At 42.7% G+C, this 118,274-nt stretch overlaps 10 protein-coding genes and 1 non-coding gene across 32 annotated transcripts; 4 read left to right on the top strand and 7 right to left on the bottom strand.

Annotated features, from left to right (window-relative positions):
* Positions 1-678: 678 nt before the first annotated feature.
* On the bottom strand, positions 679-5,270 carry LOC105025059. 3 transcript variants are annotated; one of them, XM_010895471.4, is made up of 8 exons: positions 4,998-5,270; positions 4,078-4,280; positions 3,875-3,976; positions 3,602-3,791; positions 3,328-3,423; positions 2,654-2,764; positions 2,443-2,566; positions 679-2,330 (listed from the first exon to the last, which is right to left on the bottom strand). In XM_010895471.4, exons 6-8 carry the CDS (start codon positions 2,708-2,710, stop codon positions 1,609-1,611), a joined length of 903 nt encoding a protein of 300 aa, XP_010893773.2. In that variant the 5' UTR covers positions 2,711-2,764; positions 3,328-3,423; positions 3,602-3,791; positions 3,875-3,976; positions 4,078-4,280; positions 4,998-5,270; the 3' UTR covers positions 679-1,608. The 3 variants fall into 3 exon arrangements, with proteins under 3 accessions (XP_010893773.2, XP_010893776.3, XP_034148379.1); XM_010895474.4 differs by lacking the exon at positions 3,602-3,791; XM_034292488.1 differs by lacking the exon at positions 3,602-3,791 and having other exon boundaries at positions 4,374-5,270.
* LOC105025061 (zinc finger protein 624-like) lies at positions 5,241-10,959 on the top strand. Of its 3 annotated transcripts, none has more exons than XM_010895475.4 (7): positions 5,241-5,356; positions 6,716-6,918; positions 7,031-7,132; positions 7,257-7,352; positions 7,458-7,568; positions 7,656-7,779; positions 7,900-10,959. In XM_010895475.4, the coding sequence occupies exons 1-7, from the start codon at positions 5,329-5,331 to the stop codon at positions 10,725-10,727; spliced, it is 3,492 nt and encodes a 1,163-aa protein (XP_010893777.2). In that variant the 5' UTR covers positions 5,241-5,328; the 3' UTR covers positions 10,728-10,959. The 3 variants fall into 3 exon arrangements, with proteins under 3 accessions (XP_010893777.2, XP_010893778.2, XP_010893780.2); XM_010895476.3 differs by lacking the exon at positions 5,241-5,356 and adding an exon at positions 5,425-5,517; XM_010895478.3 differs by lacking the exon at positions 5,241-5,356 and adding an exon at positions 6,012-6,464.
* A 382-nt stretch (positions 10,960-11,341) lies between these two features.
* Positions 11,342-18,476, bottom strand: kdelr2b (KDEL endoplasmic reticulum protein retention receptor 2b). Its single transcript, XM_010895479.4, has 5 exons — positions 18,174-18,476; positions 15,040-15,140; positions 13,674-13,832; positions 12,692-12,944; positions 11,342-12,321 (listed from the first exon to the last, which is right to left on the bottom strand). Exons 1-5 carry the CDS (start codon positions 18,262-18,264, stop codon positions 12,287-12,289), a joined length of 639 nt encoding a protein of 212 aa, XP_010893781.1. The 5' UTR covers positions 18,265-18,476; the 3' UTR covers positions 11,342-12,286.
* A 318-nt stretch (positions 18,477-18,794) lies between these two features.
* Positions 18,795-24,690, bottom strand: mettl9 (methyltransferase like 9). Of its 2 annotated transcripts, XM_010895481.4 has the most exons (6): positions 24,315-24,689; positions 23,943-24,095; positions 23,456-23,646; positions 22,477-22,686; positions 22,183-22,367; positions 18,795-20,576 (listed from the first exon to the last, which is right to left on the bottom strand). In XM_010895481.4, exons 2-6 carry the CDS (start codon positions 24,027-24,029, stop codon positions 20,365-20,367), a joined length of 885 nt encoding a protein of 294 aa, XP_010893783.1. In that variant the 5' UTR covers positions 24,030-24,095; positions 24,315-24,689; the 3' UTR covers positions 18,795-20,364. The 2 variants fall into 2 exon arrangements, with proteins under 2 accessions (XP_010893783.1, XP_010893782.1); XM_010895480.3 differs by having other exon boundaries at positions 23,943-24,690.
* A 676-nt stretch (positions 24,691-25,366) lies between these two features.
* On the top strand, positions 25,367-31,131 carry LOC105025064 (zinc finger protein 420-like). The gene is made up of 7 exons (XM_010895482.4): positions 25,367-25,558; positions 26,040-26,242; positions 26,330-26,431; positions 27,255-27,344; positions 28,015-28,125; positions 28,227-28,350; positions 28,471-31,131. Exons 1-7 carry the CDS (start codon positions 25,531-25,533, stop codon positions 30,774-30,776), a joined length of 2,964 nt encoding a protein of 987 aa, XP_010893784.1. The 5' UTR covers positions 25,367-25,530; the 3' UTR covers positions 30,777-31,131.
* A 927-nt stretch (positions 31,132-32,058) lies between these two features.
* Positions 32,059-39,995, top strand: si:ch1073-272o11.3 (cerebellar degeneration-related protein 2). 4 transcript variants are annotated; one of them, XM_010895484.3, is made up of 6 exons: positions 32,059-32,099; positions 34,523-34,635; positions 35,970-36,118; positions 36,333-36,503; positions 37,341-37,566; positions 37,740-39,995. In XM_010895484.3, exons 1-6 carry the CDS (start codon positions 32,084-32,086, stop codon positions 38,388-38,390), a joined length of 1,326 nt encoding a protein of 441 aa, XP_010893786.2. In that variant the 5' UTR covers positions 32,059-32,083; the 3' UTR covers positions 38,391-39,995. The 4 variants fall into 4 exon arrangements, with proteins under 4 accessions (XP_010893786.2, XP_010893785.2, XP_019901844.2 ...); XM_010895483.4 differs by lacking the exon at positions 32,059-32,099 and adding an exon at positions 32,251-33,081; XM_020046285.2 differs by lacking the exon at positions 32,059-32,099 and adding an exon at positions 33,286-33,591.
* Positions 39,996-42,697: 2,702 nt separating this feature from the next.
* On the bottom strand, positions 42,698-54,594 carry polr3e (polymerase (RNA) III (DNA directed) polypeptide E). 3 transcript variants are annotated; one of them, XM_010895487.3, is made up of 20 exons: positions 54,426-54,594; positions 53,570-53,623; positions 53,395-53,445; positions 53,209-53,286; positions 53,023-53,138; positions 52,825-52,907; positions 52,484-52,641; positions 52,247-52,366; positions 52,070-52,155; positions 50,796-50,840; positions 50,565-50,656; positions 50,326-50,446; positions 49,812-49,893; positions 49,396-49,455; positions 49,107-49,264; positions 48,950-49,011; positions 48,363-48,856; positions 45,122-45,199; positions 44,850-44,975; positions 42,698-44,239 (listed from the first exon to the last, which is right to left on the bottom strand). In XM_010895487.3, exons 2-20 carry the CDS (start codon positions 53,606-53,608, stop codon positions 44,183-44,185), a joined length of 2,106 nt encoding a protein of 701 aa, XP_010893789.2. In that variant the 5' UTR covers positions 53,609-53,623; positions 54,426-54,594; the 3' UTR covers positions 42,698-44,182. The 3 variants fall into 3 exon arrangements, with proteins under 3 accessions (XP_010893789.2, XP_010893788.2, XP_010893787.2); XM_010895486.3 differs by having other exon boundaries at positions 53,570-53,669; XM_010895485.3 differs by having other exon boundaries at positions 53,570-53,704.
* A 278-nt stretch (positions 54,595-54,872) lies between these two features.
* On the bottom strand, positions 54,873-54,954 carry trnal-aag. The gene has a single exon. It is a non-coding gene; the product is annotated as a tRNA-Leu (tRNA).
* A 5,049-nt stretch (positions 54,955-60,003) lies between these two features.
* Positions 60,004-74,906, bottom strand: eef2k (eukaryotic elongation factor 2 kinase). Of its 7 annotated transcripts, none has more exons than XM_010895491.4 (20): positions 74,669-74,906; positions 72,881-73,173; positions 71,658-71,726; positions 69,978-70,078; positions 68,483-68,543; positions 68,306-68,343; positions 67,411-67,582; positions 64,941-65,090; positions 64,605-64,737; positions 64,359-64,486; positions 63,770-64,001; positions 63,497-63,561; positions 63,312-63,389; positions 62,993-63,052; positions 62,668-62,736; positions 62,054-62,188; positions 61,783-61,971; positions 61,571-61,695; positions 60,622-60,800; positions 60,004-60,498 (listed from the first exon to the last, which is right to left on the bottom strand). In XM_010895491.4, the coding sequence occupies exons 2-20, from the start codon at positions 73,136-73,138 to the stop codon at positions 60,389-60,391; spliced, it is 2,352 nt and encodes a 783-aa protein (XP_010893793.1). In that variant the 5' UTR covers positions 73,139-73,173; positions 74,669-74,906; the 3' UTR covers positions 60,004-60,388. The 7 variants fall into 7 exon arrangements, with proteins under 7 accessions (XP_010893793.1, XP_010893791.1, XP_010893796.1 ...); XM_010895489.4 differs by lacking the exon at positions 74,669-74,906 and adding an exon at positions 73,997-74,307; XM_010895494.4 differs by lacking the exons at positions 71,658-71,726; positions 74,669-74,906 and adding an exon at positions 73,997-74,307.
* Positions 74,907-78,916: 4,010 nt separating this feature from the next.
* tha1 (threonine aldolase 1) lies at positions 78,917-82,577 on the bottom strand. The gene is made up of 7 exons (XM_010895497.4): positions 81,821-82,577; positions 81,624-81,707; positions 81,377-81,465; positions 81,099-81,284; positions 80,821-80,958; positions 79,564-79,756; positions 78,917-79,468 (listed from the first exon to the last, which is right to left on the bottom strand). Exons 1-7 carry the CDS (start codon positions 82,110-82,112, stop codon positions 79,161-79,163), a joined length of 1,290 nt encoding a protein of 429 aa, XP_010893799.1. The 5' UTR covers positions 82,113-82,577; the 3' UTR covers positions 78,917-79,160.
* A 2,224-nt stretch (positions 82,578-84,801) lies between these two features.
* Positions 84,802-117,946, top strand: mrtfab (myocardin related transcription factor Ab). 6 transcript variants are annotated; one of them, XM_029119958.2, is made up of 18 exons: positions 84,802-84,901; positions 85,733-85,800; positions 90,975-91,156; positions 104,611-104,676; positions 107,769-107,824; positions 108,026-108,101; positions 108,616-108,783; positions 109,439-109,596; positions 109,758-109,886; positions 109,991-110,238; positions 111,029-111,197; positions 111,409-112,737; positions 113,782-113,994; positions 114,104-114,220; positions 114,681-114,851; positions 115,005-115,094; positions 115,390-115,450; positions 116,485-117,946. In XM_029119958.2, exons 3-18 carry the CDS (start codon positions 91,033-91,035, stop codon positions 117,021-117,023), a joined length of 3,714 nt encoding a protein of 1,237 aa, XP_028975791.2. In that variant the 5' UTR covers positions 84,802-84,901; positions 85,733-85,800; positions 90,975-91,032; the 3' UTR covers positions 117,024-117,946. The 6 variants fall into 6 exon arrangements, with proteins under 6 accessions (XP_028975791.2, XP_028975792.2, XP_028975794.2 ...); XM_029119959.2 differs by lacking the exon at positions 84,802-84,901 and adding an exon at positions 84,991-85,349; XM_029119961.2 differs by lacking the exons at positions 84,802-84,901; positions 85,733-85,800; positions 90,975-91,156 and adding an exon at positions 93,003-93,281.
* The last annotated feature ends 328 nt before the right edge of the window (positions 117,947-118,274 follow it).

The following is a 118,274-nucleotide window of genomic DNA, read 5'->3' on the forward strand; positions in this document are numbered from 1 at the left end:
AAATTCGGCAAAGTTGATTGGATGGTGCTTCATTTTAAAGATGGACAATGACCTAAAACATACTGCGAAAGCAACCCAGGAGTTTCTTAAGGCAAAGAAGTGGAATATTCTGCAATGGCCGAGTCAATCACCTGAACTGCACTTGCAGTCTGACTTCCAAGCATTACAAAATTCCCTTATAGATGTTGGTAAAAAATAATGACGATTACAATTGGGTTCTTCTATAGAAATAAAGCAAGCTTGTCATCTTGACATAGAAATTAAATTGTTCAGGACACTTATGTCGGTGTTAGATATTGCTAATCTACTATTCATGCCTCAGCTTCTGTTTTAAAAACCCTGGACTCTATCATGCCACTTTCTTTTATTACTTGGGCAAGCTTTTATACACACCACTGTCTTCTATATTCTGCTGTTGGTTGGGATTCCTTGCATTCCAGAAGGGCAGGACACTATTGTTTGTTAATAAGTCCGTCCTGCAGAAACTTCCATACTGCCTGCAAAGGATTCTCGACAAAGTATTAAAGTTGAACATTTTATTTATGATTTTTAATTTGTCCAATTACATTTGAACACTGAAATAAGGTGACTGTGTATGAAAATGGTTGCAATCCCTACATGTTTCATATGATATTTTTGTTCAACCCCTTAAATTAAAGCTCAAAGTCGGCACTTAAATTGTATCAGAGTTGTTTCATTTTTAATCCATCGTGGTGGCGTACAGAGCCAGAATTATGAAAACTGCATCAGGGTCAAAATATTTACAGACCTAACTGTACATGATTGTTGATGTACATTCAACAAGGTTCTCTGTTGGAACTTTTTCCCACAGTCCAGACATTTATGAGGCTTCTCATTTGATTGTGTAGCCATGTGTCTCTTCACGCTGTTATGGTTGTTAAAGCTTTTGTCACACAGGGAACATGAATACGGTTTCTCTCCTGTATGAATCCGGTAGTGCGTAGCGAGAAAATTGTCTTGAACAAAGCCCTTTCCACAGACATCACACTTGAAAGGTCGCTCTCCAGTATGGTATCTCATATGTATAATCAGTTCAGTTTTAGACCTGAAAGCCTTATCGCAGTTGTTATGATTGCATTTAAAAGGCCTCTCCCCCATGTGAATCAGATCATGCCTTTTCAATGTAGATGCCCTTACAAACGGCTTACCGCAGTAGGAACACGGGTAACGCACCCCTTCATGCTTAGACTTCTCATGGTTAGCACAAGACTTAGGATGCCTGAAGAGCTTCCCACAATGCCAGCACGGGAAACCATACTGCTTGGATTTTTCACTGTGACTTGTCTGCATGTGATTTTGCAGGCCAATGTTGGTAAAGAAGGCCTTGCCACACTCACAACAAAGACAAGGGCTGTCATCAGATTGGCTTTTCTTGTGTTCGACTAGGTTTGACTTGGGTACTTTGGTCTGGCTGGGTTCTGGGTTGCATGGTGGGTCCTCTAGTGTATTGATGGATGACGAGTCACTGTCCTTGGCTATTGCGCCAAGAGGAATACCACTGGATGGCTCCATGTTGCATCCATTAGATGATGGTTTCTGGACTGTTTTAACTTCTTTGATTAAATAGTGGTGATTCTCAGTGAATCATCATGTGGGTAAGTATCCAATGCGATACATAGTCTTACCACAAACCTTGCATGCTCTATGGTCTGTGGAGGTTTGTGCAATGTCTTCTTCATATGTAGTAAATGCAGTCTTTCCTTCTCCAGAAGGTAAATCCTCTTGTTGCTGAGTTCCCAACAAACAAGGCCTTTGGTGAGTTTGCGAAGTGTGTGAGTGCTTGAAAGTCTCTGGTCCAAAGGGAAATGTCAGGTTAGTAGTGTCAATCCTTTGTAGCTCCACAGAGGACTTGTGAAGCATGGACACTATGATGTTATCAGACAGGTCAATCCTATTCATTTGTGAAGGGATAGGTTTTCCACATTTCTTTCCATGAAGCATGTCACTGGCATTATTTTGGACTCTTTGGGGTTTGTTTCTGACCAAAGACTCATTCCTTCCATCTTCCCCAATAACCATCACTGTTTTATACATTGGTTCCTTCTCTTTTGTCTCTAAAGATACTTTTTCATTCTTCTCAAATTCCAGACCCTCTTCTCTTTTTATCACAATGACACTTGCTTCTCTGTGTACTCGGTCTGTGTAGCAGATTCCACCCCCAACTCTTTGGAGAATGTATCCACGTAAAAATTCAATGGATGATCCCTGTTCTTCTGACTTGGTCTGTTCTGCTGTTACCACCACCCTTTCTACTGGGGGAAGACAGAGCGCTGAGAGAATGCGGTCCCCATCGGAAGAAGTGAAAGTATCTAGAAAGGGGTGAGGAAAGGTTTAAACCGAGTTCGCAAGTGAATAAATGTTCATTTCTGCCACTGACGATGAGCCGTGCTCTACAAGGATTCTACAAGGAGTGTGGCCTACCATGACTGTCCAGCAGGTTGAGGTCTCTGTGGTACTGAAGCAGGGTTTTCAGCTGCTGAGGGTGAGACACTGACTCAAGACATTCCTCCAGAATAGAGGGGACATCACTGAGTAGAGAGGCAGCCTGAAACAAAGAATACAGAGGTAGAAGGAATATAGGTAGAATTCACAAAATGCCTCGGTTACTCTAAAGACTTTCTTTTATGTGTACCTGTTGGAAGTTTGATACAGGAAGTAGCTTCTCAAGTCTCGAAAGGAATTGCCACATGAGTTTCTGGATGGCTGTGTCATAAATGGGACCAAATTATATATGAAAAACATCCTAAAACAGAAGAAAGAGGAACATTTCTCAGGTGTGGTTACTTAAATTGCAGTAAAAAGAAACATTTTAACTTTGTTAATGATGCTTATGGATGACGCCTTGATAAAAATAGCTTTCATAGGGCTATCAAGTGCGAACAAATATTTTGCTGTGCATCTGGGAGTTGAATTGGACATACAGGCAAAAAAAATTATGTTAGACCTAATGACCAACTACCAAGATGGCTAACTACATGCCCTTAAGATTTCCCATAGCTAGGACAATGCAAATGATAGCTCTAATATAGTTGTGTTGTAAATCATCATTTTTGTACGCCTGCATGTTCAGAATCAGTTAGCCTGTTCTACCATGTATGTCTAAATGTAACATCTAATGTCATGCATCACATCTATAAGGGCCAACTTGCAAACATTTATTATGACCATGGTACCTAAACCCTAAGTAGCATTTTCAATTTGTTGTCACTGTAAACAATACCTAAGACAGAATTAGGATAATCATTATACAGAGATCAGAAATTCTACTATTGTCCTAGTTGTAGCTATTCCATACCCACAACTAACCTGGAAGAAATGTTCCCTCTCATCTGGGTCTATCAGGAGGGTTTGAACCAGAATCAAGAAGTGGGATTCAGATAATCCCACCCCTGCATCCGTCGCCTGAAACAATGAATGAAAATATCTTGAATTAATTCAAGATACGTTAATTATATATTGTCATTTAGTAGTGTGAAATCTTCAAGGTTACAATAATAGCACATTACTTAGGTGCCAATAGAATACTCATTACAATTCCAAATGTAATGCAAATCAATTCTGTTTAAAACGTAATTCTCACCATATGTCTGCAATTGTGTTGTGTTCATTATATTGTGTTCATGTTATATTGTGTTCATTCTATTTCTCTCATTGTTCTTGTTCTCCATTTTTTTTATTATTAGGATAGGGATTGTAAACAAGCAGCATATGTTGTTTCCTGCACGTCACAAATTATCTGTGATGTGATTTGCTGCAGAGGGACACGATACCTATGAGAAAACACTTTTTAAACCGTCATGGAAATAAAGGTGCAAAAAACAAATTGGATGAGTCTCTTCCCTAAGGAGCCCACCTGTGTTCCCCAGAGAGGTGTGAGGGTCTATATCCTGTCCAGGTGTGGCTGAATGCTTTTGAGGTCTGCGATTTGTTTAGAGCGACACAACTCCAGGACCAGCTGAAAGCAGAGAAAACCAGTCAAACTATAACAAATACTAATTATAATCATATTAAAATGTTCCCTTGTAATGATGAACACTTGCTCCACTTTGCTCTCACCTGTGCACGAAGACCCAGAATAAGTTGAGCCCTTTGACTGTTATTCAGGATCTCTGGAACTATCTCTGTGACCATGGTAACAAACTCCTCCAGCATCCCATAATCCATCACATGTCTCTGCTGGACCGTTTGCCAGATGGCTGCAGAGACAAGCCTCAGTGGTGAGATCATGAGGCGCAGAGAGGGGAGAGGAAGAAAGGGACCTAAAACACAGGAGTTTACTTTGTTGTACAAATGTAATGCTTTGACAGCCTCTGTGCTGCACTCCTATTTACACACAAAAACCAAGTCCCTACCTCTGCCAATCACACAAAGATGACAGGTAACCGTATATTTTAGAGGGTTTCAGGGCCTCTGGAACAGACCAAGGGCATAATAGCACACTCTCCATGGTGACCGCACACTCTCCATGGTGACCGCACACTCTCCATGGTGACCGCACACTCTCCATGGTGACCGCACACTCTCCATGGTGACCGCACACTCTCCATGGTGACCGCACACTCTCATTGGTGACCGCACACTCTCCATGGTGACCGCACACTCTCCATGGTGACCGCACACTCTGCGGGTACCATGCAGAACTGACTAATGGCAAATTATATTAGGAGATCCTGAACTCAGATGACAATTGGTCATTAAATATTCACCTAGACGCAGGTACTGAGACTGAGCCCAATAGTGAAATTCAGTAGGACAAACTCGGATCATGCACACAGAAAGCTGTTCTGATCCAATCGTACCCCGGGTGATTTGGATACGTGAATGTATTTATACAGCAAGTGCAAGGTCGGAATACATTCTGACAAGGTCCTATACTGTATAGGCTACTGCTAGCTGGCTAGATTGTCCGTCTGTTGCTACTGTATTGTACTAGTTTGAATTACAGTAGTGTTATTATACATATCATGACATTTTACCATTAATTCCGCAAATATGTTCTCCCATTGCGTGGTCTTCGTTGCAGCCATTTTCAAACTGAGTTGAGGTTTTAATTTATAGAATAGAATGCCACTGCTGGTAAACAAAGCGCTGGTCTGCGGACCTACTCTAAAATGATTCCGTATGGAGTTGTTAACACTTCAATGATTCCGTCTTAAGAGCTGTGCGGAACCTTTCGAATAGCTTCCACACGGATGTGAAAGGGGGACCATTATGTTTTTTTTTCTCTTTGCTTGGCGTAAACGTGGCTATAGTCATCCTTACTATCTCACCTTATGTTTTTGAATGTAACTACAAGGAACACTCAACATGGAAAGAAACATCCCTGTGGGAAAAGGTAAAGCAAATATTTGAGAAACAACAAAAAAATCTGAAAGCTGCAAGTGGGTACTACAAGGTATGGGGAGCTAGCTGGCTACGTGTAGCGAAGTGGCTAACTTCCTGAAACCGAAGAATGATGAACACAACCAGAATAACTCATTTTAATTTGTTATGGAGGTATAATGTGGAATTTTATGAAAACAAAAACATTTGTACTCTTGATTTTAAACATTTATGTGACAAGAAGGTGATCATTTAAAGCAGAAATCAATGGTGGCCTCGTTTGTTTTTTCAAAAACGTTATATGGCCGGATATACATTAGTAGAGATAGGAAACTCCACGGAAAATTGTGTTAACGCCCATTGGGAAATTGACATAGACGAGCGATGCATTATAGGTAATTTGGAGTCAAGGAGCGTACTCCAAAAATGTAATGGGATTTAGTTACCATGTTAGCTATAATAACGTTAAAAAGGAAAATGTGTTAATATTGTCACCCGATGAATGTAAATTGTTCTTTGTACTGTCGTATAATTTGTAAGTGTAATATTAGCAACTTCGAAGACAATTTGCTTTAATTTAATCCTACGTGACGCAGAATGACAGCGTGAACGCGACTTAGTTGTTTGACTAACAATGTTATGGATTTATATCTCTGCTTTTCTGTAACATCTCCGATTAGGCGTCGGTATCTAGCTAGAAAATAGGTAGTAGTCCGTGTACCTGCACTAAACTCCCAGTATTTTTCATTTTCTACCTCTTCATCTTATTTTGTAATGGTGATCCAATACATTTTTTGCCATTTAATTTCCATGACTACTCAACTCGATTTATCATGTTGCTCTCGTGCTATATTTGTTTTACAATGTGACAGTCTTAATACATTTGGCATCAGAAACTAAGTACCATGACAATATTAAAATGTGAGTTCTCAGCCCTACAAGCTAGCGATTTGATATTACCAACGGATTCATAACAACTGAAGACCGCGGCATGCCATTCTGTTTATTCCCACGGTGCTTTTCTAACCAGGAAGTCACGTTGGTCAACATATGAAAGTATACCCACTTACTTGACGACCTGCGTTAGCAATTCAGGCGCCTGAGAGAGTCACTAGAGCGCGGTGAGATCCTGGTCAATTTGTATCCCCCATTTAGCCACTCGTCAAAAGCAAGTCTTAAACCTAGCCTGTGCTGGTCCACTTTGTGCCATAGACCTTTGGGACTTCTTGGATGCCTTGATTACACTTCTTTTTATATGTTTGAGTTATTGCTCACGTCTGTCTCATTCATTCACTACTTTCTGTTGATCATTCACACTTCTGAATGTGTTTTTTTGTCTTATCATTTAACAAAATCAACTCTTGTGTTTTAGGTCCCTTTCTTCCTCTCCCCTCTCTGCGCCTCATGATCTCACCACTGAGGCTTGTCTCTGCAGCCATCTGGCAAACGGTCCAGCAGAGACATGTGATGGATTATGGGATGCTGGAGGAGTTTGTTACCATGGTCACAGAGATAGTTCCAGAGATCCTGAATAACAGTCAAAGGGCTCAACTTATTCTGGGTCTCCGTGCACAGGTGAGAGCAAAGTGGAGCAAGTGTTCATTATTATGAGAGGAAAAAAAATATTATAATTAGTATTTGTTTATCTCCCCTATTATAGTTTCTGACTGGTTTTCTCTGCTTTCAGCTGGTCCTGGAGTTGTGTCGCTCTAAACCAATCGCAGACCTCGAGACCATTCAGACACATCTGGACAGGATACAGACCCTCACACCTCTCTGGGGAACACAGGTGGGCTCCTTAGAGCTGGGCCTCCGCTAATATCCAAATGAATCCATTAATCATAGACATTAATCATAGCAAAAACATAATGCAAGCAACATCTATAGGGCAATGTTTATATTCTGTGTTTCAGGCTACCGATGCAGAGGTGGGATTATCTGAATCAAACTTCCTGGGGCTGGTTCAAACCCTCCTGACAGACCCAGATGAGAAGAATCATTTCTTCCAGGTCAGTGGGCGTAGAATATATGTGGGCAGTCTACATCTGTATTTCTATCAATTAAATCATCTCCTTAGATATTTTTCTAGTTTACGTTTCTTTACTCAATTTTAGGATGTTTTTCCTGTGGAATTTGGCCCCACTTATGATGCAGCGATACAGAAACTCATGTGGCAATTCCTTTCAAGACTTGAGAAGCTAGTTCTTGTGTCAAACTTCCAACAGGTACAATTACAATAAAATATATAGAGTAACCTAGGCATTGGGTGAATTTTACCTATATTCCTTCTACCTCTGTATTCTTTGTTTCAGGCTGCCTCTCTACTCAGTGATGTCCCCTCTATTCTGGAGGAATGTCTGGAGTCAGTGTCTCACCCTCAGCAGCTGAAAACCCTGCTTCAGTACCACAGAGACCTTGGCCAGCTGGATAACCATGGTAAGGCACGTTCACCGGATGGATAATTTTCTTGCTATATCATGGATAAATCTAATTACACAGCAATGGTAAGCATTACCATGTATTGATGTTTGGTAACCTTTCTTCCTTCTTTTTCAGACACTCCATCGTCCACTGATGGGGACTGCATTCTCTCAGCTCTCTGTCTTCCTCCTGTGGAACGGGTGGTGATTCCGTCAGAGGCAGAGAAAGGAAGTATGGATGTAAAAGAAACCGAGAAGTTTGTGGATGGCAGGTCAGGTGAATGCAAGGAAAACCAGCCTTCTTCTGTTACTGAGGAGGAGGACGCAGAGGATGATGCGGCTAACCCCGAGACAGAGGAGATTGAACCGGAATACAATACAATGATGGTTATAGGGGAAGATGGTGTAGAGAGGCCGGTAAAACTTATCCAAAAGCCTCCTCCAGAAAACGAAGAAACTCATGGTGAAGAACACCGCGAAACACCCAATCTAGAACAACAGACCCCCAAATCGGATCAGATCAAATCAATTGAAGAGGGGTGTCTTCCACAAGGGGAGCTTGGAGAGGGTAGTATTCTTCCAGTAGAGGGGCAGACAAACCCAGAGCAGTCAGGCAGGACAGACCAGCAGAGTTTGAACTGTGACGCAGGAATCTTACAAGTCTCTGCAACACTGAGCAAGCAGAATTCTGCATTGACCCAAATGCATTCCGTAGAGGGGTCATCTTCACGAGGGAAAAGGTCGCTGGAACGTAGGACATGCAAGGTGTGCGGTAAGGTTGTCCAGCGTCCGGCAGTTCTTAGGAAACACATGGTGACCCACACTGGAGACTGGCCCTATCAATGTCCTACCTGTAAGAAGATTTACAAGACCTTGAAAAGCTTCCAGGAACATACTGAAAAATGTGTCTTTCCTAATGAGGAAGCGCTTCAGGACAGCGAGTCTCCCGTATCAGTGATGCAATACAAGGGTCGGGTTTTAAAGAAAATTCTGCCACTTCCACCAGGACAAAAAGCAGCACAGAAAGAAAAAGACCAGAAGCGCATTGTCTGCAAGACATGTCCTGTTTGTGGGAAGACTTTCGCCACAGGTTCGAGCATGAAGAGGCATCAGATTATCCACACTGAGCCCAAAAAGTGCCGACTGTGTGAACAGGTCTTCCCTAACTCGTCTGAACTGAAGATCCACATGGAAACCCATCCAAAAAAAGGCCTTCATCAATGCAGTAACTGTGAGAGGACTTTCAAGCATGATTACAGTCTTAAGGCTCATGAAGAGGCTTGTCTGTTTCTGAGTCAACAAGGGCAGCTTGGAGAGGGCAGCAGTCTTCCAACTATGGCACAGACAAACCCAGGGCCATCCAGCATACACCAGCAGAGCATAACAGCAGGTTTCATACAAGTCTCGGAAACTCTGAGCCAACAGAATTCTGCCTTCGCCTACATGCATTCTGTAGAGGGGTCATCTGCAAGAGCCAAAAGGTCGCTGGAACGTAGGACATGCAAGGTGTGCGGTAAGGTCGTCCAGCGTCCGGCAGTTCTTAGGAAACACATGGTGACCCACACTGGAGACTGGCCCTATCAATGTCCTACCTGTAAGAAGATTTACAAGACCTTGAAAAGCTTCCAGGAACATACTGAAAAATGTGTCTTTCCTGTGGAGGAAGCGCCTCAGGAGAGTGAGTCATCCTCCACCAATGCAACCAAAGACCCATCTTCCACCCTGGAACTGAATGCATCGATAGGATCATCCAAACGCTGTGCGAGATGTCCAATTTGCCATAAATTTATATCCGGGTACCTGAGATACCACATTCTCTCTCACTCTGACGAACGCCCACACGCTTGCCCTCGCTGTGGGTCAAAGTACAAGTTTGACTTTGTATTGAGGAGGCACATGAGACTGTTCTGCAAAGTGAAGAAGGGTGAGCCTGTTGAATTGGGAGAAAAGAAGATCCACAAGTGCAACGAATGTGGGAAGGAGTTTGGGCTAAAATCCACACTGACGGCACACAAACGCATCCACAACCCGCTACGTTGCGCCTATTGTCGAAGAATGTTCCCAGACCAAGAAACACTTGCAATACACAAGGTGGAGCACAAGCCAGTCCAATGCACCATGTGTGATAAGAACTTCAATGTAATACGATACCTCTCAAGACATTATGTAGAGGACCATCAGTTCAGTGGGCCATTTCGCTGCACATTCTGCGAGAAAAGCTACGCCGAGTTATCCGTTTTCATCAGACACGAGAGGACTCACACCGGGGATCTCCCATATAAGTGCTCCCACTGTCCAAAGAAGTTTCATTTTGAGACTGCTCTTGTGACACACCAGAGAAAACATACAGGAGAGAGACCGTGCCTTTGCTGGGAGTGTGGAAAAAGCTTCCAAACCAAGGGAATTTTAAAGGCACACATGGACCGCGTTCACACTCAGGTGAAGCGTTTCCCCTGTTCCCAGTGTAACAAAGTTTTCAAGGACAAAGGTCAAATGAAAATGCATGAGAATGTATATCACAAAGGGGTGCGTTTTCCGTGCTCTTATTGCGGTAAGGGTTTCTTCAGCCCTGCCCCATTGGCGAGACACGTGTTGATTCACACAGGGGAAAATCCTTATTCTTGCACCTATAAGGAGTGTACCAGGGTTTTCAAATCAGCATCTGAGCTGAGGATACACATCAGATACCACACTGGAGAGCGGCCATTCAAGTGTAAGGACTGTGGCAAGGGTTTTGTTCAAGCCCATTATCTAACCGTACACCGACGAAGTCACACCGGGGAGAAGCCATACCCTTGTCTGACCTGCAACAGGTACTTCGGCACCTCTAGTCAGTTGGCCAGACACATTAAGACTCACACAGGAGAGAAACCATACCAATGTGGGGATTGTGGGAAAGCTTTCAATCGAAGAGACCGCTTACGAACTCATAAAGACAAATGCCATCCGGTTACTAGTTACTGAAAGTGCAGATTATATCTTAATGTTCTATACATTATGGTTGTTATGCAATTGGTGTATATAAACAATCTGTAGCTTATGTTTTCACGTAGCCAGTAGCAAGTGACAGGGGCTTAACTCAACCTGCTCTAGCAACCCTGCCATGAAAAATGTTAAGTATTTTTTATACTATGGTTGTAGTGATGACTGTTGGATTCTGGGATGAATAAAGGACATCAACTTGTCATGCAGTTAAGTAAGAGTCAATTGCTTCCCGTGAAATCTTTATTTGTGGTGGCAACATCATGCAAAAAAAAAAAGCGCAGTAAAAAAATCTAAACTTGGAATGATCTGCATGTGAGGGCAAAGAAAGCAGATGTTTGAAAATAAGTTACATTCAAACAACATCTATAGAATCACATTTGTCACAAAGATCAGAGAGAGCTGTTCTAAAGTGAGCAATATATATGCACATCATGTAGATGATTCTATGGAAATTGTTTAAAATGACTCAAGAGCTGATATCTGCATTGGCAGCCTACAGTATATTGCCATGACAATGGATTCATTTTTGGAAAGTGAGCCATTTTGAGACTCGGGTAATGAAATATAAATACAGGTGATACACCCCCATGAACCACGGTCCAAGAAAATAGGTTTTATTTTGGTATCAATTCAAATGAAAGGGAAGTTTACCAATACTGTGGAAGTGACAGCACCTCTGTGAAATCTTATATCTACTGATAGTTGACATTTACAGGTCAATTCCAGCTGCACACTAGTTTGTGAATTGTGTGAGTTTGGAAATATGAAGAATTGATCAGGGCATGAATAAACCATTGTTTAACTAGTCATCTCTAAAGGGAATGTACACTAGGTTGGATTTTAAATAAAATCTAATATCCTCAAAACAAAAAGGTTTGCAAGCCAAAGCAAAGGGCATCCATGTCCTGAAAACTTCCCTTCCATTGGGAATCAGGAAAAAAAAAATGTACATTAAGATTGCAAATACTTTTACAAACTGTTTTAGCCAATAATATCCCACCACAAGAAGTCTGCATCACTATTTTACAGTGCCAAATCACAGGCAATTTATGTTTTCAGCTCCCATTTACTAATGTGTCAAATCATCATACAGAGAGCAAGAGTACACTTTTTTATGTAGAAAACTTCTTACTTTTCTTCCTTTATACAGAGTATTAAAAAAGGTAAGGCAAGATGCATCAAACAGAAGTACAATGGCTCTGAAATGGCCACTTCAGGTTTGTTCTGGGGTGTATTCAGCGAGGTGAAGCGTTCAAAGCGTTGCAGATAGAAATATAACAACTAGAGCTGACAATGCTCTACAAAAATGTGTTCTTCACAGTAAATTTCTATCTGAGCGTTCTGAGACATTTGCACCCTCCTGAACAAGCCCCTGTGTGATGCTGACAGCGATCAGGAGACAGGACAAACTAAATGGTTCACATTCTGTCTCAGGCATCTTACACAGGTGGGGAGAGTAGTGGAGGGGGGGGGGGTCAACGGTGTCCTGTGCCAACCCTCCCTTGCGAGTCTGCCAGATCGCTGGTCTTTGCTGGCACTTAGGCTGGCAGACTCAGCTTCTTTCCTTTCAGTACTGAAACAGAGAGATATTTCAGTTCAACGAATGAGTTTAGCAAATTTTCTGCTTCTGTAACAACAGATTCTGTTGAGAAAAGTAAACCATAGGCCTATACAGCATATTGGACTTTAGGACCAAAGGCTTCCACACTGAGATAAGAATGAAAGGGAGCTAACGTATAAAAATGCTGAACCATTATAATTCTGTCAATAGTAGGAAGACGGTACTAGGACTATCTGCCAGGTCAAAGTTCACGGTAACTAGTTTATGATAAACTGCCTCATTAAGTAAGCAGGCACGCTCCGCAGTCCCAGCCCTATAATCTGCCATTCATTAAATGACACCAGGAAACTAACTTGGGTCAGAAGACTACAGCTTGACTCACCTTTCGTTACATACAGATAGAAGAAGTCGCAGTAGAGGATTGTCTGAACAACACCAGCCACAATGGCAATCATATCGAAAAAGCCTTCAAAGTAGAAGCGCCAGATCCAGTTGATGAGGTAAAGGGCCCGGTACAGGCCCAGGAAGAACAGGTAATGGGTGGTGATGGTCTCCGCCTCGCCCGTCTTACTTATCATGAAGAGCTGGGGCAGTATGGCCACTGACTCCAGGTAGATGGAGAATGTCCACAAGATCTGGAGGGAAGGATAGGACGGAGACAGTGTGAAGAGTGTGTGTGGTGCTGCGAAGGCTGTGGCACACTGCAGCAACCGTAGACTTCTATGAGTTGGCACTATTCTTGCCTCCAATTGCGAACTCATCTAATGCTGTGTTGTCGACCACCTGCGGCTAGCACCTAGCGTTTTGTCTTGTTGAATCGCTAGGTGCCAGCTCTGAGCCAATCAGAAAATGCCAGTAAATGTCAACAAGGGTGAGAAGAGGGAATTACTGAATACTTACTGTTCCCTGCTGAGAAGTAGTCAGTGTGAACAATCGCTAATCGCAAAGAGGTTGTGTCTGAGCACCAACTGAGCATCTGTAAGTGCCAGCCGTTGAGACGCTAATGATTTGTACACACTGTTGCAGCGATGGGCATTCAGAGTTTATTTGGTGAGCTGACTCATGTGGTTTGTTCACCTTAGAGACAGTCTCATTTGGCCCAAACATCCTCAAAAAGTGTAAAGATCGATTGAGAATCGTATCATTAAGTCATTATATAATTAAGTAATTATGTCAGATAGTGAAATGGACTTTCAAATGAGAGAGCATTTTACCTTTCCTAATTCCTAGATAGTCGGCTTTTTTCCCTCCTTCACGTAACATCCATCGAAAAAGTCAACAAGCATCAACAAAACAAATAAGCAAATCAGGGTGGCAAGTGAGAAGCTCGCTCTCCGTTGGGCTGTGTGTGTGGGGGTTCTTACCTCGAGGGGAGAGAAGTCGTGGTTGACGAGAAATGCCAGCCCTCCCACTGGAACAACCAGGAACTCTACTCTGAAGGTATCGTGGTTACCATCATAAGTGGCCTTGAACTTGGCGTAGATAAGGTACACAGTGGCATACGCACAGCCAATGTAGATGACCTGAAACAAGAACACCAAGACATCACTGGTGAGAATACACACCGTACTGGTCAGATTCCCCATTTGATGTTTCTCTGAGCATGTGTCTGTGTGTTCACATCCAGTTATGTTGGTAACACTAATAAGAAACAGACACAGAAAACAAAATAATTTGCTGCTTGTTCTAGCAGTATCAAGTGTTTTAGGTACACACTTTGTAGCTCCATACACTTACCTGTATAGGGGTTGGAGATTGCACACAAATTAGAACACGGGCTGTACAATAACATGCTACATAGTATGTGAAGCTGTCAGCCTCTGCACTTCATCAAGTGTTTTGGCCACCGTCTGTTCTAAAGTTGAGCACTGTGACAACCTGCCCCCATCCGTCTCGCTAATTAGAGAATGTTAGCAACTGTTTTGTATTTGGATTGAGGGAAGTGCTGTAAATTTAGATGCTGCTATTAATTTGAAAAGATTATAAATATGATGAAATATAAGCAAGTTGATCAGCTGTGACTCCAAATGACCCATTTTCCACTTGATAGAACTCTGACATTGATGATCACAAGATTTTATTACAGTTAAGGGATGACATGGTGTCATACTCAAGTCGTTATTGAAAATGATTCTGGTTAATTGATTTACCTGGTTAAATAAATAACCTGGTTTTAACAAAATCAGCTTGTTGTTTATCCTGAAGAAAAGTAGCTGTGGAAATCAAACGTAAATGCACAACTCCTTTCTATACACACCAAAACTACAATCTGACTTGTGTAGTTTAACTTAACTAGTCATGTTGGCAATAGAAAAGAAAAAGAAAAATGCACAGCAAATGTAAGATACAGAGATAAGATACAAAGATGTTTAGATTCAGTGACCTACGTGTAATGTGCTGTCCTCGCCTTTCATTTAACGATTTTCCCGAAATCACCAAACAATTCCCTCTCAACTGTTATCGTGTAATAGTGGTGCATCTAAGAAAGTTTAAACGTAGCCCCATTCATTTAACTCAACTTCCACAAGTGTTCAGAGATTACCATACCCACTGACACACCAGTACACCTTGGGCATACATGGGTGTGTCCGCCTTATGGTAGATCAATATTGACTCATTTGGAAGATTTCTTACTTGGGTCAGGTTTGTTGCATAGACTATGAGCTGTATGATGATGAGCATGTCACCCTAATGAAGTAGGGAGATCCATGGCATGTGTGCTTCTCTCACCTTCATGGAGGTGTTATAGAGGGAGATAAAGGACGTAAGCAGGTCCAGGTAGCGTGTGGTGAACACCAAGGCAAACAGGATCTGACTCTTCCCAGAGATACCTGTCAGAGAGAAAGACAAAGTACGGGAGACATCAGATGTTACTGTCCTAAACTCACAACAACCTACAAAGAGAGCATCTGAAAAGCCTCAGGAGCTCCCTCTTCTATTTTCCTTCATCTGAAAAGTTAAAGTTAAGAAAAATAATTGGATATAGATGTTAGCCTAGCAACCTTACACTAACCACTAATCTGACCAGACTGCTGTGAGGCTATGAGGCCAACTCCTTGCTTTCCCCAATTCAGTCAGGTCAGATCAGTGGAACATCCCAGGAAGGGAGGTGGGAAGTGAAGTGTTGTTAAATAGTGCCTATTGGTTTAAATCCGAACCAAGCAAGCTAATTGTATCCATTTCACAGGCTAACCCAGTTATGTCCAGTTGACTCATACCTACACAATGTTGTGTTCTATCTTACACTTGTCAATGTCATCCCCATTCAGTGTACTGCTACAGACAACTCTGACATTACATGCATTATGGCTCTAACTTAATCCATCAGCACTACCACCACCTGAATGAAAGGTGACCACTGTGGCGCTTGTGTACAAACAACATAACTGATCCCTGTATGGTTATGGTCAGGGCTACAATCTCAGATATGGTTGGAAAGCACACTCCCGTCCTTTCTAGGGAAGCCAGATAATGACACCTGGCTAAGGTAAGATCTTCCAGGCAGCTGCCCCTCATGAGGCTTGCCTGCAAACACTGGCAAATGGCAACATGTTCCCTCTCTCTCTACATAAACACAAATGTGTAGCCAAAAACCTCACAATGAATTAATAACACTGTTAGACTTAATTATACTACAGACTATATTCATTTTTAAAGATTGCAGTGGTGTGATTTGAAAAAATTAAATGCCCAATACATGAACACAGATTTTTGCCTGAATGGAATTGGTTTTCCAAATCAACAAAAATGTGTGGGCAACTACACACCTACTCAAGTTGTTGATGTGCATCAATGCCCCTGACAGCTGAACTTAATCAAAATCCTAACTTGGGCTGCATGATATATCGTTTCAGCATCGACATTGCGATGTACGCATCCGCAATAGTCACAACGCAGAACGTGCAATTTAGTAAGGTAAACATATACCAGTCTACAATAAAAAAAAAATCAAATGGAAAACCAGCATTATATCTGTCTGATACAACATCATTTACTCAGATAAATGGTTTATTGGATACACAGTTAATTATAAGAATTATTATTTTAAAACACAGTTCGTTGCTGCACTTGGTTGACATGCAGGCTCTGCTTACGCGTGATGAAATGATGAGCGAGGAACAGGCAAAAAAGGCCAAAATTGAGAACTTGGTTGCAAAAAGAAATTAATCGTCAATTATATGGAAATATTTCGGCAACAGACAGGATGATGTTGACCAAAAACGGGTACTTTGTTGAGAGTGTCTTGTAATTGTTGCCACAACATGTGAACATTTAAGGCGGCACCACAAATCTTCATATGAGGAGTGCAAAGCATCTCAATGCCGTCCAAAGGAAAAACACCATACAAGAAAGGTTCCAAACGGCAGAGAAAAATCACAGATTCAATAACATTTCACATCGCCCAAGATATAGTACCAATTAACACGGTTACCAAAGGTGGTTTTAAAAACATGATCCGCTTGCTTGACAAGCGGTATGTAATGCCATCACACAACTATTTTTCTCAAGTTACCATCCCAGAGCTGTACGAGAAATGAAAGACAAGTTGAAACAGAGCTGTGACAAGTGGAATATTATACAGCAACAACAGACTGGTGGTCCAGCTGGACAACAGAGCCCTACATAAGTCTGAACATACACTTTATTAATGAGGACTTGTTCGGTGTTTGCAAATTTTTCCCAGAGGATCATAAAAGTGAGAACATCGCAACAGGGATGAGAGATGCTTTAGCTGATTGGGTCATCTAGTCTGTATAACAACAGACAATGCCGTGAACATGGTGAAGGCTGCCATCCTGAACAAGTGGACAAGATTGCAGTGCTTTGACCACAGACTGCATCTTGCAGTTGGTAAGTTATGCCCAATTGCACATTCTATTTTACTACTCTTGCTATTCTATTACTGTTACATATTATTACCTAGCAACCAGTTCTGAAGTTTCATAAAGTTTAATTGTAGAGGATGGGGCTGGGGAAGAATGAAGGATACAGGCTGTCAGGTTGATATCCAAAGCTCTTTCGGAAAGCATCCTGTTTTTTAATATCGCAATATATATCGCAGACAAAAACAAAATATCGCAATGTCAGTTATTTCCAATATCGTGCAACCCTAATCCTAACCTTCAACCTCAAACCGGTTTACACAACCGACTGTGGGTCAAGCATTGTATTTCCAGAGGGGGTTAAAAATGGACTATTACATTCTTTACAAGTTACACATGAAGTCCTGTTACAGGTTATCTGAACAGCGATTTTTTAAAATAGTAAGGCAATTAGTGATAGCGCTGCCACGTCAGACTCAGAGGTCAGGCCAGGTTAGCAGCATCCGCGACGAGAGGAAATTAATTAGAGGACTTAGCAGTTTACTGTTTTCAGTACTGCAACAAAAATGAGGCGCGACATAACACAAAGTGAAATGGGTTTAGTAGCACTTTCTCCTGCAACCCTTACAGATTCCACAAACTGATGTCGGCAGATATGTTACCCTGACATCGCAGTTAACTGGCCACCAATAAATGAATGAGTTCTCAACACAGGTCCGCCAACTAGCTAGATAGTTAGCAAGCTAACTAGCTACTAGGAAGTCACATTCCATACAAACAACAATCAAACGTGTAATGTAATGGGAATTTATTATCATTGTCAATTTTTACTAGGCCGAGCTAACAATAACGCTAACAAGAGACGAGTTACAGTTGTCGCTATCTACCTAGCTATTAGCAGCTAACTTGTCAACAGTGACAATAATCAACTGCAAAAAACATTGCTAGCTAGCAAACGGTGTATATTAATTACACTTGAATAGAAAAAGCAATCGTTGATGTACAAAACTTGCTAATGGACGATATAGGAATCTTACTCACCGGCACAAGACCTGGTTTTCCATATTTTTAGCAGTAGGATGATGATGGCTGCTAAATGGGAGAGATCACCCGTGAGTCTGAAAATGTTCATGATTCTGATGGTGCTGCAGGAGCAAACTAACCTATAAGGGGTCAAATCAAATAATGACTTATTGTCTCCGTTACTGTCTGGTTTAAAACCTTACAAGAGTGTATGCCAGGCACCTAAATCGACGTTTTCCTCGTTCTGGAAGGAAAAATGGCGAGTAATGCGCGACGTGGCCCGGAGACGTGGCCAACGATAGCGGCGCCCAATGCAAGCCGGGAAAAGTTGACGTTCGTGTAAAGTGCCGAGGGGGACACGCCCGTTGGGGGGCAAGTCAGCGGCTATACAGATTGATGTTCTATTTTTTTCAACTGTAAAACCTAAGCTACTTGCATTGTCGTGAACAAATATTTTTGTATGAAAGTAATATAGACACACAATAATCATTCGATTTCACGTAATACATGACACACATCAAATATACTTAAACACAATTCTGATACTACCGCACTTACAGGTTCCTTAAACTTCTGCCCTTTCTAAAAAAGAAATATACATATATATACTGAAAATGTCAGTCAATAATGCAATGACAGTGACAGATAAAACATTTATTTGTTGAGGTGACATTATTCAAGTAAAACATAAAGAGTGGCACATTAGTAAAATAAACTTGTCTTACTGCCTATAAAACTGTAGTTTGGGTGTAATGACTAACCAGGCCTCACATTGTTATAATAAATTCTGTTTTTCACTGTATAAGAAAGATACTGTTCAGTTCAGAAGACAACACTGATTAACATCAGACTTATGAAAACACCTTAAGACCAATATGCACTCCATCAGTGCTTGACTGGATCAACTGAGATCAAACTACTCAAAGCTGTACAATGAACAGAAATGTAAAATCATACTGTTTTATGTTAGTCCCATGTTTCATGAGCTGAAATGACAGAGGTTCCACATGCACATTTCTCTAAAAAGTTGTTTGCATAAAATCTCTTCATTCATTGCCAAGATAATCCACCCACCAGGCAAGTTTGAGCTGATTAAACTGTATTATTATTATTATTTCACAGGTGCATCTTGTGTTGGGGACAATAAAAGGCCACTTTAAAAACATGCAGTTTTGCCACACAACACAATGCCAAGTCAAGTTTTGAGGGAATGTGCAATTGACATACTGACAGCAGAGAAATCCACCAGAGCTGTTGCCAGATTATTTAATTTAAATTTCTCTAACATACCTCCAATATTGATTTAGAGATTTGGCAGTATGTCGAACCGGCCTCACAACAGAGGACAATATGTAATCACACCAGCCCAGAGCCTTTAGATCTGGCTTCTTCAGTTACGGGATTATCTGAGACCAGCCATCCAAACCAGCTGATGAAACTACAGATTCGCAAAACAGAAGAATTTTCACACAAACTGTCAAAATCTGTCTCAGGAACTGTCATGCGTCTGTTCGTCGTCGTTTTCATCAACGTCTTGACCTGACTTTAGTCGGGCATCCTATATTACGTCAGTAGGCAAAAGCTAACTTTCAATGGTCACCGATACACTTGAGATATGTGCTATGTCACAGATAAATCCAGGTTTCAATTGTACTAGACAGTAACTCTAAACATTTTGAAATTGTATCACGTAGTACTATCAGTGTAGTTTCACAATGCATTATTGTTGAAATTGTTTATCATCCCAGAATAAGACTATATTTATAACACCATAATACTTTAACAAAAATCTGACAATTTCCACAATATGTTGACATAGAAGATCTATCCTTTGTTTATAGATTTCTCTGTTTTACATCCATTGGAGAATGTCCATTTTGTGTTTTTTTTAAGAATTCAGAGAGTTAAAATGGCATGACACATGACAGGTTGATAAACAGTAAAGCTACCTGAGTTTCAAACCAGGATTCACTAACAGACTTTAAAGAGTGACAAATTCTCTCAAAAGGTCCTCTAAGAAAATATCTGGCTTTACCTCCAACAATTCAGTACAAATCCAGCAGTTAAATTATGCCCTCAACTGTATAAAGTTACATAGGAAAGGTCATAGGGAGCATCTCAACAGTTCAAACTTTCTTTTACTCTACTCGGTGAACACTTATCTGAAAACACAGGATGGGCGAAATCAACATGGCAAAAGTAACTGACTTCAAACCTCCACAGGTTTCAAGACAAAAACAGCATCATCTAGTACATAATAATCTTTGTACATGTCTCCCTCACACAGGTATGGCAGCCGAGTCACTGCTTCCACCTTAAACCCCACCTCCTGGAACACTTCATTGGACAGGTGGGTGACTTGCTCTTCCCACTTCTTTCCCTTCACTTTGATGTGCTCTCTTGGGCGCTGCCACTTTCCACCTACAGCCCAAAGAAACAAATAAAAATTCAGGAGATTGCATACAGTTGAAACAACAATAAAATACTTCTACCTGTCCCAATGCCTACATTTAAAAAAAGATTACAATACAGGCCTCAAATTATTTTTTTAGAGTGGAGGATTTTTTTGTGTTTATTTTAGATTTACTTATGAAAGCTATCGGCCATGTCTGATTTGCAACTAATGCAAAGTTGGGTTGACTGCGTCTAGCTAGCTAAAGACACAGAATCTCTGCCAAAAGACACCAGATCTCAAAGACATGTCCTCATTTGAAATAAATCATTATATTTCCACCCAGACAGGGCCACTCTGAACTGCTGACCAGTCCCAGTTCATAATGCAATAGCTGACTAGTCCCCTCCCTGTGGAGACATTGCACATATAATCAGGGGTATCTAAAATGTTAAACTGCTGGCAAGTGGAAGTACATGAGCTCAACTCCCAACAGGTCTCCTTTCTACCATAGGTGCAGGAGCTCAACTCCCAACAGGTCTCCTTTCTACCATAGGTGCAGGAGCTCAACTCCCAACAGGTCTCCTTTCTACCATGGGTGCAGGAGCTCAACTCCCAACAGGTCTCCTTTCTACCCTAGGTGCAGGAGCTCAGCTCCTCGTGGCTCCTGCGTATAAACAAATACTTGGGTGCCACGTCACACATCACATTCACAGACAGTTTGCTATTAAATGTGATTAGCAGATACTTAAAATATATATTCAATTGTTGTACAATCGGTCAGGTGTTAAAAACATTCTTTACAAGAAAGTGACCAAAGTGAGATCCTGAGATGTCTCACTCTGGGGCATCACTTAGACAGGGAAATAAACAGATGAGGTTCGTTCTGCAATTGCTACCTTATGGAATTATTTTGACTGACATTTCCACAAACATTCGTAGATTGAATTTTATTCCCGTAGGTTGGCCCTACAGGGATATCCACATTTAAACTAAATGTACCACACAGTCCTGTGCACCTGCACTCCAAATGGATCATTATTTAGGTGCTGCCGCCTATGGGCAGGACTGACATACCGCTAAAGGGTAACAACAGTCAAGTGATCGTCTATCTGACATATATCTTTGGTTTAAGACAATAAGACTGAGAACTGCTTCCACCTCATCACACACAGCAGTGCATGCCTCTCCTGACACAACCTCCTGCACATCTGAACCTCATTTTGATTGGGACTGGTGATGCGTGAGATCACTTCATGAACGGTTGTTTTTGGACAAGCTTGGCTACTTTAATTGGATGATTAGGTCACTGGAAAGGACCATTTTCCCCATGACATACAGTTTTATATTATTGCCTCCAAAAATTCAGTTTGACACGACTGGCTTTTTTTCTAAAATGATCCTATTTCACCCTTGTTTTAAATGTAGCCCCTAGAACAGATGTTTCTGACTAACGTTAACACCACATAGGCTGTTGTCAAGAAGAGAAGTCAGTTTGTACATTCATTTTTCTCTTCAAAAGCTGGTTCACTCACATTCACAGATCTTATGGACATCAATATATGACTTCTCAGAAAATGTCGAAACGTAGCCCTAAATCTTTATCCTGTAACACTAATCTCTGCTCCATCTAACCTATCTCCACCCAGGGTTGAAAGGGCAGAACAGCGGCCAGAAGGAGTCTTCCTGTGCCAGGCACCAGGGAGCGTTGGATGCCCCGGAGGAGATCTAGGGGATCCTCACAGCGGTCCAGCAGGTTCAGACAGCTGATCAGGTCATACTGGAACCCAGAATGCTGCCACTCATCAATACCTAAAAGCCTGAGAGAAAGAAGACACACGGAGATTAAAGGGTTTCACACAGTTTAATTTCCTCACCTCCTGCCTCCTCCCTGTCCACGTTTTGAAAAAGTTCAAAGGAGTCACTAACTTGTACTTCTTCTTCTGGAGGTGCCACTTCATGGGTGAAGAAACCTCAGTTGCATAGACCTCTTTAAAGTGGGCTCCCATAACCTCAGTCACACCCCCGTCACCAGCCCCTAGGTCAAGCAGTCTCTCTCCACGCCACTCAGGCGTGATGCGGAGCAGCTGCTGGAACTGATCAATAGAAAAGACAAACATAGAGCCACGACCTAGTAACCTGGAAAAGAGGGATGGAGCAGAAACAGATGTGGCTAAATATATAGAAACACTTCGTTTTCAACACTTGTTTGTAAACTTAAAATATGTATCAAAACAACACCATTATTGACGGCCAGGAGCTTGTAGTCGGTTGCAAAGATTTGGCTAAGGTAACTGCAGAAAAACACAATCTAGCCATTAATGAGTTTGTCCTACCTTTATACCATGACTTTGGCCCTCTTTAAGCAATCAACTGCTCTAAATCTTCAATGTTTAAGAGGTGCACTCCACATTATTTTATTTTTTCCAGATATGATTCAGATCTCGACTCTTTGCTGACAGAGCAGAATCTTGTCTCAAACACCCACACCCTACATTTAATACTGGCTTAAACACTGGAAGAACTATAACTAATTTTCTGACTCCCCGGACATTTCAGGCAATACTAGGGCACTTAATCCTCATTAATATGATTAACAATTTTTATATCTCGCATAAACAGCTGCAAGTGGCAATAAATCAATGTGTAGGGCAAATAGTGGCACATCGTTAAGCAGCCTATTTCCCAGATCTACATGGTCAGCCATCAGGCCATACCACACCACAACCACCAAACCTACTTCCAGAATAGTAAAGAACAGTGCATACTATTTTAGATAAACATAACATTTACTATAAACATGCAACATAGCAAAGGTTTAAACAATCTGAACTCAACCCTGGCCAAAATTGAAAGGAAAATGGTGTGGAAAAGCCAGAGTAACAGCATTAGAGGTGCCTTTACCTACCCGTTGATGGAGGTTCGTGACACCAGAGGGCTAAGGACAGTGGAGATGAAAGAGTGGTAAAGCTGGGTGAACATCCAACCAGACTTCTCTATGCTGCGTCTCAGAAAAGCCTGGGTGTCCTGGTCCAGGTGGCTCTGCACAAACAAGGGCCTCACAGTCTCCCCCAAAAGATCTGGAGAGCACCTGTACCACTAGGGAGGGTTCAAGGGAAAATCAGACAAAAAAGATGAGTTACACTACATACAGTAACAACTCTATCTGGGTCTGTGTGAATCGTGAACTATGACATAAAATCACATCTAAAGGCACTTGGAATATTAAGAGTGAGAAAGTATTGACTATTCCACAAGGTAACCAAGGGAAGGCTGAACACACTTGCCTTCAAATACACCCTGGCAAAATAATTTCAGATATTGGTGTGATATCTTCTGAAAGCGAACAGCAGAGCCGTTTATTGAAAGACACTCAGTAACTAACAACTACCTACCTCTTGGGTTTCGACTTCTTCGCTGTCGTTCATGTTCAAGAAAAGTGAACGGGCAAATGGACTTCGTACGTATTTCCCCGTCCACATCTTTCTAGCAGCGAGAAGAAAGGCGATGTAGCCCAATACCCACGCTACAAAAACCAATGTCCTCAGCTGTAGATGACACATAACGTTACGGACAAAAACGCTGCAGATTTGGCAGCTATGGAAACGTGCCTGTGACAGACTTGTTGTAGACGGACTGCCAACTAACGTTAGATAGCCATCATAGGTGTTAGAAGGATGTCATATCAGGTAGCTAACAAGAGTAGAGTATCCAATTGTGAAGGAACACGCAGTGTATTTAGGTCCAAACATTACAAACACACAAACCTGAAGGCGTGGTGTAGTTTTGGAATCCACATGTTATTTATTTGGACATCACAATCCGTTGTGCAAATACTTTCATCTTAATTCGTATTGTCTTGTGACTGTCATCCGGAGACTGCAAGCTGTCAGGCAAACAATTTGTATAATCTCGGTCTCAACACCGATATCCTAAGAGTAAATCCGATTCACTTGCTCTGTAAATTCACAAATTCGGATGTGACCGACATTATACGTTATTGAAGTGAACCCCGGATTGATTCTAACTAATTACTGCAAGAAATTCCTGCAATGCTACGATCCTAATCATAGTTTCTTGAGCCAAACTGCTACTTCCGCAATCTTCTACAGGTCGACCCATAGATAATGGAATCCATTGTGCTATTGGACATGGCTAGGAGGTATACACCTCGTGATAGTGTCATCACAATACCGCGACAGTTTGAAGCCTGTCTTGTTCTTTTATTATATTTTTGTTGGCAGATCGCATACAACTGAAGGTGCATATACCGCCACCTACTGCACTGGAGTACCATCATAATACCTTTGTAATAAGGCCTGTATTCCTAAAAGAGAACAACGACTTTATAACTGCCTCCTTCCCTTTCCCACCCCTCTTAGCCTCCACACCCTTGTCATACATTCGCTTTTGAAGCATGTCTATACAAACGCGTAGACTTTAACTTTGTAGCTTAATTGGAAAATAATAATACAAAATGGTCCAGTTTCGTATAAACAGATAAAGCCTAGTCTAGAACTAAAAAACGATCTCAGTGGAGTTTTCTATTGAACCTGATTGTTTAGTCCTAGACTAGGCTTAATTTGTATTATTTTGCATTATTTCCCAATTAAGCTACAACGTTAAAGTCTACATAATTTTCCTCTGCCCAATAACGACTAATTCATTGTAATACATTCGTTCTTCAGGTTTAAATACTGTTAAGACCCGTGTTTGACACTGTCATAGTGACAGTTAAAAAGTAAACGTTGGTCGTCAAATAGTTTTTATGTACTGGGTCTGCAAGAAAAAAAAAGTTTTTGGTGACTGCAGGGTGACCGGCCGTGACAGGCGAAGTTGCAAGTTACTGGATCGAATGTGTTACATCTAAATAAGTCCCCTACAGTCTTGTTCGACAGCGCACACATACGGTGTACACATCAGTTAAAACGTTTAGCAGTTTCGATCAGCGTATTATTTCTGGTGTGACTGCGGTGGAGAGACATGCAGAAGCAAATGTCTGCAGGGAAAGGTAACATATATATGTCTATATGACATTAAAGCTAGATAGGACACAGATATGGCTAACTTTCTAGCTAGCTAGCTAACTACTGTACTGTTTAGTGCGGGAACGGGACTCGTTCCAGAACGTCTAACTCGTATTTTCTGCGGGTCTGTCTTGTTTAGCTGCAGATTTGCAGCATTTATGTTCTATGATTTGAGGCCGGTTATGAGTGAATAGAGCAGTTCAAGTAATACAGTTAGTTGAAGTGTTAGCTTGTTACACAAGCTAATTTATTGCCGTTTTACTGCTTCTCTAGGCCCAGAAGCAATAATACACTGTACTACTGTACTAGCCTACTTATTATTTTAAGTTAATCAAAAGGTAACAACGGAAAGGTTGTTTCTATGTAGACGTATAGAGAATTGGCAAAATAGTTCCAGAAGGTGTGGTTTGATATGCTGTGCAACCATATGTACTTTTTAATAATTTGTCAAATTCTGTGTTTCAGTTCCACTTCTTCCTTTCCCGTCTCTACGCCTCATGGTCCCCCCACTACGACTGGTCTCCGCGGCCATCTGGCAAACAGTCCAGCATAGACATGTGATGGATTATGGGATGCTGGAGGAATTTGTTACTATGGTCACAGAGATGGTTCCAGAGCTTTTGAGCCTCAGACAGAGGGCCCAACTCATTCTGGGTCTTCGAGCACGGGTGAGACTTGTCATTATGATGGGAAAGATATTTAGTCTTGTTGGTTGTCTCAAATAAGTCTCCTGACTGGATTAATCTTTTTTTCAGCTGGTCCTGGAGTTGTGTCACTCTAAACCAGTAACAGACCTCAAGACCATTCAGCCACACCTAGACAGGATACAGACCCTCACACCTCTCTGGGGAACACAGGTGAGCTACTAAGGGCACTGACTCAGCCTATGCCAGTCAGTCGGCCCTCTAGACTTGTCATTTAAGAACTGTGTTCTTAGTCAATGATGTCACTGATGGAACATGTCTAGCTAGGGGGTAAAACCCGGTGTAAATGAACGACCTATCAGATCAATCAGTTCTGGACATAATTAAATGCAAATCAACCAATCTGCACATTATGCCAGAGCTCAGTGTATAACCCGTTGCCACACACAGCATGTGTATGTGATCAAAATAAGGTTTGGATATTTATTTATTTTTTACTTTTAACACAGTTGAAAGTCATACTGTATGTGCACACAAGGAAGTTGATCGTGTTTCATACTGCAGCATAGAGAGAAATATTCTAGTTTAAATAGTACCACAACTGAGAACAACCTTTAGTTGTTTAAATTAAACTGGTTCTATTTGAGACCTTTAACTTGCAGCAAGTCCCAAATTTCCTTTCTACTCATTGTTTTGCGCAAGCATTCTGACCCATGTGGGTCAATTGAAAGATCAGTGATTTTTTAATAATATTTACTAAAAACCGATTTCGTTTATTCTCAGAGTAGAGAAACACAATGTATGACTCTGAGTCAACATTCTGCAAAGATCCAGTACAAAAAAGGACTATATGCATTTTATGTAAAAAAACCAATACAACAACGATACCCCAGTGTTAACATCCATGTAAAATTTGCTATCCCCAGCAAGCCCTCAATGTCTGATGGTTTCATGCATGACTGGTTTAGTCGCAGTCTAAATGCAAGCCCCAGGGACAATTCTAATTTGATTATTAAAAAGGTCAACTTTCTTACAGACTGACGAGGGCGATTTATCAGAATCCAACTTTCTGAGGCTGATCCAAACCCTTCTGAACGACCCATATGAGATGGATCATTTCTTCAAGGTTAGTGTGGCTTTGTCATGGCTATGGGTAGTAAAATATGGACAGTAAATTCAAATTTGAAGCCAACATGGATGCCATTTGTGCTAAGTGAAATCAGCTCCTCCTTTTCCTAAGGGAACTCCACAGCTTTAGCGTGGATAAGATGCTGATGACTAGCTTTTATCACTCATTTATTGAATCAGTTTTTACCTTTGATTTGATCTGCTGTTTTGGTAACCTCAATGTAAAACGTGAGAACCGACTAAACGTTGTGAAACAGCTATAAGATTCTTGGTATTACATTAACGAGCCTAACCAACCTGTATCAAACACATCCTACACATGGCACGGTCCATTCTGAAAGGCTCCAAACCCCCCTTATTTGATGAATTTCATATTCTTTGCTAAGCACGCAGATACCGGATGCCTCAGTATAAAACCAATAGGTTTAAATGTTCATTTATTTTTTTCTGCAATGCATTTTCTTAATAAGCCATAGGGATGTTTAGCTACCTTTTTTGTCTATTGTGGCTGGATTTTGTGGTTTGGTACTAAGCCTTGTGTAATTATTATCATGTATTCTATTTTTACTGCTTGTTGCAAAACAAATGAACAGTGCTGACCAGTGTTGACATTCTTATAAGGCCAGCTTAATGCTGAATGTTTGTAAATGACTTTCTTATTATTTCAGGATGTTTTTCCTGTGGAATTTGGTTCCAAGTATGATGATGCGATAGAAAAACTAATGTATCAGTTTCTTTCAAGACTTGAACAGTTACTTCCTGTATCAAGTTTTCAACAGGTACTGAAATTAAAATAATTCTTTCACTAAAGAGTATTCACAAAGGTTAAAATTATCTTTCGAATCACCCATAAATCCTATTTATTTTCCTTCTGTATCAGGCTGCCTCTCTACTCAGTGATGTCCCCTCTGTTCTGGAGGAATGTCTTGAATCAGTGTCTCACCCTCAGCAGCTGAAAACCCTGCTTCAGTACCACAGAGACCTCAACCTGCTGGACAGTCATGGTAGCCAACTTTACAGGGCCATAGTAGATTTTTGCCCAATTTCACTACAGGACATTTTCCTGTAGTCCCAATTAAAGAATTATCTTTAACTTATCCTATGTATTCTCTTCCCATTTTTAGATGCTCCATATTCCGATGGGGACCGCATTCTCTCAGCACTCTGTCTTCCCCCAGTAGAAAGGGTGGTGGTAGCAGCAGAACAGACAGAAGAACAGGGATCATCCATGAATGTTTACATGGATACATTCTCCAAAGAGCTGGAGGTGGAATCTGCAACACAGACAGAGTACACAGAGGAGCAATCTGGGTCAAGTGTCATTGTGATAGAAAGAACAGAGAAGATGGAATGTGAGATTAACAATAAACAGTCTGTGGAGTTTGCTGACCCTGATGGACATGAGGACATGGAGGCTAGTACTGGTAATGTTGAAGCAAGTTATGTGGGGATTGAAACCATAAAAGACGAGACAGAATGTGTTTTTTCAGAGGTAGACCCCAGGTATAAAACAGTGATGGTTATAGGGGAAGATGGAGTAGCACAGCCTTTTGATGTTTTGACCATTGAAAAGCCAAATATAAAGACCCAAAAAGCCAGTGGACGTCACCGAGATCAAATGAAAAGCATAGATGTGTCTGATATGATCATATCTTCCATGCTTCACAAGCCTTCTACAGATGTAAAAGAGATTGATGGCGCTAACCTTACGTTGCCCTCTAGACCACTTAGACAAAACAGGGGGCGTAAGATGAAGATGTTGCTGGCTCAAGAACGGAGACAAACCAAAACAGAATTTTCAGAAGAAAAGACATTGAACAAATGTCCAATTTGTGGAAAGACTTTCAGTCGAGGTGCAGACATGAAACGGCACCAGAAAATTCACACAGGGGAACGCCCATTTCAGTGTGTCCAGTGTAGGAAATGCTTTCAGTACCATTTCGATTTGACAAGACACCAGCAAAATGTTTGTAAGGTGCTTTTGTCTGATCCTAAAGGTGCAACATCCAAGCAGCTTGAATGCAAAGATGAGAGAGTTCTGAATGAGGCTGAGGACCCAAAAAGCTTGGAGAAAAGGCTAGGCAAATCTCCAGTTAGTGATGAGGACTCTAAAATACTCAACAAAACAGTCCAGAAACCTGAGGTAGGAAACACAGAACCGTCCAGTGGAACCCTACAGGAAGTAACACCTGAGCACAGTGACTCATCCTGCAATACACATCAGGACTCGTCTAATGACCCACCTGCCACCAAGACCAGCCAGACCAAAACACACAAAGAATCCAAAGTGTGCTTCATTTGCAAAAAATGTTTGCCAAAATCTTACAGCATGAAAGTTCACATGAGATCTCACTCGGATATTCGCCCACACACGTGTCCTCATTGTGGGCAGATGTTCAAGAACCTCTATGATATGAGGAAGCACATTGTAAAGACTGTATGCAAGGTGCTGCGAGCCGACCCTGAAAAAGCCCAGGAACATGCAGTAGTCCTCAGCCCTTTCCACTGCACTGAGTGCAGTAGGGTTTTCACGGACCCAGAAAAACTGGACAGGCATAAGCTTGTCCACAAGCCTTTGAAATGCAGCATGTGTGAAAGCAGGTTAAATGGGGTCAAGCTCCTCAAGAAACACTACATGGATATCCATGAATTCAATGGGCCCTTCGTCTGCACCTTCTGTGAGAAAAGCTACACAGATTTAGCAGCTCTCATCAGACACGAGAGGATTCACACCGGGGATCTTCCATACCAGTGCTCCTACTGTCCACGGAAGTTCAACATATCAGCGGTTCTCGTCGAACACGAGAGAATACACACAGGAGAGAAAAGGTGCCTTTGCTGGGAGTGTGGAAAGGGGTTTATTAGCAATGCAAAACTGAAAATGCACATGCTAAGTGTTCACAGCAAACCAGATGATAAGCGCTTCTTCTGCTCCCAGTGTGACAAATCTTACGCATTACAAAGAACATTACAGTGCCATGTGGCGAGACATCACTCTGGAGTGCGTTTCCCGTGCACATACTGCGGTAAGCTGTTCCTGAGCATGTCCTCGTTGACCAGGCATGATCTGATTCACACGCAGGAGAGGCCTTTTAAATGCACACAGTCAGAGTGTGGCAAGAGTTTCAAATCCAAATCTGAAGTGAAGGTACACATGAGATACCACACTGGAGAGCGGCCATTTAAGTGCAAGGACTGTGGGAAGGGTTTTACTCAAAACTGTTATCTCACTCAGCACATGCGGACTCACACTGGGGAGAAACCGTACCCTTGTTCTGTCTGTGGGAGAAAGTTTGATGACTCTAGGAAACGGAAAAGACACATGATGATTCACACTGGAGAGAAGCCCCATAAATGTTTGAAATGTGAAAAGGCTTTTAGTCGGGCACACCTTTTGAAAGCACATGACAGAAAAGAACACTGTGTTTAAAGGGAAAAACATTTGCTTGTAATTGCCATTGCAATTAAAAAAAAATTAATGAAAGTTCTAAGCTTTTACTGGATCTTAAATAATCAAATGTTGTTTGCTGTCTAAAAATGAATCATCTCAAAACAAATAGCATTATAGCAAATAGCATTATTGGAAATACATGCAAGTTATAAACACTGTGATGCAACAATTCTGATGATAATTCTGGTTGGTTTTTTTTAAATAAAGATTTATAAAAATATATAATGTGAAAAAGTATTACACATCTAGGAAGATTAAGCGAACTACTCCAGAGACTGGCAATTGTTGGTGACTACCAGGTCTACAAAACACCATTCATCATAAATAGCAGCTCATTATTGTTTGTGTATTGGTGATAAGTTACCCATGATACATGGCTTTGATCCTCTTACACTGCCACTCACTATTTGAATTTCAAACTTAAATGTTCATTTCCCATAAAAAGTAAATTTTTTGATATGGCAGTCATTTTTTGAGAATCAGCAAGAGGCTTGAAGATCATACCATAGAGATGAAAATGCTTATCTGTGCCTTGCCTTAATAACACCCAAGTTCCACTGTTAACGCATTTTATTGCACCAGTGGAATTGCCTTTCCCTCACATGCCTATTGTTAGAGACCCCTGTTTTTGAGACTACAATAGCCAGAATACTGTTAACAAACCAAAGCAAACCATTACCACAGCTGTTTAGTACTTAATCTATTTCCTGTAGTCTCAAAATGTATGAACATTTTCTGAATGTAATTAAGTTAATGGTTCTATTTCACATGTGGCACACTTGGATAATAACATTACATGTTATGAAATAAAGTCATGAAAGCTCACAAGCCAAAATATGTATAACAGGATTTACATATGGTGCAGTCAGAAGGATTTTGGACAGTGACACTAGTTTTGTAGTTTTGGCTGTGTACTGGATTTTAAATTAAACAATGTGTAAAGGCCAAAGTGCATACTTTCAGCTTTAATATCAGGGTATTAACATCCATTCACTCAACTGTGTAGGAATTACAGGGCTTTGTCCAACCGACCAACCAACCAACCAACGCCCCGCCCCCGGACAAATGGCTGTAATTGGCCTTAAGTAGTCCTATTGCATTGCTGATGCTACAGATACTCAACTAGATTAAAGGCCAGTTTTATTGCTTCTTTAATCATCACGACAGTTTTCATCTGTGCTAAAATAATTGCAAAAGCTTTTTCTAATGATCAATTAGACTTTTCAAATTATTAACTTGGATTAGGAATCAACTTGCCTTTCGGAATACAGGACGGATGGTTGCTGATGGGCCACTGTACACGTAGATATCATATTAAAATCGGCTGTTTCCAGCTCCAATAGTAATTTACAACATTAGCAGTGACTACACTGTATTTCAGATTAATTTTGTTATTTTAATGGAATTACTTTTTTTGTTGAAAAACAAGGACATTTAGAAATGACCCGAGACTTTTGAAGAGAGGTGTAATTCGTTGCTTGATTTAAAAAATATATATATTACACGGGAGTCAAAAAGTCTATGGGTGAATCTTGGCGAGTCATTTGCCTTTGGTGTCTTGCTGTTGTCTCAACATGAGAAGCAAAGATGTATCAATGCCAGTAAAGGCCATCATGGGCTGGAAAAAATAATTACAAATTGAATAAATTGATTAGACAACCGAAACATTAGGTGAATGAACTTTTACTGGAACTTCTCGCGATCTAAAGCATAACACTTCGTTTGTTAATGGGTCACAACAGAGATGAGTTAAACCTATTCAACGTTTGGGAGTAATAACCAGCATAAGCGAATTTGCTGACAACACCGGGTACGAGGTAATAAAGCCCTGTGTTACAATGGGAGGTAGAGGTGGGTGTGTGTGTATGCGTGCGCGCGCAGGTGGTGTGCTATGGTTAGGGGTGTTGTACAGTAATTTCCGCTTTTGAAATAGGCGAAAGATATATTAAGCCCTCCTACACTGACTGAACAGTGCTACACATTTTTTTCTTGTCAAAGCGACAATGTGGGCGATCTTGTTTCAGGCGTTGTTTTTGAACGGCTGCTACGTAGTCGGCGAGTAGACATCCGCTGGGGACTGATGAGAAACGCGTGTGGACGATTCTTTTTCTGTTGTAAATTGAACACATCAAAGGCACATTATATTAAGCAAAAAATCTAATTTAAGCTTACTCATAAATCGGAGAATAAGTGTGACGGAAGATGCTCACAGATAAGATTGAGGTGGAAGAATTCGAAATCAAGGAGGACGAACCTTGGTATGACAAACAGGATCTAGAGCATGGTAAATTCTCTTTATTCATAATGACAGAGAAGTGTTATTAAGTGGCATGCAGCTTTAGCTTTTTGTCAAGCAGCTGCCACAATACGACGCTAATATAGTAATACTTCCAAGCAGGTATAGAAATGAGCGCCTAAGTGCACACACTCTTTCATAGGGCAGGTGTACTAGTAGCCTACGGATTACTGGACACATTGGTAGGTTACTGCGGCAGAACACATTTTCAGGCTTAGGGCATATTTTCCAAGGCTGTGAATTGTCTTCCTGAGGCAATCCTTCAGCAGCCACCGATGAAAAATGTATCCTTTGTCTTACATTTCCTTCACATTTCTAAATATTATGTATGGTATAAGGGTTTGAATTCAGTTTAACTGCTGTGTTGTAGAGCTGTCACCGTTTATCTGCTGACGACGAGTGCCTAGTATAAGTAGTTTGTTTTGTCAAATAAACTCGTTTCCTCACATCCTTTATGTGAGATAAAGAGACAGTTTCACCACGCATTCATTCGGCCAGGTAAGGATGATGGGTTTTTCTTGAGTATGAATGTGTGACCTTGATCAAAATATTTTTCTATATTTTTTCATCTCTCTTGGGATAATATTCAATTATAGGCTATTGTAGACAGTACTGTACATGAAATTTAGCCTAGTGCATAGCGTTGGGCTAGTAAATTGACTGGCCTGAATCCCCAAAGCGTCAAGGTGAAAAATGCCCTTGAGCAGGTGAATAGCTCCTGTATTTTGATTTCGATAACAGAACATAATACAAAATGTTCTTGTAAAATGTTACCCACCAACATAGTCGACTGGCTGCAAGACCAATCTTTGCCCAATCTTTAAATCACTTAGTTCCACATAGTTTGAATCGATCATTTCGTTAACTCTATAGAGATAACCAAAGATGTTTAACTAAACATGATTGCCCACAAGTTGTCATTCGGAAGAACCTAAAAGCTGAGGAATATAGAGATGAGCACGATCAAGACAAATCCGGTTGGGCAATTTTGGCTCGTTCTAGCATCTTTTTGCTAAGAAAACCCTACTCTGAGGTGTGCATGTAATTATTAATAACATGTTTTTGGTAAAAAGGTTAAAAATAATAATATATATATATTTGGAACAGAAAATATTCAAATGGTTCACTTGCTGAGAAATACGATCGGTAAAATGTCGGCCTAATTTCACCTAGCTATATGATGCCACAACCTGTTCAATGGGCTTCCTATCCCCCTGGGGAGCAAAAGGATGCTTCAGATGTATACATCAGGTGGGTTCCGTGGCTCTGTGTATGTTGGTGATATGACACTAAGTATGACACTAATTAAGTTTTCATCTCTCCCAAATGCAGGTCTACTGACGATTCACTTTTTTCCCCCCATGCAATTATTTGGTTAAGTGCAATGATGGTAAAGATGTTCATCTCTGATCTCTTTTCTCCAATGCAGACCTCCATCTGGCGGCTGAGCTGGGAAAGAGCCTGCTGGATAGGAACAGAGAGCTGGAGCAAGGTCTGCAGCAGATGTACTCTACCAATCAGGAGCAGATACAGGAGATAGAGGTAAGTGTTTTGGTCAATAAGGAGAAAAATGGACGTACAGTCTCAAATTGCAGCTAGAGGCACCTTCTGCTGGCTATAGTAACATGCTGGCTTTTGTTTCAGACCTTTTAATTCCTAAATCCAATAAGTGTTTCAAGATTCACCACAGGCAGGCTACTATTAACTTCTTCGTTAACAGAGATTACAGGGATGGACCCTGATGGATTGATAATTTAATCTCTCAGCTGGACCTGTTGCCCTTCCTGAAGATAATTTGGAATAGAATGGCAATTTAAGAATGAGGATATTTTAACCAAAATGTTTGGCCTTCAGCCTGTCAGCCTCCAGGTGTCAACCCGCCACAAGAACTGCGAAGACATAAAGAATGACAGGCTGGTTTTATTTTTCCCTAGTTCGAATGACGTGAGACCAGTTCTGCACCGATCTTTACACTGTCTAGTTTTCTTGACTATAAAATCCCAGGGAATTGGTGTTCATGTTTTGCATTGTTTATTTTTATTTATTAAGTATTACAGAAATGTAATTATGAAACATTAGAAGGGGTGTCATACTTCTTTGCCAAAACATTTCATTACTTTTGATGTTTCATAGGACCAGGAGATATAAAGACAGGCCAAAACAGTTTCCTAACATGCATTTGAACCAAAACACTTCCACTGTTGAATTGACACTCAAATGACAGGCCTGACATTGCTAGAGAATCTAAATATTTAACCCAACTGAGTTCATATTTAAACATCACATTCACAATCTGTGGTTTCTTATGTCAGAAAATGTCCAAATGAGCTCTGGATTTAATTTCCCTGAGTAGGGTCAGCTCATGGTGTGTGACTTCTTAAATCCTTTCCCTTGACTCAAACTGCTGATTTACAGAAATAAACTGTCTAATGGTATCATCTCTTTAATGACCTGCCTGCATGTAGAAACAGCACAGGAAGAAGCCAATGCTGTGTCTTACATTTAGGAGAACATTGTCCTCTTTCTCTAGGATGTAATGTGTCCTGTAGTCTGTAGGTTACTAGTGAGTACAATTTGGAATGGTTTATGGTGTATGTGTACCAGGTGCTCTGTTTCCACAATGTTGCTTGAAAATAATGAATATCGACATTAGCCCATGATAGTCAGACATTGATTCTGCCAAGTTTGAGCTCATTCGGCTGGAATTATGTTTATGCCTTGCGTGTAGTGGCTTACAACCAATCTTAATCACATGGGAAAGTGCAATTGTGGGATCTGGATTCAGTGTTATTACAATTCTTTGTTAATTTGAAGGTGGATGTTTATATGGTAAAAAACAGACTCCTGTTTCACTCATCCCCATTCACCTGTTCCAGTACCTGAATAAGCAGGTGGACCACCTGAGGCAGGTGAATGACCAGCACGCTAAATTGTACGAGCAGCTAGACCAGTCGTCCAGAGAGCTGGAGCAGAGCAACACCCGCCTCGTACAAGACAACAGGGCTGCCCAGCACAAGATCCAGGGGTAAGCCTGTCCTTGTGCTGAAGGCTAAGCTAAGGCTGCATCTTTGTTTCTCTGACCCTTTTCACACACTCTCTATCTAACAATGGTTGAAGCTCCCTCCAGTCAATCCTAGTCCTTCACCTGTGCATCTAAATCCATGTCTGTGTAGGGAACCATAATGGAAGTTGAGTCTTACTGAGGACAAAAGCAGGTTCATGGTTCTGTCTCTCTATAGGCTTACAGAGGTGATTGAGTCTCTACAGACCCAGGTGGAAGATCTTCAACATCAGGTAGAGGATCTCAAGACCACCCCTGCTAATCCCAATAAGAAGCCCCTTACAGAGTCATGGCGGCCCTCTGGGACGCAGAGTGTGTCCTGCCTGAACGAGCTGCAACTTAGACAGAGGTGAGATCACATCACTTACCCTCTAACAGGGCATAATGTATAACCGCCACACAACACATCATTCGTGAACTGGGATGTAACCCTTCTTAAACAAGCAGGCTTCATTATTTGCCATTCACAAGCGCTGGCCTAACTGGTGCAGGTATCTACGCCTGGCTACTCTGTTAGTTCCTGATGTCCTGCTGTTTGTGCCCTCCTCTATAGCGTATACCTCTCTCCTTCACCAAATCCTCTGACCTTACGTAGAGTTGGGTATTGTCGGTCTGTCTGAGTAGAGTTAAATCAAAATGGCCAAGTAAGGTTACATTCATTCAGTTGAAAATGGTGCTAAATTGTGTATTTACAGCTGAATTATTCATTGTTTTTCATCTGCAGACAGAAGACAAATGCCTTACTCTTAATGGCAGTCATTCAATTCCACTTTCATCAGTCCCTCTTGGCCTTGCCTCTACAGTGAAACGACTTTGGCTCAGTGTCTCTGTTACCTTTGGTAGTGGTTGAAGTGCTTAAGCACACTTCTTGTCCTCTGAGGCCAGAGAAGTTCAGCTGGTGTAATCCAGTTAGGACTGGGCTCCTCTCCTTTAAGCTCGTAAATCTCTGATAACACACATGCCAGGCAAACTATACTAATCTCTCACTCCTGAGCCCTGGTCACAAACAATTGCCACCCAAAGGTCATAGTCCAGTGGCAAGGAGAATCATTTCTGCATACACTAAAGTCCACTCCCTGATTAATTCGTTTGATACATGATTTACTGACACCCATTTATTCAACTGATGCTTGGAGAACTTGTTGGCAGCAAAATGTTTGACTGTTTTAATTCTCGCCCTTCCCAGGTACCTGAGTTACGAGTCTGGTGACCAATCGAATGATCCCTGGTCTCCATCTGACATCTCATGGCAGGAGGAGGAGCTGGAGTCTCTACAGCGATCCCTCCGCTCCCTACAGACCCAGCTGGCCAATGAACGTGCTCGGAGGGAGGGGGCGGAGCGAAATGCAGACCTGCTAGCCAATGAAAATGAGGCACTGGAGCAACGTCTGGGAATGATGGAGGGGTGCCAGGTAAAGATGAGAAATGACAGAGAATTATTTGAAGCAATTCAATCCGTTTGCTCCTACAGTATGTAGTATTTTAGTGAAGAGTCCATAATGAAATGTTACATTACTACATTTTCTCTTTCTTTAAATTCTGTGCCTTGCCCTGTCTATCTTCTGTGTCCCCTGTCCATCTCCAGGCCAGACTAGCTGAGCTCGAGTGTGAGGCTGAGGAGCTTCGTCAGCTATGGAGAGCAGACTACACCACCAAAGCTTCAAGGTCAAGGGTCAACCTGAACATGCTGCCCAATGCCCTATACTTTCCCCTGGACCAGGAGAGGTTGATGGCAGAAGAGGGAGATGGCGTGGGAGACCTGATGGAGGTAGGCTGCCCCTCCGAAGTTAAAGCATGTGGCGTTCTGAAGCGATGCAACAGCGAGAAGCAGCTCCAGTCGCCGCCAGGTGAAGGGTCAGATGGAGACCGGGCCGGGGACCACAGTCACCTGTGTGTCGGTCGTGCAGCGGCGGCGAAGCGTCGTGGGATTTCATTGCTCAACGAGGTGGACGCTCAGTACAGCGCCCTGCAGCTGAAATATGATGCGCTGCTCCGGCGATGCCGTCAGGAGGAGCCAGACCAAAGCCAGCAGCAGAGCCACAAGGAGGTGCAGACATCTAGTGGTGCCCCCTCGGTCTGCCCACAAAGCTCAGCCCTCCACCGGGGTGTCGGCACAGACCAGGTGTCCCTGGAGGATGAACTTCACCAGCCTGAGTACAAGGCCTTATTCAGAGAGATCTTTACTCGCATCCAGAAATCCAAAGAGGACCTGAGTGACAACAGGGAAAAGCTTTGACACTTGGGGTAATATTCGTTTTTCTGTCTGGTAGAAGTGAAGATGACTAGCCTTTTTTGAGAGGAGTCTTCCTTAACTATGGACATACATTACGAGCACCTATTGAGAGGTAAGATACCAGCTCTTATGCACAGAAACAACAGTGCCTAAAATTCTCTTAATTGTACAGAATTCTGCCTCAGTAGCCCATCTATACTTGAGCCAGTTGACCTACAACAGAATCTATGGCGAAACTATGACAAACTAAGGACCTCATTAACCTTTTTCAATGGATCTATGCACTGTTAAATCAAGATGCATATTCCTTTAAAGTCCCCATGCAATGTTTAGCTTTGATTATGATTTAATAAATCACTGTTTTATTGTAACTCCTAAAGACATATTTTCTATAATTTATTTTACTGAGCTTCCTTTAGGCCTTGAATTGGTCAGTATGATTTTTTGATTGGCTGATGGCATAGTTTCTAAACCCTACATTACCCAACAGTGATTGGTCTATTACAGTCAGTCAATTTTGTGACTTATCGCAGTTGACTAAATGTCACAGGATGACATTCCAGGTATTATTTATTTATTTTTTACGAAAAAGGCATTATAATAATTGAGAATTTCAGCATTATTTAGCCATATAGTGTGGAAATATAATCCCAAAATAGGAAAATCCTCCTTGTTGAATGCACTGGGGCTTTAATATGACTGCCTGAGATTGGCAGTGAAAATGGGGAAACTTGTACAATCTTTGTGTGCCTAGACATGCCACTGTTTCCTAATCTTTGTAATATGTTTCCTTGCAAGTGGATGTGTGAAGGCAATGTGTGAAGTGAAAACAGTAGAGATTGCTTTCGCATTTGTTCAATGCAACCACGCAATAATCAATTATTATTCAGCTGCAGCTAGGAAATGTGTAAATATGTGGCCTCTTGGTAGAAAGAAATTTCAGTATTTCTCACCAGAGCAAAGACTTGTTAATTTTGGTGCTAATGTAAAGTCAAAATACTGTAATTTCTACAGAACAAAATGAGTACAAAAACATATTTCGCTAGTGTACTGCATGTCCTCAAAGGTTAAAAACGAAAGTAATTGTATGGGAATTGTATGTTCATTAAGTATTATAGTTAGTAGCTACTAGCTAGTGATCTGCCTATACCAGAACTCCGCTATGTATTAGTGATAATCTGAGTCTATACCAGAACTCTGCCATATACTAATGATAGTCTTCTGAGGCTGTACTAGTACTCAGCTATGCACTAGCAGTTATCTACTGAGGTTATAACTCAGCTATGTACTGCAGGCTGCCGTGGTATTTATGTGTAATATGAATAGAATGACAATGTAGAGATTTCATTAAGTGCTGTTCTAAATCTTTGTTAGAAACTGTTTGGTTAATAGTTTTAGTTGCCTTACTCAATGTATGCTTTCTGCTGGTGATGGCAACATCCTTAGTTCACATCACTGTAAAATCAAATTGTATTGAGATGCACTTTAGACTGGCACAGGGATTGTCATTCTTTTGTCACTTTATGTAGGTTGCAAATGTACTGTGTAAGAATTGCTATTAGCTGTCCCTATTAATAGTATTTGTAATAAATGCAAGCTCTGACAGTATGGCTGTATCAGTTGCTGAGTTATTACACCTGTGTATTTGTGCCACCACCATGCTTCACTGTGGGTTTGGTGTTCTTTGGGTGATGTGCAGTGTTGTTTTTGCGCCAAACATACCTTTTGGAACTATGGCCAAAAAGTTCAACCTTGGTTTCACATTTTCCTATGTGCTTTTGGAGGACTTGATGTTTGTTTTTGCAAACTTCAGCCAGGCTTGGGTGTTTTTGTATGTAAGAAAAGGCTTCTGTCTTGCCTACCCCATAGCCCATTCATATGAAGAATACGGGAGATTGTTGTCACATGTAGCACACAGCCAGTACTTGCCAGAAATTCCTGTAGTTCCTTTAATGTTGCTGAAGGCCTCTTGGAAGCCTCCCTGACCAGTTTTCTTCTCGTCTTTTCATACATTTTGGAGGGATGTCCAGTTCTTGGTAATGTCTCTGTTGTGCCATATTTTCTCTACTTGAGGATGACTTTCTTCACTGTGTTCCATGGTATATCTAATGCTATGGAAATTATTTTGTACCCTTCTCGTGACTGATATCTTTCAACAATGAGATCCCTCTGATGCTTTGGACACTCTCTGTGGACCATGGCTTTTGCTCTGAGATGCAACTAAGAAAATGTCAGGAAAATCCTAAGAGAACAGCTGAACTATATTTGTGATTAATAAGTCACTTTAAATTATGGCAGGTGTGTAATGACTTCTGTTAAACATGAGTTTGAATGTTATTGGGTAATTCTGAACACAGCCACATCCCCACACTTATGCAACCAGGTTATTGTGTTTTGGGTTTTTTTTCTATCTTGAAGATTTCAGTTTGTTTTTCAATTGAATTGTTCACATTATAGGTCACATAAAAGTGGAAAAAGGTCTGACATGATTTATCTTGGTCTCATTCTTTTACATCACAAAAACCTGGCATTTTTACAGGGGTGTTTAGACTTTTTATATCCACTGTATCTAGTCCTTAACACGAGCCACTTACAGATGCAGTTCATGCTATGTCTTGCTTCTTGGCACTTGGCCAGATAACCTTGTGAAGTCTGAAGATTCTAGCTCTCCCTTTCCTCTGTGACCTCAGCTCAGTGACTTGTGCTTCTAAATCCTTGTCTGTTTTTCACCACTTGACATTTTATAGAACATTCATGATATGATCAATAAGTATGGTATAGTGAGAAACATTTAACATTGTTGAATGTGTAAACACATTTAAGGGGTGGAAAATCAGTGCAATCTTGAGTAGAAAAACTGACCGGGAATTATGATATTCTAAATCAATGTCAATCACATGACTGTGAGTTCACACTTGCCCCAAACACAGCACATGAGGAATCACCTTCCTGGAAATCAAAGGAAACGAGAGAGGAGTAGCTGTATTCTGAGCACCCAGAAAGATCTCAGAACTTAAAAGTGCCCGAAATGGCTGATATGGGAGTGCCATACAAAGGAGCACAAGGAAAATGTATTATGACTTCGGGAGGAGACTGGAATGCTCTAACAAAAAATAAATTACCTGAAATCAGAGCACTGGCGCATGTTTGTCCTCTCCATGTCAAAGAATTTTTGTACAGTAGTGTCTCCATTTTCAATATTAATTTCAAACCCATTAAGAATAACGATAAGTTGTCTGGTAGTGTAGTTGTCGGTATTCTATCCAGCACCCAATGCCAGGTGGTGAGTATTTTTGACAATGGAAAAAGGAGCTACGAAGTAAACACTGCTGGATTGAAGGAATTAAGCCCTTAATAAAAGTGTGATCTTAACGATCAATGGATTCTCTAAATAATAAACAGTACTACCTTTTTTGTAGTTTTCCATATATTAAATTGCTATTAAAACTGGTTTAGTTAGAACAACTACTTGAAGTTATTACTTTCAATGTCTGTGTTGTAATAGTCCATCACCAATTTAACCTTTGAGTGGAGATTAGAAACCGATGGCTGATAAGACTTGAACTTGTTGATTGATATTATGTCATGTTTTTATCTTGCATTCAACAGCACTTCTCTTGGCCCTCTGAATCACCTGAAATCTCACTACAAGTGTCTTGTTAGTGTGTAGTGTTAACTTCATTCAGCTTAGTCTTTGATAAACCATGCCGGTTTAAAATAAAACTGTTCAGACAGAATGGTAGAAGAATAATGATCCATTAACACTGAACAAATGTGTGAGAGATGGAACACCAGTATACTCTGCCTTGCTTGGACAGAGCTCCAAAAGGGGCTTACTAGATTCTATTAATAAAAAATAAAATAAATCAAAATCTGTTGATCTTTTGGATGAACTGCTATTTTTCTGTCAAGAACATTTTAAATTGTCAGTTTGACCAGACTTCACACTGAATTTACAGGAAATACTTTCAGCAAAAACTTCCCTTCCCACACTGTCTGTATAAAAAAATATTAGAAATGCCACAAAGAAGTATAATTTCAGTATACAAATGTGAGTCTGGACAGGCATATTTGTAAAGATCTAATGTAGCAGAAAGGGGTTACATAGCAGTGAGCATATAAGAGACAGCTGGTCCATCCATACAGGCAGATTATTTAGATTTTACTGTATTATATAGATTTTCTTGGTGAAAATGCAACTTCATTTTTGAACTCATACCCAAATCATTTAGATTTTCTTGAAGCGTAAATTAGACAAAACACCATTCCTACAGACAAGCTAAAGTGAAGAAAACTTTCACTCATACTGTAAGCAGTTACAGGTCATATTTAATAGAAATCTGTAAACATTAAAACATTATTTTAAATACACTAATCTCTCAATCCTCTTTTCCCAAAGTGTAAACATTCAATGACAGCAAACCAATGGTGACATTCTCAATTGTTTATTAACATGTTCCATGATAATCCACTAAGTGCTGCTCTGCACCTCGAAACCGGCCTTCTTTGGCCATAACCACTTACTTTCTCAATGTATCGGTGTTGAATATAAAATGAATGTGTGAAAGGTCCTTTCAAAATAACATTCACCCCAACTCGTGATAAAACTTTGGCTTTACAGTTTGATGGATTTACACAAAAAAAAAAGTTTCGATTAAACTGTATTTTGTTTTAAATGATGGCATTTACGTCAACAGTAATTCACTCCTGTATAATAATTATCCCCAGCTCACTAGTTACTGCTTTTAATTCTCACAACCGGGAGAATTTAACATCTAGCTATATGTGAGTAGAGAATGTTGATCACAGCTATTGATTGATAGCTGCACAACACGAGCTGTTCAAAAACCCTCACATAATGCTGGTTGTCCTGCTCCGTGTGGCCTGTATCACAGACATATGATAGAATGCTGAACTAAACGTATAGCTCCTCCCTTCTGAAATAGTAAAGAGAGTAAAAAGAACTGGAAAGAAAACTCAAACTTGCAATGTGCTACCCTAGTTAAGGCCTTCAATTTAGGGGGGGGAAGTGAACTGTAAATTTATTCAAATGGATCTGTTAAATGTTTTTCCCCAAAGGCCACTGTCATAAAATCATAGGACTGAACTGTACACACTCGCTTCCTTAGTGAACACTACCCACAGTATGGTAAAATATATTTAACAAAATTATTAAGGATCACTTCATGAATTGAAAATAGGTCTATTTTCTCGACAGCATATTTATAGCAATAGTGTTCCCCAATGCATTCTTCGAGTACCTCTGCGGTTGTGCTCAGCCCTTTACTGGCCAAATCACATTTGAATCTTGTGCACCGGTTCAGGACTAGAGCAAAACATTTGCAGTTCTGATTGGTACTCAAGGACTGTGTGGGGAAATACTAGGGTGTATTTATTCTGCCAACTAAAACGTTTTGTTAGTTGCAACAAAAACCCCATGGCATAGTACATTTCCTCCTAATTTGTCTGTATTGTCTCCCTCGTGTGCAGACACGTCCTATGCTCCTGCTCTTAGCATGAATATGGAAGGCATTCTGTCCAATAGACCCACTTCTGTTCGGGCCAGGCTCAGAATTGAACTCAAAGTTGCATTAAGAACAACCATTATGTTCAAAATCAGAGCGTATGATGGACATCTCAATTCTCCCATCCTGGTCCTCAGAGCTGGGAGCAGGAGAGCTGTGATTGGTTTGTTTGTCCAGCTGCCCCACCTCCCGGTGCAGAACCCTCCCACTAGGCTCTGGGGGTGTGGGTTTAGTTGGATGACAGGGGCTGCAGGAGTGTCCTCAACATGGTCAGGACTGTAGTGTACCTTTCAGGTACCACATCCCTCCAATACTCACACAGCACTCCTGAAAAGAACCACACAGATTAGCACACTCTCTGTCCTAAAACCACAACCAGAGCCAGGGGGAACAGGTTGGAATGTCAGACACCCATGTCTTTCCCACAGCAAGATGTTGGAAAAACCGTAATTGTGTTGGAAAAAGTATTGGATCTAAATAAAAATACAGGTATCTTGTATCTCTAATATTCACCCTCCTAAACCTCAACGTCTTTAATAATGGGGCATCTTTTATCTATCAAAATGTGGCGGTTATTGTACTTTAGTTGATTCCACTAAGTCGATCTGGCCACAAAATTACTAAGATGAAAATGTATGAAATAAATACTTGAAAAACATGTTTGATATTATTCTTATAATTAGCTTCAAATAGGACCACATTTGTTTCAAGACACATGACAAGTACTCTGGAAATACAAAATAACACTCGTATATATGTATAATGTTGAAATTAAAAGAAAAATATGAAAAATATTTAAATAGGTATTTCAAATACATGACGAGGCCAACCTCTGACCACCGATACATCAACCACTAGATGCACTCGGGCTGGTCCTATAACCAGGTCACCATGCAGAACGGCATGGTTAAGCATGTTCTCTCTCAAGCGGTCTGACCTTGAGCAGGCGGTCCATGTCGGCCTTGGTGGACTGGTCTCCGAGCTCGTGCGTCAGCTTAGCCTGGATCGCATTCCTCCTTACACGGTAGCTCTTTGTGAAGATCTCATACAGGACCTGACGATGCTTAGGCACAAGAACAGAGAACATTTCAGAAAGAAAAAAACTAAAATGCAGAGGAGACGGACGGGTTGCGATTAGACAGGCGGTCGGACAGGTACAGTAAGCATGGTGAATAAAACATTCAGAGTCCAGCCAGGCTTCCATGTTACCTTGTCAAAAGTCTCTCCCGTCTCCCACACAGCAAACACTTTCTGCTCATCAGCAGCTGCCTTGCTCTGGGCAGGAAACTACAGTAAGAGAAGAGAACAAACAACTGATGACAGTTATACAGGACGAAAGAGAAATAACTTATAAAATAACGAGGAGACATTGGAAAAAAACTGATGGAAATGGAGGACGGGACAGAAAGAGACAACACTAAGCATTAAAGACAGAAGACCTAGAAAGATGTTCAAGTTAGTCCCAACAAATCATTACCCCAACCTGGTGTTAATGCACATATACTGAGGCATGTGATGTAAATGTGATGTCCAGGCTGGCACAATAAGGCAATCTGATTAACCAACTCATCTACCCATATGCATACCACCCTTGGAGCTGAAGATTGTTTTTTAAAATGCTGATCTACAGTCAGTTTTGTATTCCATCTGACTATGGTTTACAGGTCAAATCCAGGAAGGAAATCTGATCCCAAACCTTTGCATGCAAGCTTAAAACCTCCTGAAATAGTAATAGGCTTTGTCCTCTCAGCCAATAATGAAAAGCAATTTAACAGTAAACAGGTTCCTCCCTGTCCCCCCTCCAGCCAGCGTCTAAATCCTTCAACCGTTAAGAGGAGAGACAAGAGAGGGGGATGAGAACATAAGACAGGTTAAACAGGGATCTCATACTGGGAGCAGGGAGACCAGCAGCTTATCCAACCAGCAGGTGGGATCGTCTCAGACCTGAATACAATAGGAAGGAGTGTCGCAGGTGTGACTGCCAACAACCTTAATTCCATTATTTCTTTGATTTCCACCTTACGAGGCAGGACAGAACCACATCTCATAGGGAAATGTTGGTTTTGGCATAGCACAATTGAGCAGCTAGATTGAAATCACACTGAGCCATCAGGATGTATTCAGAGAGATGAACTTGAGAAGGCCAACCCTCCATCGCCTTATTGTTTTCACTATTTCAGAAGCAAAGTGGTTAACTGTCGCAGGGACACGACCGTTGGTTAGTTACCCTGTTGCTGAAAAGTGATAGCTTCACTCCTGAGGTAAGCAGAGACCACCATTCAAAAGGAGCAGAGTCACCAGGAAGGTGTTTTTCTGGATCAACATTTTCTGGAGATGGTTCCGAGAAGCTATCCTATGAAATTGTTTCTACAACAAGATTTTCAGACAACAGCCCATTAACCAAATTACTATGATTTGGATATTTAAAGATGTCCATGGGCTGTGAATCTCATGAACTGATTAAAGGAAATTTGTAGGCATAAATAAAAATCAGAGAATCGGGGATGAATCGATCATGGGATGTTAACTAAAAACAACCTGTTTAGCTGTTATATGTTGATTACTGGGTAGGAATGGTGACCACCCGAGGTCTTTACTCCAGGAAAAGAGGATTGTCATCTTTGGATATCTAGCGACTCACCATAGACAAATAGGTCCGTCTTTAACTGAAATCCTCAGAGACCACAGGTCTTTGGGGGGGATTTAAAGGTGCCCTATGCAGCATTTTCCCTTTAGAATATCCAGTTATAACCCTTACATACCATCAGTTAATATTGTATAGAAATATATATATCTGGCATTGTCAGGACTGACACTATCCTCAATGCCATGGCTGCAAGTAATCATCTCATTTAGCTAGTTGGCTAGATAGTCAAGGAAATGTATGTGTACGTTAATAGATTGATAACGACAGAGAAACAATTATACTACATAGAAAATCACTCGATGTTCCTGATTATTTAATTTATATGAGTGCAGTTACCTTTTAGGAAGGTATCATAGAAGTCTTTGGTCGAGACAATAAGCTAATGTTAGCTAGATAAGTTGCATCCGAGCAGGCACACCTTAATTCCATTTCTTGCAGGTGTTCTCTGCAAACCTGGTGTTCTCCGCAAAATGTTAAGTAAAACAAATATGCATTGTGGAACCTTATGAAAAAACAAATATTGCTTGGAAGCAATTATATTGCCTTATTGTTGCTAGATTTAGCCTTGTGCAAACTGGTCGAAGTGCTCATATTATTGTTCCAGCCAGCGCTAGCTAGCACGATTATGGTTTCATATTCGCTAGGTAGCCATCAACAGGTCTTTGAAATATGGCAATGCATCTAACGCAATAGATAGCCCAGATGACGTTTTGGTTTACCTTTTTTAATGTTTTCCATAGTAATGGTTTATTAACCATTCTTTTGTATATGTGGGACAATATCCTGGTGCCACTCGCTAACTTGAAACAGACGTCTTTCACTAGCAGTTGCAGTGTAACTCAAAACTAACATTGAAAAACCATCAAGTAAACAAAATTAGTCCAGGTATTTATGTAATCTACACAAATACCTACAACACCCGCAAGAAAAACAATTATGGACGTACGATGCATGCCCGTAACCTCGCATGAAGCACATATCATTCACCTTTTTGGAGCTGAAAATAGTTGGCGATTTGGATATTGCACATGTTAATATTGCAATTTAGATTCTATTTTAATTAATTGCGCAGCCCTACTTCAGACTGGTCAGTATGCTCGTAGTTAGTAGTGACACGGTCAGATCCTAATGGAGTTATAAAACCGATATTCAACTTATTGCCGATAGGTGGAGTAAAGGTGAAGCTGCATAGCGCACCTTTAAGCTGTCCTGTGGAATTAACGCTAACTCTAATCCCTGTCCCATGCCAGTTTCAAAACACAATCTAGCCCTCATGGGATGTTGACAGTTCAGTAGCGACAGGGCTCAGTAGCGACAGGGCTCAGTAGCGACAGGGCTCAGTAGCGACAGGGCTCAGTAGCGACAGGGCTCAGTAGCGACAGGGCTCAGTAGCGACAGGGCTCAGTAGCGACAGGGCTCAGTAGCGACAGGGCTCAGTAGCGACAGGGCTCAGTAGCGACAGGGCTCAGTAGCGACAGGGCTCAGTAGCGACAGGGCTCACTAGCGACAGGGCTCAGTAGCGACAGGGCTCACTAGCGACAGGGCTCACTAGCGACAGGGCTCACTAGCGACAGGGCTCACTAGCGACAGGGCTCACTAGCGACAGGGCTCACTAGCGACAGGGCTCACTAGCGACAGGGCTCACTAGCGACAGGGCTCACTAGCGACAGGGCTCACTAGCGACAGGGCTCACTAGCGACAGGGCTCACTAGCGACAGGGCTCACTAGCGACAGGGCTCACTAGCGACAGGGCTCACTAGCGACAGGGCTCACTAGCGACAGGGCTCAGGGTGTAATACTCACAGGCACCAGTATCTGTTTGCAGTGGCTCATCAGTATGGTATCCTGCAGCAGGCGGTCAGAGACTGTGTGGAAAAGACTGTGTCCAGGGGGCAGGGAGGCCAAGTGGAGATTGAAAAGCCTCTTAACTTCACTCAGAGTGAGCACATAGTGCTTCCTGAACGTGTTCCAGACAAAGTCTCTCAACTCCGGGGAAGGCGAGGGGGCGGGTGTCCCGGCGTGGCCGTTATGAGGGTCTGAAGTAGGAGAGGAGGTGGCGGAGGAGGGGTAACCGTTAATGGAGCCGTTAGCAAGAGCGGCAGAAGATGTGTCCATGGGTTCGTCTTCTGCGTCGCTGACCGGTTCCTCTTTGACCCGAACTCCGGTTCCAGTGCTAACACAGTCTCCAGCTTGTCCCTGTGGAGGAGCTCTCAGGTCCTTCTGAACAGAGGGCGGGTTCTGTCGTGCACGCTCACGGGCAGCCTTTAAACGTTGCTCGCCACTCATGTGCACAACTTCTGCAATTGAGAAAGACAGTTGTTCAGCAAGTGACCTCTCTAAGAACATTATGGCAGAGGGACGTCGTTATGAGCAGGCAAACACTACAACACCTCTGGGTTGGTCCTTTTTGGGTGCCAGGTCCTCCTTGGAGAAGTTAAAGACCTTCTCTAATCTGCAAACACACAAAAAATAAAAACATAAAATCTATCCACGTCTCTTTCCATACCAAGAGAAACACTGGGTGGGTGGGTGGGTGTGGTTTCATACTTGCTCTGTATCCCTAGCCACAACATTTGCTGCCTCTGGGCCACATCAGGGTGCTTCCTGATGAAATCACTGTCACTTGGCAACAGAAACTCCCAGCCCCGATTGATACGAGGCACCGCCATGTGTTCCAGGAAGTCCTTCACATCCTCTGGAGGGAGCTGGAAGTCACAGGGAGGACAAACCTTAGTGTCTCTTACCTATTGACAGGTAAGAGACACTTCAGGTGCCTCTCAGCAGGCGCTCCTGCTGCCTGACAGGGGTGATGGGACTGTCAACAGCTGGCCATTACCTTGATGATCCCTGCTATCTCCTTCCTCATCACTGAGCGCTCATGAGTGAACCTCCACATCTATGAAGAGAAATAAATTCCACTACGCTTTATTATCAACCACGAAATGCCAACCACGGTACCAACATTCACAAATTAAGTGTGAAATATCACAGATTATTTTGTACAGTTTCTGCTTAAAGAGCCCACAAATTTAGAGTTGATAGAGAATTTTAAGCTAATGGAAGAAAGATGATTGTTTTCTGCATTCCTTTTATTTAGGGCTCGTTTTGAAGTTTACACTGGCAGTGTATTTTTCCACCCTTAAAATGTATTCAAATTTGTATTTCGTTTAGACTTAGCTGATCCCGCCCCCAGGCTGTGTGTAGTGAGATTTGCTATGCATTACGAAAGGGGAATGAGATCATGTGACTCACCACAAAGTCTCTTCCTCGACAGAGCACCTCGGCAGGCACGCCACTATGAGGACTGCAGCTGTTCTTAGGATACAGCACGTCACTGAGCAAACACACAGATACATGCTACATTAGTTATATTTTTCTCTGTTCAAACGATACGGACAATATTAAGGAACTTTTTCATCTGGATCTGAGAGCCAGGGCCATAGATTCAGAGAGGCGAGTCGGTCTCTGAAAGCATCTGATGGTCGATTGAGAGCTACATCAGCTCCATCACCTTGGGTAATGGAACAACGTCTGACATCTTTAAGCAGCTGGACACCTGGGCAACATTGAATAAACCCATAACCCCTAGGAGTAGGTTATCCTTTTAAACTGTGACCTATGAAAAAGCATCCATCAGCACACGTAGCTGTTCCTTGAGTAGTCTGAAACAGTATGCAAATTCAGCTTTACAGTGCAACGAGTAACAAAGGTTTTGGAAAAGAGCTCTGAGACAATGATGCTCCTAAGAAGGCTCAGCTGGTCTCACCTCTTCACCACCCAGTTCCCCTGCACCAGTAGCGCCACCTGCTGGATACAGCGCAGCACTGCCGTGGAGTCGGTCCCCGGTGTCAGCAAACCCATCAGGTTGGCAAATGGCATCACCTTGACTGGAGTGGATGGAAATAATTAAAAGAATGAAAGGGAGAAGAGAAAAACAAACATTCCCAAAGCATTCTCAATGCGATCTACTGGGATTTTAGAATAAAATGAACAGGGCCTGTGTACCATTCTTCATCAGTGTCTTGACCTGGTCACCCAGAGGCAGTGTCCGGAGCTGGGCCATGGACAGCACATTACTGGGACCTGCAGGCTTCTCACTGACACACACACCACATCAGTTTAATACTCCCTGACACACCTCATTTTAATACTCCCTGACACACCTCATTTTAATACTCCCTGATACACAATTCCAAAGGACTATTACATGACACAATTAATATAACGTTTACTTACATCTTCTCCTCTGCTATAGGAGGCATGAGCATGGCCAGGTACTCCCTGAGAAAGGGGGATAACAGGAGTAGGAAATAAGAAAAGAGATGACACACAAAACAGCCTGACAGTCAAGCTTCACACAAGTTAAAATAAGCCACTTTTAACAAGACACCAGGCAAGCCTAGTTCAGTCGGCCCGCAATACAAAATGTTGTTACCTCGAGATTCAAACCTGGGTCGCCCATGTGAAAAGTTGTTTCGTTAACCACTACACCACGGAGCTATACATTTGTTAGGTGTCAATATAGCCTCATCTCTATCCTGAATAAATCCTCTTTTGTCACTGGCCGTATTAATAGTTAATTGCCAATTTGTGAATGACATTGATACAGTGAAACTGACAAACCTTTCTTACCAAGTTTACCTCCCCCACAAATAGCGGCTATGTACTACGTTCACCACTGACCATTTTAACAGCGTATTAGCCAGTAATAAGCTTTACTGGTATCTACTAACTTACTGGAATAGTCATAAGAATTGAGCAATTGCTAGCGAGTCTGCCAAAGCTATTTCATTTCATGGCAAAACAACATACTTTTTTCTTTCATTTGTGAATGACATTTATACAATAACTATCAATAAAGGCAACAATAGCTACATTTTCATCAAGTGAAAAGATGAGAGAATTGTGGAATCTACCAGAAATAATTAATAGATGTCGTTGCTCTCAATAGATTCAAACGTAGTGCCTCATGTGGAAGACCTGTCTTTAACCACTACGCCACGGCATTACACGTTTCAGCAGTCACTAGACTCAATTGAAGATTGTGTTAAACTGACTAATGTTTCTTATTAAGTTTACCACCACCACAAAGTGTCTATGAACTGTATTGCTTTTGCCACTGGCCGTTTTAACAGCTTATGAACCAGTAATAGGCTTACTAATATCTACTAACTTCCTAGGAATAATCATAAGAATTGACCAACTTCTACCGAGACTGAAGATGAACTATTCCATGCCAGGAAAGTCGCAATATAACCGAATACAGTTTCGGGTTTCGGTTTTAGCCAGCAAAGTTTTCATAAATACGGAATAATTCACAACGCATACTTTGCTTCGCCTGCGAGGAGATACGAACTCGGGACCTATAGTTCACAAATCCGCTTCTCTAACCACTACGCTATTTAACAAGGGGTAGTCAGTCAGTCACTCAGTAAGAGACATTCGCTCTTCTTAGCCGCTCCACTTACACAGCCCGGCAAAAACAAGGGAAACTGCTTGTAAGAACTCACTTAGGTGTTTTCACCAGTTCTGTGTTCTCAGAGCCTCCCATTGATTGGCAGTAAAGGTATTGCCTCTCATGGTCTGAACGCCCGTCCTAAACACACACAAAGAAGGCATTAACTTTGGATTGGCCGTGATTTAGAAAAACCCAGGTCATGCAAGTGGGAGTAGGGGCGCCCACTCACATTGATGCTGTGGTAGTGCAGGTGGACCCAGGGCTCTTCTGCATGTTTCTTCTGAAGGAAGTCGTACGACTGGATACGTCTCTGACGGGCCTGTTCCGACTCTGGCCGGGAAAACCTCACCTGGAAGGGAGAGACCGGTTCTTTGAACGGTAACTCTACACATATCCCAATGTGTAACCTGTGAGAGTTACTTTGTGTGTGTGTGTGTGTGGCGGTGCAGCCTGTGCATTCCCTCACAGTGACCGCCTTGACGTCTTCCTCTGCCTCATCCTGAGAGGAGTCTCCCCCTTCATTAGCCGCCTCCCTTTCTCTGTGTTTGCTGTCAGCCTTGTCCAGATAGGAGAAGCTGGGTCGCATCTGGAGGATGCCTTGCAGGGGCGTGACATGGAGCTCCCCTGAGGGCATCATCAACAGGGTGAGCGACATCATGACCAGTCAGTTTCATCAATGCGCTACTCAGCAACATATTTAGAAGTCAAGGCTAACAGGCAGAAAAGTAATGACTGTGGATTGGATATTTATGTGCACGTCCATAGACGTCCATAATAATGGATATGAATGTGCAGAAAGACAGCCACCTTGCCTGAAGATGGCAGCAGCGTATCTGGAGGTGTTGGTCGTGGACTGGATAGATGTGAATGTCTGCTTGTCCATCATCTTCCTGTAAATACATCAATCAATGTCAATTCACAGCATATCACACACATACACAGATTACACGTAAAACTTAAACAGCAGTGAGAAGCAAATCAACACCAAGTGTACAAACTACTCACACAGAGTAGGTATTAGAGTCCTCAGAGGCAGTTCCATCCACATTGAGTGCTATCTGCTCTCCTTTACTCCGACAGTAGTTAGGACTCAGAGTGTTAATAGCCATCTCCAACTCAACCTACACACATAGACACAGTCAGCCGAGAATATTGTTTCTATATTTAACAGGCGAGGGAAGACTGTACCACCTTCTGCTGCTTGGGCTTGATCTTGGCGGATAGATGGGTGACATCATCATAGGTCATAGAGGAAGGGCGTACTGGATACTATGAAGGACAAGAAAACATGAAAATAAAATGAACAACCGATTCAGATAATGGCAGAAAATGTTTACCATTAACGTATAAATAGTTTGTTGCAGAGTAGATACTTACCTGGAACAGATAGAGCTTGTCAACAAGGCTTTTAGCAAGGTATACATCAATCTAAAAAGAAAAAAGACAAAAAGATTGGATATATATTCCTCCTATTGCTCAACATTACCGTGGCAGACACAATTAAACCTATGGTAGGGCAAAAACAGCATGGCTCATGGGAAAACGATATCACCTCTTGTATGATCGGGTCATCTTCCTCCCCGCTGGCCATAGTGAGGGGAGTGTGCTGGGGGAGAAGTCACAGATCAGCAGCGGACCTCCGGGAATGCAAACTAAGGCCACAGTAAGGCTCAGTGAACAAAACACTCTGTGAAATTTGGGTGAAAGGTAAGTAGCATCCTAAAGCAGAAATACTACTTATGCTACACACCAATGTAGAATTCTGCTTTTGGCTATTGTCCAATGTACTGAATAATGATGCTGCCAAAATATGATGACTGAAGGGAATTGAAGTAAAAAAAAAAAAACAGCACTCAACTAGCTGTTTTTGACTCTAGACTATAGTACTATACTACTTAACTAGGTGGCAGATCAAATCTGCTATAATCAGAAACACAATCTACAACGTCAGCAATATGGCTACTATAACCCACTAGTTTCCTGTGCGTTTAGTTATTAACTTGTAGTCACTATAATTTACAGTTCACTGAATTAACTAGGAACATTATGTTTTTAGCATATTTACTTTTGACACATCATGACAAGTCACATGCTTGATGCGGCTAGCAGAACTAGCGAGCTACCTACTCATTCGGCCAAACCATCGCTGAAAACACGAATCTGTTAAATTGCATGAGTGACATGTCACAAGTCTCTCAAGTAGCTAGTTAACTATATAGTTACCCACAGTATACATCTAGCTATATGGCTTAGATAACTACTGGCTATCAGATTAGCCGGTGGTTAGTTAACAACATAGCGTAATACCTAGAGTTTCGTTGGAGCAATCAAAGTAATTTGCCAGGCCTCGATTGTTTTTGTCTAGTTTTCCTGCTATATCAATATTGCGAAGGTGGACTATACCTCACCTGCAGACTTCACAATTCCCTGCGTTTATTTCATTCACGTATGTCAGTAGCTTTACTATGTTAAATACTTCAGGTAGCTAGCTAGCTAACGTAAAAAATCCTGTCTGATGTGGCCATGTCTCTTGGTTGCTAAGCGTACCAGCTAGCAGCTACATACAGAGACACGTGGGGAGGAGCCGAGGATCCGCTATTAGCGTTCCCACAATGCAAAGCGAAACAATATCTTTTTGCCTGCAGATGTCGCAAAATAACATAAAAACAAATAGGGGTTTTAAACCTCTGTGATAAAACACACCTGTACTTAATGTAACTGACATTTTGATTGTTTGTTAGTTTGTTTTAGAACTTTCATACGGTGAACTTTCATACTGCCCTGGTCTAATCCCGATAGCCACAACAAATGTCAAAAAGCATACTAAGATGGACCAAGATCCAACAAAAGCATACTGACAGCGGTGGGATTCGAACCCACGCCCCCGAAGAGACTGGAGCCTTAATCCAGCGCCTTAGACCGCTCGGCCACGCTATCACATAACAGTAGACCCTAGGAAAACTACATTTATCATGTCTACAGTGCACAAACGTGGCTATACAAATGTTGATCGTGCGATTTCTGCTTTTGCTTCTGACTTTTGCGTCTAACATTATTCACCAATAAACACGTTTTCGACTTCGTTTCGATCAAATTCAATTACATGGGCTTTATTGGCATGAAAGTTAGAATTTTAAACAATGTTGCCAAAGCATTTTACACTGTAACAAGAAAAAGATTCATAACACTAACCCTTACCCTAAACCATGTTGAAAATAAATACAATTACAATTTTAGTTATGTGTTTATGTGTGGTTGTGTATCTAAGATTATTTTGTAGTATGAATATTGGTATATTTGTGTGTTTTGTGTGTGCAGGATTACTGTTCCTCAGTATATGACCAATCTGCACAAATCTGGTATATATTTGCTGTAGATCCCTTTCCAAGAATTAAATTTAGTTTTGTCCTCCAATTACAGACTTTTTCCAAATATTTATCTCTTATGATGGTGTATTTGTCACATTTCAGGAGAAATTGCATCTCTGTCTCTACCTCACCTGTCATACATTGACCACATACTCTGGATTTTCTGTCTCCCTTTTTCAATTGGTTGTGGTCACTGAGTCTGCACATTGTAAGGAGCTGTCTCTGACAGTAAAAAGATTTTCAGCCAATTCATAATCTCTGTTTAGGGCCCGATAACAACTTAGTTTGTTTTGTGTTTTTGTTTCTTAGTTCCAGTGTTCTAAATATGAGTTTTTGGGTTGAATGGTGATGTGGTTTATCTCAATAGATTTTTGGGAAGCCGTGCTTGTCTGAGAAGGATGTGTGTTGGGTATTTTTTCATTTTTAAGTCTCAGAGCCAGCTGACATAGCCAGCTGTCCTTCTCTGTGTTAAACTCTTGGGTTCTTACAGCATTGAATTGAAGGGGTTTTCAGGACTTGTTTTGAGATTAATGAGAAAATGTAGTGGCCTTTTTTGGGTGTCTATAATTAATGGGAATCAAAGTCTTTACATTGCACAATTTTTTAAGAACAAAATGACGTAACAACGGTCAATGGAAACCAAAATCACCAACCGATTAAGGGCTGGATTCAAACTCACAACGAAGTAAACAATTGAAATCACAGGCTGTTCCAACATGCATGAATTTCATCACGACAACTCATAATGTGACTCAATGGTGTGTATGGTCTCCACATGCCTGTATGCACGCACTCCCAACAACATCTGGGCATGCTCCTGATGAGACAGCGGATGGTGTCCTTGGGGATCTCCTCCCAGATCTGGATCAGGGCATCAGTGAACTTCTGGACAGTCTATTATACTACTTGATGGTGTTGAATGCACTGATACATAATGTCCTAGATGTTCTTAATAGGATTCAGGTCTGGGGAATGTGAATGCCAGACAATGGCATCAATGCCTTTGTCATCCAGGAACTACCTACACACTCTGGCCACATAAGGCCGGCATTGTCCTGCACCAGGAGGCGCCCAGGGCCCACTGCACCAGCGTAAAGTCTGATGATGGGTCTGAGGATTTCATCCACGTACTTAACAGTAGTTAGGGATACCTAGCACGTGGAGGTCTGTCCGACCCTCCAAGGATATGCCTCCCCAGACCATCACTAAACCACTGCCAAACCAGTCATGCTGGATGATTTTGCAGGCAGCAAAACATTCACCACAGTCTCTCCAGACATTTTCCCGTCCCTCACATGTGCTCCGTGTGAACCTGCTCTCATCTGTAAAGAGAATGGGGCGCCAATGGCAGACCTGCCAATTCTGGTGTTCTCTGGCGAATGCCATTCAAGTTGCACGGTGCTGGGCCGTTACCACTAGAGGATGTCGGGTCCTCATGCCACACTCATGGAGTCTGTTTCTAACAGTTTGGTCAGAAATATGTACACCAGTAGCCCGCTGGAGGTCATTTCTTAGGGGTCTGGCAGTGCTCCTCCTGTTCCTTCTCACAGAAAAGAGTAGATACCAGTCCTGCTGCTGGGTTGATGCCCTTCTACATCCCAGTCCAGCTCTCCTCATGTAACAGCCCATCTCCTGGTATCTCCTCCATGGTCTTGAGACTGTGCTGGAAGACACAGCAAAACCTCTTGCAATGGCATGATTGGATGTGCCATCCTGGAGGAGCTGGACTGTCTGTGCAACCTGAATGGGCTTCAGGTACCACCTCATGCTGCCAGTAGTGACAAGGACACAAGCAAAACTAGAGAAGAATCAGTCAGGAAGGTTAAGGAGAGAGCAATTGTCTGTGGCCACCATCTGCAAAACCATTCCCTTTTTGGGGGTTGTCTTGCTGTTGCCTCTCCAGTGCACCTGTTGTGCCTTGTAACTGAACAGATTGATATCCCTGAAGTTTAATTGACTCAGTGTTATACTGTGATTATTATGTGTTCCCTTAATTTTAGGTAGTGTAGTATTTCATCAATGGTAGGAAAGAACATTTTTAAAGAATCCTCCATTGGCAGCAATAAAAGCCTTGCAGACCTTTGGCATTGTAGTTGTCAATTTGTTGAGGCAATCTGAAGAGATTTCACCCCATGCTTCCTGAAGCACCTCCCACAAATTATATTGGCTTGCTGGACACTTCTTAAGGTCAAGCTGCTCCCACAACAGCTCAATAGGGTTGAGATCAGGTGACTGTGCTGGCCACTCCAATATAAACAGAATACCAGCTGACTTATTCCCTAAATGGTTATTGCATTGTTTGCAACAATGCTTTGGGTTATACTCCTGTGCTGGGAGGGAATTGGATCAAATCAAGCATCATCCATAGGGTATGTAATGGCATTGTAAAATAGAGTGAAATCTTTCCCACTTCAAGATCCCTTTTACCCTGTACAAATCTCCCACTTTAGAACCACCAAAGCACCCCCAGGCCATCACATTGCCTCCACCATACTTGAAAGATGGCATCAAGCACTCCTCCAGCATATTTTCATTTGGTCTGCACCTCACGAATGTTCTTTGTGATCTGAATACGTCAAACTTAGATCTGTCCGTCCATAACACTTTTTTTCCAATCTTCTTTTGTCCAGTGTGTATGTTCCTTTGCCCATCTTGATCTTTTATTTTTATTGGCCAGTCAGAGATATAGCTTTTTCTTAGCAACTCTGCCTAGAAGGCAGTGGCAGTTCTAGCTAGTATGACAACCAGGGCGAACTCCCCCTTTCAGCGCCCCCACATATAAATATAAAAATATGTACAAAAATAAGACTCATAACTATCAAAAAGGAGTAATAAAGACCAATAGAAACAAATTGTATTATAAAAATACAAATAAAAAGAGAATCAAATGTTTACACTATTTCCCAATTGCTAACAAATAATACACAAATAAAACTAAATTGCACAAACCCTAGATGTCTCCTCATCCTGGAAAGTGCCAGAGGGTGCTCCAAAATCTTCCAGAGGCCAATCAATCAAATTTATTTATAAAGTCCTTTTTACAACAGCAGTTGTCACAAAGTGCTTTTACAGAAACACCCTGCCTTAAACCCCAAGAAGCAAACAAAAGTAGTGTTGAATTTCAGTGGCTAGAAAAGCTGAAATTTAGGAAGAAACCTAGAGAGGACCCAGGCTCAGAAGGGTGACCAGTCCTCTTCTGGCTGTGCTGGGTTAAATATTAAGAGTCCAATTGGAATAATTAATAAATGCATGTGGGCTGAATCCAGAGTCTATTTAAATTTAGACCAGGTCAGAAGTATGACCAGATGGACAAGGACAGGGACAGCAATGGGCCCCACAAACCAAGTACTCCGCAGGTGTGGACCAGGACCTCATGTCCTCCTAAAATTTTAAACAGGAGGAGACTGGGAAAATTCAGAAAATGCATTCCTCATATCAACAATGAAATAATAGTGGAGAAGGAGAACTGACCCAATCCCCCAGCACAATAGTATTGCAGCGTAAGACCTTGGGACTGAGACAGGGGGGGTCCGGCAACACTGTGGCCCTACCCAGGGGAGGCCCCGGACAGGGCCCAACCGGCAGGAAATGAATCCACCCACATTGCCAGGCATCAACCAAAGGGACACCCACCAACCGCAATAATTTATAAATGAATGTGGGCTAAATCCAGAGTCTATTTAAATTTAGACTTGGTCAGAAGTATGACCAGCTTCACTGTGGGTATGGTGTTCTTTGGGGGATGTGCTGTGTTGTTTTTGTGCCAAACATACCTTTTGGAATTATGGCCAAAAAGTTCAACCTTGGTTTCATCAGACCCGTAACACATGTTCCCACGTGCTTTTGGAAGACTTGATGTTTGTTTTTCAAACTTCAGCCAGGCTTGGATGTTTTTCTTTGTAAGCAAAGGCTTCCGTCTTGCCACCCTACCCCGTAGCCCATTCATATGAAGAATACGGGAGATTGTTGTCACATATAGCACACAGCCAGTACTGGCCAGAAATTCCTGCAGTTCCTTTAATGTTGCTGTAGGCCTCTTGGAAGCCTCCCTGACAAGTTTTCTGCTCGTCTTTTCATACATTTTGGAGGGATGTCCTGTTCTTGGTAATGTCTCTGTTGTGCCATATTTTCTCCACTTGATGATGACTGACTTCACTGTGTTCCATGGTATATCTAATGCTTTGGAAATTCTTTTTTACCCTTCTCCTGACTGATATCTTTCAACAATGAGATCCCTCTGAACTTTATTTGTGATTAATCAGTCACTTTAAATGATGGCAGGTGTGTAATTACTTTTATTTAACATGAGTTTTGAATGTGATTGGTTAATTCTGAACACCGCCACATCCCCAGTTATAAGAGGGTGTGCACACTGTAAGGTTTTTATATTAAATTTTTCCCCCTCAAAGATTTCAGTTTGTTTTTCAATTGCATTGTCCCATTACAAGTGGATTTTTTAAAAAGGGGTGTGACATTTTAAAAGGGGTGTGTAGACTTTTTATATCCACTGCATATATTTAATGAAAAATCCAAGTTTTACAATTCAATAAAATTATTTATTTGAAAGAGACATGCAAACAATGCAAAACATGCGTTAACAGTCTGTTACTAAAACAAAAGTAACTTGTTTGGTAAAACCAAAACAATGTAAACAAAACTATTCGTTTACATCAATCTTAATTAGTTTTTTTTTCTTTTTGTAAAGTGTAACCACTAGATTCATATGTCGAAACGATAATGGGGACAGAATTAGAAAAAATGAACAAGGAGAGAATAAAGTTAAGACAAAGATCTTTTTCCTCTTTAAAGCACCAAGAACAAATATGTAAGCCGGAGGACAACTGCATAAAGGGATCATTCACACACGGATCATACACTCACACAGCATTCTGGAAATCACACAGTAAATGTGTCTGTAAACTTTAAATCACAACGTTTGCCCGGGATCCAGCTTGTTCAGCTTTCACCAATTCCGTTGATGTTGCTGAGTGATGCCCTGTCTTTCACTCCTCCATCATGCCCCAAGCCTCCTCGGCTTTCATATAGTACTGGTTGGCCAGCCGTCCCTTCATTGCCTCCATGGCTGACTCAGCTGCCTCTGTGAACAGGTCACCTGGACGATGAAGAGTGACAGAGTATTTGTGGTTAGTTATTGTAGGGTATTCTAGTTCTTGGTTCAAAGTTCCAGTGTGGTTCTCTCTGTGTGGTTTTCCCTCTTTGACCCTATCTGTCTCACCTGCTCTCTGTGGATCTAATTCCAGGCCGTAGCCGCCCTCCTGGTACATCTCAGCCTCTCTGGCCAGCAGCAGGTAGCGAGGCTCGCCCTGCATGCCATCAAACTCACCCCCCTCATCATAATCTGTCATGTTCAGGGCGCAGTTGTACCATCTCACTGCCTCCTTCCAGTCCTGGGACCTGATAAGCCCAGAGGTTCAGAATACATTTGTTTACACATAAAACAAATAATATCCCTTTAACAATACAGACTTCATCTAACATTCCCGCCGATGCTGGAGGATTCTCAAACACTGAGACCTAACTCCTACAGAGAGAGGCCGGCTGGATCCTCAATCTAAAGTATATTGATCCCTAGTGGTTTAAATGATGACTTTGACCTCAGGCCATTGTTATGGACATTTCTACTGAATTCATTGCAGAACGAATGTGTCAGTAATCTGGTATATACGATGTTCCCTGCTGTCTGTCCACATAACATCGTTTCAAGATAAAACCCAGAGAAAAGCATTTTGGTGTTTTCCCTATAAACAGAGCACAAAATCGTAAAATAATCTCTTTATGTATTAAAAAATGTTGAAGATAAATTATTTTGCAAAGTGCATTGTGTTTGTGGTTTCGTTTTAAATTAAAGCCTCAGTATCTACGTAAAAAGGCCAAAAGGACAAAATTTGAACAAGTGCCAAATGTTTAGAGTCAAGGATTAATCAGGCATCAAGGCCAATTAAAGCTCTAAAACACATTCTGTCTGACTGCTCGCCCAGACCACATCAGACTTATATAAATGACTAGAAACACCTTGAATTGGGGGGCTTTACGTTGACGTGGTTCTGGAGGTGTTGGAACTAAATCTGATAGTTGCTGGCTAGGTATAAATAGTATTTAAGATGGCCATTTGAGACACAGCCCATTACTAGCTGGTTATGTGATATGTCCCCCCAGTCTCTGACCTGTCCGGTGGGAGGTTTATTCCGGTGTCAAAGGCCCTGGCCACCAGTGTCATGCACGTTCTGTCTCCAGCCTCAGCAGCCTGCAGCAGGAACTTAAAGCCCTTCATACGGTTCCCTGAGTTGTCCTGACAGGAAGACGACATACAGCGTGGAATTACAACAAAGACAGTGAGGCAAAAGGCACTGAGAGAAGTGGATGGGAACGGGATTACCTCTATGGTTATCTCCGACAGAATGTTGTGCGACAGCTGTAGATAACAGTGGCCCAGGGTTGTTATTGCCTCTAGTTCCCCACACATTGCTGCTCTCTCCAGGTGGAACAAGGCTGAGTCCTGGTCCCACTGCTCATCCTTCTCACAGAACCGTCCAGCCTCGTGGTAATACGCCATCGCCAGGTGGACCTAAGGAAGACGCCACAAATGCATTATCGTGTGTCGCTAATACGTGTGTGTGTGTGTGTGTGTCATCTGCTGTGCCACTCACCTTCCCCAGGATGGACTTGCCAATCCTCCGCTCCAGCATCAGTGTGTCCAGTCTCTCCATCTCCACGGCAACGCAGGACGGGCGGTGGACGTGAGAACGGGATGAGTGGTAGACACTCCATTTATCTTCTGTCAGCTGGTCAAACAGATGGACACAGAGCAGGGAGGGCCAGTGAAGGACTGAATCAGTAGGAATACTTAGGCAACCTAATCATAAGTCAAGCCACAGCTTATCTTATCAGTGCAGATCATACTTGACACGGCGGGCATGCAGGAAGACGTGGATCATGACTGTGGTGAACAGGCCGTTACAGAGTACATTAAGTGGTTAGGTGATTGGATCAGTCAGAGATGGGCCGACACGTAGAGGACAAACAGGGACACGGGGCAATAACACCAAATCACAGGGCTGCTGCTGATGAATCTGCCGTTTCCACAAGTTACCAAACCCTTCCTTGGGTGCACCCAAACGTTCGCCCCCTACTCAATGTGTATTATTAGCAAACCCTCATGGGTCAAATCAACAGCTGACACAGAGCAGCGTCAGTGTTCCACACAGGGTTAGAGGCCCTCAGGCCTGGGTTAGAGGTCTTCATGCAGAGGACAGGGAGTCACCTGTGGGTTGCTGGGGGTGTATACATGAGGATAATTTAGGTTTGGGTTAGGTCTGCCGTGGACCTTTCTCTAGTAAGGAGACAGACAGCAGCAGGAACACAAGTTAGCTGTCAGTAAGGTCATGGATGGATTAGATAGGAGAAACCCTGGCTACTCTACCCTGGTGAGAAAGAGATAATGCGCGACAGAGGTCTGAGAACGGGATCATTCGATGAATGTTGGTGGCTTTGGTGATTACGGTGGTGACTGTGGTGGTGATTACGGTGGTGACAGTTAAGGCGGGTATGGTGGTGATATGAAAAGGTGTGGTCTTCATTTTGTTTACCCGTCTGACACTGTCCTCGTCCGACTCAGAGTAGTGTCTGTTGTAGCGCTGAGGGCGGGCCTGCGTGATGACATCATACATTGTAAGACCTGTCTGGAATGCCGTAAACAGGGCTAAAGTGTGTGCCAGGGTCACACTCCCTCAGCTAAGCAGAGGGTTACAGGACAACACTTCCAAAAGCCTGGGTGTCACCGCGAGCAAACATGAACAACAACTTTCTTGTCAGTTATAGATGAACAATACAAAATAGGATGGGCATAAAGGGTAGCAGTGGTTAACTGTTTCCAGAAAACCGTTGATGTATAGCAGATTGATGTACCCCATCTGCATGGTCATTGGGATCCCCTTCACTCCTCCTCTCACTAGGACAACCGCTGTCTCCTCCATCCTCGAAATCCTACAGAGAGCAAACACCGACGTCAGTGTGTCAACAATAACTCATCTAATTCTTGTGCTCTACTTTGTCTGAGTAATTTACATCCACACAGTAATGTAATCTCTAACCTTGTGTTCTGAGCTTTGGTTGTTGTGTTTTTCCCGTTCATTCATCTCATTAATGAAAGACCAACCTGAGGGTGGGAAAACAGATGTTAGATGAGAAGTGGCTGAAAATAAAACGACATGTTCATGGAGATTTGGGCCTGCTAACATTGGGCCGCAGCTGAGAAAACAAACCCAGATGTTTCGTTTACTGAATTTCAAGCCTACGGATATCCTTCTAAAAACACAGCCATAATCTTAGATAGGTTTGTAATTTAAGACCCAGAAGAGACTTGCCCAGAGGAGATTTGCCCATGGAGCCCATAGAGAAGTGCTGACCGGGTGGGGACCCGGGGAAGGCGAGGGGCGAGCAGGGGATGGAGTCACTGACGTCACTCATGTTATCGTCCCCAGACGAGGTCTCCGACAGGCGGGAGAGAAGTAGGGGAGCGCGGCCCACTGAGATGGTACGAACGCGAGCCGAACCACACTGTTCCTCACCACCCCTAAGCACAGTCTGGGCTGACTTCTGATTGGAGGAGAGAGTGGACAATTCTGTTAAAGAGAAGGACTGAACTGACAATTCTGAGTAGCTGACGTCTTAGCCCTGTGGTGAAATCATTTCTGAAGATCTATCAGCCTATCCTGTCTGATAGGTGCTGGTATCATTTCAGTGGAAATATGATGATTGCGGTTTAAGCTATTATGACCTGTCATGATGACAGCTTTACACTCTTTGAGTCAACTTCTATGTAAACATGTTTCAGGAACTAGCCTGTATTGCATCTGGTGTCATCTCTGTGGTAATGTTATGAATGTAGCTTTACCTAGGAAGACATGCCATACCAGCCTCTACGTCTTTAGAAATGTATTTCAATAGTCTCACCAGCAGTCTATTGGTGCTGTCCAATTGGCTTTTCTCTGCAGTAGAGAGGTCAAAGGGTGTGAGGCCCATACTCTTGCAGATCTTATTACACAGATGAGAGTGAAAAAACAGCGCCATGCCCCGCACCCCTGTAACATATGTAATACACACAAGCATGTTGCTATCTATTTTTTAAGTCAGTCAAAACTGAAATTTTAATTCTACCTCATTGTGTTTTTAAGTGTTACTGTGTGAATTCAGCCATACCCAGGTTTCCATCTCCAAAGTCGGTCCCCTTCTCTGTGTGGATCTGGGGGTCTGTGTAGAGGTCCCCCACCCCCTGGATGTCCACCACAATCAGCTGGTGGGCTGAACGCTCAAACGAGAAGTGACTGAATGCCTAAAGGCCGGCAGAGAGACAAAATGGAAAACATAGAAAATACAGATAGTTGATGAAAAACTACAGCTAAGAGACATTTTGAAAGATTGCAACTTTACATACAGAACAACCAACCACTTAAGTGAAAAAACTAGCATCTTGAAATTATGAAAGGCAGATATAGGATGCATGAGTAGAAATCTATTCAGTAGCAACTACTATACCTGTGGAGTGAGCCGGATGTTGTCGTCCTTGACAAAGCCGGAGTTGGAGTTATATTTGGTATACTTCCCCTCGATGTAGTGTTCCAGGTGGTACAGAGGTTTACCTGGACGCTCGGTCATCTCAATCACACACATCTGCATGATGTCCACCTGGGTCGGACAAAGAGCAAGGGAGGGTAGCGAGAAAATGAAACCCTATTGGCACTTGAACCGCCAGCTGAAAACATGACTACAACCACACGTCAAACAAGGCGAAACGAGCCCACCAGAGGCCCCATCTTCAAAGGCACTATTCATTACAGCTTTTCCTTAACTCCTCTGCTCTAGAACCGTACCTCATTCCCTCCCTCGGGAACCAGGAGTTTTAGAAACAACCTCACGTTCCCTTCTCCTTCAGTCGGACACTTGGTATGACACTCTATGGGTTTCCTCCCATCAACACCTGGGGTACAGCCCAACACCTAGGCATGTATTCACCTCCGTGCAATAACACACTACGTGCCAGGCTGGGAGCAGGGACATTGATGTTGTGATGCCCAAAACTCTGCCAGGGTCAACTGTGTAAGCAGTGATAAGACAAGTACTTTACTGTCATATGCCACAGAGACAAGGGGAGCTGCTTAGCAAACTCCCTGAGACAGATTGTCAAAACCGACCAAGAGCTGCTGGCACAAGCAGAAGCCATGCGTCCAGTCAGTTCAGGTGCATAATGTCTGTACAGCAAAACTCACAAAAAAATCACAGGTTTTCAGGGCAAATATCAGATTTTCCCTGAATTAATACACAAGATAGATGTAGAAGGGTTCTGGGTAGGGATTAACGTTAGGGTCAAACATCCTTTCAGAGCATTCGGCCCATCGTATTCGGTACGTGAAAGAAAGTGTTGCACAAACCTCAGAAACTACATCAGCAGAGTGTCGCCCCCAACTCCCCTGTCAGTTATCACAGTCATATACACTATGTCAAGTCGTGCATTATAATAAAAGCCCTACAGTGAATACAATCGTATATATAATGTGTTAATATTACAGTATTTAGTATATATAATGTGTTAATATTACAGTAATTAGTATATATAATGTGTTAATATTACAGTATTTAGATCACAGTATATAGTGGGGAGAAGAAGTATTTGATACACTGCCGATATTGCAGGTTTTCCTACTTACAAAGCATGTAGAGGTCTGTATTTTTATCATAGGTACTCTTCAACTGTGAGTGACGGAATCTAAAACAAAAATCCAGAAAATCACATTGTATGATTTTTAAATAATTAATTTGCATTTTATTGAATGACATAAGTATTTGATCACCTACCAACCAGTAAGAATTCCGTCCCTCACAGACCTGTTAGTTTTTCTTTAAGAAGCCCTCCTGTTCTCCACTCATTACCTGTATTAACTGCACCTGTTTGAACTCGTTACCTGCATAAAAGACACCTGTCCACACACTCAATCAAACAGACTCCAACCTCTCCACAAGACCAGAGAGCTGTGTAAGGACATCAGGGGGAAAGATTTTGGTCCCCCTGCTCAAGCCAGTGCATGTCCAGGCCCGCCTGAAGTTTGCCAATGACCATCTGGATGATCCAGAGGAGGAATGGGAGAAGGTCATGTGGTCTGATGAGACAAAAATAGAGCTTTTTGGTCTAAACTCCACTCGCTGTGTTTGGAGGAAGAAGAAGGATGAGTACAACCCCAAGAACACCAACCCAACCGTAAAGCATGGAGGTGGAAACATCATTCTTTGGGGATGCTTTTCTGCAAAGGGGACAGGACAACTGCACCGTATTGAGGGGAGGATGGATGGGGCCATGTATCGCGAGATCTTGGCCAACAACCTCCTTCCCTCAGTGAGAGCATTGAAGATGGGTCGTGGCTGGGTCTTCAAGCATGACAACGACTCGAAACACACAGCCAGGGCAACTAAGGAGTGGCTCCGTAAGAAGCATCTCAAGGTCCTAGAGTGGCCTAGCCAGTCTCCAGACCTGAACCCAATAGAAAATCTTTGGAGGGAGCGGAGTATTGCCCAGCGACAGCCCTAAAACCTGAAGGATCTGGAGAAGGTCTGTATAGAGGAGTGGGCCAAAATGTGTGCAAACCTGGTCAAGAACTACAGGAAACATGATCTCTGTAATTGCAAACAAAGGTTTCTGTACCAAATATTAAGTTCTGCTTTTCTGATGTATCAAATACTTATGTCATGTAATAAAATGCTAATTAATTACTTAAAAATCATACAATGTGATTTTCTGGATTTTTGTTTTAGATTCCGTCACTCACAGTTGAAGAGTACATATGATAAAAATTACAGACTTCTACATGCTTTGTAAGTGGGAAAACCTGCAAAATCAACAGTGTATCAAATACTTGTTCTCCCCACTGTATATAGTATTCCACTGTATTGCTGTATATGGAAATGATCCCATCAACTGAATGATTCATTGGTTAATTAAATGTTCCATTCATGCCTGTTTGGGGGGTCTGTGCCGGTTGTACTCCTCTCCCCAGAGTTTGGCCTCCATCTGCAGTCTGACATCCTCAAAGTACACCTCTCTGTCCACTGGCTGCATGTAGCGCTTTGTCACATAGTTACTGGCACTCTTCCAGTTACTACTGTGCGAGAAGTTAGACAGCTTCTTCCTGGAGCAGATGGAAAGAATACATACTTCAAAGAAATGCATTAAAGGAACAGGCAAACGAGTAAATCCTGATGTTAGTTGTATATCAGACTGAGGTTTTCAACTGTGTATCTCTTGGGCATTGTATATTTTTTTTCTGGTGTGAAATTTAGAACCAGTGTTTGAGATAGTGGGTATGGGTTTGCTTTCTTAATGTGCGTGTGTGAAAAAAAAAATCGCTGTGAGAGGCACAGATTGCCAGTGACCTAGCATAGACATAACGGATGACTGGATGCCTCCCCTTCGCTGTTCCCACGGAAATAGGTCACGTTACAATAAGGTCATAATATTAATAACATCCCAACTGCCCACAGCAGCAAACATCAGGCTTGACCAGTCATGTAGTACACACAGAGCTGGGGGAATCAGGTTTAGGCTGGGTGCCATGTTGGCACAAAAACTTGATTGGTCATCAGAATTCGGTGAGAATGTGAATGTGTTTCATATATGGAATATTTGGTTATATATGGGGATCTATCTATGGCCCTAAGTTCAACTAAATGGATCTGAGTTAGAGAGATATTTGTGGAATGTAAACTGAGGACCTGAGCAGCTTGTGCCGTCTTCGTTCACAGCACGAGGAGAAAAGAGCATATGAAACTCAATGAACTAGCAGGAACAAAAGGCCAAAAGCCGCCATATGTAAAACACGATTAATTATTCTGAAAATGTTTGTAAAACGTACGTTCTGAAGCATTCTCTCATGGCACCACGTCCAAAAGGCTGTGAAAAACCAATAAGACATATTATTTCTGATAGTCGCAATCACAATCGTGTAAACAGAATGACTACAGCATATTCAACATTAATTACATATTTTAACACTGTTCTGATCAATAACGGCATTGGAGACAAGACATACCTGACCAGACATTTTGATGTGTACTGTGTCCTGAGACCACTCTGCCTTGATAGCATTGTACCTGAGGAAAGAAACCAAAATTCACCAGACATTATTCATTCATTCTATATAGACCAGAATACAAGACTTGACCTTGTGACTTCGTGTGAGTTTGGCCACGTTGCTTCAATTAGTACACTGAAGGGTCAGGGTTAGGACAAGAGGTCGTGATGCTGAAAATAAACAAAAATCGTGTTTGGATTTGTTCTGACCAGGGCCTGCTCTGCTTATCCTCAAATAGTCAAAATGTTATCCATAGTATAAAAAGAAACATTGAATTATAAATTGTGTGATTTTCTTTTGGTTTGGCAATGTTCAACCTTAGAGGCTGGTGCAGACAGATCTGTGCTAATTCTTGTCAACCAATTAAGTGCGCAAACCAATGACAAACATAGCATTATACCATATGATATCACAATACATGTATACCCATGTAACAATGAATGGTTTGTAAGAATCCTTCTCTATCCCAGCTAAATTTAAAACATGCTCTATGTAATGACTGTCAAAACTGCACACTGCATACACACACACATACATACAAAAGGCCCAGAACTTAAGTGTAATATTTACACAGCCTGTCCTGCTCTATCAAGCTTGTGTCTTTGCTTAGAACTCTGTGTACCGTGGTTGTCATTCCAGTCAGGACTCTGCCCCTGCTCGAGGGGGTCATAGGACAGGCAATGGCACCATGCCACTGGCAGAGTAACCAGAGAGGTGATGTTACAACCAGGTTATAATTACCCTATGAAGATAGAATATGGGTAGATCCCATCTTTAGATTCCCTTCTCCTCTGGTTCACTCTTAGCGGGACTCTTTTATTTAACAGCATGTAGAGGTGATCAACACAAACAAATACATTAGGGATACCGTGCTCCCTTCAAATTCAACTGTGGACCTTGAAACCAGTTCCACTGGCTTTTCTTGTTCCACTCTAACCATGGACTGGTTTAATCCAGGGACACCAATTAATTACCAGGTAAAACAGGTGACCAGCAGGCTCTGGAACTTGTAGGTTAAGGGTTTGATATTGTTGCAGTAGTCAAAAGGCAGAGACAGCCCTGCTTGGAATGAAGAAACTGGGTGTGTTCCAGGTCTTGTTTTTATTGCAGTGGTGCGGCACAGTTTAACAGATCTCAAATATATGAAAAAAAGCTATGCCTTACAGGAAGCCCATTTATCATATAGCATTATTCTGAGTGTCCCTGGAATACCTGGAATGTACCTTTTTGCTTTAGACTAAGTGTTTTGGTGAGCAGTTGGAGAGCCCTGATATCTCACACCAGGGAACATTGTGCTCAGGCCAAGAGTAACTTGGAAGTGCCACTGGAAACAACGATTACACGATGTGCTATATCTACAAAGGTAGGGGACTGGATATTAAACAACAACTCACTACAACAAAGTACAGGCACAAGCCTACAAACCACATACATATCATAAATAGTTATGTACCTATATCGTATGCATGGCTCAGTTTTGACCTCCTCCAGGTGAAACTCTGCCCAGGGGTCCGGCATAGATTTGGCCTTCTCTATGAGTCTGTTCCACGTTGCCTTGGACAAAGGGAAAGAAGATAACCATCACAATCACTGTGCAGTCTATGCCAGTGCGAGCATCACACAGTGGGGACACTTACGTGAAAGACAGGAAGATGATGATGATGAACAGAGTATAGATAAATGCACACCAGAAGAACAGGTGTGAAGGACTACCAAGAGACATGGATATTAGTATTTGTTAATCTAAGAATCTGTTCAAAGTACCTAAATAGTTTGTGTTTTTCACTTCATTTAATTCAGTAATTACGCAAACATTCCAGTCCTGGGGTGTGTATTACTCTTCTGACCAGGCAGGGGGCACTAAGCAGACCAGAGTACCATTCCACTCGGCCCACCATCTGACTAAAAAACAAAAAAGGATCCAGTGAGATGTTCCGCCTTGCAGGCCTCTGTAGAGCAGGGGCAATAAGGAAAACAGAGTGGCCCTTTACAGATCCAAAAACTGAGGGCGTGTCTCAGAGTCGGGTTTCTGGCGTTCTGTACATTTGTGGTTGCTCTCCCCCGCTTGGCTCATGCGGCCACGCTGCTCAAAGAACAAAGGAATGTTTGGCACAAAACAGGGGCTGACTAGTCTACAGTGGGGTTAGAAAGTTTCAATACTGTTGATAAAGATTTTTCAATAAGTAACACAATTCCTTATAAAAAGGTTAAACAAGTAACACTTTCATAGTCTTTAAAAAGCAGGGGTCTGGTTTCAATAACTTCTGAAAACTGACCACGTAAGAATTACAGCAAGGAGATTTTTTCTACAAGTTCCAGTTTTCAGGAGAAAGGGAAAAAGACTCTGTCAGGCAAAACTATGTGTTTGGTAAACGATCACAACAGGACATTCCAACTCAACCTCATGTCCACATTTACTGAATTAGTTAAAGTGTAGAAGATTAACCAGACCATTAATCTGGGTTACACCTTTCAGGTGTTTCTTCAAATGCCTGGTATGTTAAGTTAGTGCTTATCTTCTATTAGGTTAGTGCCCTCTTCAATCCAAAACAAAGGTTTTTAATGGGTTTGAAGTCCCAAGACTGAGATGCCCATTGCAAAACGTTGACTTTGTGGCTTGAGGATCTTTTTTGCCGGATGACCTACTTGTGATCTACTTGTGTCAACCAGGTTCATCCCCAGCCCTTCCAAAGCATTTTAAGGATAATAGACAACTTTCTCGCAGCAGAAGGGATGTGGCATCCTACAAATGAAGTTATTTGTTAAGAAAGTCATCTTCAGGGTAAACGGATCATCTTGTGAGGAAGCTTAAACTGATTTACATTCAAAAGCACCCTAAAAAAAACAGGATCTCAGCTTGGGTGAACTAGTTTTGATGATTTCATTAGACAGTCGTGGTGTTATTGAGTGTTTCTACATTGCTCACATAGTTCTTTACTCCCCCAAACTGTAGCTACAGTTTAGCGTAGATACAGTGAAGGCACACCATAAACAAATCATGGAAGTATAAAGGCAAAAGAAAGGAAGAACGACGCCATTATATAAGCAATGAAAAAATGGGAGGAAGTTGGAGGAGGACGGAGGTTGAGGAAAAGGAAGGTGGGATGGTGAAAAAATATGGTAAGTAACATACCCGTGCATTGTCAGAGAACGCCCCAAAGTTGAAAGACTGCTGATGTGGAGTTTCTTTCTCTGTCTCATTCTATTTGGAAGTAGAAACATTTACTATTTTATATCAGCAAATTAAAATCCATACCATCCATGAGGAACAGATCAAATTATAGAGTTCAGTTGACAATATTGGTGTTCAATATTCTGTCAAATTGGAATTCTTATCTTATTGCCAGTAGAAAGGCTTTCTGGAACTTTGATCAAATATGGCAATCCCAAAAAAAAAATCTGAAATATTCTGCCAAACTCTCTGTATAGCTATGATCTTGATGAGGGAGGGTTATTAATTCCTCCCATCAACTTCACTTTGCAAGATTACCTTTTGGATTACAAAGCCAAGGGTCATGCTGAGAAAGGGATGTTTACATGACATCATCAAGTAAGATGAGCTGCGTTCTGGCCTGGGCATTTCCAGTTCTGATAGAGAGTAAAGCTCAGTGTATACCTGGCCGGGTTGAAGGAGTTTAAAACAATTCCCTTAAAGTTAATTCTTTTTAGATTTGAGGCAGGCTCATTTGAAGCAAGGTGAGACATATCTCATTATATTAAGAAACCATTACACATAGATATAATGGCATTATATGTGGTAAGCTACATGACGTGCAGTTTCCTGTGACCACTTGATGACATTAGTTTAACATCAGAATCAAGAGCTAATCAATCATTAAGGCAGATCAAATATCCAGATGCATTTCAAATGTCCTGCGCAATGTGTCCTGCCCAATGTGTCCTGCATACTGTCAGGACCACATTAAGATGATATGAATTTATAGTTGGGCTTTTGCATTTATTTGGTTCTTGTGGTGTTGAAAGTGAATCTGATGGTAGTTGGCCAGGAATAAATGGACCTTCAGACTACTCGCATAAAGAGTGAACATATGAGAGGAAGCTGACCTGTTGCTGTCAGCCACAGAAGACTCACATGCACACACACACAAACGCATGCACGCAAATTATGCAGAGAGATAAAGAGGGCCTTCTTATAAGGCAGAGTTGGTCTGACACACATCTCTAGCAGTGCGAGGAACAACTCAGCATTTTGCATTCTGACAACAGAGAAATACAGTTCATGGCAACAAACTGTCAGCTTTAGTCCTGGCAACTGTTGAACAACAATCTTGACACACAGCCGTGGCACTTTCAAAATCTTCTGAACTCTGTGTTACCGCAAACAACACTGCTCACCTTGTATGAGAATGAGTTTTTTGGAGAATTGGACAGCTGCTCGCTTTGAACCATGTTCTTCAGATATCCACAGATTTCTTTGGCCTGGATGACAGGGTCATCTGTAATTGGACAGATGTAGTAGTCGTCTTCATCCTCTCCAGTATCGTTACCATCATCACTATGTGACGGAGCATGTTGACCAGGGGTCCTCTGTTGGCCCAGGTTACACTGGGCACTGCCCACCTCCTCCATATTAAACATGAGGTCATCCTCCATGGTGGCTGGTTGGGGTGAGTGTGATGAGTACTGGGCTGGGAAAATGCAGGGAAAACCAATGACAACCTAGCAATGTGTCATTATTTAACAACAGCAACTAGTGACTATTCTGAATTTTATTTTCGTTTTACTAATAAAAGTTTATTAGATAATATTTTTTGTAGTTCCTGTTACATTTTACAAGTACATCTCAATAAATGCTAGTAATTATTTCAAAACGTCTAGTCTATTAAACGGTAAATGGTTCATTTCCCATTTGCAAAAGTTAATGAAATAACTAGAAGTAATTTCGGTCTAAAGAACATTCATTTTCAGACATGCAATAATAGGGCCATCAATAATTAGGGCCTACTAATAACAAAAGCAACTTCTAAAATGTACACGGCCAGTATATTAGGTACCCGCATCTAATAAACAGCAGGGATGTTGAATTCTTATTCATTAATAGCACTACTATTACAGTCATTATGTGTAAAACTTGAATAATGACCAATATTTGAACTGCATCATCACAAAAAGAGACGTTTGTGTCTAGAAAAAATGTAACTAAGAATTGCCAGCGACCTCACAAATTCACAATATGATAATTTCAAATACTTGTGTCGATTAGATATTTATTCTGGACGGAGTACAATTGACTCGACGGAATTATTTTATTACGGTTTGATGTTCCAAACATATTGCATACCAGATGTCTGCAGTTGTGGGACAGATCAGCCACGAGAAACAAATATATATTTTTGTTTTTTTCTATCCTGGAAATAAGACCTGCCTTTCTACTAAACACGTAGCATTACCACACACCCCTCAAACACAAAGACAAACCCTGTGCCATACAGACAATATAGCTGTACTTACAATAGTCTTCGCGTTCTGACATTTCTTGTTCTCTTTTTTCTTTGCCTAAGATAATTTCTGTTTCTGTAAAGCATTCTACTGCATTTTTCGAGGTATAAGCTCAAGCATGTCGTTGCACTTGGCCTCCCATCTGGCTAGAAGTATGTGTACGCGACCAATAAACTCAGATTTTATTAGATTTTACTAATTAGATTGTTTAAATTTAAAGATTGCATTACGTTAAAAATGCAGCCCTTTTAACGTTAAAGATAACATTCACTTGCAAAATATATTAATAATTGGATAGCGGAAGACTAATGCCGCTCTGACTCCTCGCAGTGTAGTCACGTGGGTAACCTAGCAGCCCAGCCATAGTGCATGGTGGGACGCACTGGGAATATTGACAACTAAACATTGACATAATTTTGAGTTCGCATTCCAATAAAATGGCACCGAAAGACGAACTTTAGTTAAACTTGACAGTTCACTTCGGAATTCTGAGTTCATCTGAAATCTTCAAGTACAAAAAATAATTTACACACCTTGTCTAAAAGTTACGAAGTATGAAAACAACCAGGTGTTGTTTTCAGTAGTTCCGGCATTGGAATGTTCAGGCAGAACAAACTGTAGCGAATAGCATTTTGCTCGTTCACAATAATTGGCTGTAAAGTATAAAATACTGTTGTTACTTACCTAATCTGACCAACAGTGGACAGAGCTTATTCAATGAAAATAGGCATGTTTTGACAATCCTCTGATAACTTCCACGTTGTCTTGTGGTTTGTCTATCTAGTGGTAATTTACAAAGAATCCAGTGAGAATAGTTGATATACAAGCTCAATTGTTTCTTTTCGAAGTCTGATAGATGATGACTGGACTACGTAGTGGATCCCCGGTAGCCAGAGGGTCCTGGGCAAACCCCTCTTCTGTGCAGTTATTTGACTGTTCTCTGTTCAACCCATTATGGAAGTCAGTGCCCGCCAACAAACAAATTATAAGCTAGCAATTCATTATTATGAGAGGTAGATTAATAGCACTGACTTCCTTAACAACGTTTTTATTGACATTGTTTTTATAATAGGTGGTTGCATTGCCTGATTATATTAAAGGGATAGCTCAGTTAAATAACAAAATGGCACAAACATGGTTTAGTCTCAGGTACTTCCAGATGCTGGCATTTTATCATTTGTGGTACAAATCCTATCAATGTCCAGAGATCTCTAAGGGCCTTTGTTAACCTTCACAATACATTTTAAATACATTTGAATGACTTGAATAAGGTGTGTGAAAAATGCTAATATAGGTCTATGGACTTGGATGGGATTTGTGCCAGAAATGCTCAAATGCTTCCATTTAGAAACAATGCCAGGGAAACTAAACCAAAGCATGTATTCCTGTAATTCTGTTTTCTTTGTCTCCTTAGAGAGTAGGGACACCAATGTCTTGATTTTGTAATTTGTGAAATCTATCCCTGAGATGAATGCAATAACCATAAATTGCTCTGGATAAGTGTCTGTTAAATTAGATAAACATTATTATGAAATATGTACTTCATAATGATGAGATATTAAATTATAACTAAAAATGACATTTTTCTTAAGTAAATGTGGTGTGATTTCTAGCTAGTTGTAAAGGGATAGTCCAAAATTTACTTTCCGATGGCAGGCCGCCCATATTTCTTATATTATGGATTATTTTACAAATTCTCATTAAATTGTGGTAAATATGTTCAGATTTTACTGTTAAAAATTGTAAAAGCCACTACTCTGGGAGCAGCACCTCTAGAAGTTGATCATGACAGATTAGCAACCACTGTAATCATGGAGATTTCATTTAATACATATTTAGAAACGGAATTAAAATATGTCTCAAAATTCCTTTGACAAGCAATCTAAGGTAGAACAGTTTGAACATCTCAACGCTGGTTGACCGAAAGGGTGATTTCATTTAAAACACCTTTTATCATTAATGTATAATGTTACTCAATTTATCTAAGTTCGGACAATCCACAGATTTGAAAGTGGATTTAATTTTATTAGCGTATGTTGTTTACATTGTTCTTTCAGTAACAAGTATACATAGTTATTTACAATAAACGTCGACATTTTTGCATTAATAACTTACAAAGGTTCCACCACAATTTCAAAGAAAAGGACACTCCAAGAACAATGTTTTTTTATAGCATACTTATTTGAAATCTTTATAGTTATGAAAGTATGTAGTATGTCCTATAGTGAATCACATTGATACAGCCACTGAGTCTTTATGTATGAGAAACAGGTTACATTTCACCTGACACATTTATCAGTTGTTAATGTTTGCCAAAATAAATGTTGGGAAAAAATGATATTGTTTGAGTCACAGATTTCTCCTTTAAAAGGGGTCAGCTAGAATGGTACACCATCTACATAGCTAGATGTACCTAGGCGTTCCTATAACTAGTTTTGCAGTCCAGCTCTAGTTATACTACAACATAACTATTCCAAATTTGCCAGTCACAAACTCTAGTTGCATTCCCCTGCTCATATCTTGTATTCCTCAAGCAATGGCTGATGTCATTGATTGTCTCTTTGACTGTAAGACTGCTGTAACATACTGTATGATGTTACTAGCTGATGTATAAAATATTTAACCTGAACTCTTGATTGAGTCATTGAAACATCAATCCTTGGGCAAACCAGTGCCAGATTTTGTTTTTTCCTGAACTCATTTAAAAAAAATTATAATTCAGTATACTGAATTGAAAAAGTGCATTCTTTCTTTTATTAGCCACCTTTAAGCTATCTTTTGTGAGCCTGTTTCTATCAATAAAATAATTTCCCAATGTCATACAAACGTTTTACATTGTATGACTTTTACGTTTTACATTTTACATCCTATAATTTGTAAATGACAAATGTGTAAGAGATTTTAATATGACTATTTTATAAATGAAATAATAGAATAGATAACTGAATATTGAATCAGTTGTCTTTCTCAAATTAAGGGAAGTATGATTTCATTATTACGACTCTCATATTACTAAACTGCAAAAATGAATTGTGTTTGGAACATCCACAGTATGTCTGAAAGTTGTGTGCTCTTCTCATAATAATGATTTACTCATACAAAAATAATAACAACAATCATCTGCTCATTATTTCACAAATATAACATAATATCTCATAATTCAAATGTACTATTTCAAATCGTAGTCATGTTGCCTTATTTTGGTGCCGGGAACGGGCTTCCATAACCTGTCCACCATGCGACTTGTACTGTATGCACGTATCGCTGTTTCTGACAGCCGCACCCCTTATGCAATCCAATAATAGAAACCGTAGATGATATGTTTATGTCCACTGTGAATGTTCAAAAACATGAAATGAAGGATCCTTTCGTAAAATACATTTCACTCTCTGGGTTGAAATATCGATATTTTGATATATTTCGCACATAGACTGGGTAGTCAATTTAGTTTAGGCGCTTGACTACCAGGCACTTCTGGTAGTCAAGCTCATAAACTAAATTATTTCAGTCACAAATTTGAGAAACACCTGAATCTGACGTAACTACTAGCCTGCTTGGCCAAGGAGAGCAAGTTCGTTTTTAATCTCAAGGGTTACTAATATAGATCAATTGCAGTTTTGAAAGCGCAGCAAAAGTGTAAAGTTTTAATTGTCACATTAACTGATAACAGATACCATTCAAATAAATACTTAACTGGTTTCCATACAACAATGCAAAAGCAATATAAATAATACAGTACGTAAAGTAACAGCAATAATATTTAAAAAGCAAAGACAATACAAATTATAGCAATGTGAATAAAAATAAATAATAGTATTAGCATTTTTACACGTGTATCAGGTGGTGAAGTGGGGAAATGTAGCAATATTAACGGAGTTGGAATGAGTGGTCAAAAGAAGTACAGTAACAGTTTGTAAAGTGTGCGTGTGGAAATCTTTTTGTGTGGTCAGTCAATCTAGTTCAAGTGTTGAGCAGTATAATTGCATGCAAATAGAAGCTGTCTCCTATAGTTGGTGTTAGACCTCAACCGCTGAGACAGACCCCGTTTGACCGTGAGCGGATGGACAGCGCGTGTCTAGGGCGTGTGTGGGGTCCCGCTGGCCGCCAAGGTCAGGGGAGACACTGACACCGCCTGCTAAGTAACGACGTATTTCGCGCATCTGACCAATAGGATCCAGCGTCTCCATCTGACAGCGGAGTGTGCAGAATCCGATTGTGAGAACATGTTTTGGCAGAAGACGTAACAGACCCGTACAAGAGGTGTTATTTGTAGTGGCCAAGTTACATGGTTGATAAGTAACACAGTGCATTCCTGCAATTGTCTCATCTTCCACTGACTCACATATGTAGCGAGGACTCCTTAGAATTCAGAAAACGAACCTGACACGTAATATAGAACGACTTTTCATGGATTTCTACACGTCCTATTTTAATGGCAATTATTCACAGATGTGAACAACAACAATAGAAAATAACAGTTGATGTTTCATTTTACATAATTGTATTAAAAAACATTCAAAAAAACGTTTCTCCTATTACAAGACAGTCACTTTTATCAGACATATTATAACTAATACTCGAGGTACAAGTGTTCAGGTAGCGTGGCCGAGTGGTCTAAGGCGCTGGATTTAGGCTCCAGTCATTTCGATGGCGTGGGTTCGAATCCCACCGCTGCCAGTATGTTTTTCTTTTCAGCAAGGACGTTAACATCTCATTACACCAAATGCAATTACACGTTGAGTGAAATTCCTTTTGCGATCCAGATAAACTAATAAAGATGTAACAACAGTCAGTATTGTTGCATTGACAGCTTATGGTATTACCAGTGATTGAAACCTATTTTATAGGGGGAAGGTAATGACAAAGATATTTAGTGACATCTGTGACATCTAGTGGCATTTCATAAACATTACATGAATTAAGAGTCCACTGTTGACAAGGCATAATTGATTTGTTTAATAGAAATGCTTACTCATCACATCTGTATACTCATCATATTCCAAAACAAATTATACAAACACTATTTAAATCAATTACTAACTGTTCAAATCATTATTTAACTACTAAATAATAAAAATGTAAGTCCTAGTGCTTTCACTGCTTTTCCTCTGAACAAGAAACATTTTCAGAAGGGTTCAGCACACAGCTCACTATGGTGGCGTTAAGCTCAGAATTTTTAGTGAGCCCCAAGTGTCTGCTGGGAGTGCTGCCTGGCCACAAACTGCACCTTTCGGGTGGCCAGCTGGGTGTCCTCCAGTGTGACGCCTAGATGCCACACAGCCCTAATGGAGCCACCAATGTGAGGGAACATAAGTACCCGTACACCCTGTCCAATAGAGGCCTGCTCACACTCCCCCACCCCGGCCATGAGGGTACAGAACTCTGTTGGGGTCAACGAGGGGTCCCGAAGACGGAACCGCACGATGTTGGTTTGCACAGCAGCCATGTCAACCTCGTAGAGAGGAGGATCGCACTCCAGCAGAGCTACACAACACACACACAAAGACAAGTTACCTAATAGACTGGTCAGGAAGATAATCTAAAATGGAAATGCCCATGTTTATTTCGCAGGTGCCCACCCTGTGCGAAGATCCTGGCATGATGGTGGTCTTCCTCCAGCCTGGTTATCATGTCCCCCAATGCCAGCTTGCCAGCTGCTGCCAGTATGCCTGCCTGGCGCAGGCCTCCGCCCAGGGCTTTACGACAGCGTGTTGCCCTGGAAATGAAGTCATGAGGGCCAGCCAACATTGTGCCCACTGGTGCACCCAGTCCCTGTAACACACACACACACACACACACACACACTTTACCATTTTCAAAATATATGCATACATTTCACTTACACTGTCATCAGTTCTTCACATAAGTCATAATAGATAAATAAAACCACATTTTAAACAAATTAACAATTAATTTTCTTTATTGAGAAAATACATTTACAACTTTCCCCCAAAAAGTATGTTAACTTCAATATTAATCAACGTAATAACATGTATTGAAGCAATCAAGTTTATCATTTTCATTCCATATTATATGCATGCAATGACAACATCAATCTTGAAATTACCAACACATGGGTCATGTTTTGCCCAATAGCCACATATTTTATAGGTTTGAATATATTGTAAATCGACTAAACCAGTTTGTGTCCAGTGGGTCACTGGCCTGGATTCAGAGTCACAGTAGAATCCTGCTAATAGCAAAGCTATTCTCCCATTGACAGTTGAGCGAGGTTACAGGTTCTACCAATGACATACAACCGAGCACTCAATCAATCAATCAAAATTTATTTATAAAGCGCTTTTTACAACAGCAGTTGTCACAAAATGCTTTACAGAGACACCCGGCCTTAAACCCCAAGGAGCAAACAACAGCAGTGTTGAATTTCAGTGGCTAGGAAAAACTCCCTAAGAAGGTCGAATTTTAGGAAGAAACCTAGAGAGGACCCAGGCTCAGACACCTTGTAAACTTTAACGGTTCTCTACTGTATATGCTGTGTTACATGTAAGTGTTGCACATGTGTGGTCATTTATGTAAGGATGTATATCTTGCCAGATATTACCATGATGTGCATCTGGCAGCTACAGCGGTAAGGTGAGGTTGTCATATATTTGTTAGTGTTGATACAGGAAGTGGCTACTAATTTGACTGCTACATTGAGCAGGCTTGGGTATACAAGCTCTTTACGTAATGCTCTGTCACACCCCTTTAGTAAAACTGCATTATGCATTTTTTTTGTTCACTTAAGTGTCTTGACGTCACGAAGCCTTGCATAGATGGGAACCCTTCCTTGTAATGGCATCTGCGGATTACATTTCTCAAATGTGTGTCCTCACCTTAGAAAGACAGACGCTAACGCTGTGTGTGTTTTGTAGGATTGTAGATGGGGTGACATTTTGGGCAACGGCTGCATTCATCATTCTGGCTCCGTCCATGTGTACAGCCAGACCGTACTTCTCCGCTAATGCCTTAACCTGTCGCAGACATGCCACAACAAAACAGTTACAAACCCAGAACCTTCCACAAGACCATTCAGCACTCACCCGAGGGATACACACACACACACACACACACACACACACACACACACACACACACACACACACACACACACCTCCTTCAGGAACGGTAAGGGCAGCACACGTCCTCCCTGTATGTTGTGTGTGTTCTCCACACACACCAGGCGGGAGCGTGGGTAGTGGGCGTCAGGATAACCGTGGCGAATCTTGGACTCCAGCTGATCCAGGTCAAAAGTCCCATCAGGTAGGGTGGTCACTGTGGTGGAATGAACACCAGCCAGCTGGCACATGTATAAAATCACACATTCTCTCAGGGTGCAACTTATGAATGCAGACAATGTGTGCAATCTGGGCGAGTGTGTGTTCACAGTACCTGGGCAGTTCCTCCCTGCTCATAGATATGGAGGTGAGACAGATCCCCAACGATCATCTCATCTCCTCTCTCCCTGCAGTGCACCATTACTGGCAAACACATGCAAACACACACAAATGTATTACATTGTTACTTGTGATTCACATTCTTCTCTGCGATTAGATGTAAAACCGTAACAGGTCCAGAATCCTCAAACCAACAATAAGACAAGACAAGAAAACAACACCCAGAAAGTGGGTTCTCTCACCTGCTATGAGGTTTGCCATAGTTCCTGAGGGGACGTAGAGAGCAGCCTCCATCCCAAACAACTCTGCAGCCATCTTCTGGAGCTCTGCACAAATGCCCATACATTTTTTTTCATCATCATAAACCTATAGGCAAGTCCAATCTTACACATCAGATATTCATCTGGGACTGTATTTATCAGGGACCGATTTTACTGACCGTTCACCGTGGGGTCCTCACCAAACACATCGTCCCCAACTTCGGCCTCAGCCATAGCTTGACGCATGGCCGCTCCGGGCTTGGTTACCGTATCGCTGCGGAGGTCCACTGTCCGGATAGAGGCATCCGAGACCGGAGTGTTCACTGGTTTAGCGGTCTCGTAGTACAGTCGAGAGGGTCCTTCCTGTCCAAGCCCCACGGAGTACACATGAGGATGTTGTGGTATGATGGCTCTCCGGTTTACCAGCTGTAACAAGCCACGAGCTGAATCCGTGAATGTTTTAAAAAACATGTTTGTCGTTTCAAACCACGCATGAAAACAGTTCACTCATACATTGTTTTGGTAGTGAACTTTGGATCATTGTATTCAACAATCATTGATTTGCGACCGTCCGTATTGTAGATACAAATGTAAACCGTAGCGCCGACTCAGCGTTCACATTTTAAGGCTAGTAGTGATTGGGCGGACGCAAACGAACGGCTCTTGATGATCTTTGGGAATCGCAATGATGAAATGAGCCGTTCATTTGGCTCCATGATTACATTTTCAGCTCAAACAACGGAGATTTTCCATATCTCAACATTCAACAAAGTTTGTATATCCGCACTGTAGAAACAATAAACAATGGAGCTGTCTTATGTTTCACGGAAAGCATTTATCCTGGACAGCAAAAACAAATAGCAGGCGATTATAGGTTAGATTCAGCCTATTTAAGCATGCATTTCACGCGCTATTGCTGTTACGGCGGGTGTACCAGCCTACGTTTTCGTCTTGACATTGGAGTTGTGCACTTTGTTCATTGTTGATAATTTCCCCTTTGAACGAAATGCAGTTGTACAGCCAAATGACTCACTCCATACCTAACAATCCTTACTAGTGGGTATTGATTCCACACTTGATGCAAATGTCTGTGTCAAAGTGACTCCCACGTGATTGATGACGTCAGAAGCTTCGTTTGATCACATGCTGTTCCAAAGCTTGGTGCAAAATACATGCTTCAGGAGTGCTTTCAAACACCGGCCTCTACCGGGCACCTTCTTTAACCAATATTACAAAGTTTTCTGAAACTTCGGTTAGTGAGGGGAAATCAAGGCATTCAGAAGCATTCAAGGCTTTCGTCACCGTGGGCCCAAAACGGTTCATTGTCTCGAGGCTTTTGAACTCACTGCAGAGTGGTGACGGTTCATTGTCTCGAGGCTTTTGAACTCACTGCACAGTGGTGTCACCAGCTAGTCAGAAATAAATATAACTTGTTCATTGATGTTTATAAAGACGTATTTTCCATAATATCCCACTAGACTTAAGGGTGCAGTGGTTAGACATGCTCTTTGCGAAGAGGAATTAGAATTCCGAGGTTCGTATCCCAGATCTTGCCTTTCCAGCTAGCATTTTTAGACTGTGCGTCTGTTCCAATGTTTTGTATTATTAAATAACCACTAAAACTAGAACGAATTATTTAACCCTTATGTTATGTTAGGGTCCAATTGACCCGTTTGAAGACTGTCTGAAATACCATCTAAGTTTTTTCGATCTGCATGAAACTTGATGATATCCTCAAAATTGTGTTTATGAACATATGAAACGAAAGGTGGCCAAATTGAACAGTTTCGTTAATAATGTTAGGGTCAAAATGACCCGGTGGTGGAGAATAGATGAAAATTCTTGTTGAAAATCCTGCTAAGTAGTGATGGCCCAACGAGGCTTCATTGGTGTTATTGTAGCAGCAGGATATTATGCTGGCAGCAATCAGGTTTTATTTAACACAATAAAAGATATCATTGAAATGTATAAGGCAATATAGTTAACAATCTAGTCTGAAAATGAAAATACAAGAACAATATTGTAACGGATATTAAACATAAAATGTACAGACTAAATTGTTACCTATATTGCCTTATATATTTCACTGATGGCTTTTATTCTGAAAATAAAATCTGAGTTAGCGCGGCTAGTATAATATCCTGCTGCTACAAGAACGGTAATGAATCCTCGTATGGCCATCACTACTGAGAAGTGCAGATGTAAAGTGAAAACTGTCTCACTATACCTCAAAACACAAACACACGGTCAGTCTTTCAGTACTTCTTTACCAGGTCATATGAGGTGAAGAACTTTCACGTAAGAGACATTTCACCCTCTGATACCCTTTGTAAGGTGTAACATCACACACACTAAAACAAAAATAATATTTCACAAACTCAAGCTATTATTATGTTTGTTATTATTGGTACTGAACTTTTCTTTGGGCTTTGTTGTGTAGTGTGTGGGAGGGGCAAGGATCTTACTTATAGGGCTTGATAAGGACCCTGTCCATGTTTTACTAAGTCCAAAAATGAATCGGCGATTAGCTTGTGGGATACAGAGACAGCCAGAGATGTATTCCGTGCAACCATGTCATTTGAGTGATTTCATATACACTGATTAGCCATAACATTATGACCACCTGCCTAATATTGTGTAGGTCCCCATTTTTCTGCCAAAACGCACACCGAACCATCCACGTGATGTAAAAGGAAACGCGATTAATCAGACTAGTCCACCTTCTTCCATTTCTCCGTGATCCAGCTGTGATGCTCACATGCCCATTGTAGGCACTTTTGGCAGTGGACAGGGGTCACCATGGGCACCCTGACTGGTCTGACTGGCCCCATACGCAACAAACGGCTATGCACTGTGTGCTCTGACACCTTTCGATCAGTTCCAGCATTAACTTTTTCAGCAATTTGAGCTACAGTTGGTCGTCTGTAGGATCTGTAGGACTGCCAGTCAAAATATATCAGAAAGATTCTCTTGATCATTACAACCCATAGGTATAAAACAGTTTTAGACTGTCTATTGATAACCAGAGTAACGAAGAGGTTTCCAGAAAAACCAGTAGGTGGCGCGAAGACACAGATCATTCAATTCGCTCATTGATTTCTGTACACCAGCCATATGTGTCACCAGCCCATAACACTGAAAGAGTTAAAGTTTTTCTTCAATGCTAGGCATTGAGAGACAGCAAGTACATCTGTGCCATACATTAAGCATAGCGCTATATTATTCCCCAATCAGTTTACATTTTATCCAGTCGTTTATATGTGAGTATATCTTTTATACTGGTCATCAATGAATCATTTGATTTTATAGTGGGTAGAGGAGGGTTTTCCGGTCAAAGTTTCCTTTGTAAGTCGGAAGTCGTGCAGTCTTAAGCCTAATGCGTTCACTCTGGTTATCAACATTTAGCTTATATAACGATAATAATACGTATCTGGATAACAAGAACACGCATTTATTCATTTTTAACACTATTTAGGTTTTCAGACTACATGCGTAATACCGCGTGACTACATTAAATACACTGACAGGTAGCTGCTAGCAATAGATGCTAAGCTAGGTATTTCTTGTAGCTGTCTGGAGCCGGGGAGGTGGACTTATGGCTTTAGTATCGATATAACGTTACTAAATATTCGCGTAAAATACATTCCGGCTTGCTTTTGTGGAAGTATTGTATTTTGTTGTTTATTAGCTCTCCGTTGAAACATTCAGGTAATGTGTCCACTGCGTAGCTAGTTTGCTAGCTATTGTATTGTTTTCGATGGGTATTGTGTAAGATTAGCTAACGTTAGCCGCTAACTAGCTGCCATATGAGCCAATGACAGCTCCATTAATAGCTTTAGTTAGCGCAGTAGATAAAACTGGATTTGGCTGTAGAATAATACACTGCCAATACTATCAATGTTTGATCGAAACTATCATTAGACCATTGTCATATTGCACCACACCACTAAAAAGGTACCTAGTTGGCTGGTTTGTATTTCATGTTATAAACGCTCTGCACGTGAAGATGGAACCACTTATTGATGAAGAGCAGACTTATTTGTTGCAGTGTACTTTGATTAAAAAAGCAAATTCTCCTTACTCTTCTTCAGCACTCTTCACAACAGTCGGCTGAAATGGAAAAACCCTCATATTTGTTTTCAAGGATTTAGTGGAACAGGTAAGTTCATAACAGCATCCTGTCCAGTCACTCATTTCCTTTTGTCATTGATGACTAACTGATAAACGTAAACTATATTGTGCATCATCACTGAACCTTTCTCCCTTGAGACTAGCTTGTCAAAGATTAAGTGTGTTGCTAACAGTCACTGATCCCATCAGTATCTTCTTTGCATTTCTGAGATAGAAAACCCACATTCCAGCTAAGTGGGAGGTGTGCCTGTTGTTGCTCTGCAAACATGTTTAGAGCAGATCTGCACAGACTAGTGTAGGCGTGCAGTGGGAGGAATGCCAGAGAAGTCGCTGTCCCTCCCCCATGCCATTGTGTCAGCACAATGCACTACATGTTTCGACAATACCCCTCATAGAGGATAGGTGTCGGAAAGGAAAAAACAAGCATCAGGTGGATGTTGGCTCATCTGCAGTCTATAGTTATCATATTCTGTTTGTGTTAATGTATGATATCACATCTGGACATTCATATTCAGATGATGTCTAAGGTCTCTTTGCCATTGAGAACCTGGTTGGTCATGATCAACAAAGTTGTGACATTGCATTGAGTCACACCAACTTGAGTTCTACTGCATAAAGACATCCTCTGTGTTTATTGATGTCATGACTTGCGAATGCAATGCAACATTAATTGAGGTTTGCTGCATTATTATTTTACTGCATTATTATTTTACTGCATTGTGACATCACCTTTTATTGAAATATGGCCTACACTGTTGCCTGTCTTGTTCTCTGACATGTCACTGGCGAGTCTAACCTAACTCTCTGTAAGTGGTACTGTTTCACTGGGTTTTTGAAGCTGTTTCTGCTTGTCAGAGATCTCTCAAGATAGCCTCAATTAGATATGTGTGGTAACCACTGGGTGAGGCATCTGTTGATGTCATGATAGTGTTATTGTTGGATTTGCAGTGGGGTGGGCTACAGGCATACAGTTATGCAACAGTAGATTGGATGATTTTGGTGGTGCAATTCAACTCAAACAAATGTCTCTAACAGGATGTCTCTGACTGCACTTCCATCCACAGAATGTATTTGAGCCAAGTCATGCCCTATAAAATAATCATGATAGCTGTGACGGAAACAGTGGCATGAACATTTTTATTGATGTTGAAAGACAATTTATCCTTTCAACCTGTTGGAATGTTTTCATCTGGAAAATTATTTATACAAGGACTGACATTGAAAAGGTTTTTATGTGCTAATATTGATTGAACGTCGAACATATCGTAAGTGATCTAGGAGTCCTCATACTATTCATATCGTCCTCCAACTTAGGCTCTGTAAAGAATGTGGTTAATATCTCTGCAGTTAAAATAATACAATCATAAAATATGATAAACCACATCACAGGGTTTAGAATGTGAACTTTTATGAGCTTGTTGGTCCTTTCTAACGCATATTGTGGATTTGTGATATGATTTGTTACATGTCTGCTGTTTGACAAATACAAATGGTCTGTCGCTCATCTGCAGTTTCCGGTAGGCTACCCACACTATATTTGCAAGCTGTTGGTTAAATTGCTGGTGCCAAAATGGACCAAACATTACCGTTGAAAACATCGAATTCTGGCTGCTGGAAACACACAAACTGATGACTTTGCAGAGCCAGTGCCAGTCATTGACAGGGACTTACTCCTTCCAGTTTCACCAATACTAATCTGACACCTGCACAGAGGGGGCAAGAAAACCATAGAGGGACGTGGATGGGAGACTGGAATGGATAGTAAGTGGAGATGTAGCCTTGGTAATGAGAGGCAACCAAAATCATAAAAACAATAACCTGAGGTCCTTAGATAACAAAGCATTATTGTTCTCAAGTCTGTTCTGTTACTTTCAGTGATGTACTCCATGGGTAGAAAACAAACAGAACCACGTTTTAGTGTTGACATGGCATGTCTTTGTTAATGTAATCCATTCACAAATGATGCACCAAACCTCAACTCAAGAATTGTAGCAAAGTTGTTGTCAGCTGAAAAACAATACTTCAAGGGTCAGAGGTCAAGGAAAGCTCAAATCCCAGTTCCTCTGGATAGTTGACTTAATTATCCTTAGCCTGCAGCAGCGCATTCTTGAGTTGGGTGTTCTTGCTGCTACTGAGTTTTGGAGTTGTACAAGAGATGTTCAGTGTTTTGCTGGCATGTACCAGCTTGTCCCATGTTTTATTGCCCAGTCCTGAGAGGGAAAGTTGGCCACATCTATCTACCCTAAAGGCCGTTGCCCACTCTCCGATCACAACATGGCGTGCCTTTCCAGGCTTACAGTGTATGACAATTGTGACGTTTCTGTTTAATTCTGGGGTTTTCGGTAGCAGCTTTGTGTGTGGAAGGATGCTGTTAGGAAGAGTTTTGCTAGGAAGCAACCATAACCCATCTACAATTGCATTAACCGTTAACTACTCATGCTGACTTGGTTTCCAGTATCTAATGTTAACATTTGCAGTGAAGTTTGCCCAGAAAAGGATGGTAGACATTCCTGTCACGGTGCATTTTAGTTGAACTCTCTTCAGTTGCATTTTATTTACTTTTATGACACATTTTGAGGTGAAGTGTTAAAAAGACAGGCAACATGTGATTTGTCAATCTGCACCCATTTTTTTCCTTCACATGGGATTGCTGCTACAGGCCCTGTGCCTGTCTTGCCCAATCAGAATCTCAAGTCACGCAGGATGAGCTCAATGTGGAGGGCGCACTACATTTTCCTCCAGTAGTCTATTTGTTTAGCAAGCGTGGTCTCAACTCTCTGAGGACCAAGCTGTTAAATAAATGTAGCTGCCCATGGAAACATTAGCGATCTGACATGCTGTCTTACATTAAAGCAAGATGATTTTCCATTCTGATTAACTGCAGGTTACCAGTAACAGTGTCTGCATGCACTCCATCTTACTGTGCCCCTCTTGTGGTCAGCAAAGCCGGTTTGTTTTCAAGCATCACATTTTGGTTTATATTCAGACTTGGTCTGATTAGTTTACCTATACTTTTAAAAACAGAGGCAGACTATGTATAAAGTGTTGTCGTTTCTAGATTGTAAAACAAAATATGTCCCCAATTCCCCTTAAATGAACAGATCATCTATACTTTAACCTCTTAGTTATTCTTTGATTCTTTGATGTAAAATGAATGAATGCCTGTTTTAAGACCTGCTGCATTACACTCTCCTATGCGTTGCATTATTTGATATAGTAATGTATCTTTTGTTTTGTTGTTCTTTCTTATAACTACAACCCCATTTCCAAAAACATTGGGACACTATGTAAAATGCAAATAAAAACAAAATGCAATGACGGGCAAATAATGTATCCCTATATTTAGCCTAATTGAAAATAGTAGAAAGACAACATATCAAATGTTGAAACTGAGAAAGATTATTGTTTTTGGCAAAATGCTGTGCATTTTGAATTTGATGCCAGCAGTATGTTTCAAAAAAGTTGGGACGGGGGCAAGTTGTCTACTGGGTTTAATCTCCTCTTCTTCTAACAATACTCTGTAAGCATTTGGAAACTGAGGAGACCAATTGCTGTAGTTTAGAAAGTGAAACGTTTTCCCCTTGCTTGATACCGGATTTAGGGGAAACCGTTAGGGGTTTCCTTTGCAATATTTTAGTTTCATAATGCACCAAATGTTCAATGTTTTGACAGGTTTGGACTGCGGACAGGCCAGTTTAGCACCTGGGCTCTACGGAGCCATGCTGTTGTAATACGTGCAGAATGTGGTTTGGCTTTCCCTGAAAAAGACATTGTCTGGATGGCGTATGTTGCTCCAAAACCTGTATATATTGTTCAGCGTTAATTATGCCTTTACAGATGTGCAAGTCACCTGTGCCATGTGCTCTAATGCACCCCTATAACATCAGGGATGGTGGCTTTTTAACTGTGCGCTGATAACAATCTGGATGGTCCCTCTCCTCTTTAGCCCGGAGGACGCTGCGTCCATGATTCCCAAAAATAATTTTTACTCATCAGACCACAGGACCGTTTTCCTCTTCGTCTCAGTCCGTCTTAAATGAACTCTGCCCAGAGAAGGCGGCTGTGTTTCTGGATCTTGTTCATCTATGGTTTCTTCTTTGTATGGTTGAGTTTTAACTTGCGTTTGTGAAAGCAGGGACGTACTGTGTTTACCGATAGTGTTTTTCGGGAAGTGACGTCCACTACAGAATCATATCTGTTTTTAATGTCTGAGGACCCGAAGATCACAGCCATCCAGTATTGGTTTTCAGCCTTGTCACTAGCATACATACATTTCTCTGGACTCTGAGTGTTTTAATGATATTATGTTCTGTAGAAGATGAGATCCCCAAATTCTATACATTGAGAAACGTTATTCTTAAATTGTTGCACTATTTGCCTTGCATAGTCTTTAACAGAGTGGTGAATCTTTATCTGAAAGACTCTTCTTTGGTATTATTTTTTTAAACCCAATCATGCTACTGACCTGACTTGCCAATTGACCTAATTAGTTGTATGAAATTCTACCAGGTTTGGTTTTTAGCATTACCTAACATTTCCTGTCTTTTGTTGCCTCAGTCCCAACTTTTTATAAATGTCTTGCTGGCATCAAATTTACATAATTTTTCAATATACAATGAAATGTCTCAGTTTTGACATTTGATATGTTGTACTATTTTGCCAAACCTTTTTGGAAATGGGGTTGTACATTACTGCAAATAAGGAATGTGGATAAAAGACAAATCCATCCCTGTCGGTTGGATTCACATGGATTAACATGACATTTTTATTTCCTATTCTGGTTTCCATTTGCATAACAGATTTTTAAATTAATTTGGATCCATGGAAACCTGTTTAGTGTCTCTGGCAGTGTTTTTTTTTTAAAAGCAAGCCTCAAGGGAATTAGTTGCCTAATTTGCACAGTACAAGACTTCACTGGTCAGGTTGTGTGGCATGTCTATAGTAACTGGGTCAAGATTGGGGGTGGATAACATATGTTTTGGGCAACCATACAGTTTTGTCCTCAGCAAGCTCTAATACACACCTAAGTTATCCAAAAGTGTTATTCATTGAAATCCATTAAGTGTATAAGTTTAGTCAAGTCTGTTTTATACCAGTGCCGAAAAAAGCCTGCCTATCTTTTGGACTGTTCCCCACCCCTATTGATACCATCATTTCTACAATTCTCGACCTAATCAATCTCTATTTTTTGATACATCACAGGTCTGTCATCCTGGCAACCCTGGAGCCACAGTGTGGGGTGGAGCCAAGTCCCGGCATCATGGTGGTTGCCGTGGCGGCCGGCTCCGCCCCTAGCCCGCAGAGTGAAGCAGTAACCAATGAGCTTCAGGACCTGACTCTAACTCCCGCTCCAAATGACATGCCTGTGCGGGACCGTAAAAATGGTGAGTTGGTGCCTCAGCCAAAAGGCATCATATTGAACTGGGTCAGACATTCCATATTATGTTAAGCATTTATGTCATATCAGTATGAAGGTTATGTATCAACTCCAAGGCACAGTTTATATATATTTATATTTTTAATCGTGTGCCCTGTTTAGAAAATATCTGGTCTCATCATAATCCAGAATGAACCCTTTTTAACAACACATGAATGATGTCATACTCAAATGCCTTATTTCACCTGGTGCCAAACACTGGTGTTTTACACCAAAGTCCAGACAATGTTCTGTTTCCATTGACACGGACTGTTGCCAAGCCCTGGACTTTAGGAGTTAGGGAGGTGTTTGCGGGTTGACGCGTTACGTGTCGTGCTATTGGAATAGCAGTGTGTATCATTTCTTTGGTCTTTAGGTTTCTTGTAATGGTTTTCATCTGATCTAACAAACCGATCCCTGTTAAAATAAAGCAAATAATGCAACGGTACAGGGAAGCAAAAACTCCCAATGGCAAGAGATTGAACGACCGAAGGGGGTACGATGCCATCGACTCAATAGAAATACACAGCCCTGAGTATTATAAACAAACTGAGCGTGGCGTCGTTTTTATTTTACTACCAGAAAACATTTGGCCAAATCACAGTTTACTCCTACCTCCCAATCTGAGCCCCTCCAGTCCTTGGTACTGAATGTCTGGAGCCAACATTAGCGCCAATCCCCGGTGTAGCCCTGGTCCCAGGGTAAAGCACCAGGGAAATGCGTCTGAAAGGGCTTTTCCCTCATTAGTTCACCACATCACACATCATGCTCATTCTGAGTAGGCTGACACACACACACACACACACACACACCTAAGGGCACATCCCCATTAACAGGCCCCTGCCTGGGCTGCTAACATGGCTGGCTGGCTGGCTGCTAGTTGCAGACATGTTGGAGCAGGGCCTTCGCACTCTCTTCCTTGACACGTTATGGTGTTGGAGGAACAGGAATGTGGGCCCGGCCATCGGTCCGTTACATCTGTCTGGTTCAGAACCGTGGTTTTGAGGCCATGGGATGTGACACGTATGGCACCCTGCCCGATGAGCTCTGGTCCAAAGTGGTGGCCAAAATAAGGACTGGGAAGGCTTTTGGGCGGCGCCCTCCTTTCAGTCCGTGACATGATGATGTCCCGCGTGACTGGCGTGACGTAGCCTCTCAGCAGTCTCTGGTTCCACTGACTGTCAGGCTTTACACAGTAGAGGAAGATGTTGGGTTTGAATGTGTCAGATAGAAAAGGGTGAAGACTGAATGGAAAAGTCAAACTTCAATATTCTTTCCTCTCATAGCGTGACTAAAGAAGAAAGGCTGTGGTGAAGCTAATCCGCTACAACTTGTTGGGGAGAGGATGATGAGGCCATTCTGTAATAATGCCTTGGAATATTTTTTTGGGACTTTTGGGCGTTGGGGGCTGGGGGTTGAGGGGGTGTAGTAAAAAGAGTCGAAGGGTTGGAGATGGTGATTGGGAGTTGTCCGAAAGATAGGATTGCATAACTCTGGAATAGGGAAAATAGTGGACAGTGGGAAGTCGCAAATGGACAACAGTGGCGTTAATATTCAAGAGGCCAGAAAGGACTGAGGATGTAGATCAGACGGGCAGGCAGGACACCAGTTTTATTTCTTGTTTTCTCCTGGACTTTTTTCTGCCTGAGCAGCAACAGCGGTGACATCCTGCCTGAACACTGCCTCCCTTTCTGACAAAAAGAACATGTCACAGACTGGGGAAAAAGTAGGTGTGGCCCGAGTGAGGTTAAGAACTCAGGGCTGTACTTGGTTGGAATCCAAGAAGCTATAAGGAAGAAAAATCTCACTGCTTCAAATACACAGACACACACGGACCCAGCACACCCTTCCTGTCAGAGGCGTGAACACACTTGTAGACAGGTAGAGGAGTCAGGGATTGAGTGCAGCCAATGTTAGAAGAAGCGAGGTGTACCCGCACAGTCTCGCAAACAGGCGTTTGTGGTTCTCGTGGATATTCGCTGCTCCTTTTGCCCTGGGATACGATTTTGCCTGTTCTGTCTTGGGGTGTGGATCGTTGAGGTTGGAGGGAGGTTGAACTGTCCTGGTGGAGAGGGATATGGCCATACACTCAGGTAAAGACCTCTCTCTCTCTCCTGACTGTTTGACTGTCAGCTCTGTGTTGTTGTACCTCTGTGCTGTGAATATCCGGGACCTTTCACAGGGTAACCATGTCAAGTATTTATTACTGTGTGTTAAAGCCACAGTCACTTTGTTAATCTCAAGGCCAATTGTACACAGAAAATGAACTGTTACCATTCATTCACAGGCTGCTGGCATTAGCGTTACGACTTTATCTAATGCTATTATAAAATATAAAGTTAGATGTGCCTTTGCTTCTGTGGGAATGGTTATCCGAATGAATGGAACTGTGGCGTGTGGCTGCAAGCTCCAGTGCTTCAGTACTCATTTAATAAGGAAACCTAACAAGAAGGAAGACAATGCTGTAAGATGTGTGTCCATCTCCGAGGCAGATGTAAGGAGCCCTGGTTCTGGGGGCCTGGAACGTGGACACTGTTCTCTCAGTGAAACATCAGCTTTATTTAAAGCTTGTGGACTGACCAGGACCGACCAGGACCGAGCACTCCTGCGTGATCGATCCGGGACACTGGTCCATGTCCCATTTTTGTCTGCTCTTCTGACTGTTCTGAAGTTTTGGATTTGATGAGCTGCTCTGAGATGATCAGTTGTTAGGAGCCCGGCCCACAGCTCCAGGTGTGTTTTTGAGTGGGACTGACTCGGGCTGTCTGGTCTCCTGGCCCGGCCTGTCTGTCAGTAATGAATAGGGGAGAAAAGCAACTGGTCACCTTTGATGATCCCCAACCCTCCACCCAACCCCCTCACACCTGTACTGGCGACTGAGCCAGGGGGTTGATGTTATTGCATGGCTAAAGGCAGGAGAGTACTGGGGTATATTCAGAACAAGTTTTGTTAATTCAACACTGTCTCTTGTGCAGTGCAGTCTGAGCAAGTGTTGTCATGTTTGGAGGCTGTGGTTGATCACTTCTTGTAATTTTCCCAATAATTCCACTAAAGGAAATTAGTTACATATCTAGATTCTCTGACATGGATCTGCATTTTGGGAAAGGTAATGTGATTTTACAATCCTATTATAGGCATAAAATCTAGGCTATTTGATCTGTCTGCAGATAGAACATTCCATTACGTTGATGTCACCCATGTCTAGTGTTTTCATTAGCTACAGGCTACGTAAATAATTACATATATGTAAGCACAAACCAAACATTGAATGGAAAAAAGAGCTGCCCAACTCCCACATTCTGTCCCCCTCTCCTGTTGCTCTCAGTGTGGGTACAGTGCGAGGGAGGCAGCCTGTAGGCTTTGGAGCTTTCTAGCAGCTGTAGAGGAGCTGTGTGGTTGGCTGTTATGTAACCAGGAGGGAGATGTGCCAATAGCCGGGCAGCCCAGAATACTGTATAAGCTCTAACAGGCTCACCCTGGCCCTGAACCTTGAATACAAGTGATGGACTGAAAAGAGGAGGAAAGAGCAAAGATGAAGGTGGGATGGACTAGAAGAGAGATGGCCAAACGGAAAAAAGCCAGCAGAGAGACAGGCAGAGAAGGATGGAACTGGTATAAAACAAGGACAGGCAAGCGGGGGCATTTCTGGGAATGAGGAGCTAGATGGACCTCCCTGTTCCAGCTTAGCTAAAAGACCCACAGCTGTCTGTCATCCACTGTTACAGCAGCACACCCTCTTCTTTTATCCCATCTCTCCTTGTAGAGGCTGTATTTGGCCTTCGCTTACTCCGGCTTATCTCTGTTAGTGTTCACGCACAAAAAAAACTATGCAGTCAAAACACAACAATGCGTGTATCTACTCATGCTGAATACACATGGACACATACAAACACACAAACATCAAGGCAAAGTTTGTTACTGTTGTGAAATACTCCTCAGTTGCAGACTCTGATTGCTTTATATCACACTGCCCCAAAATCCCTCAGGACGGAATGACATCAGTAAACCTATGATTTGTTATTGGGTGGACTTCTACAGAAATGGAAAAAGAAACTGTCCACTGGGATGGGTTGTCCCTTTGAGTTGTCAGCTGTGTAATCAGCCAACCATACACACAGCCAGAGCCCGTTGCTCTTGGAAACGGCTGCTACCGTCCAAAGATGTTCATCCACACAGACGTTTGCGTGCATAATGTACACAGATAAGCTTTCAGTACACATACATAAATATTCACACGCATTTCATAAACCTACGACAAGTAGGATGCCCTGTAGCTCAGCATTGGAAAAGTGTCTGCTAAATGACTTCAACGTCTAAATAAATCACGTTTAACGGCGGTGCCCATATTTACTGGAACACTTGTTGCTTTCTAACTCTCATATCGGTCCAAATCTAAGTTACAATGGAAATGACTTTCCCTAGTGATTCATAGTAAACACTGTCTTAACGTTCTAGTTAAGATTAATGTTTGACAGAGACACAACTGTAGACTTTGTTTTTCTTATTCTGACTCATCCTGAAGGACATAAAGAGCTTGATAAGGAGGCCGATAGGGTGCCAGGTTAGGGCCCCTTGTCACTGAACTTTCCTTGGAAGGTCGTCGTATCCATTTGGTTAATCTTACACTTCCTCAGCATAATAAATGTGCGCACACAGTCACCATAACAACTGTCTGACACGCCTGTTTGCACTACAGTCTGAAGACGACTTGTTAAGTGGTACTGATGTCACGGAACGGGTGTCTGCTTTGCCACACCAACACAGTTGTTGGGATACATGCGTTGTGGGCTTGTATGCGTTTTGCTATTTAGCTTGATAAACACTTATTTTTCAACCTGCCAGGTCAGAATTTGATCTGGCCTCCACCTTATGGGCTCCGTTGTTAGCGAGCTTGTAATGCTGGCAAGCAGGTGTCTGGTTGGGTCCACTGAGGTTAGGTCCCCAGTCTGGCTGTACGGTTAACTTCAATTTTATTTTACACGGTGGACAAAAGCCTCTATCAGTGTGAAAGGGATGTATTCCAAACTAGTGATTGCTTTCCTAATAGGAGCTATGTTAGTTTGGGAAACATGATTTTAGACTGGTTTGTAATATTTCAGAGTACAAGTTTTGAAATGCATCAGGGAAAATCAGATATTGTCATTGATGTTATTTCCCCAATTTTGACATACTTATAAATGCATTTGATTGATTGATATACTGTGTATGTATTTCCGTCCACTCTGTTCTATGGGTTCTGACTAGGGCTGCACGATATCGTTTCAGCATCGACATTGTGATGTACGCATCCGCAATAGTCACAACGCAGGATGTGCGATTTAGTAAGGTAAACATATACCAGTCTACAATACATATTTTTTTCTAATGGAAAACTAGCATTGTATCAGTCTGATATAATGTAATTTACTCCGTTTTATGGGTTATTGGATACACAGTTCATTATAATAATAATAATTTTAAACACGGTTCGTTGCTGCATGTGCTTGACATGCAGACTCAGCTTGCGTGTGACGAAATTAGGAGCGAGGAACAGGCAAAAAAGACCGAAATGGAGAATTTGGTTGCAAAAAGTAATGCATCGTCAATTATATGGAAATATTTTGGCTACAGACAAGATGATGTTGACCAAAAACTGGTACTTTGTCGAGAGTTCCTTGCAATTGTTGCCACAACACAAGGCAACACAACCAATTTGTTCAGTCATATTAGGCGGCATCACAAATCTTTGTATGATGAGTGCCAAGCATCTCAATGCCGTCAAAGCAAAAATCTATTTGGGATGCATTTGCCAGTATTACACCATACGAGAAAGGTTCCAAACGGCAGAGAGAAATCACAGATTCAATAACATTTCACGTCGCTAAAGACATGGTACCAATTAACACGGTTACCAAAGAGGGTTTTAAAAACATTATCCAGTCGCTTGACAAGCGGTATGTAATGCCATCACGCAACAATTTTTCTCAAGTTGCCATCCCAGAGCTGTACGAGAAATGCAAGGCACAAGTTGAAAAAGAGCTGTCACAAGTGGAATATTATACAGCAACAGCGGACTTGTGGCCCAGTCGGACAACGGAGCCCTGCATAAGTCTGCCTCCTATTACCGGATGCTAACGATTGCTCCTGAATTTGGACCCCCTAGTCACCTCCTGTAGCGGTGCTCCCCTTCACTCCGTTTCCAGCTGACTCTGTTCTGCAGCGTTTGGTTGCATGTGCCTGTTCCGCAATCATCACAGTGCGCGTTCCATAATAATCACGGTACATGTTCCGACATCACAGTACATCTTCCACATCAGTCCGGAGATAACCAGGCAGCACAGAGAGTTCAGATGTTCACCGTGAACTTATTAGCAGACAAGCGGCGTGGAAACGGGTTTCAGAATAATTGTTAGATGCCAGGTGTCTTTGCTTCATGGACTTCTGTCTCATTGAACATTTGTTGATCATCTATCGTTGTCTGGCTAGCAAACCGTTTATGACGCAAGGAGTACCCCTAAATGTTTCTCCCGAAATTAACCCTAAATACTGCCAAAGAAATCCTAGTATCCTTTTTATTACTGGCCACTTGTTTTTATTAATCAACATAGATTTTTTACTTTGATTGTACTTGATGTTGTCTCATCAACATAGCTGGAATCATCAGGCCACGATATTTCATCTACTTCAGTTTGTGATACTGCATGGAAAAGCAACGAACAAAATGGAAAAATCTGTGAGCTCTGCAACCTAGTCCGGCAGATGAGTCACTTCAATATGTCAGCAGCGTTTGGTTGTGTGTCTGTCGGTCTCCCCTGCAGCGTTTGGTTGTGTGTCTCTCTGTCTTCCCTGCAGCGTTTGGTTGTGTGTCTCTCTGTCTCCCCTGCAGCGTTTGGTTGTGTGTCTCTCAGTCTCCCCTGCAGCGTTTGGTTGTGTGTCTGTCGGTCTCCCCTGCAGCGTTTGGTTGTGTGTCTGTCGGTCTCCCCTGCCGCGTTTGGTTGTGTGTCTGTCGGTCTCCCCTGCCGCGTTTGGTTGTGTGTCTGTCGGTCTCCCCTGCCGCGTTTGGTTGTGTGTCTGTCGGTCTCCCCTGCCGCGTTTGGTTGTGTGTCTGTCTGTCTCCCCTGCAGCGTTTGGTTGTGTGTCTGTCTGTCTCCCCTGCAGCGTTTGGTTGTGTGTCTGTCTGTCTGCCCTGCAGCGTTTGGTTGTGTGTCTCTCTGTCTCCCCTTCAGTGTTTGGTTGTGTGTCTGTCTGTCTCCCCTGCAGCGTTTGGTTGTGTGTCTCTCTGTCTCCCCTGCAGCGTTTGGTTGTGTGTCTGTCGGTCTCCCCTGTAGCGTTTGGTTGTGTGTCTGTCGGTCTCCCCTGCAGCGTTTGGTTGTGTGTCTGTCGGTCTCCCCTGCAGCGTTTGGTTGTGTGTCTGTCGGTCTCCCCTGCAGCGTTTGGTTGTGTGTCTGTCTGTCTCCCCTTCAGAGTTTGGTTGTGTGTCTGTCTGTCTGCCCTGCAGCGTTTGGTTGTGTGTCTGTCTGTCTGCCCTGAAGCATTTGGTTGTGTGTCTGTCTGTCTGCCCTGCAGCGTTTGGTTGTGTGTCTGTCTGTCTGTCTGCCCTGCAACGTATGGTTGTGTGTCTGTCTGTCTGCCCTGCAGCGTTTGGTTGTGTGTCTGTCTGTCTGCCCTGCAGCGTTTGGTTGTGTGTATGAGTCTGTGTTCTTCTATCTGTCTTACCCCCTTAGTCTGTTGCATAGTAACAGTCAGTCATGTTGAGGAGTTTTCCCAGTACGACATCATCCAACTTGTTCTACATTCACAAGGTGCTGCTTTGCTGTCTGTGACTTGACAACAAGACCTGCCAAACACACAGAACACACCTCCATTATTCTCCGTCCTTTATGGCACAAGACTGTTTTGTTAGCAGTCAGGTGTACAGACCGACTTGAATATAACGGCACCGTTCGCTTGAGACCTGCAGCCAGGGTCTGTGTCCCTTCCTGCCCTGCTACTAGACTCTGCCTTCTGGTAGGTGTGACATCACAGGGCCTGGGCGTGGCCACATGCTCTGGCCTTAGATTAAGATGTGGTGTGGGACTAATGCTCCCAACCCTGGTCACATTAGCCCCAGAGGAGCAGCCCCAGACTGTTGTTGTCCAGTATGTGTGTAGGGACGGTCACTGAGACTGACCGGTCAGAATGACAGGAAGGGTGGGGGGGCATCCTCACAGAACGTAAACACCCTGGATACTCCGTGAATTCCAGGGGGAGGGAGCAACAGGAAGAGGGGAAAAAAAACACCTTCTGTTTTCACTGGAGGAATTTTAATGACTGAGTTTACATTTCTTTGACGCCAGAGTGTTTAGGGGGCAGACCCAGTGTACCACGGAGACAAGCACGCACACGCACGCACACATGCGTATGGAGGGAATGGAGTATGTGGTGTGGGAGGTTATTGGTCTGGCTTTGTGTCTCCAGGTGTTCCAGTCTTCTTTTCCCCAGGACTGGTTGACCCAGCGAGGTGACCTTGGTGAGCGGGAATCACTGCCGGATGACACGTTCTTTCATGCTTGTCACAGTCTTTTTTTCCTTCTCTTTCGTAAGATTATAGCTTACTGAATGGGCATCTTAACACCTCTAGTCCTGTGTGATACAACGTTATGGGAGGGTGGGAAACACTCAGGGTAGTTTGACTCCTGTGTGATACAACGTTATGGGAGGGTGGGCAGATGTTTGGAGTGGACCGACTGTCCCGTCTTCTAACTGTGGCTTGCTGACGAAGGGAAAGGTTAGTTGGACGTCGCTCCTGTTTCGTACACCGCTGATAGTTAATTGGGTTTGGCCAAGGTGTTGTTCTGGACAGAACGGGTGTCTCCCCAGCATTACAATGTTGAGTCCATCAGTGTTGTAATGAGTGTGTCTGTGGTGTGATTGTGTGTGTGAGTGTGTCTGTGGTGTGTGAGTGTGTTAGTGTGGGTGTGTCTGTGGTGTGTTAGTGTGGGTGTGTCTGTGGTGTGTTAGTGTGGGTGTGTCTGTGGTGTGTTAGTGTGGGTGTGTCTGTGGTGTGTTAGTGTGGGTGTGTCTGTGGTGTGTTAGTGTGGGTGTGTCTGTGGTGTGTTAGTGTGGGTGTGTCTGTCGTGGTGTGTTGGTGTGTCTGTCGTGGTGTGTTGGTGTGTCTGTCGTGGTGTGTTGGTGTGAGTGGGTCTGTGGTGTGCGAGTGTGTCTGTGGTGTGCGAGTGTGTCTGTGGTGTGCGAGTGTGTCTGTGGTGTGTGAGTGTGTCTGTAGTGTTTTAGTGTGGATGTGTTTGTGGTGTGTCTGTGTGTTTGTGTTGGTGTGTGTATCTGTCGTGGTGTGTGTGTGTCTGTCGTGGTGTGTGTGTGTGTCTGTCTGTCTGTCGTGGTATGTATATATCAGTAACCCAACCCAGCAGCATCACAGGGTATACTGATCTGAATATATCCCCGTTCAGGCCAGCTGTCCCTACTATTTAAAACAGGGGGCCGGAGGTGGGGTGTGGGGGGCAGCGTGGGCTGATGGGGGTCCTCTGAGGCCTTCTGGACAAGCCATAGACAGGGGAGAAGGGCTCCACAGGCATTCAGGTCAGGACTGGATATGTCCCCCCAAATCACCACTCTGTAGCCTGCACAGTCAAGGCTCATCGGGGGGAAATGTCACTGTGGGGTTCCACTACATCCAGGATGGGATGGTTCCACAGGACACTGCGGGTTTCCACTACATCCAGGATGGGATGGTTCCACAGGTCACTGCGGGGTTCCACTACATCCAGGATGGGATGGTTCCACAGGACACTACGGGGTTCCACTACATCCAGGATGGGATGGTTCCACAGGACACTACGGGGTTCCACTACATCCAGGATGGGATGGTTCCACAGGTCACTGCGGGGTTCCACTACATCCAGGATGGGATGGTTCCACAGGACACTACGGGGTTCCACTACATCTAGGATGGGATGGTTCCACAGGTCACTGCGGGGTTCCACTACACCCAGGAAGCTAATCAGCTGAACAGACAGAGAGACAAAATGTATTACTATGTTCCGTCAAGTGATGTACAGTTCTCAGAGAATTTGAAAGCCATTTGTATTTGAATAGTGTGCATCAACACTGTTGTCCTTGGGATTTCAGGCTTTGCGACAACTGCTGATGTAAAAAGGGCTTTATAAATACATTTGATGGATTGATTGAATACCATTGTCATTCTAGTCACTGACTGACAATGGGTCCTGCGTGTAACTATGAACGATGACTCATGGAAACTGTTACCAGAATTGACAATATCGAGTAAAACATTTTTTGTTGTTGTTTGTCAACAAGACCCTTTCGGCTGCTTGGCAGCTGTGTCTGTAGGTTCAGCTGGGGAGGGGAAGGTATGTGGGCGGGGGATTGTAACCGTGAATGAATGGCAACAGCTGAGCAGGAGGCAGGAGAATTCTATTACTGATGTGCATGTCTCTCTCTCACTCACTCTCTGCGTGTGTGCTGCACCTCAGTGATGTGAGGAGCTGCAACCTGACCAGTCTCTCACTCTCTCTGGGCTCCGCTGTCTGCTGCTGGCCTCTTTCAGACCTCTCTTGTCCTGTCCTTTTTCAGCGTTTCTTTACTCTGTGGATATCCACCGTCTCATTGGGCACCTTATTAGATCAGCTCTGTTGTTCTGACTGTCACAACGAAGGAAGGGAAGTCAGAGGGAGAGAAAATGATAGGCGTTCTTACTCAAAATACAACGCCAGCTTTCTGCAGTCAATTCACATGCCCTCTTTTGATTTGAAATTTTCAAGCTAACCGTCAGAAGTCAGCTGGACAAGCGATGAACTAGGCATCTTTTTTCTCTGCCGCAACGTTAGTGAGAGGAAAGCCAGTATGTAGTCGATGTCGTTTGTTGCTGACGAGACCTCATTTGGAGACCTTCTGCTCCCTGCTGCATGTCTTTGGCTACTATTTCAGTCTTGAACGACAACGCCTCTGTTTGAAAATTAAATTTTCAGAGAGATTATTAATAGCAAGCCTAAATGATCATGCTGGACACCAACTACTTCCTGTCCTTGGAGCCTGCCCCCTTGGACTCTCCTCCAATGGGGACAGAGCTGGACAAAGAGGATTCGAGGACTGACTATGAGAGGCATGCCTATCACAGCCTAAAAGAAGGTGGGTGTGTTTATTCGGTGGAGCAGAGGGATCAATGGTTTGGGTTTGTGTCTTTAAGGATATAATTTGCATGTTTATGGTCCAGCGCAAGCTTTGGGTATCTGTTTACCAGTCTCTTGTTAAATTCTAATAGGCCCTCTATTGATGAATGACATGAGGCGATGGCTGGTCATTCCTCCTGTCTGACTGTTTTTAGCTCCCTGGTGGTGTGTAGTCATCAAGCTGAGGTCCAAATGGTGATGTCATTGGATCATTACCAGATTTAGCGAACAGAAGTGTTCCAAAGCCCATGCCAGTTACCAGGCTGTTGGGTGTTTTAGGCTGTTTGGTGTTGTTATTATGTTGCGTTTTCAAGCCTTTGATTGTTTTTAGGCCTTTGTTTATACTCCAGAAAGCTGATATGGTGCTTTTATAGGCGTGTGTGTGTGCGAAAAAACGTGCATGCAGGTGTAGGATGGGCTGGGGCCAGGTCTCTTGGGGACATTGGCAGACATTTAACTAGACCTAATGACACTGAATCATACTGGGATTAGCCCAAGTTGGCCATCAGTTGGCCCTCTCCTCTTCTCTTTCTGCACCTCTCCTATTTCTGTTCTCTGTTCTCTCTTTCATCCCCTCTTCTTTCCTCTCCTTTTCTTCTTTATTCTCTTTGTCCTTTTTCTTTACTCTCTGTTCTCATCTCTCCTCACCTCTCTTCAACCTTTTTGAAGTCCCGGTCCGGAGTTGGACTTGGTCCCAGTGATGCGTAGCCCTCCCTCTCCATCCTTGTCCTACTTCCTGTATGACCTCTGCAGACACACAGGGACCTCGTCTTGTTGCTTGGGGTTTTACAGCATTTCTCTCTCGCTTTCCCTTTTCATAAAGAAATTAAGACCTGGAAAAATGTGGGTCTGGACTGAAGGGAACTTGCATAGTTCAGAGTTAACATTTTATTTGTAAAATGTGTAATGTCAACAAGATTTCTTGACACTAATACTGAGTGACTAGAGGCTGAATTTGTCCAGTGAAAGAGGAAGTGTGAGAGAGACTTCAGAATGACCTGCCTTATAAAGCACATGAAAAGAAGGGTATACCTTTATCTATAAGGCTATAAGTAGAGATGTGAGGAGATGAGAGGGAAAGGGTTAGGTTGTCCGTCCCAGAATAGAGCCTTCTCTGCTTCCTGAGGTTACCAGGTTGTGGGTGACGTTGTGAGTCAAACACATCTTGTATGTTACGTGTGTCTGTGTGTGTGTGACTGTCTGTGTGTGACCTTGCCTACATGCTGACCATGTGAGTTTGGAGAACGAGTGCCTGTGAGATTGACCAGTGTACGTTTGCTTACAGCCAGGGTTCAAATCCCCAAGATGTTGTGCGGTTGAATGTACGACCCCTCGGAACAGCTGACCCCTCTGAGGCTCCCTGGCATGGCTGATGATGTCATGGGGTCAGGTCTCCCTGACAGGTGGTCCCTGGCTTAAAGGGCCAAACCACAGATGGAGAGACTAAATACCAACGGCCTACATTGGTGTGGTTACATTCAGCCATGGAGCAGTCTGGAAAAAATACACACATTCTAAGTATCCAAGAAAGCCTTCTACAAAATGCCACAAATACTTAAATGGCAGAACAGAGAGTTTATCTGGTGTTAGTATCTATGCGGTGAGTTAGCAGTGTCTTCAAGACTGATTACTGTCTGGTATGTGGTTGCCTGACATGCAATACAAACCATTATGTATTTCAATGGCCTGCACCGGTCTGCATTTTTCACATTCATTGGATCGCAAAGTTTGGCTTGAATATGCAGGCTAGTGGTAGGAAGGCATCTATAAGATGAATGGTGGTGGGAAAACAAGTGTACCGACAGACAAGGTTGACTGTGAGCTTCTCAGCACAGCTTCTCACTCTGACTCAATGTGTAAGAGGTGTTTCCTGTTTTCAAATGACAATGTCAGCTATACATGCCACAAGGACTCGCTCACTCAATCAACTTAGCATACAACCGTTGAGAGTTTAGAAACAGGAAGTGTGTAATAATAATGTACTCCGCCCCCTTTACCCTACTCTGCAGCAGCTTAAAGAAAAAAAACAGTGAGAGAGGAAGTGAAAGAGAATTAAATATATATAGCGATTGAGAGAGGCTTCTGTCTATTGATTCATGCTGTATCTGTCCTGCTCCTGTGTTTGTTGACAAAACTGTCCATTGTATGGTGACATTCTGGACCTGAAACTCCTGTTATGAAGAGGTTGTTGCTGTTCCTTCCATGCTGGCAGTTGCTGACTCTCCTCTACTTTTCCCTGTCTACCCTCATGCAGTCCTCCAGCTCAAACTACAGCAGAGACGCACCCGGGAAGAGCTGGTCAGCCAAGGGATCATGCCACGTAAGTCAAGCCTTGAGCCTTCTTCTGTATCACTGTGTTCTAGACCAGGCCAACAAATAGACTGCCGCCCTGAATGCCGTGCTAGCATGGTGCCTGTTCCAGGTCCTTGGACTTGACAGGCCAGTTGTTAGCATTGTGCTGTTCTGTGGTGTTGTGTTGTTATCAAGTGGGCCAGCCAGCTTCCCCTTCTGTGTCCACTTCCTGTTATGTGTAATGTTCTGTTCAGTAGCTGAGGAGATTGAAGAGACTGTGAAGGAGGAAGTCTGTAAGCTAGCTTTAGATGTTACAGTAGAAGCCTGCTGATCTGCACCCTAAAACCTTCAGTCATACAGTCTTTGGAAGGCACCCTGAAACCTTCAGTCATACAGTCTTTAGAAGGCACCCTAAAACCGTTAGTCATACAGTCTTTGGAAGGCACCCAAAAACCTTCAGTCATACAGTCTTTGGAAGGCACCCAAAAACCTTCAGTCATACAGTCTTTGGAAGGCACCCTAAAACCTTCAGTCATACAGTCTTTAGAAGGCACCCTAAAATTCCCACAGTTACCCTCTCCGAAGGAGTTGACCCCTGACCTGACACTCTCTTACATCGGCTGTCAATTCAGGAGGTGCATCTGTTGTGATGGTTTCAGGACTAAAGGCCTAAACCAAAGTGGCTAACCTGGCCTGAAGATGAGACTCGGCTCTGCTCACACTTTTCCAGATGACAACCGCAGACAGACATACAGGACTTATAGATTAGTTCAGATTACTTCCAGTGGAGAAGACCTTTAGAAACCAGCCTTTAAAGGTTAGTTGTTATGGGTTAAAGCCTTAACGAAAGACCTCTACATCCTGTTGATCTGACAGTACAGGACTCACGCCATGGATTCAGAGTCACAGTTCAGCCTCATCCCGAATCGATTCCAATTTAATTTGGAAAGAATTGTGATCATTACAATACCAATGTTACTTATAAGTGAGTTTAAGAATGTTTAAGAATGAAGGCTAAGAACTGCAGAGGGAAGCCCTTGAGCTTCTATAACATGGTAAACATGGAACTAAAGGTTCCTGTTAAACATTTTCGACCAGGCCCAAAACTTTATATTAAATTGCTTTTCACCATAGTGCTACAGTGAAAAAAGGTTGCAATGCACCTCAGCCAAATAAGCAAGTGTGCTATTGCTTCAAGTTTGAGATGCCTGTGAGGCAAATTGTAGTGTGTTTAGCACCTCCTAAGAGAAAATGCATAGATCTATACAATTGATTTCTGGATTTTGAGATTCCAGATCATCCAAACAAGAATTTCCCCATTTTTACCCAGCCCTACTTCCCATCATCCACTACCTCTTAGAGTATTCAAAATAGGACATCGGTCTATTCCCACCGTTCAATTGTCTTTCTATACTAGACCTGACTTGCTGATAACATCTTAAACAGATATAGTTACTACAACTGTGGTTGTCCCACCTAGCTATAAAGATCAATTCACAGCATGTCACTCTGGATAAAAGTGTCTGCTAAGTGACAAAAATCATAATGTAGATCATGGAATGTAGTTTTGAAGCAAAGTGAATCCCTTAGCCCTAACCTTTCCTGTAGGCCAATGTATAATTCCTCAGGTAACTTACACACAGAGAGTTTAAAAGTTAAACTGATGTAAGGCATAATTCTGGTAAGAGCTGATGATGAAAGCTTGGTCAACCATCCACTGTTCACACGGCAGAAAGCTGAAACTGATGCACTGTCTTTTTAATGTAGCCGACTAGCAAGTTAAACCAAATGACTCACTATCTCACGCTTTCTCATGCTGGGCTCTTTTCAAACTAACATGAGTGGGTGATGTGAAGGGCTCAGCCATTCAGGGGGATTAGTCTGCTGGTGTAAATGGTTGGCTACTAACCAGTGAAATGAAGAACCGTATCTGTTTTATCTCCTAAGGTGCTGCACGAGTTGCAGATATTTATGTAAAAAGTAGAAGTTTTTTTGTGTAACCAACTTTGTGGCTAATTCTAAATACCCAATGTACACTACTGCTCATGAATCCTCTCACTGTCTTCTCACACTTCTGAACTGTCCTCTGGTGATAAGTGGCAGTAATGTTGCTAACCAAGAAGCAGTAATTTTGTGCTTCGCTGACGACGTTGTCACATGATCGCCATTACGTCCTACACCTGCCAAAAGATGTACACCACATACTTTCCCTTATATTTTATAAAAAATCGTATGTCATGAAATTTGCCTTGTGCTTACTTTATTATGAACATATTAGCTGTACGGACCTAATTTGACAGCTGGCTCAATCTCGTCACAATATATATCGTTTTATGCAAACTTTGACATTCGTTCTGTCTATAGGTTGTTGATGGGAGAAAAACAAATTATATTATTCCAAGTTACATTAATGTGTTGTCAAATTAAATTAGAGTACGTGCTCTTTAAAACAAAGTTAACTTGTAATGGTCATTTCGTTTCGGTTATTGTGCTATGTCTGTTTGTTTGAAATGTGTGAGAAAATATTATTTATTTAGATAATTTTTTGTGATCAACAGCAGCATTCTAGAATAATTTTGGGATCTAAAGGGTTCAATTTAGAAGTTTTAAGTCATTTCAAATTGAGTCCTTTTTTATTAGGGATTTCTCATGGGGATTAGCTAAAGGTTGTCCTTTGAAGTATATAGCCTAATATTATTTGAGTTTTTTTTTAGCACTCAGTAAATATCATGATTCAGTTGTGATATCGTGATGAATTGTAATGTATTGAATCGTGACGTGTATTGTGGTACATATCGTATCGCAAGGTACTTGCCAAAGCCCACCCGTAGTCTGTGGCTTCTCAGACTTATTGATATTTTTAGGCATAAATCAGTCAGTCAGACTGTTCTTCTCTGTTCTGGTGAAACAGTCATATGGGGGGAAAAAAAGGATCTTTTGGTTTTTGGGATTTAATTACTTTTGACCTTTCGTGGCAAGTTCTGCTTTGAGCCCATGTTCCTCTGTTTGCTCTAAGAGCTGGGATGAGAAGCCCCCACACCATTATCTCTAGTCTTTGGTTTCCATTGGCATTCAAGGTTGTTTTCTCTCTCTCTGTCTCTCTCCTCTCTCTTACCACAGCACTGAAGAGTCCAGCAGCCTTCCACGAGCAGCGGAGGAGTCTAGAGAGAGCCAGGGTAAGTCTCCCCATCATTTTGCTTCTCTCTCTGCAGTTCAACAAGGGCTGCCTCTCTTCTCCGACTTCTGTTTCCTCTTGTCATACAACTCTAAGGGCTTCTCTGTTCTCCTCCTTTCTCTTCTCTTTCTCTCTCTCCCCTCTGTCTCTCCTCTCCCTCTCCCTCTCCCTTTCTCCTGTGCTAATATCTCCTCCCTTCCAGACGGAGGACTATCTGAAGAGGAAGATTCGTAGCCGTCCTGAGCGCTCCGAGCTGGTCAGGATGCACATACTGGAGGGTAAGTGTGTGGGAGGGGCCAGTACATCCTACCTGTAGTCCTGGACTGTGTGGGAGGGGCCAGTACATCCTACCTGTAGTCCTGGATTGTGTGTGGGAGGGGCCAGTACATCCTACCTGTAGTCCTGGACTGTGTGTGGGAGGGGCCAGTACAGCCTTCCAGTAGTCCTGGACTGTGTGTGGGAGGGGCCAGTACAGCCTACCTGTAGTCCTGGACTGTGTGTGGGAGGGACCAGTACATCCTTCCAGTAGTCCTGGACTGTGTGTGGGAGGGGCCAGTACAGCCTACCTGTAGTCCTGGACTGTGTGTGGGAGGGGCCAGTACAGCCTACCTGTAGTCCTGGACTGTGTGTGGGAGGGGCCAGTACAGCCTTCCAGTAGTCCTGGACTGTGTGTGGGAGGGGCCAGTACAGCCTACCTGTAGTCCTGGACTGTTTGTGGGAGGGACCAGTACATCCTTCCAATAGTCCTGGACTGTGTTATGAAGATGTGTGTTGATCCTCTTGTGTGTTCAGAGACGTCAGCAGAGCCATCCCTGCAAGCCAAGCAGCTGCAGCTGAAGAGGGCCCGTCTGGCTGACGACCTGAACGATAAGATCTCCCACCGGCCCGGGCCCATAGAGCTCATCCACAAGAACATCCTGCCCGTGGACCTGGACTGTCCCCTGCCCCACACTCTACTGGGTACGGGCTGTCCACATGCACACACACATACACACACGCACACACACTGTCCACACAGACAGACAGAGGCAGGGAGACACAGGATACGGACAGACATTGCTATTGTCTGCTGTAACGTACATCAGGCCAGGTCTGGGCAAATACATACACACTCCCAGTGCTCATTGCAACACACTTTACTGGTTGCATGCTGGTACAACAACACTTCAGGTAACTGGCTAGGAGAGTCCCCTGGCTAAGTCAGTTATCCCTCATTCACACACTGCTGTGACGAAAAAAGGCAGCTTGCAACTGTCTCCCTGTTGTTTTAAATCTATATTTTCAACTAATCACTCGTCATTGTTCATGTTCCACTGTTATCTGTTGCATGTTATCACTGCAATAGAACAGTGTCACCATGCTCCGCTGGTGGGTGGGGTTTGTTATTGCTAAATTCTCAAGGTGGTGAAACTGGGTGTCCACTTCCATCGTTAGTCATTCTGGTTTGGCAATCACTTTTTTGTATTGCCAATTACTAAAACGTCTGTTTGAAATACAGTTGTAGATAGTGATACCAAACCTCACAACTGATCACTGCTATTGTAGAAGTTCATTTGTTTGTCTAGAAAAAGGGCAAAATAGCTGTTTAATAAAGGCATTTTTCTACCACACACAGATTCTCCTAAAGGCGCAGGGGAATCGTCATTGGACGAGGACAGCAGCGATGCGTTGTCTCCGGACACGCTGGCCAATCAGGACTCTCCCCTGGGTCCTCTCTCTCAGCTGTCGCCCTCTGACATGCTCAGTAAGAATGGGGTCGTGTCCCCCTCACAGGTACTTAGCATTTCCAACAGTAGGTTGAGGAGTAGCATGTTTACAGTATGTACAGCCACAGAACTCAACTAGTCAGGTAACCTCTTGTATTTCTACGTGCTTTTACCTAGGCAGGTAATCCCATTATTCACTGTCTGACTGACCCACGGATGTTTTCTCAGTTCTTTACCCAGGTCCCGCCTCCTCCTCCTCCCCTGCTGCTGAATGGCCATGACTCCCCGCCACCGCAGAAGCTGACCAATGGAACTGCCATGGCAGCTGCTTCCCGCCCTGCTACTGGTCAGGCCAAGGTGAGAGATGTCCCCTGTCTTTTGTCTGAGTATTTTGGTGCAGAGGTACTTATTGAAATGGGATTATTTGTCTTTGTAAGCAATTATCCCCCCCCCCCACCCAGTCCAAGCCCAGCTCGGACCGCCCCCCACAGAGACCTAAGAAGGCCAAAGACAACAAGCCCAAAGTGAAGAAGCTCAAGTATCACCAGTACATCCCCCCTGACCAGAAGGCAGAGCGCGAGCCCCCCCCTCAGCTGGACTCCAGCTACGCCAAGATCCTCCACCAGCAGCAGCTCTTCCTCCAACTGCAGATCATCAACCAACAGCAGCAGCACTACAACTACCACACCATCCTCCCCGCTCCGCCCAAGTCAGTGTGTTTGTGTGTATACAACTACCACACCATCCTCCCCGCTCCGCCCAAGTCAGTGTGTTTGTGTGTGTATACAACTACCACACCATCCTCCCTGCTCCGCCCAAGTCAGTGTGTTTGTGTGTATACAACTACCACACCATCCTCCCTGCTCCGCCCAAGTCAGTGTGTTTGTGTGTGTATACAACTACCACACCATCCTCCCTGCTCCGCCCAAGTCAGTGTGTTTGTGTGTATACAACTACCACACCATCCTCCCTGCTCCGCCCAAGTCAGTGTGTTTGTGTGTATACAACTACCACACCATCCTCCCCGCTCCGCCCAAGTCAGTGTGTTTGTGTGTATACAACTACCACACCATCCTCCCCGCTCCGCCCAAGTCAGTGTGTTTGTGTGTATGTGTGTATACAACTACCACACCATCCTCCCCACTCCGCCCAAGTCAGTGTGTTTGTGTGTATACAACTACCACACCATCCTCCCCGCTCCGCCCAAGTCAGTGTGTTTGTGTGTATGTGTGTATACAACTACCACACCATCCTCCCCGCTCCGCCCAAGACAGTGTGTTTGTGTGTATGTGTGTATACAACTACCACACCATCCTCCCCGCTCCGCCCAAGTCAGTGTGTTTGTGTGTATGTGTGTATACAACTACCACACCATCCTACCCGCTCCGCCCAAGTCGGTGTGTGTTGGAGACGAGACGTCACAACATTCACTCTATAATTTTGTGTGTGTGTGTGAGTGTGTGTGAGCAATGACTCATCTCTGCTTCTGGTCTCCTCAGGCCACCTACAGAGCAGCCACCTTCAACCAACCCTGGTCCCTCCCCTTCACGCAGTGTTCCGCCAACGACCCCGGCCCCCTCCAATCAGAATGGGCCCTGTCGTCAAAGCCAAAACCCTGTGGGAGGGGCCAAACCTGTTACGCTGCCACCCAACCTAGATGATTTCAAAGTGAGTCGATTTTTACACAAATACACTTTTTTTATTCATCCCTTCTCTCTGCACTAATATAAAACAGAAGTGAACCCCAGTTGTGTGGACACAGAACACCTGTCCGTTCCTTCCTCTTCTGAAGGAATGAAGAGCCATTCGATGTACATCCATGGAGACAGAAGAACATTTGACATCTGAATCCTAACTGTGTTTTAACCTACTCATCCAGGTTGCTGAGCTGAAACAGGAGCTGAAACTGCGGGGTCTGACCGTCTCCGGCACCAAGATCGACCTGATCGAGAGGCTGAGGAATTACCAGGAGCAGAACAGTGGGGCTGGAGGAGCTGCAACCCTGAAACTCAGCCTACCAACCCCACAGCACGCCTCCTCCCAGCTTGCTGGCTCCGGCACCTCCGCTCCCCCCCAGGCCGGTACCAACAGCCACCAGTCAGGAGAGACGGGCGGAAAGATAGCCGCCTTCTCATTGGCTCAGAGTGCTGCTCCAGTCCGCGTCGTGAGGTTTGGCAGCACGAGCTCCTCCCCCCCGGTGTCCCCCACCCCGTCAGAGCGGTCGCTGGCCGTGGTGAGCCCTGACGAGGCCGGCTGTAACGGAGACGTATTCGGGGAGATGGTGAGCTCTCCCCTGACCCAGCTGAGCTTGCACCCCTCCCCCACCTCCATCAAAGAGGAGAACCAGGGTCTGTTATCTGCATGCAGCCTCGCCCGGGCCCAGTCCTGGCCTTTGCCCCCCGCGTCTCACCCTGCTGCCCCGTCTCAGGAGAGCCTGCCTGGGGCAGACTCGGAGCCCTCCCACCTGGACAAGGACCAGATGCTCCAGGAGAAGGACAAGCAGATCGAGGAGTTGACCCGCATGCTGAGGCAGAAACAGAGGCTGGTGGAGACCCTTCGCTCCCAGCTGGAGCAGGGGAAGCAGACCGCTGGAGCCGGAGAGACGGAGGGCGTGGAGGGCCGCGCGTTGGGGAACAGTCCTGCCCTGAAGGCCAAAGCCTCCACCGTCATCCAGCTGTCCCTCGCGGACGGAGAGGTGGTGAGGGTGAAGGAGGAGGTGGAAACGGAGGAGGAGGAGGAGGAGGAGATGGAGGGAGTGGATGAGTCTCAGCTGGAGAGACAGGCTAGGCCAACACGGTGCTCCCAGCAGACCCTGCTCAAACTGCAGCAGTACCAGCGGCTACAGGAACACACACACAGACAGCAACAACAGTCCAGCCAGTTACTACTACTACAACAGCAGCAGCAGCAGAGGAAGACACAACCTCCGGCACAAGAAAAGCCGTCTCGGCAGCACCAGGAACCACCACCACCACCGCAGCAACAACAACAGGCTCAGCCGATCCGACAGGCCCAGCCGATCCAACAGCAGAAAACTTCTGCCCAGTTGTTACTCCAGCAACAGCAGCTCCAGCAGCTGATCATCCAGCAGACCCATCAGAAGCAGCTGCAGCACAAACAGCAGCAGGCCCAGCAGAGGAAACAGCAGAGACAGGCCCAGAGACCGCAGCAGAGCAAACAAACGGGTCCCGCTGTCACCACGCAGCAGGTACAGTGTCCTTGAAGTACCACATCGTAACGTCAGTCTGTAGGTGTACCGCGGAGGTTCTCAACCTAGGGGGGTGGCCTTCAATTTAGGACGCAGACGTTTCATGCGGAAGCATGATTCTTGATGTGAGGGGTAAATGACTTGTAAATTGTTAAAAATGGTTGAAAACCCTTGATTGACAGAATATTTTAAAGGTTGAATCGCAGTTATGATTTGCAGTAATGCGTGTAAACAGTGTCAATAAAATCACTTAAAGATAGGGATCATAGCTTACATAATGGTGCTGTTAAACTAAGTAAAAAGTTAAGTAATTTTTAAGCATTGAACACTATTTGAAGGTGCAGCCCATGTCAAAACATTGAAGTATATACTCCTCTAATGCAATGACGTTTGCTGTGTTTGTGCTGCTTCCATAGCAAGTTAGGCAGACACTCAACACTTGTTGGATGTTTTGTCCCGTATAAAGTATGTTTGTAGGCACCGACATTCAAGCCAAAACTCTGAATAACCCTACTATTGTTTTTGTGGGACAATGTCTTGGCAGATGTCTTCTCTAGAACTTGGAGTGTGAACTCAAGCTAGCATTGGAAAATAGTCCAAGTTATTAAGAAATGTACAAAAATTCTTACAAGACCCACAAGATGAACTATTATGGACGGACGAGGCATGAGCGCTGGCTTGCATGACGTGTGTATCATTTACCTTTTCTTGGATATATAAATCATGGAAGTTGCTGATTTTGGGTATTGCACATGTCAATATTGATCATTCGATGAACCGTGAACCCCTAGGTTCTAGGTACACAGACTGCAGACAGTCACCAGTCATTGAGTACATAGTTCCAAGTAACTGAATAAACCTTAACTGAAATCACACATGCATTTTTAACAGAATAAACTTGTATGAAACCTGAAGACTGGCCTTTAAGTCGGTGGGCAAACACCCTCTGACACGCATGCGATTCAGATTTGGAACCTAGTCTCTCGCTACCTTCTCTGTTGGCCCATATCTTTTGAACAGGTTTGTGCTCTACTTTCACTCCAGGCCACTCCAGTCTTCATCAACCAACAGAATGGCACACAGGTCCCCGCCCAGACCTTCTCATTGGACCTCCTAAAGTCAGGCACTACACCCACCCTGGTCACTGACAGCAACGGCAACCACTACCTGATAGCACTGACCAATCACAGCACAGAAGGCCAGAACGGCATAACCTCATTGGGCAAATCCAGTGGATCGCAACGCATCACGTTGAAGGTACAATCAGTTCCACTGTAAATCTGCTTGTCCAGTAAAATTGCTCTTTGATAATTTGTCCTGTTAATTCAATAATTTATGCTAAATTCAGTCTGCCTTTTTTCTTTAGCGGTTGCAGTCAACTTCGAAGAAACTCCCCAGCCAATCAGCTGTTGAAATACTTAGCCCGGACACCCAATCAAAACAGCTGTTAAAATCAGGCCCTAATAACCAGCCTATTAAAAAGGTATGAGAAAACAAGACCCTCTGTCTTTCACAACCTGACATGAACACACACATTCACACATTGTACCATCCCTAAAGGCAGAAATTAATGTGATTGGTTGAGTCAATAGAGAGGTCGGAACTTAAGTTCCAACTCTGAAATCGCTTAATTGAAGTTTATTTCAACAACTGTTAGATTAAGGGTTGGAATTAGAGTAGGGACAAGCACAAACCTTGGTCAAATGTTTACTAAGAGCATACAGCCCATAGATATAAAACATGTACTCTTTAATTAATAAATTATAAAATTATTGAAAATTTCAAATGGATTTGTTTGTTAATATTCTGAAAAGTACAGTCATTGTATGCATAATGCTATACATGACAGTGATTATTCATATAATATTAAGGAAACACAACTGTTATGATAATGTAAGATCCGCACACCAAGCACATTGTCTTAAAATCCCCACTTTACTCAGCTTGTTCAGGAACAGAAGGTTGGTCTAGAGACTAACCTGGAGACTAATGGCCTGACCAATGAGGTTCCAGAGCCAAATCAGTCCGTCTCCGCCCCGCCCGATGTCCATCCTTTCTTCGATGAGGTGTCTAATTCGTCTGAAAGCCAAAGTACCCCACCCCCGTCCCTCAAGGTAAGACCTCTACCATTCACCCTGAGTCAACTTCGTCTCATACTTGGCTTTTCATGCATCTGTATCTCAGTGTTTCCAATCAGTGTGTGAATTATTTCACTGTCGCCCGTCTCCATTCCTCTGCCCTCATTCTCCCCACCTCCATCCTTTCAGAGAGAAGTGTGTCCACCTTTTGATCGGCACACTTTGTTCACCCCTCCTCCTCCTAAACAGACCTCTTGCCCCTACACTCCACGCCCCAAAGTATGTCCCTCCCTACTGCCATCCTCTGACCCCCCGTGCCCAAGTCTGCTTATATCTCTTACACGGTGCTTATATTTCTCCTCTTCCACACACACACACACGCATACAAACGTTGTACAAGTGTGTTGGTGTGAATTGGAAAGATTTCTTTTTTCTCTCTCTCAATGATCTGTTAGGATCGGTCTCATCTTAGATTTGCTCAGTATCTTGTTGATTTGAAATGGTTGTTATGGCTTGTTTGTTAAGCTGCCCTAAGTGCTGTAAACTGTACTAAACATGTCCCTTGGTCACCCAGGAGAACGGCCTGAGCAGTCAACAGATGGACGACCTGTTTGACATCCTCTTGAAGAGTGGAGGTGAGGGAACAGAGCAGTGAAAACCCTCAGCTTATGTCACACTGCCAGTATATGAAAACCAACCTGTTTGTTTTGACATAGGGTTGTCACTATTGACTATTCTGGTACTCATGTATTTGATTGTTTATTCTGGTGATAATGAGTAAAAAAGATTAAAAAAAAAAAAGAATGCTTAAAGTGTTTATCATGGTAAAAACATGGTTTATCATTACGGAAATACACATTTAGCTCACATTGCATTTGACTGAAATTCGTTTCCTTTCTATAAGGATATTGTTTTTCATTAGGTTACATACGTAGATATCGTAATATTTGTAAAAATTTGTATGCCATAGAAAACTATTGAGTTTAACATTTCAGATGATTTTCTTAATTCAAACTTAACTGATCGCAGTGTGTGACCGAGTCACGTTGTGTTAAAACTGAATTGCATCTTTTATATAAAGATGATGCAGACCTTGTTTCCCTTTTTATCTTTTATGTACACCAACGTTATTCACCCAATATAATGAAACAAAATACATCATTTAGTACTTGCTAGCTGGTACTCATCAGTACTTGGAGCTAGTCCGCTCAATGAGCTAATGTTATATCCTTTCCCTTTGGACCGGAGACGGCATTATAAAGGATGCTGAACTCGCATGGCTAACGTCAAAAGAAACCTCACTTTCCTTGCTAGTCACCTTTACTAGCTGACGTTATTTTCAATTCTCTTTCTGACCTGACAAGGCTGCGATCTCGTATGGCTGATGTCAACAGAAACCTCACCATGCCTGAATCTGAAACCTCCGTGAATGGATGGGGCCTAATCTTTTAGTAATCCATCACGTGATGTTGTATAAAGCAAGCATTTTTTACAGTAGTTGCAGAGAACCAAGTTTGTGCTTTTAGCATGAAATGCTTCACGGCCATGATGAATAGAAGCCAGTGAATTCAAATGTAGGATTTTTTATAATTGCATTATTCAAGGTTCTCGTGACAGCCCTATTTTGATCATTGTTAATGTGTGTGTGGTCTGTTTTGTCTTCGCCCAGAAATCTCTGGATTCCGAGCCAACCCCGATCCTTCCCTGGCCCACCTCCACTCCAACCCACCCACCCCGCCCTCTTCCCCCCTCCACCTGTCGCCCCCCACACCCCCTCCAGAGCCCTCCTTGCCTGCCCGACAGCCCTTGGTGTCACCCTGCACGGGAGGTGGTCGCCTGGAGGACTTCCTGGAGAGCACCACGGGTACACCACTATTAGGGGTGGAGCCTGACAGTGATCTGACTTTGATTGACGACCTCCACAACCAAATGCTGAGCACCTCCAGCATCCTGGACCACCCCCCCTCCCCGGTGGACATGGACACCAGCGACCTTGGCTTCTCGTCCCACGCAGCAGGCCTGGACTTTGGGGACCCAGCCCTCGACAGCATGGACTGGCTGGACATCTCTATGGGTGGTGGGGGTGGAGGCGGAGGAGTAGGGGGGACGAGTCTCGCCCCCCTGGGACCCCACACGCCCCCCAGTGTGTTCTCGGCAGACTTTCTGGACAGCTCGGACCTCACTCTTCACTGGGACTCCTGTTTGTAGCTCCTACAGGGTGACGGGCGCTGAAGACTTGCGCGTGGAACACACGTGCTCACCCGTTCTGTGTACAGGCTTTTATCTCTGTCATGCGCGCGCACACACCTTCACTGTGCAGGCCCGGCACCGGAGCATCGCTAGCCCAGCGTGCTGCACCGGGACAGGACGCCTTGCCCTGCATTCACTCTACCCTCATCACACTTAGACAGGCCAGAGAGACACACTGACCGGGTCCCAGGACGCGGGTGGAAGTGACTGGAGAATTAGTGAGACGCCTGTGCGCTGACAAGGGGTGACAAGGGGTGACAAGGGGTGACACGTAGTAGGCGGCCCTGGTGTCAGTGGCGGCTCCCGACTTTGCACTTACGATGAGGCTGTTGATTGGTGGAACTCTGTTAATGACGCAAACCAGTGGCACGTCCCCAACGACAGAACAGTGTTCACTGGCTAATTCAAGGCACTGAATGACCAGTTGAAGAACAGTGTGAATGTGGCGGCTCGTAGGGACAGTGTGCATGGTGTGCGCTGCACCTGCTTCATGATTTGAAATGGTCTCACCCATAATGATCAGGCCACGCCCACCAAAAGGAAGCATACTTGCCTCCAAGGCTGTTAAAGGAGGATGCACACTGTATTGGGGAAACCTGTTGTTCAGTACCATCCGTAACCTAGCAAAGGTTGACTGGAATTGAGCTGAATGCACTCCGACTGATTTTATTTAACCGCACTGGATGATGCGGTTACTGGAGGGGTTTGTTAGACCACTATGCTTTACTGTATATGGGGTGTATATTATCGATTGTCCATATTTCTTCTTCCTGGTTGCTTAGTATAGCAGTATAGGGAGTTGCAGGAGTCACGGCTCGGCTTCCAAACAACTTGGACCTCGTCATTTTATAAGAAAAAAAACGTCAAAATAAAAATTATATGAAAACTTAAAATGTGTCTTGGTGTTTGTTATAACAGGACTTTGTATATTCTAAATCAGGGCTGCCCAACCCTGTTCCTGGAAATCTACTGTCCTGTAGGTTTTCTCTTCAACCCCATTTGTGACTAACCTGATTTAGCTTTCCATCCAGCTAATTATTAGAATCAGGTGTGCTAAATTCGAGTTGGAGAGAGAACCTCCAGGAACAGGGTCGTGCAGCCCTGGTCAAATGACTGCCTACACAGCACCAGGGTAGTCTTAAACTTTTTGGATTTTCCCTTTCTTTGCTTGTTGTTTCATAAAGAATGTTATTAGGTTTTACCCTTTTT

The sequence above is a fragment of the Esox lucius genome, chromosome 5, assembly GCF_011004845.1.
Source record: "Esox lucius isolate fEsoLuc1 chromosome 5, fEsoLuc1.pri, whole genome shotgun sequence".
NCBI lineage: Eukaryota > Metazoa > Chordata > Actinopteri > Esociformes > Esocidae > Esox > Esox lucius.

Excerpts from the sequence above, each read along its gene's own strand:
- eef2k (XM_010895489.4), bottom strand. The coding sequence starts at position 74,018 with ATGTCAGAACGCGAAGACTATT. Across the intron at positions 71,727-72,880 it reads AAAACTCATTCTCATACAAG|AATGAGACAGAGAAAGAAAC; the intron begins GTGAGCAGTGTT and ends ACTTCCAAATAG. Across the intron at positions 60,499-60,621 it reads ATTAGATCCACAGAGAGCAG|GTGACCTGTTCACAGAGGCA; the intron begins GTGAGACAGATA and ends TTCATCGTCCAG.
- LOC105025059 (XM_010895474.4), bottom strand. The coding sequence starts at position 2,710 with ATGTGGCAATTCCTTTCGAGACTTGAGAAGCTACTTCCTGTATCAAAC. Across the intron at positions 2,567-2,653 it reads CTGTATCAAACTTCCAACAG|GCTGCCTCTCTACTCAGTGA; the intron begins GTACACATAAAA and ends TCTTTGTTTCAG. Across the intron at positions 2,331-2,442 it reads CAACCTGCTGGACAGTCATG|ATACTTTCACTTCTTCCGAT; the intron begins GTAGGCCACACT and ends ACCCCTTTCTAG.
- kdelr2b (XM_010895479.4), bottom strand. The coding sequence starts at position 18,264 with ATGAACATTTTCAGACTCACGGGTGATCTCTCCCATTTAGCAGCCATC. Across the intron at positions 15,141-18,173 it reads GAAAACCAGGTCTTGTGCCG|GTATCTCTGGGAAGAGTCAG; the intron begins GTGAGTAAGATT and ends TCTCTCTGACAG. Across the intron at positions 12,945-13,673 it reads ACGACTTCTCTCCCCTCGAG|ATCTTGTGGACATTCTCCAT; the intron begins GTAAGAACCCCC and ends CCTTCCCTCCAG.
- LOC105025061 (XM_010895475.4), top strand. The coding sequence starts at position 5,329 with ATGGAAAGAAACATCCCTGTGGGAAAAG. Across the intron at positions 6,919-7,030 it reads TTCTGGGTCTCCGTGCACAG|CTGGTCCTGGAGTTGTGTCG; the intron begins GTGAGAGCAAAG and ends CTCTGCTTTCAG. Across the intron at positions 7,353-7,457 it reads AGAAGAATCATTTCTTCCAG|GATGTTTTTCCTGTGGAATT; the intron begins GTCAGTGGGCGT and ends ACTCAATTTTAG.
- mettl9 (XM_010895480.3), bottom strand. The coding sequence starts at position 24,110 with ATGTGTCATCTACAGCTGAGGACATTGGTTTTTGTAGCGTGGGTATTG. Across the intron at positions 22,368-22,476 it reads CTCCAGAAGAAGAAGTACAA|GCTTTTAGGTATTGATGAGT; the intron begins GTTAGTGACTCC and ends TCTTTCTCTCAG. Across the intron at positions 20,577-22,182 it reads TCAACCCTGGGTGGAGATAG|GTGGAAAGTGGCAGCGCCCA; the intron begins GTTAGATGGAGC and ends TTTGGGCTGTAG.
- si:ch1073-272o11.3 (XM_010895483.4), top strand. The coding sequence starts at position 33,000 with ATGCTCACAGATAAGATTGAGGTGGAAGAATTCGAAATCAAGGAGGAC. Across the intron at positions 36,504-37,340 it reads GAGCTGCAACTTAGACAGAG|GTACCTGAGTTACGAGTCTG; the intron begins GTGAGATCACAT and ends CGCCCTTCCCAG. Across the intron at positions 37,567-37,739 it reads GAATGATGGAGGGGTGCCAG|GCCAGACTAGCTGAGCTCGA; the intron begins GTAAAGATGAGA and ends GTCCATCTCCAG.
- polr3e (XM_010895487.3), bottom strand. The coding sequence starts at position 53,608 with ATGGCCAGCGGGGAGGAAGATGACCCGATCATACAAGAG. Across the intron at positions 53,139-53,208 it reads TCAAGCCCAAGCAGCAGAAG|GTTGAGTTGGAGATGGCTAT; the intron begins GTGGTACAGTCT and ends CTATGTGTGTAG. Across the intron at positions 50,841-52,069 it reads GAACTGGTGAAAACACCTAA|GGAGTACCTGGCCATGCTCA; the intron begins GTGAGTTCTTAC and ends CCCCTTTCTCAG.
- tha1 (XM_010895497.4), bottom strand. The coding sequence starts at position 82,112 with ATGTTTTTTAAAACATTCACGGATTCAGCTCGTGGCTTGTTACAGCTG. Across the intron at positions 81,466-81,623 it reads TATGGCAAACCTCATAGCAG|TAATGGTGCACTGCAGGGAG; the intron begins GTGAGAGAACCC and ends TGTGTTTGCCAG. Across the intron at positions 79,757-80,820 it reads TTAGCGTCTGTCTTTCTAAG|GGACTGGGTGCACCAGTGGG; the intron begins GTGAGGACACAC and ends TGTGTGTTACAG.
- LOC105025064 (XM_010895482.4), top strand. The coding sequence starts at position 25,531 with ATGCAGAAGCAAATGTCTGCAGGGAAAG. Across the intron at positions 26,243-26,329 it reads TTCTGGGTCTTCGAGCACGG|CTGGTCCTGGAGTTGTGTCA; the intron begins GTGAGACTTGTC and ends TCTTTTTTTCAG. Across the intron at positions 28,351-28,470 it reads CAACCTGCTGGACAGTCATG|ATGCTCCATATTCCGATGGG; the intron begins GTAGCCAACTTT and ends TCCCATTTTTAG.
- mrtfab (XM_029119956.2), top strand. The coding sequence starts at position 102,180 with ATGATCATGCTGGACACCAACTACTTCCTGTCCTTGGAGCCTGCCCCC. Across the intron at positions 111,198-111,408 it reads CCAACCTAGATGATTTCAAA|GTTGCTGAGCTGAAACAGGA; the intron begins GTGAGTCGATTT and ends CTACTCATCCAG. Across the intron at positions 115,451-116,484 it reads CATCCTCTTGAAGAGTGGAG|AAATCTCTGGATTCCGAGCC; the intron begins GTGAGGGAACAG and ends GTCTTCGCCCAG.